This window comes from Lolium perenne, chromosome 2 (assembly GCF_019359855.2).
Source record: "Lolium perenne isolate Kyuss_39 chromosome 2, Kyuss_2.0, whole genome shotgun sequence".
NCBI classification, from domain to species: domain Eukaryota; kingdom Viridiplantae; phylum Streptophyta; class Magnoliopsida; order Poales; family Poaceae; genus Lolium; species Lolium perenne.
In genome coordinates, this window is record NC_067245.2 from 308111323 (window position 1) to 308255501 (window position 144179).

Below are 144179 nucleotides of genomic sequence, written 5' to 3' on the forward strand. Positions count from 1 at the left end.
CACCGCTGCTGCTCCCATGAGGAGGGAGTAGTTCTCCATCGAGGCTCGGGGCTGTACCGGTAGCTATGTGGTTCATCTCTCCCATGTGCCTCAATAAAATAATCTCATGAGCTGCTTTACATGATTGAGATTCATATGAGTTTGTATCACAATTTATCTATGTGCTACTCTAGCAATGTTATTAAAGTAGTTCTATTCCTCCTGCACGTGTGTAAAGGTGACAGTGTGTGCACCGTGTTAGTACTTGGTTTATGCTATGATCATGATCTCTTGTAGATTATGAAGTTAATTATTGCTATGATAGTATTGATGTGATCTATTCCTCCTACATATGCATGAAGGTGACAGTGTGCATGCTATGTTAGTACTCAGTTTAGTAGTGTTGATCTATCTTACACTATAAGGTTACTTAAATATGAACAAATTGTGGAGCTTGTTAACTCCGGCATTGAGGGTTCGTGTAATCCTACGCAATGAGTTCATCATCCAACAAAAGTGTAGAGTATGCATTTATCTATTCTGTTATGTGATCAGTGTTGAGAGTGTCCACTAGTGAAAGTCTAATCCCTAGGCCTTGTTCCTAAATACTGCTGCGTTACTACTTTTTGCTTGTTTCTTGCTTTACTTGTGTTACTACTGCTGCAATACCACCACCATCAACTACACGCCAGCAAGCTATTTTCTGGCACCGTTGCTACTGCTCATATATATTCATACCACCTGTATTTCACTATCTCTTCGCCGAACTAGTGCACCTATTAGGTGTGTTGGGGACACAAGAGACTTCTTGCTTTGTGGTTGCAGGGTTGCATGAGAGGGATATCTTTGACCTCTTCCTCCCTGAGTTCGATAAACCTTGGGTGATCCACTTAAGGGAAAACTTGCTGCTGTTCTACAAACCTCTGCTCTTGGAGGCCCAACACCGTCTCTGAGAAAAGGAGGGGGAAGTAGACATCAAGCTATTTTCTGGCGCCGTTGCCGGGGAGGAAAGGTAAAAGGTACTCACACTCCGGACCTTGGCTACCAAGCTATTTTCCGTCGTTGTAAGTACTCGAAGCTATTTCCTTTAGATCCTGCAATTGCATCTTTTTGTTTCTTGTTTACACTAGTTTGGCATAATGGACAAGAATGATCTTCTTATTCTATTTCCTGATTTAAAACATGGATTGTTTGATGCGAAAATTAAAAAACCTATGGAATCTTATTTGCATGCTGGTAGTAATATTAGTATGAACGCTTTGAACACCATTGTTGATAATAATATAGAAAGTTCTAAGCTTGGGGAAGCTGGTTTTCATGATCTTTTTAGTCCCCCAAGCATTGAGGAGAAAATTTACTTTGATGATACTTTGCCTCCTATTTATGATGATTATAATGATATTGGTCTTTTGGTTCCACCTACTATGGAGAGTAAATTTTGTTGTGATTATACTATGCCTCCTACACTTGATGAGAATAATAATGATAGCTACTTTGTTGAATTTGCTCCCACTATTACTAATAAAATTGATTATGCTTATGTGGAGAGTAATAATTTTATGCATGAGACTCATGATAAGAATGCTTTATGTGATAGTTATATTGTTGAGTTTGCTCATGATGCTACTGAAAGTTATTATGAGAGAGGAAAATATGGTTGTAGAAATTTTCATGTTACTAAAACACCTCTCTATGTGCTGAAATTTTTGAAGCTATACTTGTTTTATCTTCCTATGCTTGTTACTTTGCTCTTCATGAACTTGTTTATTTACAAGATTCCTATGCATAGGAAGCATGTTAGACTTAAATGTGTTTTGTATTTGCCTCTTGATGCTCTCTTTTGCTTCAAATACTATTTCTTGCGAGTGCATCATTAAAACTGCTGAGCCCATCTTAATGGCTATAAAGAAAGAACTTCTTGGGAGATAACCCATGTGTTATTTTGCTACAGTACTTTGTTTTATATTTGTGTCTTGGAAGTTGTTTACTACTGTAGAAACCTCTCCTTATCTTAGTTTTGTGTTTTGTTGTGCCAAGTTAAGCCGTTGATAGAAAAGTAAGTACTAGATTTGGATTACTGCGCAGTTCCAGATTTCTTTGCTGTCACGAATCTGGGTCTACCTCCCTGTAGGTAGCTCAGAAAATTAAGCCAATTTACGTGCATGATCCTCAGATATGTACGCAACTTTCATTCAATTTGAGCATTTTCATTTGAGCAAGTCTGGTGCTATTTTAAAATTCGTCAATACGAGCTGTTCTGTTTTGACAGATTCTGCCTTTTATTTCGCATTGCCTCTTTTGCTATGTTGGATGAATTTCTTTGATCCACTAATGTCCAGTAGCATTATGCAATGTCCAGAAGTGTTAAGAATGATTGTGTCACCTCTGAATATGTTAATTTTTATTGTGCACTAACCCTCTAATGAGTTGTTTCGAGTTTGGTGTGGAGGAAGTTTTCAAGGATCAAGAGAGGAGTATGATGCAACATGATCAAGGAGAGTGAAAGCTCTAAGCTTGGGGATGCCCCGGTGGTTCACCCCTGCATATTCTAAGAATACTCAAGCGTCTAAGCTTGGGGATGCCCAAGGCATCCCCTTCTTCATCGACAACATTATCAGGTTCCTCCCCTGAAACTATATTTTTATTCCATCACATCTTATGTGCTTTGCTTGGAGCGTCGGTTTGTTTTTGTTTTTTGTTTTGTTTGAATAAAATGGATCCTAGCATTCACTTTATGGGAGAGAGACACGCTCCGCTGTAGCATATGGACAAGTATGTCCTTAGCTTCTACTCATAGTATTCATGGCGAAGTTTCTTCTTCGTTAAATTGTTATATGGTTGGAATTGGAAAATGATACATGTAGTAATTGCTATTAATGTCTTGGGTAATGTGATACTTGGCAATTGTTGTGCTCATGTTTAAGCTCTTGCATCATATACTTTGCACCCATTAATGAAGAAATACATAGAGCTTGCTAAAATTTGGTTTGCATAATTGGTCTCTCTAAGGTCTAGATAATTTCTAGTATTGAGTTTGAACAACAAGGAAGACGGTGTAGAGTCTTATAATGTTTACAATATGTCTTTTATGTGAGTTTTGCTGCACCGGTTCATCCTTGTGTTTGTTTCAAATAACCTTGCTAGCCTAAAACTTGTATCGAGAGGGAATACTTCTCATGCATCCAAATACTTGAGCCAAACAACACTATGCCATTTGTGTCCACCATACCTACCTACTACATGGTATTTCCTGCCATTCCAAAGTAAATTGCTTGAGTGCTACCTTTAAACAATTCAAAAGTTATCACCTCTGATTTGTGTCAATGTTTTATAGCTCATGAGGAAGTATGTGGTGTTTATCTTTCAATCTTGTTGGGCAACTTTCACCAATGGACTAGTGGCTTCATCCGCTTATCCAATAATTTTGCAAAAAGAGCTGGCAATGGGATTCCCAGTCCCAAATTAATTAACAAAAATAGACACTCCTCCATGGTATGTGATTGTTGGACGGCACCCGAAGGATTCGGTTAGCCATGGCTTGTGTAAGCAAAGGTTGGGAGGAGTGTCATCATAATAAAACTAAAATAAAAAGGCACTCCTTCATGGTATGAGATTGTTGGCAGGCACCCGAGGATTCGGTTAGCCATGGTTTGTGAAAGAAAGGTTGGAAGGAGTGCCATCCGAAAATTAAATAAAATGGGAGCCGCTCTTTGAAGGTTTGTCTGGCAAGGGGGTTAGAGTACCCGCTACCATTCGTTGACAACAACATACACCTCTCAAAACTTTATTTTTATGCTCTCTTTATGTTTTCAAAATAGAAGCTCTAGCACAAATATAGCAATCAATGCTTTCCTCTTTGAAGGACCATTCTTTTACTTTTATTGTTGAGTCAGTTCACCTATTTCTCTCCATCTCAAGAAGCAAACACTTGTGTGAACTGTGCATTGATTCCTACATATTTGCATATTGCATTTGTTATATTGCTTTGCATTGACAATTATCCATGAGATATACATGTTACAAGTTGAAAGCAACCGCTGAAACTTAATCTTCCTTTGTGTTGCTTCAATGCTTTTACTTTGAATTATTGCTTTATGAGTTAACTCTTATGCAAGACTTATTGATGCTTGTCTTGAAGTACTATTCATGAAAAGTCTTTGCTTTATGATTCAGTTGTTTACTCATGTCATTACCATTGTTTTGATCGCTGCATTCACTACATATGCTTTACAAATAGTATGATCAAGGTTATGATGGCATGTCACTCCAGAAATTATCTGTATTATCGTTTTACCTGCTCGGGACGAGCAGAACTAAGCTTGGGGATGCTGATACGTCTCCGACGTATCGATAATTTCTTATGTTCCATGCCACATTATTGATGTTATCTACATGTTTTATGCACACTTTATGTCATATTCGTGCATTTTCTGGAACTAACCTATTAACAAGATGCCGAAGTGCCAGTTCCTGTTTTCTGCTGTTTTTGGTTTCAGAAATCCTAGTAACGAAATATTCTCGGAATCGGACGAAATCAACGCCCAAGTTCCTATTTTCACCGGAAGCATCCAGAACACCCGGGAAGGACCAGAGGGGGGGCACTGGGCCCCCAGACCATAGGCCGGCGCGGCCCAGGCCCTGGCCGCGCCGCCATATGGTGTGGGCACCCCTTCAGCCCTCCTGCGCCGCCTCTTCGCCTATATAAAGCCCCTGGATCGAAAACCCTGATACGTTCGACGAAAACCACAGAAACCTTCCAGAGCCGCCGCCATCGCGAGGCCAAGATCTGGGGGACAGGAGTCTCTGTTCCGGCACGCTGTCGGAGCGGGGAAGTGCCCCCGGAAGGCTTCTCCATCGACACCGCTGCCATCTCCACCGCCATCTTCATCACCGCTGCTGCTCCCATGAGGAGGGAGTAGTTCTCCATCGAGGCTCGGGGCTGTACCGGTAGCTATGTGGTTCATCTCTCCCATGTGCCTCAATACAATAATCTCATGAGCTGCTTTACATGATTGAGATTCATATGAGTTTGTATCACAATTTATCTATGTGCTACTCTAGCAATGTTATTAAAGTAGTTCTATTCCTCCTGCACGTGTGTAAAGGTGACAGTGTGTGCACCGTGTTAGTACTTGGTTTATGCTATGATCATGATCTCTTGTAGATTATGAAGTTAATTATTGCTATGATAGTATTGATGTGATCTATTCCTCCTACATATGCATGAAGGTGACAGTGTGCATGCTATGTTAGTACTCGGTTTAGTAGTGTTGATCTATCTTACACTATAAGGTTACTTAAATATGAACAAATTGTGGAGCTTGTTAACTCCGGCATTGAGGGTTCGTGTAATCCTACGCAATGAGTTCATCATCCAACAAAAGTGTAGAGTATGCATTTATCTATTCTGTTATGTGATCAGTGTTGAGAGTGTCCACTAGTGAAAGTCTAATCCCTAGGCCTTGTTCCTAAATACTGCTGCGTTACTACTGCTGGTTTACTGTTTTACTGTGTTACTACTGCTGCAATACCACCACCATCAACTACACGCCAGCAAGCTATTTTCTGGCACCGTTGCTACTGCTCATATATATTCATACCACCTGTATTTCACTATCTCTTCGCCGAACTAGTGCACCTATTAGGTGTGTTGGGGACACAAGAGACTTCTTGCTTTGTGGTTGCAGGGTTGCATGAGAGGGATATCTTTGACCTCTTCCTCCCTGAGTTCGATAAACCTTGGGTGATCCACTTAAGGGAAAACTTGCTGCTGTTCTACAAACCTCTGCTCTTGGAGGCCCAACACTGTCTACAGGAAAAGGAGGGGGAAGTAGACATCACAATGCACTTGAGAGACGCTAGCAAAGCTCAATGGGACAGGCACACTATTGCTCAACTACAGGTGCAAGAAAGTAAACTTAGGCCTTCACTTGATTCTACTAGCACTTCGCTTTTCTTCTTTTCTTTGGATTCTCACACGTAGCACAAGGTATCTCTTTTTGTTTCTTTTCAATTTTCCCTTTTTTTATTTTTATGACTCAACTCCTTGTAACACGGCCAACAGATAATGCAAAGCACCAAAACCCTAATGAGCAGCCTGTCGAGCGGTAAAACTAGTCTCTTCTGGGGAAGTTCCTAGTCACTTATATCGAAAGGCTATGTCTATGGTTGGGAACAAGCAAACTGTATGATATGTGTACTCGGAGCAACAAAATACCAAAACTAGATGATATCAAAACACAAACCCTAGACAATCTACTAGAAGGAAGAAAAAGATACGCAAAAACAATTACGAAAAGCAACTAAAACTCGAAATTAGTGCAATCTAAGACTATGGCAAACCCTAACCCTAACTTTTTTGGATTTTTCTAGAAAGGAAACACTCACAACTCAACTATGGGGCGGATTGTAGATGGCTTACCGAGGAAACACTGAAATCTGATACCAAGATGATAAGGGATTGCCCTATCTTCTCAGTAAGCACGGTGGATGGTGATGAACACGCGATGAACACAGTGGAGATAACACGAGGATGAAGTGGATGATAACTTGTATGACGTAACGAGTCTCTCGATTGGTCCCTATCGCCAATGCAACAACTCTTAACCCTGTAAGATATTTGCAACTCCACACACTTGCACACGCAGCCACCGACCACGAAGCGATAAGTTGCAACCTTCTAATTCCCAATGGAACAGCAGATCACACAAGACTTCAGTAGAAAAACACCATATCAATGTGAATTGGTGTATAGATTAAATAGAGTTGTAAAGCAATCAACTATGAACTAGGGTTTATCTTAAACGTGGTCTAAACCTAATTTGGGGACGTCCTGGGCACTTATATAGGGGTTCAGGACGACCAGAAGTCGAGAAAATACATTAAAAACCGACCCAGATCGTGATATGGTCGAGACTGACTCGGACATGGCCGGCCTGGGAGCCGGTCGACCGGGCCAGGGACCGGGCAAGCCGGTTGAGACCGGGCCTGGCACCAAGTGGGAACCAGACAAGGGGTCTAGAGCCCCTGGATGGTTCGCGGTGTGCACTGGTCCAGGGTCCGGCGGGCGCCGGGCTTGTCCGGTCGAGAAGCCATTCTAACCGGCCGTGGGACTGGGCCGGTCGGCGTGGAGGTTGGTTGCGCCGGACGTAGCGCCGACCTGGACTTCAGTTTCCTCCTTCGCGCATGCCTCCCGCTCCTCCCTCGCGCGTCCATGGAATGTCTTCATGTCCAGCACCATGTCCAGCTGCTCCTCTCCTCCTCGTGCGATGCTTGCTCCCTCTTCATACCTGATCATACATAAGTAACGGGACTTAGGCAGTATAAAGTTCTCATCAATCAAAGTACCATTTAGGAACAAGTTCACCTGTTATTTTAGTAGCTTCGCACGAGCTCTTGTCATAGGTCCAATCCTAACTTCATTGGACTTGAGCTTCACAGCAGCATCGTCTTCATCTTTTAATGACAGAGGTGGTGGTTCGGTAGGGATGTCCTCATCGTCTTCAACTATGGGGTCATCTTTTGATGACGGAGATAGTGCGTTCCACGCGTAACTCGGAGTATCTACTATCCCGGGTTCTCGTTGTGAAAGATCGGGCAACACCCTAGGAGGATCTGCTGGGATCCCCCTTATCAAAACCTTAAGTGTGTCACCCTACGGTTCGAGAACTATGTGGACATGGTCGAGACTCCTCTCCGATCAATAACTAATAGCGGGACCTAGAAATCCATAATAGCTCCCACATATTCAACGATGACTTCGTGATCGAAAGAACCATTCACATAAAATAGCAATTCCCTTTGTCTCGCGATATTTTACTTATCCGAAGTTTGATCGTCGGTATCTCCATACCTAGTTCAACCTTGTTACCGATAAGTACTCTTTACTCATACCGTGATCTGATATCCCTGGTGAACCAGTCACATGCTTGCAAGCTAATTGGATGTCATTCCACCGAGAGGGGCCCAAAGTATATATATCCGTCATTAGGATGGACAAATCCCACTATTGATACAAGTGCCTCAACCCTATACTTTCCGAACACTTAATGCCACCTTTATAACAGCCCATTTACACAGTAGTGTTTGGTGTCATCAAAGCATCTATCCGGTGTAGGTGATTAACATGATCTCATGGTCGAAGGATTAAGTTACTATGCATATTAAAGGTTGAAGCACAAAGAACTAAATGACCCGATCATATGCTACGCTTACTGTGGGTGTATGTCCATCACATTATTCACCTAATGATATGACCTTGTTATTAATAATATCCAATGTTCATGATCATGAAACTATGATCATCTATTAATCAACAAGCTAGTTTAACAAGAGGCTTACTAGGGACTCTTTTATGTTTACAAAACACACATGTATTAATGTTTCCGGTTAATACAATTATAGCATGGGATGCAAACATTTATCATAAACACAAAGATATAATAATAACTACTTTATTATTTCCTCTTGGGCATATCTCCAACAATATTAACAACCAGCAGAGTTTCGAAGCGACACCTCTGATATTAGACGGTCAGAAAAAACACGGGTGCGCACGACCTTATTACTTTGTTACTCCTATATAGGATAAAATTGCAAAATACCACCATACTACAGGCAAAGACTTTAACAAACATGCGCCATTTTAGATTATCCTTGTAGCTTTGTTTCTGTCCACTTTGTCACCAATACTATCTTATCACCAATGAAGATAAATAACTGAAAACATTAGTAGTTGATAGAAGTTTTATGCTTTTACCCATGTTAGTTAGATTTCACAAAAAAATACGACATCTCTCAAATTTTTCTACACAATTTTGTGATAGTTTATATAGATCATTTAGAAAAAATACGAAAAGCTTTCATCAAAATTATAAAGTAGCTTCTGGAAAATTTGACATCTACTTTAATTTATTTATAGATACCTTCAAAAGCCCCGTTACAATTTAAAAAGAACAAACATACTTCTTAAGGAAGTACCCCATTGCCCAGTTTCACCTCGAACATGCGGTGACCTTCAGCAACTACGGCTTTGTATTTCTTTCGTCTTTTCCTCTATAAAGAAATATACTAATATCATGAAGATACCAATTAGATCCAGCATCTGCACCAACAAGATGTCTAAAGACATCAAGGAGGCACACAACCAAGAATAAAATTAAAGAAGACCTTGTTACGGTGATCAAACACACACAACAACATCACTCTAACCACCAACAAAGACAACACCTAGACTACAAACGAGAATCTCCAAAATGAACGCCTCCAAGAGTGGAACAATTCTACTGCATTGTCGTTACCACATCTAATATATTGAGTTTTTTTACTCCGGAGAAAATCCGAGTTTCCAAAACAACGCATTCGGAAAGGACATTTCCAGGTACAACAAAAAAAAGCCAAGCCTTTAGTTTTCATCCTGGAACCGTGACTTAGTAATCAAGAAGCGCCACCAAAAATACAATCCTGCTGCCACCCCCGCTTGCTGATGTCATTGTTGTAAGTCTTCAAACACCTGACACACATGATCATGTCCGGAATAGGCATAAATAATGCACGCTAGCTAGCCATGCAATCTGTGTAGCATATTCTTCATGGCAACCAAAACACCCTCTTTGCCATACATCAAAACCTCCAATCGCACCATTAATCTCCACTCCTTTGTTAATACAAACAAAATATTATGTTAGTCTTGTCCCATGGTACCGACAAGAAAGCGAAGCATCGCGTCGTGCCCTCACGAAGCCACAATAGCTGAATATAGGTGTGCACGAACGGATCAATTCCTATTTAGATATCCAGGCGCTAGCGGCCCGGTAGGCAGTTCCATTCATTGGTGGAAAGTTTTTTCTTCCGCCTTTGTGATCAAGTAAGTGCTCCCTCGAAGACTTTAAGGATGAAGAACACTGAATGGGCAAATATATCTCTAGGTAATCATAAACAATCCAAGACAAAGTAAATTTATCGAGACCATAGAACTTCGAATCATAGCCACAACAATGAAATTTTGTGACTATGTTTCAACAAGTTAAATGCAATGGCGTTTCCGTAATGGCTGGGATATATTTGGTAGTTATAGACTGCACAAGAATGAGGCTTAATACATTATCCAACACACAACGCCAAATCTCATTCTCTTTACGCTTCCTACTATGCATCCACACAAGAAATCATGTAACATCGGCCGGGGACACACCTCATGCCTTGCAGATATATGATTAGGGGTCTCCTAGAGAGCTCGAGGTGGATCAGGCCAAATCCTTTCATGTCCACCCATCCACGAAGTGTGAGAATAGATCACCTTATTTACACCAGCCATGTAAGATGACCGATCCGGTACCACATGAGGTTGGAAGCCGCCTCCAATTGTGAAGGAAACGGAACAGGGAAGACTTTTGCTCTTAGGGTTCCTTTGGTTCATAGGATATTCATAAGATTTGTGTAGAACTGTAATCCTATAGAAGTTTTTCAATAGAAGTTGTTTGATACGGGGTAGCTTTTGGACACCTCCTCCTCAAGACCGACAAGCCCTCCTCGTGGCCCAATGACACGAGCTCGGGCCAAAGCCATACACGAAGAGGTGAATTCACTCCTTTCCACATATACATTTGATACCTCATTGGATGGCATGCTACTTCATGTGAATACCATGTGTTCAATTAGGTACATCGAACAAGACACAAGCTATGGAGACCAAGCCAATGGAGAGGGAGCCGAAGATGAAGAAGATGGAGTTTCAGCGCCCCGGCCGGAAGTACCACCCTCCAGGACCGGAACTTTCGGCCAGATGCCTCCCAGATGCTGCCCAGAGGAGGAGGAAGACCCAGAGAAGAGCGACCGGAACTTCCGCCAAGTTCCGCCCCAGTTCCGAAAACGCGCTCAGAGCCCCCGGGATGTTACTGCAAGCAAAACGGTCATTTTCGGGACTAGGTCGGAAGTTGGCCGTAAGTACCGCCCCAACCGGAACTTCCGCCCCAACCGGAACTTCCGCCCCTTAGGACCGGAAGTTCCGCCCCCAGAGGCCGGAACTTCCACCTGTACGCGTTACAACCCAAAACTGCCCGATTCAGCATGTAACTTATCCCTTCGCCCCACCCTCTATAAATAGTCTTGTTGGCTCAGATCTAAGATTTAGACTTGTTGTGAGAATAGACATGAGATTTGCTCCTCCCTATGGGAAACCCTTCTAGATCCGAATCTATGAAGTTATCAAGACTCTTCTAAGTAATTGGTCTCTTCCATTCTAGGAATTCTAGTGTTTGTGGATCTTTTGCTTCTTGCAATTCTATCTATTTACACTCATTTCCTCTTTGGAACTCTACCAATTGCTTGCCAATCTTTTGTGAGGGATTCTACTCCTTGTGGCTCTTTGCCTTGCAATTCTATTGGGTTGGTGTATCGGGCCAACGAAGAACAACCGGTTGTGTGTGTGTGTGCGTTTGTATCTTCGATCCCCTCCGCTTTCCACCCATGTTCTTCGTGTTCCTCACCCTGTCCCCAAATCCGGAAGATCGGACCTCCCCTAGGGTTCAACCCTTATCATATGGTAGCAAGAGCTCCTTGGTTTCCACGGATTTGACCCCGATATACCCCTGAAAAATTTCTTGAGAAAATTTCAAAAATCCGAAAAAATAGCCCCAAATTGGCCTTGGTTGGATCTCGTGATTAATTGAGTTTTTGGTGGTTTTGTTCCAATAGAAACTTGTCTTTGGTGTTGATCTACAACTCCCCCACCCTCCCACAGCTTTTAGTGCCAAATATTCCACGATTTCGAAGGTTTTTGGACCGAATTTCCGCCCAAATCGACGAACAGCCCGCAGATCTGTTGAGACCGGAAGTTCCGCCCAGCAGGACCGGAAGTTCCGCCCGGACCGGAAGTACCGCCCCAAGACACCGGAAGTTCCGCCAATCCGAAATTTTGAAAGCTAACTTCGTTTTTCGTTTTAGTACTACCCCTTTTGTGTTTGGACTTCGGGTTTGACTACCATTTCAGCTACCACAAGGTTCCGCAACATCGACAACAACAACGGCACCCCGAGGATCCAAGCGGTTCATTTGACACCTCCCACCACCATCGCAAGTTCGAGATCATCGGCCGCCATCATCAAGTGGTATAACTTGCCCTTTACCTTGTATCCCTATCCTCCTTTGCGTACCTTTCCCATCGAGAGTGGCTTTCTAGTGTTGCGAGGCGTTGCGCAAGCGTCCCGACCGTAAGGGTGTGCGTGTGTTGAGCAAAGCTACAAAGCAAGCTCATTGTGAAAAGATAAGAAAAATAACTGTGACATACTTACATAGATAGTAGTATCCTTAAATTGTGAGAAAAAGAAATAAAAATACAAAAAGAAAAAAAAGAGTGTGAGTTACACCTATATACAAAAGAGTCCAAAGCTTATAAGCAAAAGAGAGAAAAGAGAAGAGAGGCGTCTTGCGCAAATCTTGTTCCTTCTCAATTTTGCAACCAAGCCACGGTCTCTCTTGTGTTAGCGTGACACCGAGCTAGTAGTCTTCGTTAGGACCAATTTTGTTTGTGCTCATTTTCCTTGGTCACGCTAACCCCATTTTGTCCCGTGCGTGTGTTCCACCTTGTGTATGTCTTTTGTGATCATCGCTTTTGACTTGTGACTTTTGGACCATACCCACTTTTGACAATAGACTTTTCGTTTGGTTCTTCCATTTGGCTTTGCACAACCATACCTAACACCATATAGAGTTCTTAGCCTTTTTCGTGTGTTTTTGCGTGTGTAACCGGTTGTTCCTCACCTTGACACACCTTTCCAATTTTGTTGCGAGTCTTTGACTTACTTGTGAGTTTTCCTCTAACACCCCACAACATAGTTCTTGTTTTAGTTTGTAACCATGTCTAGTGGAGAGGGTACCCAACTACCGATGACACGACACCAACATTGGATAGCTACTCAAGCCGTCAACAAGAGCATACATGCTCTTACGACACAGATAGACGAGATAGTCATACGTTATGAAGAACGAGCTCAAGTGCAAAGAAGGGACCTCAATGTTAAAGTTCAAGACCTCCATGACAAGCTTGATGCTCAAGGCCACAATATGAAGGATACACTCGCTACTCAAGGTCAACAAAACATGGCGAGCATGAGATGACAAGAAGAAAGGTTGGCACGCCTTGAACAAGCTATTGCCAACATCGCCAACAATCGAAGCCAACACTCAAGGTCTTCGCGCTCTCATAGTTAAAGGCATCGAGGTCCGTCGCCATCTCATCATACCTCTAATGAAGACCCACACAACCATAATATGGATGCTCAAGTACTTCAACAACAAGCTCGAGATGCGGAGCAAGCACGTGCTCAAATTGAACAAGAGAGGATACAAAAAGAAAATCGTGAAGCTCAATTCCAAGAGGAACAACAACGTCTTCGTCATGATCAAGTTCTCCTTCATGCACATTAGCAAGAACGTCGTCGCCATGAGCAAGAGGCACGTCAACAACAAGGGAAACCTCGTCCATCTCAAGTGGCCAATGCTCAAAGGCAACCACAACATGACGCCGAACAAGAAGTGAACCAAGAATGCCAAATCATAATATTGATGCTCCTCAAGATGATGGCGCAAGAAGGAACAACATGGACAATAGACGACACAATCCTTTCAATCATCGAGCTCGTCAAGCACCTCATGCCCATCAAGGTGAAGCAAGTCACCACAATGAAGACAAAGCACCAAGTGAAGCTAGTGTAATGCCACACCCTCGGCAACCACTTGGAAGGCGTCCTCCTCCTCCAAATCGCCGCAATGAAGATGAGAATCATCATCAACAACCTCGCAACCATAATGAGGATCAAGAGGATGCAAGACCAATAAATCGACACAATGACCATAATGAGGAAGAAATCTTTGTGAAGCTAAAGTTCACCATGCCGAAGTTCCAAGGATAAGAAGACCCCGATGCATACTTGTCTTGGGTACTCAATGTTGACAAGATCTTTCGCATCCACAACTTCTCCGAGGCAAAGAAGGTGGCCATGGATCACTTGAGTTTGAGGGATATGCAAATGCTTGGTGGGAAGAAATAAACAAGAAGCGTGCTAAAGAAGACTTAGAGCCCATTGACACATGGGAAGAGATGCAAGAAGTCATGCACACCCGCTTTGTGCCCACCCACCATAGACGTGACCTCTTCAACAAGCTCACTCAACTCATGCAAATCTTCAAGTCTGTTGAGTAGTATTACAAGGAGATGCACATGACCATGATGAGTGCGAATGTGGATGAGCGAGAAGAGCAAACAATGGCAAGGTTCTTGAATGGATTGAACATCCCCGTCAAGAGGATAGTGGAATTCTTGCCTTACACCAACATGGTTGAGTTACTTCATCAAGCTACAAGGGCCGAGCGCCAAGTGCGAGAATACTTAGAAAGTGCAAAGTCCAAGAACTTCTTCGCCGCAAAAAATGCAACGAATGCCTCCCCAAGCATCAAGAATACAAGTGCTATTGCCTCCAAGGATCCTCCCAAGCAAACAAGAAGTGCCATCAAGACAACAAGCTTCAAGCCGGAGCAATCAACTATGTCCTCCAAAGCTTTCACTGGATCTAGTAACATCACTTGCTTCAAGTGTGGTGCCCAAGGACATAAATCCTTTGAATGCAAGAACACAAGAGTTATGATAACTCGAGATGATGGAGATGTGGAGTACTTAAGTGAAGGTGAATATGAAGCCTTAGTGCAAGCCTCAACCAATCTTTAAGATGATGCATTGGAAGACCAAGAGAAAATCCTATGTGTTCATGATGCAAGCCCATCACTTGTTGTGACCAAAGTCTTGACAACCCATGAAATCCCCAATGAAGACCAAAGATGCAACATCTTCCAAACAAGAGCCGGAATCAATGGCAAGTCCACCAAGGTCATCATCGATGGAGGTAGTTGCCACAACCTTGCAAGCACCGAACTATGTTTCAAGCTCAACCTCCCGCTCCGGAAACACCCCCATCCTTACCATGCGCAATGGCTAAGTGACAATGGAAATATGAAGATCCAACATACCGTCACAATATCCTTCAAGATCGGCGCCTATGAAGACACCGTTGAGTGTGATGTAGTACCTATGACATGCTCCTTGGTCGCCCTTGGCAATTTGAAAAGAAAGCAAACCATGATGGTTACACAAATGCCTATAGCTTCAAGGTCGACGACAAGTCCTACATCCTACACCCAATGACTCCTAGCCAAGTAATTGCAGACTCACGCTGGGCGTTCGGGATTTCCCGAAATTTCGAGACGGGAAATTAGGGTTATACATAATTCGGGTTTCCAAAAATGACACCTGAAATTTGTTTAACATTTTTGCCACCCGAAAATTCGGGTACCCGATAATTTGGGATCGGGACCAGGTAATCCCGAATCGCCCGATATACAACACAGAGAACAGGGGAGGCGTCGCACAGCTCGCCATCGTCGCTGATAGAGGGGCCTCGCGCTGCAGTTAGGGGGTGGCCTCGCGCTCAGAGGCAGAGGTGGTGGTGCGCCGGGAGGTGCCACATAGCTCGCCGTCGTCGCTGATGTTGATGCTTTAGGGAAGAAGTAGGCGAACGACGATCTGCCGCGAGCGGCGCAGCGGCTGCCAGCTAAGTAGGGTGGCGATACGTGGAAGCATGTGAGAGCGAGCGGCGCCGCCTGCGCAGTTTGGAGCGCGTGGAGCAGCTTGGATAGGCCTGCAGCGTGCGGCGGCCAAGTGCCCAAGTCGTGGTTGGTTTTGGGAAGAACCGAAGAAGTGAGAAGAGGACTCAGTCTCAGATGGCATCTGCGCACGAACTAGGATACGTATATGTGCAAGAATTGGGCAGGTGGGCTGGGCCTTGGTTATTTGGGGATTTTCTTACTAGGCTTTTTCTGTATTTCGGGATATTCGGGTTGTTCGGGTTCTAATTGTTGAAACCCGAATTTCCTGAAATAAATTCGGGTAATCAGATTTGACACCCGAACATGTGTTCAGGTTTTTCGGGTTCGGGCTATACGGGTTCGGGTTCGGGAATTTCGGGTTCGGGATTCGGGTATCGGGTTTTATGCTCGGCGTGATTGTGGACAATGCAAAGGCTTTAGCGAGGGCTAAGGAAGCTACTATCAATAATGAGATGAGAGGTGAGAGAGTGATCCACCAAAAAGAGTGTGAACGCCACAAGCCATATGTGAGCGAGATGAAGAGTGTTCTCATAGCCACCAAGAGTGAGATGAGATAAGTGCACCACAACCCATCCACCAAATTGCACTCTGTGCTCATTTGCAAGGGGCCGCCCTCGGAAACTAATAACTTAACAACACTTTCTTCATCTTTGTTGTCTCTTTAGAAGGAGTTCCAAGATGTCTTCCCCGACGAGCTCCCTCATGGGCTACCACCGCTTAGAGGAATCGAGCACCGCATCGACCTCATACCCGGGGCCCCTCTACCAAACCGCGCCACCAACCGCACCAACCCTGAAGATACAAAGGAGATTTAACGACAAATTCAAGATCTCCTCGAAAAAGGGTATGTTCGTGAAAGCTTAAGCCCTTGTGCGGTTCCGGTCATACTTGTGCCTAAACCGGACGAGTCACAAACAATGTGTATGGATTGTCGTCCTATCAATGCTATTACCGTTCGATATCACCATCCCATTCCGCGTTTAGATGATATGCTTGATGAGTTATGCAGTGCCACTATTTTCTCAAAAATTGATTTGCGTAGTGGTTACCATCAAATCCGCATGGCTGTTGATGACGAATGGAAGATGGCATTCCAGACCAAACTTGGTCTCTATGAATGGCTTGTCATGCCGTTTGGTCTATCCAATGCTCCTTCAACTTTCATGCGCCTTATGAACCATATCTTGAGACCTCTCATTGGCAAGAGTGTGGTGTTCTACTTTGATGATATTCTCATTTATAGCAAAACTCTCGAGGACCATGTGCAACATGTGAGAGAAGTCTTATGCATCTTACGCTGCGAGAAGCTCTTTGCAAATCTTCCTAAATGCACCTTTGCACAAAACAAGTTGGTTTTTCTTGGGTTTGTTGTCTCCGCCAGTGGCATTGAAGTGGACTCTTCGAAGGTTGAGGCCATTCACAATTGGCCCACGCCTACCAACGTTGGTCAAGTTCGAAGTTTCCATGGACTTGCTGGCTTCTATAGACGCTTTGTAAAAGATTTTAGCACCATTGCTTGCCCTTTAAACAAGCTTACTAAGAAGAATGTTCCATTTGTGTGGGGCAAGGCCCAACAAAAGGCTTTTGATGAATTGAAAAAACGACTTACCGAGGCACCACTTCTCGTTCTTCCGAACTTTGCAAAAACTTTTGAGATTGAGTGTGATGCGAGTGGACTCGGTATTGGTGGAGTCCTTATGCAAGATGGAAAACCCGTGGCATACTATAGCGAGAAGTTGGATGGCGCACGCCTCAACTATCCTATATATGACAAGGAACTTTATGCTTTAATTCGAGTTCTTAAAGTTTGGCAACATTACCTTTGGCCAAAAGAGTTTGTTATTCACTCCGACCATGAGTCTTTGTAGTATTTGAAAAGTCAAACCAATTTGAACAAAATACATGCAAAATGGGTTGAGTTCATTGAGTCCTTTTCATATGTAACCAAATACAAGAAGGGCAAGGACAATGTAGTGACAGACGCTCTTTCCTGAAGCTCACCCTTTTACTCACTCGTTTGGATTTCCATGTTTTGGGTCTTGATGAAATCAAAGACCTATATACTTTCGGTACTTTCTTTGGCCCAATTTTTGCAAAGTGTTCTATTGAAAAGGGCATCAATGATTTCTATTTGCACCAAGGCTTCTTGTTCAAGGTCAACAAACTTTGTATTCCCAAGTCTTCGCTTCGCCTTTTTCTCTTACAAGAATCGCATGGTGGTGGACTCATGGGACACTTTGGACGAGACAAGACGTATGCAATGCTTTCAACTCACTACTATTGGCCAAGAATGTACCGCGACGTGGAACGGCTTTGTCGACGGTGCACAACATTCTTACAAGCTAAGTCCACTTCCAATCCCTATGGCCTTTATACATCGTTGCCTATTCCTTATGCTCCTTGGTCCGATATAAGCATGGACTTTGTACTAGGATTGCCTCGAACTAAGTATGGTCATGATTTAGTTTTTGTGGTGGTTGATAGATTCTCTAAAATGGCTCATTTTATACCTTGCTCCCGAACGGATGATGCTTCACATATTGCCTCCTTGGCTTTAGGGAAATTGTGAGACTCCACGGTGTACCAAGAAGCATTGTCTCGGACCGATATTTCAAATTCATGAGCTACCTTTGGAAGACACTAATGAACAAGTTCAACATCAAGCTTTCGTTCTCATCATCATCACACCCCCAAACCGATGGGCAACCCGAAGTGGTGAACCGAAGCCTCTCCACGCTACTACGAGTCCTTGTCAAGAAGAATTTGAAAGCATGGGAAGATTGCATCCCGCATGCGGAGTTCGCCTACAACTGCGCTAAGCACTCTACAACAATGAGAAGTCCTTTCATGGTCGTATATGGGTTCGAACCACCAACGGCGATCGACCTACTTCCTCTTCCGCTACATGAGCAAGTAAACATGAACATTGACAAGCGAGCCCAATACATGAAGAAGCTACATGAAGATACAAGAGCAACAATCGAGCAACAAGTACTTCGTCAAGCCACTAGACTCAACATGAAGAAGAAGGAAAGGATCTTCAATGAAGGAGACCTAGTATGGATACACCTTCGCAAAGAACGGTTCCCTCAAGAACGCAATTCAAAACTCAAGCTCTGAGGCGATGGTCCCTTCAAGGTCCTCAAGTGCATCAACAACAACAACGCCTACGTCGTCGACATACCAACATCCAAGTACTTGGTGAGCAACACATTCAATGTGTCGGATCTCTCACCCTATCATGGCGATGAGGAGAACATAGAGTCGAGGACGAATCTTTCGCAAGGGGGGGGGGGAGATGATACATGGTGGCTTTTGGACACCTCCTCCTCAAGACCGACAAGCCCTCCTCGTGGCCCAATGACACGAGCTCGGGCCAAAGCCATACCCCAAGAGGTGAATTTGCTTCTTTCCACATATACATTTGATACCTCATTGGATGGCATGCTACTTCATGCGAATACCATGTGTTCAATCAGGTACATCGCACAAGACACAAGCTATGGAGACCAAGTCAATGGAGAGGGAGCTGAAGATGAAGAAGATGGAGTTTCAGCGCCCCAGCCGGAAGTACCGCCCTCCAGGACCAGAACTTCCGGCCAGATGCCTCCAGATGCTGCCCAGAGGAGAAGGAAGACCCAGAGAAGAGGATCCAGCCGGAACTTCCGCCCAAGTTCTGAAAACGCGCTCAGAGCCCTCGGGATGTTACTGCAAGCAAAACGGTCATTTTCGGAACTAGGCCGGAAGTTGGCCGGAAGTACCGCCCCGACCGGAACTTCCGCCCCTTAGGACCGGAACTTCCGCCCCTTAGGACCGGAACTTTCGCCCCGACCGGAACTTCCGCCCCCAGAGGCCGGAAATTCCGCCAGTACGCGTTACAGCCCAAAACTGCCTGATTCAGCATGTAACTTATCCCTTCGCCCCACCCACTATAAATAGTTTTGTTGGCTCAGATCTGAGATTTAGACTTGTTGTGAGAATAGACATGAGCTTTGCTCCTCCCTATGGGAAACCCTTCTAGATCCGAATCTATGAAGTTATCAAGACTCTTCTAAGGAATTAGTCTCTTCTATTCTAAGAATTCTAGTGTTTGTGGATCTTTTGCTTCTTGCAATTCTATCTATTTGTACTCTTTTGCTCTTTGGAACTCTACCAATTGCTTGTCAATCTTTTGCGAGGGATTCTACTCCAGGGTCTTTGCCTTGCAATTCTATTGGGTTTGTGTACCGGGTCAACGAAGAACAACCAGTTGTGTGTGTGTGCGTGTTTGTATCTTCGATCCCCTCCACTTTCCACCCGTGTTCTTCGTGTTCCTCACCCCGTTCCCAAATCCGTGAAGATCGGGCCTCCCCTAGGGTTCAACCCTTATCATCGTTTGAAGTAATCTAATAGGAATCTTGTAGTGTAAAATTCACATAAAAATAAGATAAGATCTTTGCATGGACTTTATTTATTGGTAGTTGGGATAAGGAAGTGTGAAAGCGAGAGAGTTCCGTATTGAGAAGATGCTCAATATATGGCCACAACTGTCCATTGACAAAATATCTAGTTGGACGTCAGTTTAGACGTTAATGTTTTCCTTATTTGGAAATAATCATGACAACCAATCCCGTTCCTAGTACCCGAAGTGCAGTACCGTACCGTTTGGATCAATAGATGCTGGCGAAATTAGCTAGTACCTGTCCAGCTAATCTATACCCAACGTAGTACTGCTACAGTTTTGAAGAAAGGGCCACATATGGTGGCTGTTGTGACCATTCCATTAGGAGACTTCATATCTTAATTCATGGATCGTCGTTTTCCTGCAAAACACCCAAGAGACAAACATATTTCCCCATTCAGTTCAAGCCCAGGACTTCAGTTAACAGAAAAAGAAGAGCATATGAGATCTTTGTGGCGTCCAACTTGAACTGTTGCCTGTGAAATTGTTTCTTTTCATTGCGTGTGCCTGTGAAATTCTATGTGATTACTTTCAGGGAAAGAGAATATGATGCTGGTAGTAGTTATGGCCTTGGCCTTACATATCGTTTTCCGCCATCTCTTTTCTGAATTATTGATGATGTAGTGTCACTACAATGGCATTGTTTTCGTCGAGCGTGACGGGTCGATGGATCACCTTCCGCCCGAAGTCTACGCATTGCGACATGGCGTCGCAGTCAAGAGGTGAACATGAGCACCCAACAAACGCCTATATATGCAGTTACAGGGTTAATTGCGACCTTGCAGGACAAAGGTTGCCGCATGGATCCGAATGCATGCATCTAGCACGGAGATTTGTTAGGAGTTAGGAAGATGCTGCACAATGGTTTTCCTTACACAATCTTCTTCTCTGTGTGCTGGACACGCCCATGTTGGTGTTTAGTAGGAGCTGATTACTACTATTAAAAGGAACTGTTACTTGTTAGAGAAGAGGGTCGCATGTGGGTTCCTAGCTTTAGAAGGAAGAGACACCTTTCTGGGGCAGCATCTTGTCTGCAGATTTGGTGGTTGAGTTGAGAGATTCAGACTTGAAATACTGCATGCAGCTTCAGAGTTGAGACTTGAACGCAGGATGCAGGACATGGGCATCTCTTTTCATTGCCTTAGTTAAGAATATAGATGTAAGAGAACAAAACGAGCCTTTAATAGCCATGTGCCCAGCTTGATCATCTGGGACTGCTTCTCCACAGAAAAGAAGTGGCCAGCAACAACACCAAACACCCACGAGAATTCAGAAGGGGAGGAGGTGTATCTATTTCGGACTATTTGTGTATACAATGTTACATACTCCCTCCATCTCACGAAGGTTGTCTAAAATTTATCAAAAAATAGATGTATCTAGCAAGAAAAAAAAATAGTTGCATATAGCTGCCCTATAGCACCGCTATAGCTTCCAGATGAACCTACCGCAACGATGAGCTTGTTTTTACTGCTATTGGCGCTATAGCCGCTAAAGCACCGCTAAACAACATAGCTGCAAGAGGAGCTATAGCGCCGTATTCATTGTGCTTTGGGCATCTCACTATTCCCTACTTGGCAGCCCTTCTGCTCTCTCCGGCTCTTTTCCTTGCTGTGTTGCCCCACATTTGGACCTCCTCCAATGGGGCGCAAGGTGGAGGGAATTGAGAGCCAAACCATGGGGCGTGAGGTTGAAGAGGTTGGGTTGAGAGGTTGGAGCAGGGAGTAGGCGCCCTAAGCTGGGTCGCCAAAAGGAGAGGATTTGATCTAGATGTGCTTGATCGAGTAGAGGAAGAAGTGTGTAGCTCTGCTATTTTTTTTAGAATAAAATTGCGTGGCTCATACTTGAACGGGAGTGGTGGTGTAAACTGGGGCTAGGCTTAGGCCAAATGGAAGATATTTGGCCCTTGGGAATATTTTAGGTCCATGAAACTGCCAATTTCACGCTTACTTATTAATTTTATAGTATTTTGTGTTAAACCGCTAAATAGGTTAGCTTTCGCTTTTGTCCGATATAGCTTAATTTTGTAGCTTCCCAAAGTAGCCGCTAAACCGAATAGCCCACTATTTAAAATTTTGATATCTAGACACTAAACAGCATCTAAATACATTTAAATTTTAATAAATCTTAGAGAACTTTAATGAGATGAAGGGAGTACATGTGAGCAACAACAGGAACATGGTACCGTGCAGCGTACCAGCCTGCAACAGCAGCAGCCATGACAGGATCAAAATTTGACCAGTAAAAGAGGATGGGGATTTACTGCCCAGCCCAGGCATGACGAACAAGAGCTATATATGTATACCTGCAGCAAATATCAAGTCACCGAGATACACATGCCCTCTTGGAGTCACGAGTTTACGTTTGTTTGGCTCCTCTTAAAACCCTATCCTCCTGGCCTGGTCTCGTCACTCCCTTTTCTTCCGCATTCACGTCGTCTACTCTCTTTTCATTCAGTTCAAATGAAACGGAAGAGGACCACTGAGATGAACTGATACTACAAAGCCCTGAAACTGAAGCCGAGAGGAGATCTTTATTTATTGACGGGGCGCGTCATCCCTGCGGCTTTCTGTTGCAAGGCGACAAGCCGTGCCTGTACTTGTGCAAAAACAGCAAGTCCACAGACCTCAGACATATGCATGGGCGCTGTGCAGTGCAGCTCAGATCCATGGTGCGTGGAAGTGTTTTTCCCTTGGACGAGACACTCGGAATCAATGCGGGCCGTGGACTGGGGGCCGCCTCTCGCACGATAATGGAAAGGGGGAACTTGCGTTGCGTTCTGGCCATTCAACCCAGCTGATTCAGCTCTGCCAAGTTAGTACGCCCTGTTTGGTTTTTATATTCTTTCTCTCAAGTTGTAAGAGTATCTCTAGCGGCATCTCCAAAGCGGTCTAGAGAAGACGTCGGATCGAGTGTTTAGGGGACGTGGCTTTATGGTACCGTTTTTGTAGCGCGCTTCTCCTACGAAATATAAGGTTTCATTTAAATTTGATTATCTTTTACAACTTTGAATAAAAATGGCTAGGTGATCCCCTAGCATACTTGCCGTCCCTCGGGGTGCTTGACGGCCATGCCCCGTTGTTGCCTCCCTCCCTCTTCCGCTTCTCCGCTACCCGCCGCTCTCTCTGTTGCGCGCTCACCATAGCGCGGTGGGCAGCCGCGTCCTCCAGGAGCCGCCGCTGCGACGTCTCATTGGCGCCATCCTTCGCCTTCTTCATCGTCTCGAAGAACGCGAGGATGGCTCTCTGCTCCGCCGCCTTCTCCTCCGGATCTGGCCCCCTCTAGGCGTCGGTGTCTTCTGACTCCTCTTCCGCGGCCGCCGCCTCCCGCTGCTGCTGCTCCTCGTTGAAGGCCGCGTGAGCTGCCTCCTCCTCTGCCGTCTCCCACAACGCATCGGCCATGAACTGCTCGTTCATCGACGCGAGCTCCGGGTCCTCATCCATGCCGTTCATCCTCGTCGTCGTCATAGTTGAACTCGAACATGGGAGGTGGAGGCAGAGGCGGTGGCGGAGGAGGCTAGTGCGGCTCATCATTGCGTATGTGGTGGCTAGGCGACGAGGCATGGTGTCGTGGAGGCGGAGGGATGGATTAGCGGCAGCTGTGGTGGCGATGGCGAGCGGGGGAGGCCTTTTATTGCCAGCGGCGGTGCGGGAAGGGGTGGGGAGAAAGCGTAGGAAGCGGTGGAGAAGGCGCGCGGGATGTCTCACCTACACCACCCTCGAAACCGTCGTCGCCATTAAGACAAAGCTGCAGCATTGCATTCCTCTACATCGCTGACGGACGAAGCGGGTTTTCGTTCTACCCGGCGCCTCCGAAGCGTCTCTTGTGTAGCGTGGATGGGCTCGGGGCATCCGACAACAAGACTCGCGCTGGACCGAAAATGGCTTTGGGATGCGCGTCTGGGGACGGTCAAATGTACGTCGCACCCCAAATCCCGTTGCAAAAGCACCGTCATCGCCCGGTCAAAGATCTTAGGTTTTCACCCTAAAGATAGCCCCCGCTATTAAAACAATGCCTCCAAGAATGTCATTGTCAGACATAACCAATTAAGGACAGACATTGAATGTTCACCCTGAAAGGTAAGACTCTGAACTTCACCTGTGTTGCCGCCCCCACTTGCATACTGCTGCTATGAAACCCAGAACACCAAGCAATTCCCTCAACAGTGCGGAGACTTGAACCTGAATTGCTAGTTCTCCAATCCCGCCGTCATGGTAATCTCCGCCTCTAACTTTTCCATGGAGCAAAGGTCTCCATATGGCAAGAAAGAACAGAGCTTCGCGCCGCTCCCTCTAGAACCAAACATCTAGAATAAAAGCATGAGTATGCACGACCGAATACCACTGATCCAGCAAACTCCATGCATAAAGTGCGATGTTATATTTGCCGGTGAAGCCTTTCGAACTCACCACTCCGGCCAGATCTGATGGGGTTCGTAGCATAGAAAACAAAAATTTTCCTACCGCAAAACGAATAAATCCAAGATCTAATCTATGGAACACCCAAGATCTAATCTACAAGATCTAAGCAACGAGATGGAGATGAGACTAACCCTCGAAGATTCCAAAGCCTACGAGATTAATCTCGTTGTTGGTGTAGACGATCGTCCCCGGTCTTTGCAATCCGGCAAGACTTCCGTACTCGGTCGCGCGTACGGTGTCGATGAAGCTCCTTCCTCTCCCGTTCCAGCGGGCAGCGGAGGTGTGGTAGATCTCCTCCAAACTCCAAAGAAGCACGACGGCGTGGTGGTGGTAGTGGAGGAAGAAAAGGCTGCAGGGGCTTCGCCTAAGCCGGAGCAGCGTATGGTGGAGGGAGAGGCGGCCAGAGGAGGAGGCAATGGGGGGATGGTGTGGCCGGCCACCCCCTCCCCTCTTTATATAGGGGGGTGGCCGGCCAAGGTGGCCCCCTTTCCCATCTAGGGTTGGGGGGGGCGGCGGCCAAGGGGGGAGAGGGGCTTTCCCCTCCCCCAAGTTGATCCCCCCCAGGGAAACCCTAGGGGGTTGGCCGGCCTGGGCCTTGGGGGCCAAGTGCCCCTGGCCCATTAGGCCAGGAGGCATCCCCTCGGCCCACGGTGGGCCTCCTAGGTCGTGGGCCCCATGGTGGACCCTTCCGGAACCTTCTAGAACCTTCCAGTCAACACCGGAATAATCCCGAACATTTCCGAAAACCCAGAAATCAACATCCCTTATATGAATCTTATTCTCCGGACTATTCCGGACCTCCTCGTGACATCCTGGATCACATCCGAGACTCCGAACAAACTTCGTCTCCATACCATATTCAAATCTACTTATGCGACATCGAACCTTAAGCGCGTCACCCTACGGTTCGTGAACTATGCAGACATGGTCGAGACTCCTCTCCGAGCAATAACCAATAGCGGGATCTGGAGATCCATAATGGCTCCCACATATTCAACGATGACTTAGTGATCGATTGAACCATTTACATACGATGCCAATTCCCTTTGTCTCGCGATATTTTACTTGTCCGAGGTTTGATCATCGGTATCTCCATACCTTGTTCAACCTCGTTACCGACAAGTACTCTTTACTCGTACCGTGGTATGTGATCTCTTATGAACTATTCATATGCTTGCAAGCTAATCGAGATGACATTCCACCGAGAGGGCCCGGAGTATATCTATCCGTCATCGGGATGGACAAATCCCACTTTGTTGATCCATATGCCTCAACTCACACTTTCCAAATACTTAATCCCACCTTTATTGTCACCCATTTACGCAATGACGTTTGATGTAATCAAAGTATCCTTTCGGTGTAAGTGATTTACATGATCTCATGGTCGAAGGATTAAGACAACTATGTATTGAAAGCTTATAGCAAATGAACTTGATGACTTGATCTTATGCTACGCTCATTTGGGTGTGTGTCCATTATATCATTCAACTAATGACACAACCTTGTTATTAATAACATCCAATGTTCATGATCACGAAACCATGATCATCTATTAATCAACAAGCTAGTTATACAAGAGGCTTACTAGGGACTCCTTGTTGTTTACATAACACACATGTATCAATGTTTCGGTTAATACAATTATAGCATGGTATATAAACATTTATCATAAACACAAAGATATTATAATAACCACTTTATTATTGCCTCTTGGGCATATCTCCAACGATCTCCCACTTGCACTAGAGTCAATAATCTAGATTACATTGTAAGGTACCTAACACCCATGGCATTCTGGTGTTGGTCATGCTTTGCCCTTGGGAGAGCTTTAGTCAACGGATACGCAACATTCAGATCCGTGTGTACTTTGCAAATCTCTACTTCACCATCTTCGATGTACTCGCGAATCGAATGAAAACGCAGCTTGATATGCTTCAGCTTCTTGTGTGACCTTGGTTCCTTTGCATTGGCGATGGCACCCGTGTTGTCACAATAAATGACTAACGGGTCCAATGCACTAGGAACCACACCAAGCTCAACAATGAACCTCTTCATCCATACCGCTTAGATGAAGCCTACGGCCGCTATATATTCAGATTACGTTGAAGATTTCGCCACCGTGCACCGCTTGGAACTGCTCCACCACTGCCGCACCATTCAATATAAACACGTACCCGCACCGAGACTTAGAGTCATCGGGATCGGTGTTCCAACTTGCATCGGTGTAACTAGTTACAACGAGCTCTTGGTCACCGCCATAACAAAGAAACATATCCTTAGTCCTTTTCAAGTACTTCAGGATATTCTTGACCGCTGTCCAGTGTTCCATTCCTGGATCACTTTGATATTTGCTGGTCAAACTAACAGCATGTGCGATATCCGGTCTAGTACACAGCATGGCATACATGAGAGAGCCTACTGCCGAAGCATAGGGGATCTTGCTCATCCTTTCTCTTTCTTCTGCTGTAGCTGGACCTTGAGTCTTACTCAAGACCTTACCTGGCAACATAGGGAAAAACCCTTTCTTGCTTTCATCCATTCTAAACTTCTTTAGAATCTTGTCCAAGTATGTACTCTGTGAAAGGCCTATTAGGCGTCTTGATCTATCTCTATAAATCTTGATGCCTAAAATGTATGCTGCTTCACCAAGGTCTTTCATTGAAAAACATTTATTCAAATAACCTTTAACACTGCTTAATAGTTCTATATCATTCCCAATCAATAATATGTCATCTACATATAATATCAGGAATGCTACAGAGCTCCCACTCACTTTCTTGTAAATACAGGCCTCACCATGAGTCCGTATAAAACCGAAATCTTTGATCACTCTATCAAAGCGTAAATTCCAACTCCTGGAAGCTTGCTTCAGTCCATAAATGGAACGCTGAAGTTTGCATACCTTGTCAGCATTTTCAGGATCGACAAAACCTTTGGGTTGTACCATATACAACTCTTCCTCAATATCACCATTAAGGAATGCTGTTTTGACATCCATCTGCCAGATTTCATAATCGAAAAATGCAGCTATTGCTAACAAAATCCTCACAGACTTTAGCTTCGCTACAGGTGAGAAAGTCTCATCGTAGTCAACTCCTTGAATTTGTCGGAAACCCTTTGCGACAAGTCGAGCTTTATAGACAGTAATATTACCATCAGCATCTGTTTTTCTCTTAAAGATCCATTTATTCTCGACAGCCTTGCGGCTATCAGGTAAGTCTACCAAAGTCCATACTTTGTTATCATACATGGATCCCATTTCGGATTTCATGGCTTCTTGCCATTTGTTGGAATCTAGGCTCATCATTGCTTCTTCATACGTCGCAGGGTCCTCATCATTGTTGTCCACAATCATGACATTCAGACAGGGATCATACCAATCAGGAGTGGTACGTTCCCTCGTCGATCTACGAGGTTCAGTAGCTTCCTCGTTCGAAGCTTCATGATCATCATCATTCACTTCCTCTCCTATCGGTGCGAGTTTGTGCAGGAATTTCTTCGACCTTTGCGCTACTCTGATCTATGAGAGAAGGTTCATTAACCTCGTCGAGTTCTACTTTCCTTCCAGTCACTTCTTTAGTGAGAAACTCCTTCTCAAGAAAGGATCCGTTCTTTGCAACAAAGATTTTGCCTTCGGATCTGTGATAGAAAGTGTACCCAATTGTTTCTTTAGGGTATCCTATGAAGACGCATTTCTCCGCTTTGGGTTCTAGCTTGTCAGGCTGTAACTTCTTTACATAAGCTTCGCAACCCCAAACTTTAAGGAACGACAGCTTAGGTTTCTTTCCAAACCATAGTTCATATGGTGTCGTTTCAACGGATTTAGATGGTGCCCTATTTAAAGTGAATGCGGCTGTCTCTAATGCATAACCCCAAAACGATAACGGCAAATCGGTAAGAGACATCATAGACCGAACCATATCTAACAGAGTTCGATTACGACGTTCGGACACACCATTACGCTGTGGTGTTCCCGGCGGTGTCAACTGTGAAAGTATTCCGCATTTCTTTTAATGCATGCCAAACTCATAACTCAGATATTCGCCTCCGCGATCAGAACGCATAAACTTAATCTTCTTGTTACGTTGATTTTCTACTTCACTTTGGAATTCCTTGAACTTCTCAAAAGTCTCGGACTTATGTTTCATAAAGTAAATATATCCATATCTACTCAGATCATCCGTGAAGGTTAGAACATAACGATAACCACCACACGATGCTACACTCATTGGTCCGCACACATCGGTATGTATGATTTCCAATAAGTCTGTAGCTCGCTCCATTGTACCAGAAAATGGAGTCTTAGTCATTTTTCCCATCAGACATGCTTCGCATCTGTCAAGTGACTCAAAGTCAAGTGACTCAAGAAGTCCATCGGAATGGAGTTTCTTCATGCGCTTCACTCCAATATGACCAAGGCAGCGAGTGCCACATATAAGTAGAATTATCATTCAATTTCATTCGCTTAGCATTAATGTTATGAACATGTGTATCACTACTATCGAGATTTAACAAGAATAAACCATTCATCTCAGGTGCATGGCCATAAAAGACATTACTCATATAAATCGAACAACCATTATTCTCAGACTAAAACGAATAACCGTCTTGCATTAAACAAGATCCAGATATAATGTTCATGCTCAACGCAGGTACCAAATAACAATTATTAAGGTTTAAAACTAATCCCGAAGGTAGATGTAGAGGGAGCGTGCCGACTGCGATCACATCGACTTTGGATCCATTTCCAACGCGCATCGTCACCTCGTCTCTTGCCAGGCTTCGTCTATTCCGCAGTTCCTGTTTCGAGTTACAAATGTGAGCAACCGAACCAGTATCAAATACCCGAGCACTACTACGAGAACCAGTAAGATAGACATCAATAACATGTATATCAAATATACCTTTCTTTTGACGTGGCCGCTCTTCGGATCGGCCAAGTATTTGGGGCAATTGCGCTTCCGGTGCCCCTTCCACAGCGATAATAGCACACAGTCTCAGGTTTAGGACCAGCCTTAGGCTTCTCAGGATGTGGTGCAACTTTCTTGCCGCCCTTCTTGAAGTTACCCTTGTTATGCTTGCCTTGCTTTTTGAAACTGGTGGTCTTGTTGACCATCAACACTTGGTTCTCCTTCTTAATCTCTACTTCAGCAGATTTCAGCATGGAAAAGATTTCAGGTAAATCTTTATTCATGTTCTGCATGTTGTAGTTCATCACGAAGTTCTTGTAACTTGGTGGCAGTGATTGAAGGACACGATGAATACCCAGCTGGTTAGGGATCATCATCCCCAAGTCATTGAGCTTCTTCGCATGCCGGACATGACGAGCATGTGCTCACTAACGGAGCTGCCTTCTTCCATCATGCGGGTAAAGAACTGCTTCGAGGCCTCATAGCTCTCCACGGCCGCATGAGTCTCAAAGATAAGTTTGAGCTCACGCATCATCTCACGGGGTCGTGGTGCTCAAAACGCTTTTGGAGCTACGCCTCTAAGCTGCACAAGATGGCACACCGAACTTCGGAGTACCGAGTTGCCCGAGTCTCATAAACATTCTTTATGTCCTCGGACAACTGCAGAGGTGGTGGGGGACCTAGCGGTGCTTCGAGCACAAATTGCAGGTTTCCACCAGTGAGGAAAATCCTCACATGACGGAACCAGTCAGTGAAGTTGGTGCCATTGCCCTTAAGCTTTTCTTTCTCTAGGAACTGGTTAAAATTGATGGAGGGGGCGCCATGATCTACAACATATTTGCAAAGAGTTTAGACTAAGTTTATGATAAATTGAGTTCAATTTTAATTCTGAAATTAACTAGGTGAACTCCCACTTAAAACAACATCCCTCGCATTGTCTTAGTGATTACATGAACCAAATCCACTACACCAAGTCCGATCTTCACGAGAAAAGATGTAGCTTCAAAGGCGAACACTCAAAGTGTTCATCATATCATTCATATGATTCATGCTCTACCTTTCGGTATCCCGTGTTCCGAGACCATGTCTGTACATGCTAGGCTCGTCAAGGCAACCTTGGTATCCGCGTGTGCAAATCTGGCTTGCACCCGTTGTATGCACATGTAGAGTCTATCACACCCGATCATCACGAGATGCTTCGAAACGACAAGTCTTAGCAACGGTGCATACTAAGGATGAACACTTTATTATCTTGATATTTAGTGAGAGGGATCATCTTATAATGCTACCGTCGCGATCTAAGCAAAATAAGATGCATAAAAGGATTAACATCACATGCAATTCATAATGTGTGATATGATATGGCCTTTCTTCTTTGTGCTTTTGATCTCCATCTCCAAAGCACGGACATGATCTCCATCATCACCAGCATGGCGTCAAGGTCAGTGGCGCCGCTTCATGGTTGTCCATCACTTATAGCTACTATAACAACTACTTGAAATAAAGCTATTACATGATGAATAGACACGCAGGTCTTTAACAAAATTAAAGACAACCATTAGGCTCCTGCCGGTTGCCATAATACAATAATGAACATCTCATACATCAAATATAATCATCATCACATCATGGCCATATCACATCACCAAACCCTGCAAAAACAAGTTAGACGCCTCTAATTTGGTTTGCATATTTTACGTGGTTTAGGGTTTTCGAGTAAGATCCAATCTACCTACGAACATGAACCACAACGGTGATACTAGTGTTGACAATAGAAGTGTAAATTACAATCTTTACTATGGTGGGAGAGACAGACACCCGCAAAGCCACTTATGCAATACAAGTTGCATGTCAAGCGTGGAGCAAGTCTCATGAGACGCGGTCATGTAAAGTTAGCCCGGGCCGCTTCATCCCACCATCCCGCAAGAAGCAAAGTACACAAACTAAAGCAACAAGAGCATCACCGCCCACAAAACCATTGTGTTCTGCTCGTGCAACAGATCTATGCATAGACATGGCTCTGATACCACTGATGGGGTTCGTAGCATAGAAAACAAAAATTTTCCTACCGCAAAACGAATAAATCCAAGATCTAATCTATGGAACACCCAAGATCTAATCTACAAGATCTAAGCAACGAGATGGAGATGAGACTAACCCTCGAAGATTCCAAAGCCTACGAGATTAATCTCGTTGTTGGTGTAGACGATCGTCCCCGGTGCTGCAATCCGGCAGCACTTCCGTACTCAGTCGCGCTTATGGTGTCGATGAAGCTCCTTCCTCTCCCGTTCCAGCGGGCAGCGGAGGTGTGGTAGATCTCCTCCAAACTCCAGCAGCACGACGGCGTGGTGGTGGTAGTGGAGGAAGAAAAGCTGCAGGGCTTCGCCTAAGCCGGAGCAGCGTATGGTGGAGGGAGAGGCGGCCAGAGGAGGAGGCAATGGGGGGATGGTGTGGCCGGCCACCCCCTCCACTCTTTATATAGGGGGCTGGCCGGCCAAGGTGGCCCCCTTTCCCATCTAGGGTTGGGGGGGGGCGGCGGCCAAGGGGGGAGAGGGGCTTTCCCCTCCCCCAAGTTGATCCCCCCCAGGGAAACCCTAGGGGGTTGGCCGGCCTGGGCCTTGGGGGCCAAGTGCCCCTGGCCCATTAGGCCAGGAGGCATCCCCTCGGCCCACGGTGGGCCTCCTAGGTCGTGGGCCCCATGGTGGACCCTTCCGGAACCTTCTAGAACCTTCCAGTCAACACCGGAATAATCCCGAACATTTCCGAAAACCCAGAAATCAACTTCCCTTATATGAATCTTATTCTCCGGACTATTCCGGACCTCCTCGTGACATCCTGGATCACATCCGAGACTCCGAACAAACTTCGTCTCCATACCATATTCAAATCTACTTATGCGACATCGAACCTTAAGCGCGTCACCCTACGGTTCGCGAACTATGCAGACATGGTCGAGACTCCTCTCCGAGCAATAACCAATAGCGGGATCTGGAGATCCATAATGGCTCCCACATATTCAACGATGACTTAGTGATCGATTGAACCATTTACATACGATGCCAATTCCCTTTGTCTCGCGATATTTTACTTGTCCGAGGTTTGATCATCGGTATCTCCATACCTTGTTCAACCTCGTTATCGACAAGTACTCTTTACTCGTACCGTGGTATGTGATCTCTTATGAACTATTCATATGCTTGCAAGCTAATCAGATGACATTCCACCGAGAGGGCCCAGAGTATATCTATCCGTCATCAGGATGGACAAATCCCACTATTGATCCATATGCCTCAACTCACACTTTCCAAATACTTAATCCCACCTTTATTGTCACCCATTTACGCAATGACGTTTGATGTAATCAAAGTATCCTTTCGGTGTAAGTGATTTACATGATCTCATGGTCGAAGGATTAAGACAACTATGTATTGAAAGCTTATAGCAAATGAACTTGATGACTTGATCTTATGCTACCCTCATTTGGGTGTGTGTCCATTATATCATTCAACTAATGACACAACCTTGTTATTAATAACATCCAATGTTCATGATCACGAAACCATGATCATCTATTAATCAACAAGCTAGTTATACAAGAGGCTTACTAGGGACTCCTTGTTGTTTACATAACACACATGTATCAATGTTTCGGTTAATACAATTATAGCATGGTATATAAACATTTATCATAAACACAAAGATATTATAATAACCACTTTATTATTGCCTCTTGGGCATATCTCCAACAAGATCAAGAAGGACCGGCCTCCGGAAGGTCTCCATCTTCACACAAGAAGAACCCTAGGACCGCCACCTTTATTTTTCGATGCAGACGAGCATGCCCCCACACACCGCCATCCGCTGGCCAACGACGACGAAGGACGAATCGGTGAACAAACACATCATTCTCGCCCCGTGGTCGCCGCCTCCTCCTCGCGCCGCCAGCTGAACTGTCAACAACGGATCTAGGCGGGCACTAGATCCGCAGCCGCCGCCACCTTCCATCGCCGGAGACCATGGAGGGAGCAGCCGCCGCCGCACGTCTAGAGGTCGCTGCCCTGAACACCGTGCGCGCCTACCCTGCCATGGATCGCTGTCACCACCACCCCAAGCACCTTTTGGCGTTGGGGCCTGCACCCACCATGGCCAGCGTCGACGACAGCGGCAGAAGGGGATATCATGGGAGGGGGCTGGCGGCACTAGGGTATCATCCCTGGCGTCGCCCTGGGGAGCGACATGAGAGACCTTTTTCACCTAGGAACCCTAATTAAGAGCGGGCGTTTTTTTTTTTTTTTTGAGAAACACAGTACAAATGTAGACGCTCACATACACGCGCATACACACTCACCCCTATTAATGCGCACACACACACTACCCCTATGAGCACCTCCGGAAGACTGAGCTGACGGATTGGATCTTCAAATTGACGAAGTTACCACAGACGCCACGCTATCGACGGGAACGTCGCCTCCCACTAAATGAATATTCGCCTTTACGGGACACACAAATGTTAAAACTTAGAGTTTAAACTTTGATAGGCTGGATGGTTATAACCACCCTCCTAACTCAATTTGGCAATGGGGCCCCATTCCCCGATCCCGGTGGTTAATTCACCTATTAGGGGACGGTTTTGATTAGTACTTCATCCCCGTGGGGATCTTATTGGAGACAAACTCTCCCCATTAGGTAAGGTGGGGATGGGTCCGTGTTACCACTATCCATACCCGATAACCATGAAATCCCCGTTAGGCACATGACATGTGGCACTAGGGTACAAGATAGGTATATATAGATACGAGAAAACCCTAATCCTATGGTGCTCAATTTCCCCTCTCGCCTCCAACTATCGTAGTCCCCAAATCCCAACTCCCAAACGCTCGCCTCTCCTTCCTAAACTCCTGATCTAGCCAGCCCTGTCATTCTACCATGTTGTCATTTTATTTTGGGCTCATAGTTACTAGCTAAAGCGGGGATGGTTAACCGATGGTTATTTGTTTACCCGATGGAGATGGGGATGGTAAAAGAACTGGCCCCATGACAGTTAGTGGGGATGGGGATGGAGAAAGTTTTCATGCTCGGGGATGGTTATGGTTGAGCAATAACCAGTGGTTAGTGTCCCCATTGCCATATGGACTCCTAACCATCCAACCTAAGGTTGGTTCTCAAGCGGCAGGCGATCTGGAATTGCAAAGAGACGGGGGGTAGTTACTGCAATCAAGTCCTCTGTACCATTTATAGTACGTACATGGACTGAATTCGGTATTCAATCCGAGCATTACGACTCCTCATAGTATTGGTTTACACGGAAGGGACACATTGTCGTTGGTTGGCTAGTGAACTTATTTGAACCTGGAGGCATGACAGGTACAAATGGATGCAGGAACTCGGAGACAGGATTCAGTAGCTACCACATGATCAATGAAGTATTCTGCTAGCTTGTACCATCGCGTTTGCCCAGCAGCGTACGCACGTACGATCACAGTGTTCCATTAACTCCTGTTTACCGCACACAAAAAAAACTCCTGTTGTGCACGACGAGCTAGGATGGATTCACGATATACAGGACATGTTGTTTTAACTCATAGGTGTAGATGCACCTATTATAAAAAAATACATTTTAAATTTATATTAAAATGTTTAAAAATTTCGAAATAAAATTATGAGCGTGCAGCCTCACATTCTATGTTAGCTCACAAAAGTTTAGCAGAAAAAAACATTTTTTGTTCACTATGTAAAAAAGACAAAAAAAAAATCTCGGTAAAAACTATTTTGGAGCGCCGTAAATTATTATTTTACACTGGCCGTAAAAAAAAATATTTTTCATGAAACTTCGTGTGCGAACCTAGAATGTTTGGGTGTATGCTCTGATATTTTTTTTTTAGAATTTTTAGACATTTTAAAATATGATTTTAAATAGTGTATCTGCACCTATGAGCCAAAGTAGATTTCCCCGGTATACATGGGTACATTGGTACTACGCCGACACGGCAGTAATTTGGCCACGCTCGCTCTCGATCCTAGCTGCAGCGGCACGGGGAGGAAGACATGCTCCGATCCAGCGGGCTAGACTGCAGAGTTCTTGTACGTGCCACATGCATGATCATGCAGTCCTTCCAGCATTTAGGGGACCGGCCGGCCGGTGGCGGCTCACTTTCCGGGTGAAATTCAGGTTAATGTAGACTTGAATTTTACCTGCTGGTGTGGTAGACTCGTACCGCGCCGTTGCTTCATTCCTAGCTAGAGATATATAGCTTGTTGGTTGGTCACGATCGATCTCTGTATTCTTTTGTGTGCTGGCAGATGGCATCCACAAATAGAAACATCGTACATAATTGGGTGTCCGGGTTTCTTTATCTTCTTCCAAGCATCAACTTCCTCTCGTGCATCTGCATTGTTTAACATCCATCATCCTTGATATCCATGATGGGGGTGTTAGTGACCTCACGGCTTACGCATATTAGCATGACACGACAAGAGGCGCAAACATAAACTACCAACGTATGGTGGGCGATTCCTCGTCACCAGCAGCTCAAACTAAAGATCACCATTTGTCTCACTATATATACCGATTATCTTAGGAAACCATGCATGGACCACATGCAACTGGATCTTAATTTGCAACTGGATTGTTGTTCTATTCATAGATCAGAGCGTCAACGCACTACTTAATCCCTACCTGATCGACCCCGCAAAGGTTTTCCTAACTCAACTAGCAGGAACCAAATATATAAAACAGAGAGCTGGTAGGAATTTCATATTTGCAAGAACACTATGCTACATGACTTTGTTGAAGTTAAGAATTCCTATGGGAGCAACTAGCCATAGAATCTGAACAACATAATAGATGGGGCAATACTAGAGAGTGTGTTTCATACACAATCAATTAGGAAACATTTGTTAAGGTTCATGCACTAGCCACTTGAACCAAAAGTCCGAACTGATGGAAAGGCCTAGGCAATCCACATATACATTTCACAACACCCCCACTCGCGTGTGACGGGAGAAGAGAAAGTCAACACGTGAAAGAAGAAGAGCACACCGAAACAGGGCATCAGCGGTGGCTAAAGAGGTGGGCAACATCAATTTTTAGGCTTAATTGCGAAAACCATGTGAAAGCCAGGATTTGAACTCGAGACCTGGGGCTCTGATACCATGTTAGGGCAATATGCTTGTTGTATTACCAGGGGGCCAAAGGCCACAATATATAGTACATGTACAGGTGCACATATGCAGAAAACCCCCTAACATATGGGGAAAGTACAATAGACATATATATACATCTAACAAAAAGATGCAGTGGTAATTGCACGATGGCCATGAAAAGCAGGAGGTAATTCTGTGCGTCAAGTGCCCCTTATTGAGTGCATCTTCATTCCCGGAGGATGAGGGTTTCTGTAGTGATTATTTATGGTTGGCGGTGACCAAGATGCAGAGTTCAAACAAATTCTCTGCCAAATGATAAGTAGATATTAACGTGGACCTATTTTGCCTCAGCACGTACTAGGCCATTTTTGAACTGATTCCCGGACCAAATTTGAATAGCATACACACAAAATATCTCAGTTGGCATCGGGGTCTAAAGTCTGAATAAGTGAAGTTGGAGGATTTCCTCTTTTTGAGTGTGCCAAGTAGAAGGCATAACTTCAATTAGGAGAGTTTAATATTGGCAACGTGGCCATGGAAGTATTGATGATCTTTTCACGGAATAGGAAGTGAAAAGGGCGATAAATCAAATGTCTTCTGACAGGACTCCCGGCCCCGTTCTCCAAGAAATGTAGGGAGAGTTTTACTACTTATAACCTACAGGCTACAGCAGCACAGCGTAGATGATGCCAAGATGCATGATAGCCGTGGCTCAGTGGCTGTGCTTGATGTTACCATGGCTGGCCGAGCCGTCCCGTCTGGGAGGGGAACAACAGCTGCGGGATTGGGGCGGTCGTCGTTGTCGCCTCCGCGACTTGCCCGCCCGTCGTCGCTGCATCACAGTAGGAATGTTCGGAGATGCTGGAATAGTCGCTCACTGTAAGTTCGAGCAATGTTGCTTGTGGTGGTCGCTTCTGCTGCGAATCTCTCTGACCGGCCGATCGAGCGTCTGCAACTGCTTGCGAGATGTGACGTTTCTGGACCGGATTCGGATGGAAGACTGTTTGCAACTGTCGGCTATAGTAGCCGCACCAGCATCATCACGCAAAGTGGTTTATCACATATCTGTTCTTTGAAAAATCGCGAGCATACACTTCCAACTTTTGTTGAGAAAAGAGCGAGCTTGTTTCTGAGCCTTTGTTCTCAGAATATGTATGGGCTTACTTATTTAGCAATGGGCCTCCCTGTTGATTACTTGAATTCTGGGCTTACGTACAACTGAAAATGTAGAACTGGACCGAAATATATTGGTCCAACTATTGCTGGGTTTGTATTGTGTGCAAGTGTAAATTCTTGCTAGTTATTACTATAGGTTTTGATTTCTTAAGGTTTAGAAGGTTCTTACGCCGACGAAACCAAAGATATGTGGTTAAGCTCTTGGAAACTTGCAATCATATTACTTGACTGACGAGCCGGATAGAGTTTTGACCAAAGGAGAATTTGTTGAGAAGGGGCGCAAAAAGGTAGAACTGTGTGAGTTTTGTGATGATTGCGAGACTCAAGAGCACTTGCTCTTTTCGTGTCCCCTCGCTAACTATATTTGGAATGTAACTACTGTAGCTCTAGGGATTAATTCCATACCTACTTGTTTTTGAGAGCTCTACAAAGATTGGTTTGGCACAAATTCTTGTAGAGGTAGGAGGGCAATTACGATAGGATATGTTGCTATTATTTGGGCTATATGGAAAACAATAAAATAAATATTGATTTCAAAAGATAGTGCCTGGGATCACAAGCGGACCTTAGTGGGGGCGAAATGGGTTGTCGCCCCTCTAGCCCATGGAAAATATGCCTACTATTTACAGGTATTTAGCCCATTTGTCAATTAAAAATCAGCCTAAAGCTCATTTTTAGCCCTCTCAGACCATTCCGTTGTATGGTTATGTTCCTTGTTGCGTTTAAGAGTAGTCTGTTTCTGTTTACCTTTGGTGTTTTTCTGTTCGGTTTCTAGTGCCCTAGTGGTTCTGGTAGTTTTTTCTTAAGTTTTGATGAAGCTGGACAAAAGTTGTTAAGTTCATCTATGGTGTTTTGGTGTGAACTTGTAATAACTGACATTTTAGTTTCTTAAATGAAACTGGGAGCCCGTCTGGGTTCCTCATCTTCCAAAAGAAATTACCACACTTGTCAGAGCAATACCCATAGCTCGGCATGTCGTATAATGCCGCAAAGAGGAGCACCTAGATGGGCAACACTAACCCATCAATTTGTGTTCAATCAATTGTTTTATGTAAATCTTAAAAGATAGATTTACTTTATATAATTTAAGTTTCTATTAAAAATACTGTATTGGAAAACATTTAATTATGGTGAAGTTAATGACCCTATGTGTATGAATAAATGTTCATGTGTATCTATACAGACATTCATACATATCTAAATATATGTTCATAAGTTGCCAAATTTTATTCCTATATATATTAAATACGATTCAAAAAACATAAAAATGATCATAGTATATAGTGCAAAAACTATTCTATTTCTAAAGAAATGCATAAATCAAAGCTGAAAATAGATAATAAGAAGAAAACATGAAGAAACCAAAAGACAACGAAGGATTCCTAGAAATATCTACTTTCTATTCAAAATTTAAAATGTTGATAATAGTTTATATGACACATTATAGTTTATTTCTAGTATACGGTATACATGTAGTTTAGAATGGACGGTGACCGAAACATCGTCACCCATGCGTGTAAGTACAAAAGTATTTCTCGTAGTTTAGAGAGTGGAATTTGTACTTACATGCATGGGTGTGGGTGTGTTATGGACCATTGATTTGTTCCTCTAGATTCCCGCTCACCTTGGTAGATAGAAAGATTTATTTCTCTCTCCTTATTTTCTAGTAGTTTATTTACATTTTTAACACAACATAGGAAAATTTCCGTACGCATTATTTGGATTTTTTTTCTTAAATACTTAAATCTATTAATGCAACACATGAAATTTGGATGGATTCATATTAAATAACCATGGAACTCCATGTATACAGCACTTCTTAATTATGCTCGAGCATCCATGAACTCTACCCAGGTATTTACAATAATGTCGGTCATTATTTTAAAAACATTATTTAGCTCACAAGGAACTATAAATTTTCTTGGTTTTTTTAACAAACATAGATAATTACTTTTAGAAGAAAACAATATGTACATGTGAAAAATCACTTTATTTGATGCCAAAGAGGTCTCCATTATGAATGAAGGTGAATGCACAAAAAGTAATTAAAAATATACACCGAAGCAACATAAAACAAGATAAAACCTAAATTAAGACTTGAACAAACAGGCAGAAAAACAACTTATAAATTATATTAAATTAAAAGAAAGCGGAAGATACTCCGTAACACCTATTGGGCTTGCCGAAGTGGCCTATGTTGGTGAGCAGAGAGTGGAATAAGGATTTGCCTTGGGTAACATGTTCTGGACTGGGCTTTGAGACAACAGTATAATGGAGTAGGCTAAATCACACAAGCATTTGAATCTGGGCTCTGCTATTACTGGGTTCATCTTCTGTATATTCCAACTTGACCTGGCCCTGTTTGAACAACGGAAGCAAACTGATCACTGAACCCACCCAGAAAAGACCAATGCATATGTAGAAGACAGAAAAAAAAGATTCTCAATATGTTTTTATTTTCATATATTTACATATAACAGGAGTGGGAGACAACGTATCATTGTCAGGGGGCGTCGAGTTTACAGCCACTTCACGAGGCAAGGAAGGAGGTAATCTTATTTTCGAAGGTGACTGGAACTCATGTGTTCCCACGGCCGAACTCTAGCACGCAAGGAGGAGCATGCAACAGGAAACACACGAGAGCTTCATAAGCGCTTTGGTCGGGCTTTTCTCCCAAGACTTGAAGCATGCTTGGACTGCAACTGCATGCCGAGGACCATATTGTTGCTGTATCTACAAGAAAAACACATCAGCCAGGCGGTCGTACGTAATACTCGTACTGTCCTACTACGTTGCAACTGAAGCTAGGTGGAAAGAGCAACAGAGGTACGTGTCTGTGGTGTGGTCCTGGAGACGTCGATCGGTGCATCAATCCATCTCCTCTCCGCATCATGATAGGTCAATTTGCATGTAGTGAGGCCACGGTGGCGCGGCTTCGTACGTTCATGCACCGTAGTGGTAATGGGTCATGGGTGTCCTCCTTTCCAAGCAAATGCACAATGATTAGATTGGCCTTGGCCGAGGAAAAAGAAGAGCTACTTGTCAGGTGTGATGTCGCCAAGGTTTGTGTGCATCCTTTGGATGCAGAGGCCGGGGAGTTCCCCCATTTCTAAAAAAAAAGGTGTGATGTCACCGACTATCACACCACCACAAACCTATTTAGCCTGGCCCCACTGTACGGTAAGGTAGTATGCCGGCATGCCATGTATCATAAATCATAAATTATGAGTTAGGGTTGTACAGTTTGGTTTTAGTTTCCCTCTTGCTAAATGAAAAGGCGCTTCTACCAATTACTTCAAAAAATAATCATAAATTAATTAAGCCTCTAAGGCTGAAAAGTTGTCCATCTCTCCCGGCCCCTTGCTCGACAGATAGATAGATAACTACTCCGGCAAACACGAGCCACTACCAAGTTTCAACGTGTATGGCAGCAGTCCGACGCACACAGATCGTCTTGGTGTGTTATAGTTGGCGTGCATAAGCGGGTTGGTAAAAGTCCAGCCTTGCGGTTCAACAAGAGCAAATCAATATATCCGTGGCAACCATGTGCGTGCCCTCCCCCTTCGGCCTCGGGTCCGCTTGGTAGTGTATGCGTCTGCTTCGTTTTCTATGCGCGCGTCAACCTTCTGTGCCGCCATCAAAGGCACGTACACGGATTCCAGCGGCCGCCATCAACGCCAGTCGCGTCCAACTCCCTTTATAAGGACGTGTGGCTACACTCGCCCGACGAACTTGCCATTGCGAAAAGAAGGCCGACTTGTACACCATCCACCGGCTACTTCCCCAATCGAGCACTATGGGCAAGGGTTAGCCATTTCGAAAGAGGAAGAAAGACCACGAGGCTAGGTTGTCGTCGCGGCTCAAAGGAAAGCTATACCGCACATACATTCCCGTGAACGTGGCGTGGGCGCTCCACGATTTGTGGACGTCGGCCGGGTGGGACGACACCCGCCTCCCCCGGAAGGTGGCTTCTCAATTCACGCCACGTGCCGGTGCCACCAGTTCCGACCTAAAGACGTGAGTTATGCGACGAGATCATCTTCCATCACACGCTCTTGCCCCCCCCCCCCCCCGATTCAACTCCCCAACCCTGTGTACAACATCAACTCATACACATGGAACACGTTCGGGCGGTAGGACTTCGTCTTGCGTCGCCCCACGGGCTTCCTCGGTAACTAGGAATTCATCTACGATGACGTGGTGGCCAAGACCCAGCTGATGCAAGCGCCACGAGCAGGGGCGGCCCACCACTTTGCCTGAGACCTACAATGTTGGTCCCTCCATCACCGACAAGTTCACCATGGGGCCAGTGGCCAGCCCTGCGCCGACCCCTCCATCACCGTCAGGGTTGCCATGGGGTCAGTGGCCAGTGTGCACCAATGCAGGTGTGGCCCCGTGACCTATGCTGGAGCTTTTAGACCTAACCAAAGACGACGACGAGGAGGAGGAGTAGATAGGCCCAGAATTCCAGCCCGATTTTTGATTTCTATGTTTTTTTTTTGTTTTGCACTATGCAAATTAAATTTGCAATAAAAAAATCTACAAAAAACTACGTCTAGCCTTGGTCTCCCAGACCCAAACCAACAAAGGGACGAAACGGCCGATTTTATATTGCAGCCAGATCTAAATAAACCAAAACAAATAATTTCGGTGTACGGCGTATATCGGCCCCGAAGATGCCATGAGCCTCCAATTTCAATCAAAAGACGATACAGTAGCCATGATGATGCAGACGAGACTAAAATTTTCCTGCCCAGACAGACGGCCACTGCACGTAGGCAGTACACGCATGATCGATCTCATGCACTGATGGACTCGCTGTAGAGTTCCCAATGAAGCACGCAGGCACAAACCTTTTGTTTACTTTTCTGCTACTAGCCTACTACTGATTATGATCATCGTATACATAACCGGCAGAGGCTACCATGTCACACTGCTGCTAGTGCCGGCATCACAAAAGCACTAAATCTGGCCAGCCTGCACTCGACAAGCACCGCCTGCCCGCCTGCCGTGGTCGGAATCGGAAACAACCCCGCCGCTTCTTGGAATCGGAAGCAGCGGAGCGTCTCCGACGCCGCCGCCAAGGGAAAGAGTCCAGGGAACGGAGGAATTCTTTTCCGGATTCGCGGCGGCAGGAGAAGCGGAGGCCGAGAGGGCGGTAGGTGGCCCGTCCAGTGCCGTCTGCGGCGCCGCCTGTCTTGTCGGCGCGGGTGGCACTGGCACGCAGCGACCAGCCCAGCCCGGGTGGCGACGAAACCGGAACACTGGAGAGCGATAGCAAGGCGTCACTAGGCGTGGCCGGCCCGATCGAGCCAGTGCACGAGCGCGCGCCAGCGCCAGGGCGATGGGCAACTTGCGCACCGGCGCTCCGGCCAGTGGCTGGTTTAATAATCGACCCATGCACGCTGGCTGACTTGAACCGTCCAAAGCGCCGGCCGGCGGGCGGAGTCGGCGGTGGAATTCCAGAGCACCACCCATTATCCGCTCCCCCACCACGGGCTCCTTTTCATTGGCTTCTTAACACACGATGATTAGCAAACAACAGTGCTACGCTAAACCTTGTATGGGTTGTTTAATCATGGAAGAAAGCAACGACTTCGTTCGACCTGGACGATTGGGACCTGGCAACGCGCGAGGTCGTTATCACCGTCGTCTGTTGGTGCCGCGAGATTAGGAGCTAATATAGCGCCGGGTGAATACGTCCCTGACTTTCATTTCCGACTGTCCCCATACTCAGCGTTATACACGGACCTGCGCGTACGATACTGGGCGAGCAGTTAATGACATTTACTCTCATGGTGCAGGATAGATATGCGTATGCTGTACCATGCCACAATATTGAGAGAACACTTAACAGACTAATTGTAACTTTGAATAGTCAAACTGTTACCAATTAGTAATTAGTGATATCAAATGTATCAATTAGCATGACAAGAACTTGATTTTAGAGTTCCTCGAAAGGATTCAGATTTCTGCATTACTATTTGAGACCTATTTGTACATTTTTCAAAGATTGTTACAAAATGAAGATGTAAAAATGATGCCATTTTGTACTAATCCAAAGTAGACATTTTGTACAGGTGTGGCATTGCTGACAGATAATTTTCATTAGGATTAAAAATCATCAGATTACTCCATTTAGAAGCAATTTCGATTTGTAAGATAAACTTTTATCTCATAAGAATATTAAAAACATCAAGATAAAATGTTAAATTTAAAAAGATGCCATTTTGTACTAATATAAAATTGACATTTTGTACTAATAGTTTTGTGTTACAAAAATATTTGTGAAACATTATTCTTGAAATATGAAAATATCAATTAGCAGTTCTTCCAATTAATTAATGATGGAAAAATAGACTGTTAACATTATTAACAGACCATTGATCAGAAAAAGAAGATACACATACTTTTGTTACAGCATGACCATTTGGATCAGAAGAAAAAAATAACTCGATTGGAATGAGATCAAGGGGAATCTGTACAAATCCAACACAATCGAGAGGAACCAAAAAGAAAAAGGAAATCAAGCACGCGACCGCATCACCTGTGGAACAGCGACCGCAGCTGGAATCCCCGGAGCCGGCGAGCGCGAGCGCCAGCAGGACCGCCCGGAGACCATGAAGAGCCCCACGCCGCCCTCCCACACGATGTGCTTGCCGAAAATGTAGTCCCCCAGCGGCTGCAGTATCCAGCGCCACAGTTCAGCGAGCGGGGCCAACGGGTTCCTTGTGCAGGACGAGGTGGTCGTCCGTGACGGTGATGCGCTTGAGGGAGGCGGCGAGGATGTTGCGGACGGAGAGGCAGACGCGGGTGGCGGACTCGGCGTGGTGCCAGGAACGGCAGACGAGGGAGGCGGCACTCCAGTCGCGCGGGGTGGCTAGGAAGTGGAGCGCGGTCTCGAGGACGTTGTCGAGCACTTGGCCCGGCGGCGGCGTGGCGCGCGGCGCTTGGGCAGGGCCTGGTCCTCGCCCTCCTCCGACATGGCGCGCGCGGAGGAGTGCGCGGAGGTGGGGGACGGCTGTTCTTGGCCAGTTCGCCGCCCAGTTCTTGGAGGCGACGATGGGCGCCACCGCGGGCTCCAAGACGGAGGAGATTAAGAAGGAGCTCCTTCTCAGCCGGAGGGTGGTCGACGTGGGGCTCGAGAGGTGGCTGCGGAAGGTGGAGGCGCTCGCGGAGCTCGCGTGGTTCATGGAGCTGTGCTCCAACGAGGATTGGGAGGTGCCCCCTCGAGCTCTTCGAGTGCGCGTTCCGGGCTCTGGAGCGCGCCTGCTCTGATGAACTCGACCGCGCTGGCGCCGATGCCAGGATGTTCTGGATTGGTCCAGTGGCCGTGCTAGAGACGAGGAGGAAGAAAGGATGCGGTAGAGGTTGTGGATGGCGAGGAAGAAGAGATGGGAAGGAGCGGCAGGGGAATTTAATGCTAATCAATGTCACGCGCCAGTGAGCAGAGATATACACACCACATACCTCATATACGTGCCAGGAAATACACATGCATTAGACAGACGTTGCTTTCGGATTGGCTGCACTTTCATCCTCGCGTGTACCCGGGTTCCATTAGCTATTTCCGCGACTTCGTTGTAGTACTCGTTACTCTACCCCGGAGAGAGGGCGGGCCGCTTTGTTTAAGGCGCTGGCTCGCAGATAAGATAGCAACGCCGAGAGCGGACGAATAGCGCCCGAGCTCCTTTGCTTTGTTTATCGTCCACGGCAGTGAATGGTAATGGATGCAAGAAGATGCATTAAATGATCTATTTATCAATTTATAAACATTTCAATACAGCGTACTTTGCAGAGACATGATACCGTAGTTTTCTTTCTACACACCATCAATGAGGTTTGTTGGCGAGAAGATGAACATAAATTCTGATCGGTTGTCACATGTCAGTACATGTTTGACACGTACATGATGTGCACGCTCTCTTCGTGGCACATGATGGGCCGACTAAAAATTTGTAAACACTCCCTTCATGTAAATGAATAGTAAGTACTCTTTGGGTTTGCGAGTTGATAGATCTTTACATTTATCATTTTTATTCATGTCAAGGATGAAATCATAATTCTTTGGAACTCTATATGTTTACATGCAAGGTATACATTTATATGTACTTGTGTTTGCACAATTTTCTATTTTAAAAAATAAGAATTTTTTTTTCCAAAATCGGTCTCATCCAACTTGTGCTCTCTTTTAGGTTTTCAGTCGGAGTGCAATACTATGGATCCAAGGTTTTTTGAAATCTAAGAGTTTTTTTGAAGTTTTAAAAACATCAAAATTTTATGTACATGTGCATGAACATGATTTCCATGAAAGTGCAACTTTGTTTTTGCTAAAACTCAAAAAAATGTGCTTTTAAATAGGCGTTTGGAAATTCATTTTTGACTTCACATTTGTCTTGTTGTTAGTGCCATGGATGAAATCATAATTCTTTGAGACTTTATACACATACATGCATGATATACATCTATATGTACTTGTATGTTTTTTTCATAATTGTTTAAAGTACAACAAATATCCATATTTTGATTTTTTTAACGTGTCTCCATGCAGCGAAATGGACCCTATTTTTCTTGAAATTTGAAGAATTTGCACACACACGCATGGGGGTGGGTGTTTCTATCACCATCAATTTATTTCAAATTCCCACTTATCGTAGTAGATGGAAAAGTAGCTCTCGCTCCTCCTTTTATCCAAATCTCAAACGAAAACAAATAGTTATAGAAATATCCGAAACTATGCGTGTAAGTATAAAAGTATTTTCGTTTCAATTAAAATTTGATCTTTTTGTAAAGATATATATTATGATGATGATTTCAACTAGAATTTTGGGCTGCAAAAATTTATAAAAATTGTGCCTCTAAGTAGACCTTTGAAATTTTATTTTTTTCTCTTGACATTTGTATATTTTGTTCAGGTCACGGAATAAAAAGTAATTCTTTGGAACTCTATATCTCTACATACATGGTATACATGTACTCCTATACTTTTTCATAATTTGCTAGTTAAATGTTCATAATTTGATTTTTTTTGAAAACTAGGCTCCATGTAGCACGAGCTCTCTTTTAGGTTTTACTAGCAAAAGTGCCCGTGCGTTGCACCGGAAAAATTAAAACTCAAATGCTTTAGTAAATCACGTAATGACACTTTTCCTGATTTGTAATCATCAAGGAAGGTGGTCATATTTTCTCTTAAGACGAACATCATTAAGATGATCTTGTGAGGCTCTCTTGATTCACCGACCTGTAATATTGCGGATTTGCAATGATTTTGGGAGCTACTTCTATGTATTTAATTTAACCTTGGTGCATGCTTATCATGATTGTGAGCAACACCCGTGTTAGTATCTACGTTTGGTGTCGCGGCACAAAGGGCGATGATTAACAAAACGATGGTTCGGATATCAAATGTTAACTTTTTAATGCAAAAAAAATGTTACCTCTATTCAATTTTTGGCTCAAAGTCGACTGAACCATCTAATCCCAACCCCTAGTCGTGGTCCTAATACTTTCTGTTTATTCTACTATCAATACTACTTTGTTATTTAGTTTAATGAGTTCTCTCTCTTTCTCTAATCTGGAAAATGACTTGATGAACAAAGTCCATTGAGTCAGTTAGAAATATGGGTGGGCGCTCGGTCGTGACTGAAAATTCGGTCTTTCTATTTTGGTCTATTTTAGTTTCGATCTTTTGAAAATGAAGACCGAAATTTACCTATTTATTTTACTACCTGATAATTAGGGTACCCAATAATTCGGGTTCGGTTTCGGTCACGACCGAATTGTGTGATAGTTTTTTTGAACACAAAACTTGCAGAGTTTCTGGTAATCATGATGTCACTCTTTCAGCAGCAATTTTAATTATTTTAACTCACATATTCACATCAATTTGCAATAATAAACATTCAACGACACCACAAATAGCAAGTTGATTTACATTCACATCAGATTGTAGAGTTTTCACGTATTTGCAAAGTTTCATCTAACATCAAAAGAAAATAGACTTGGACGCCAATAGTGACATGCCAGCCACAAACTAACAAATTGGAAAGTAAAATAAAATTTTCTACCCAATCTTTTGATCAATCTTTTCGGTCTCGGTCTTTTCGGTTTCCGTCTCGATCTTTTCTCGGGTTTGGTTTTTATTCATATCGGTTTTTTCTGCCCACCCCTACTTCAGTTATACTTCCTCCATCTTTTGAAAGTTATGTGTGATTTGTCTAAATTTGGATGTATCTAGACACTAAATAGTACTCCATCCGTTTCAATCTATAGTGCCTATAGATTTTCTGCATTTGTTTCATAATATAAGAGTATATATGTGTTTATTTGCGAAGAACCCCTTCCACCGAGATGAGCTGAATAGCTGGAAATAAGGACTCCACAGTGCGATCGAGGGATCGGCAGATCGGGAGTATTTCTGAGATCATGGTTCGACTCTTTAGGGGGTTTTGTGTTAAAAAATGAGTTGCGCTAATTACCGTGCAGAAAATCTATAGGCACTATAGATTGAAACGGGCCGGGAAGTATGTAGATACATCCAAATTTTGACAACAAATTTTAGACAAATTTCGTACGACGGAGGGAGTACTTGAGAATACTGAAATAGGGAAAACCCATCATTGAGACCGAATGAGCTATGCACAACCTTCAAGTATGTTGGCCAACCTTCAGGTTAACGTCATATATTGTATTAATGCACCAGAACCTATACTGCATGTTAGTTAATGATTGCCGTGCCTGTCAACGACTTCATCAGCCAAACTAAATCGACTATTGCTGAAAAATCTTCCTTGTAGATTCTCCAGTTCATATTGTCGAGCAATAGATCTTCCAATTGGTACTTCAGCTACACCCATCGGTGCTTCAGATGAAACTTAGCAACTGAAGTATGCTGGAGAAATTTCGACGATTTTCCAATTGCCATCACAACGTTTTACTGCAGAACTGAAACCCAGATTCTTCATTGTAGATACTTTTAAATTCTGAGCAAGGGTACTTAGTTAAACTACAAGACGATTGATCAGGGTACTCACTTCTCATGAACGCCGCGGATACCATGGAATCACGCGGTGCTCCACCTCTCTGTCCGTTTTCTCGTGGTTTGGCAGTGAGGAACCAGTGCCAACGACATGAGGCACCTTGGCGAGATTGTCGAGACCGGACGTGACTTTTTATAGCTCATAACAAAATTTCGGTCCTGCCCGCGGGAGAGGTGCAAGTCCTGTACGAGCACGGCGCATAGACTGTGGCGGTGCCGGGGCTTCAGTTTACTGGCGGAGAGGGAGCTTGCGGGGCCTAAACGCTAGGGAGAGCCACCGCCACCGCAGCTGGGCGAGCAAAGCGAGCGCCGCGATCAGTTTCGACATGGCGCGGCCGGCTATGAGGCGGGAGAGGCGGCGCCGGAGGAAGAAAGAGCGGGGCGGCGACCCTCGCACCCGGCCATGCTCTTCCTCACCACACGCCGTGTCAACGACATCGGCTACCTCGATGCCCTCTGGGATTTGTTCGCCGATTTCGGTTGTCATCAGGCGCCTCGGCTTGGCAGCTCCGGTGACCGGTGGCTCGGTGGCAGCCTCTTCTGCGACTCAGATCGAAGAGCCGTCCGTCGGAGCTGACCAGCCCAATCATATTGCCCTTGTCAGCTTCTCGCCCACTACATCGTCGATTTTTCTTCGGTTATCGAAAACTTGGATCAATTTGACGCTTGGCAATTATTGATCTCGTATTTATTGGCTAAAAGAAGGCAGGAAGAGGCTGACTTTATCAATCCGGTGGAGATTCTGAAATTTGACTATGTATCTTGTCCAACACGGTTACGGCAGGCAAACATGACTATACGTCTGTACGTTTTGCTTTTCTGTCTGGACTCAGCGAACGGCGCTTTCCTCTATCGTCGTCGTTGCTAACCGGGCCGAGCCCAATTAGCTATAGATTTTAACTTACGGGTGGCAGTGGTGGGTAATTTGTATCAACTTTTAGGGTAGTTTTAAATTAGACGAACGACCGAGGGAGAAACCCTTTTGCTTTTATTATTAGGTATAGAAAGGTAGAATACATCCGCATAAACCCAATTTTTCTTGAAATTTGAAGAACTCTACTGTGAAGTTTTAGAAATAGTATGACTTTTCTGTAGATATATGAAGATGATTTCTACTAGTATTTTGGGCTACCCGGAAATCATAAAGATGTGCCTCAAAGTAGGGCGCCGCCATGTCCGACCGCGCCGCCATCACCTCCACCCTAGCCTCGGCGAGCTCCGCCTAGAGTTTCGCCAGGGCTGTCGACCGCGCCTGCCACACCCCCTGCCTCTCTAGCGTCAGGGTGAACGTGCGCCCTATCGCCTCTACCGCCTCTGCGTCCAGCTGCTCGGTCTAACGGCCGTGTACGCGGTGAGCTGCTCCTCATCGAACGTCTCTGTTGGGCAGAGAGCGGCGGTCCGCATCATCCGGGTAGACGTGGTGGCATGCCATCTCAACAAGGCGATCCCAGGTGCGGTTATGCTCGGCCATGGATGAAGGCTAAGGTTAGGTTGAGGTGTACCTGTCTCGCTCGCCGCATCCACCATGTATAGCCACGACGGGGCGGAAAACGATGTTCGCGTGCTGGTTGTTTCTTGTGCGCGCGAAACACCGGCGAAACGCGCCAATCTATTGACCACGAGCGGAAACCACCGCCCTCGAGCGGGAATCGGTAGTCGCCGACGGCAGGCATTGATAGGACGTTAAACCGCCATTATCGAGCTTGACAGTGTCAGTGGGAAAAAATGTGTCCGTCGTCGCTGGGGATACCCCGACACAAACAATCATCACGGCCCGTATGGTATCCGCGGGCTGACACAAATGGACGCAGTCAATTTGGGCGTTCGTTTCGCGTCGGCCCGCTGGAGATGTCCGGAGACATTTCTTTATCATTTGTACACATGACACAAAAATGTTGGTTTGCAATGAAAATTAGCGTACACACCTAAAATATCGACATATATCGACATGTATGCGTAAAATATTTATCCAATTTTAAAAACATTTCAAAATGTATTTTCAAATGGGAGGAGTATGTGCATTGGATCAAAAGTGTGTTTCCATATATAAAGAGAGGAGCGGTGCAACCCGGGCCATGTCAGAGTGCTGGTACATGATGGAGAAAGCAAACCGCGTAAACCACATCTGGGTACCGCGTCGTACTGTAGCCCGTTTCGATCGATTGGGCTTTGATGCATACGATCAAGGTGGTTGGCTGGTCCTTGCTCCGTATTGGCTCATGCGTTTACTGAAGATTATACCACGATGGATATGACGTCAGCCAAAGAAACGAATGGCCTGATGTGGAACAGATATAAAGAGCACCCTAGCTCGGGCGTACTTCCGAGTTTTCGCGGCCCCCTCCACTACTTCTACTTCTCCTCGCTCCGGCCCCCGCGCGCGTCCCTGTCGGCTTGCTTCCCTCACCCCACCACCCAGCTAAACAGTAAACAGCAATGCCAGGACTATGAGTTCGGACATGGACATGCTTGCCGTTATATGTGGGTCGATACGGCCATCTCTCTCTGGGCAGCTTTGCTCGGCTTCCCTAACAAGGCATATACTCCGTACAATGCAAGATGCTCAGTGAGTGCTCACAAAAATAAACCAAACATTTTTTTAAGCACCGGTGTTTGTTCGTATAGGAAAGGTGCTTAGTTAGGGATCTGCCTAGTATAAATAAGCATTGGTGTTTAACAAAAAAGGTTTATTTTTCTAAACACATCTTCTAAGCATCTTGCATTGTACTACATGCCTTTAGACCATCTCCAATAGATGATGTAGATGTAAAATAACTTTCATATATACTGCATCACATTGGACCAAAGATGGCTTCATGATCTAGATGGAAAAATCGATCCAAATTATTTACATTGCGATGCAAATTCTGCAAGAGGCGACGCAAAAACGGCCGCACGACAGCTACAACCGCCGCTTTGTCATTTCCCAGTACCTGTTGATCGCCAAAACCCACCGGCGGGCAGCGGCCTATCAACACGGTAGAGCCGGGAAGAGCCTAGAGCTGCGGCTGGCTGAGACCCCTCCGAGCGACGGCCCGCAATGCTCTTCTGGTCACACGCGGCGATGCGAAGTGCAAGGGCGTGCCACCTGACCTATACACAGTCGGGAAGGTGATGGGGATGCCTCGCTTAGTTCCTGCATGGCATACACGTAAACATTAAATACGAGCCTCGATCGGCTCTCAGGTTATCCTGTGAATCGGCTCAAAGAGCCGATCCACCCATGATCCGTACGGGGTGCACGAATACTTGGTGATCCTGCTTGATCAAGATGAAGCTAATGAGATCTACGACGATTTAGGGTTTTCACCGCATAATCGGATCATCCTACTCCAGGTTGGGCCTCGCGGCCACGCACGGTGCTCATAAGCCGATCCTAAACAAGGCCAAAGAACCAACAATGATGTTGATCCGCGGAACATCCTGTTTAGGACTTGCGAACGCCACCCTACGTGCCGCTGGATCCTCCCCCCCTTTGTAAGGCCTAACTATTGCAGATATTAAACTAATCCTTGTATAACAAGGAGCAATCGTAACGGATCAGATCTACTAAACGATGAACAAGCAGGGTGCCGCCCCCACGCCTGAGATAGGCGTGAGGGCGGCGAGACATGCAAGGGTTGCACTACGTAAGCATGTTATACGGAGAACTATGCTAACCCTAACACATCTATGATAACTACGTTGCCCGCCATCAAAGGCGCTTGAAGACGGCAACGCATGAACAACGTGGAGCTTGTGCTGCCTAGATCGCAAGCTGCGAGCTAGGCAGCATGTCGCTACCCTGATTGAAACCCTCGAGACGAAGGAGTTGGCGATGCGCCGAGATTGGTTTGTTTTTGGGGTGAACGTTGTGTTGTTGTTTATTCCATAAACCCTAGATACATATTTATAGTCCAGCGGACTTTCTAACGTGGGAATATCCCACCGTGCACAGGTAAAACTCTAACTTCTAACTTAAGATACGATCTAATAAATTACAGATAAATGGGCAATCTAGCCCAACTTTGCATATAAGGCCGATCTTCGTATTTTCTCCATATATAACCTTCAAGCTTGTCTTGATCGTGGCCCACCTCCGCCTTGGTCAAATTCTGGTGATAACACATGCCCCCCTGGTTTTGGAAATGACATTTCCAAAATCATTATGCTTTTCCCGTCGGGTCATGTCGTGGCAGAGCAGAACCATTGCAGTATTTTTCGTCATGATACCCTGTCTTCTTGGCTGCTCCGCATGATTTGACCGTTGTCTATGGGCACTGCCTCCTCGAAAACTCGCCGTGGCATTGAATTTCACCATAGCCCCCTTTTACTTAACCGCTACGAGCAGTTCGCCACTTCACCATCCTGTTCGTTACGGCCATCGGCACCCAAAAACCCCAATCTCCCACAGCCATGTCTTCCTCTTCTTCCCCTTCCTCGCCGGTCTTCCACGACTCCTCCTCCGAGCTTTCCTACGGGTCCCCCTCCTCCCGCGAGACGCCGCCGGACATCCGTGCCCCGAAGCATGGGATACGGAAGACCATGCCTCCTCGGTTTGGTCCGAAGACGACCAGTCCACGACCGGCGGGGACGAAGATCTTCAGTTCCTCGCCGTCGGAAACGGAGTCGGAGAGCGAGGACGATCAGCTCCCCGGGACGGCTGCCCCACCTCTCGAAGAAGAGGAAGAGGAAGACGACGATGACGACGACGACTCCCTCGAGGGCTACCCGCCGGCGAAGCGCCTCCGCATGTGGTGGGACGACGACGCAGCGACGATGAAGACGAAGATGAAGCTCCCGTAGAGGGCTATGGGAGCAGCGACGAGGAACCCATCGGCAGCAGTGCCGATGAGAGTTCCGAGGATGACGACGAAGGAAACAATGGCCCGTAGATTAGGATCTACTAGTGTAGGCCTAGCGGTAGTAGATTGGTCAATAGACCCTTCTTTTGTTCTTCCTTCTTAAGAAATCGGCTCTTTCTTTGTAAGAAATCCCCTTATCAATGAAGAAAATCCCTCAATTAATTTCGCTCCCTTGCCGATTGTCGAATGGAGTCGTCGCACAGGAGCCGATACTGAACATCGGCTCATATCGCTGCTGAAGCCAAAATTTGTTGTATAAACTTATTTCGCTAAAGTCGATATCAGCGTATCGGCTTTGTCTTCTGAAGTCGATGCCCACGCATGGGCTGTACTTTCATACTTGTTAATCTCCATATGTCTTCTCAAGTCGATGTACGTACATCGGCTGTGATTTATCTTATTATATTTTTTCTTGCCGATTCTGAAATCGGCCCCCACATCTTATCGTCCATCATCCCACATGCTTGGGAAATATTTCTTGAGGTGTTGACCATTTACAGCCATCGGGAATTTTTCGCCGCTCAACTCCTCCGGCATGTATGCATTACCCTTCAAGGCCTGGACAACTTTGTACGGACCGTGCCAATTAGGAGACCATTTGCCATACGCCTTATCCCTGGTTCCCAATGGCAACACAGCTACTTCCCACACAAGATCACCAACTTGGAACTCCTTTGGCCTAACCTTTTTGTTGTAAGCACGAGCCACCCTGGCTTTGTTCTCCTTAATCTTCTCCAACGACCAAAGCCTCGAGTTCTGTTGCGTCCTCAATAGTGTCGCTCATCAAAGCTGCATATTCTTCACTTGTCGATCATTCTCGAAACGTGACACGTCTTGATCCAGCCGTAATTTCCCAAGGCAATACGGCTTCGTCCATAGACAAGTTGGTACGGCGAAGTTTTTATGGCTCCATGGCACGACATGCGGTAGGCCCATAATGCTTCGATAACTTCTCATGCCAATCCCGAGGGTTCTCGTCGATTTTTCTCTTGATCAACTTGATCGAGACTACGATTGGACGCCTCGGCCTGCCCGTTAGCTTGAGCATAGTACGGGGATGATCGGATCAATTTAATCCCTAAGTCATCACAGAACTTCCTGAATTCTTTAGAAGTAAAGACCGAACCTCCATCGGTCGTGATAGTTTGGGAATCCCAAATCTATGAATGACGTGTTCTTTCACAAATTTGATCACATCTTCTCGATTTCACCTTTTTCATAGGGACGGCTTCCACCCACTTAGTGAAGTAATCTGTGATAACCAATATCCATTCATGTTTTTTACCCGACGCCGGATGGATTTTACCGATCATATCCATTCCCCACCCCGAAACGGCCAAGGTTTGATGATTGGGTTCATCGCCGATCTTTGGCACCATCTCGAATCTTTCCAAACATCCGACACGCTTGGCACCCCTTATAATAATTGAAGCAATCTTCAAGCATAGTGGGCCAATAAAACCTGATCGCCCGATCAACCACTTCATCTTATGAGCCGATCGATGCGTTCCACAGAACCTTCATGCACCTCATGTAAAAGCCGATTAGATTCGATCGGTCCTAGGCACTTGAGTAGCAACCCTTCCAATGTCTGTAAAACATGTCGTCTCCTATAAGGACATACTTCATGGCTTTGTATCTTATCCGTTTGGGTGCCCCCGAGCGAATCTTTTAAATAATCGAAGATCTCGGCTCTCCAATCATTCTGTTCCAGAATTGTATCCGAACTTCCGATCCGTCGGCTATATCTATGTAGCCCGACGCCATCTCGTGCGAGATTGTTGGCATCGGTATTCTGGGATCTTGGGATCCAATTAAAGTTGATGTACCGAAATCGTGTCATCAACTCACGGCATTCCATCCAATATGGGAAAAGCGATTCACTTTCGCAATTATATTCATCCGTGAGCTGGTTAATCACCAACTTTGAGTCTCCAAAAGCTCCACAGCTTCCGCTCCAGCTTCCAATAGCAATTCCATTCCCTTGCGTATTGCCTCATATTCTGCTACGTTGTTGGTGCAAGGGGTAGATAATCTGATGGAGAAGGAGTATTACGCCCCCGAGGCGACACAAGCGTAATGCCGATGCCACAACCACCGTCACAAACCGATCCATCAAAGAACATAGCCCATGCTCGTATAGATAGTGCTGCTATATTGGTACCGATCCGTTCAGCGATGAGATCGGCCAACGCTTGGCCCTTGATCGCCTTCGCCGGCTGGTACCGGAGATCAAATTCTGGCGGTGCCAACATCCACTTACCGAGTCGGCCTTTCAAAACAGGAGCCGACAACATGTGCTTGACAACGTACGATTTGCAGATGACGGTGATTTCTGCCGTCGAAGGATGTGATGAAGCTTGGTGCAGGTAAAGAACAGCAGAGGCAAAGTTTCTCGACCTCGGGATATCTTATCTCCGCGTCCGGCATCCTTGCCGAGGTAGAAAACGACTCTCTCAACGCCTCGTAGAGTTGCACCACTACCGAAGCAATGGACGTGTCGCCCATCGACGGGTAGATGTAGAATGGCCTGTCTTCTTTGGGGCGGAACTAATACGAGGCGGTGTCGTCGGATATCGCTTAATTTCATCAAACGCTCGTTGCTGTTACGCCCCCGATGAAACTCGTCGTCAGATTTAGTCTTCACCAACGCCATGAACGGCTCGATTCGTCACGATAAATTAGAGATGAACCGCCGGACGAAATTGATCTTGCCGATGAGGCGTTGGAGCTCCTTTTTCGTGGTGGGCGGCTGCATGGTACGCACCGCCTCCGACTTTTCAGGCCGATCTCAATTCCCCGGCTCATGAACCAGAAAACCTAGGAATTGACCAGCCGTCACGCCAAAGGCGCACTTCTTCGGATTCATTCTCAGCCCGAATTTCCGAGTTCGGTCTAGGACGCGCCGTAAATCGTCCAAATGCCCCTCCATGGAGACCGATTTGACCACCACGTCGTCGATATAGACCTCCACCAACTTGCCGATCAGATCATGAAATATATAATTCATGGCTCGTTGGTAGGTTGCACCAGCATTCTTCAGTCCAAAGGTCATGACCACGTACTCAAACAAGCCTACTGCCCTGGTACTCGAATGCGGTCTTGTGTATATCTTCGGAGCCATGAAAATCTGGTTATAACCGGCGTTGCCATCCATGAAGCTCAACACCTTGTGGCCAGCGGCGGCGTCTATCAATGTTTACGCCACGGGCATTGGATATTCGTCCTTTGGGGTGGCTCTGTTAAGATCTCGGAAATCGATGGCCACGCGCCATCGGCCATCCTTCTTCTCCACCGAACGATACTCGGAGATCCACTCAGCATACCTGCATGGCTTTGATGAATCCAGCGGCCAACATTTTCTCGATCTCCTTCTTGAGTTCTTCCAGGATCTCGGCCCTCATCTGACGTTCTGGCTTTGGGAACGTCCGAAATCCTTTCTTGAGGGGGAGCCGATACTCAATGTTTCTCCTTTCCATCCTAGGGATCTCCGTGTAATCTAATGCAAAGCAATCTGGGTATTCCTTCAACAGGGCTATCATCTGTCCCCTGAGCTGTGGATCTAACTTCTTGCTGATAAAAGTGGGCCGAGGCTTGTCCCCAGGACCGATGTCGACTTCTTCTAGCTCATCAGCTGATGTAAACCCGTACCCTAGCTTTCCGTCACCTGTGAGGTCGACGCCACATACCGGGAGAGCATGTGATACGGATACTACGGCCCGAACGGTAGCATCGGCTACTTCCTTGATCATCACCAAGAAGTTTTGGCGGTGTCGGGCCCGATCGCAATGAGCAGCCTCCTCCTTATCTTTGCCACGAGAGCAGTTGCCCTCGCCTTTTTCTCCATCCAGGGGGTGTCCCAGTCCTATCATGTTGATGTTGAACGAGTGCCCTGGTTGGCACCTCCCAAGGCAAGTACCGTTAATCCTGTCAACGGTGCGCGACGGTGAATGAGGTACTCCTGGTGCCGCCGATGTGCACGACAACGGCAGACGGGGCTGGAGTGGCACTTCTCCTCGCAGGTCCCGAGAGTTGGCTCTAATAGAGAGTGCTGATTCTTCATGACCTCCTTGACCAACCGAACGGCGACGTGCTCCAAAGTATTCACCAGGCTCTCGGAATGGAGACGCAACGAGTGAGCCACCATGCCACCAATCTCCTGGCGCACGGCCCTGGTACGTTCCTCTGACGGGACAGATAGATCCACTTCATCGAGTGCGCCTTCCGGTGAGAACCCCTTCCGCCTGACGCCATGTGAACGAGTTCTGTGATATGAGCCGATGAGGTCGGCTTCGAGGGTGGCCTTGATCTCGTCATGCTTCTTCTTGAGCTCAGCAGGCAGCTCCTCGTAGGTGACTGGCGTGCCGTCCGTCGCCATCTCAGATGTAGATGGCGATGTGGTTGATGTAGACGATTGTCCCACCGGGCGTGCCAGAATGTGTTGATCGCCAAAACCCACCGGCGGGCAGCGGCCTATCAACACGGTAGAGCCGGGAAGAGCCTAGAGCTGCGGCTGGCTGAGACCCCTCCGAGCGACGGCCCGCAATGCTCTTCTGGTCACACGCGGCGATGCGAAGTGCAAGGGCGTGCCACCTGACCTATACCTGGTCAGGAAGGTGATGGGGATGCCTCGCTTAGTTCCTGCATGGCATACACGTAAACATTAAATACGAGCCTCGATCGGCTCTCAGGTTATCCTGTGAATCGGCTCAAAGAGCCGATCCACCCATGATCCGTACGGGGTGCACGAATACTTGGTGATCCTGCTTGATCAAGATGAAGCTAATGAGATCTACGACGATTTAGGGTTTTCACCGCATAATCGGATCATCCTACTCCAGGTTGGGCCTCGCGGCCACGCACGGTGCTCATAAGCCGATCCTAAACAAGGCCAAAGAACCAACAATGATGTTGATCCGCGGAACATCCTGTTTAGGACTTGCGAACGCCACCCTACGTGCCGCTGGATCCTCCCCCCCTTTGTAAGGCCTAACTATTGCAGATATTAAACTAATCCTTGTATAACAAGGAGCAATCGTAACGGATCAGATCTACTAAATGATGAACAAGCAGGGTGCCGCCCCCACGCCTGAGATAGGTGTGAGGGCGGCGAGACATGCAAGGGTTGCACTACGTAAGCATGTTATACGGAGAACTATGCTAACCCTAACACATCTATGATAACTACGTTGCCCGCCATCAAAGGCGCTTCAGTACGGGCAACGCATGAACAACGTGGAGCTTGTGCTGCCTAGATCGCAAGATGCGATCTAGGCAGCATGTCGCTTACCTGATTGAAACCCTCGAGACGAAGGAGTTGGCGATGCGCCGAGATTGGTTTGTTTTTGGGGTGAACGTTGTGTTGTTGTTTATTCCATAAACCCTAGATACATATTTATAGTCCAGCGGACTTTCTAACGTGGGAATATCCCACCGTGCACAGGTAAAACTCTAACTTCTAACTTAAGATACGATCTAATAAATTACAGATAAATGGGCAATCTAGCCCAACTTTGCATATAAGGCCGATCTTCGTATTTTCTCCATATATAACCTTCAAGCTTGTCTTGATCGTGGCCCACCTCCGCCTTGGTCAAATTCTGGTGATAACAGTACCCTCCCGCACGAGCTCCACCGCGCCTTCGTCGGTCGAATCCCGGTCATGGAGCCCTCCTCCGGCCGCCGCATCCCCCGCCCGCCCTTCTAGCCTTCCCTCTGTGGCCGCCCAGTTCCCGACGAAATCGAACACCGTCGCAGCCACAACCACAACAGGTCCAAACCCTAACGCCTCCCTTCGTCGGCCGGTCTTCGCAGTGCCACGCATGAGCAATACACCGAGCGCATCCGTTGTTGCATCGTCAAAGACGAAGGGGTTTGGCCACTGCGAAGCCCAAGGCGGCCGGCTCGAAGAGGCTAGAGCCGGTGAAGTCTGCGTTGGTGGCAACCATGCCCGCTCTGAAAGAACGAAGAAGTCTATCGGTGGCTAGGAAAAGAACCCCGAAGACACCATCGTCCAGTTCGTGGTCCCGACGTCGCCCCCACCACCATTAGCTGCCTTGGAGGAGCCGGCGATCCAACATGCTCCGCCAGCCGGTCGCAACCTGGTCGATGAAATTACCAAAAGGAAATTTCTGTTTTGTCCTTCTTCGGTTTACCAAGATCAACTGCAATGTATCCATTGCAATGACATGCTGATTTATAGAATTTTTGTTGCCTCGAAGATGAAGCATTCTTGCAAAAAATGGACGTTGGTGCAGCAAGCAACATCGTTGAAGACACACCATTTCAAGAGTATGTACATGGCAACGTGTGTGTGCTTGATTTTAATTCGTATGTTATTTATCATATATGTGACATTTAATTCATCACATTTATCATATATTTCATTCATATGTTTGCAAATCTGAAATATACATCATCCTGCACGGTCATATAAAATACATCATCTACTGGAGCACAATCATATATAGGACAGGTGATTTTACATCATCTAGATTCTTAGAAAAACTTTAGGTGATGTAAACAACTAAAAAAGAGCAAAACCAAGTGATGTCTAACGGCTCAGGTGATGTACAATATACATTATCTGTTGAAGATACTCTTACATTATCAAGAAAACCTAGGGCATCTTCATTGGATCGACCTATTTTTAACATAGAATATGCCTATTTTGGTCTTTTTAAGACCGCCCGTGACCAAAAAAAATGTTGTGTCTTCCTGACGCAGTAGAGTCGCATGCGACGTGGCAAGCCGCCATGTCGCCAGCAGCACCAGGAGCCCTTACAACGTACTATGAATCGTATGCCGCACCTAGAGGGGGGGGGGGGTGAATAGGTGCTAACCAATTTTTAGTTCTTTTTCAATTTAGGCTTGACACAAAAGGTAAATTCTCTAGATATGCAACTAAGTGAATTTACCTATATGACAAGGCTAATAACTAAGCAAGATATATCTAAGCAATATAGAGATAGAATAGGATAGAGGTAACCGAGAGTGGAGCACGCGATGACACGGAGATGATTCCCGTAGTTCCCTTCCTTTGCAAGAAGGTACGTCTACGTTTGGAGGAGTGTGGTTGCTACGAAAGCCAAACCAACAGCCACGAAGGCTTCACTCAGATCTCCGGTGAGCAACGCCACGAAGGCCTAGCCCACTTCCACTAAGGGATTTCCTCGAGGCGGAAACCGGGCCTTTACAAGGTTCTTGGGGCACACATCCACAACCAAATTGGAGGCTCCCAAATCTGTTACAACACAACAATCAACAACAATACATCAACACAAATCAACTAGGGAACCAAATAGGAACACTAGCATGAGATCCCTCAAACAAGAGAGGGGAAAATGAAGAACGCTTCGGTGAGGATGTAGATCGGTGTCTTCTCCTTCGAATCTCCAAAGATCAAGAGCTTTGGTTGGGGGAGGAAGGAGATCTTGCAAATCTTGACTTTCTTGAGGTGGCTCTAATGGAGGTGGCTTGGCAGATTTCTTGTGTAATGATTGAGCAAGCAACCAAGGTAGAAGAAGGGGGTATTTATACCTCCCATCAAAATTGAGCCGTTGCAGCTTCCGGGGGGCCGGATATTCCGGCCTAAGTAAGGGCCGGATAATCCGCCCCCCCCGGATAATCCGGCCTTCGGGACAAAACTGTGACTTTATCCGGCCAAATGTCCGGCCCTTGTACTGGTTCACTTTTCTTCCAGTCCTTAGCCAAAAACGAGGGGGCCGGATATTTCCAAAATATCCGGCCCGGATATTCCGGCCCAGGTACAATACCGGGACAATATCCGGGCAAATGTTCGGCCCCCATACTGCGCTGCTTTTCCTCGAAGACTTAGCCAAAAATAGGGGGCCGGATATTTCAACAATATCCGGCCCGGATTATCCGGCCTGGCCACATTTTTCCTGTTAACTTTTGACAGACCGACCAAATCCAACACACACAAATATGAAACTATGTAATCCCTGTACCACTTAAACAAACATTAGTGTATCACATATATTGACATCAAACACACAAAACATAATGTGAGAGATGTTCTTTCAATCTCCCCCTTTTTGGTGTTTGATGACAATATACGGATTTGCAAGAGAATTACTAAAGAGACAAGCATGATGGCAAACCATAGAGGCACTCCCCCTACATGTGTGCATCTAAGTAATTTGCATTTGAATACAAATACACAACACATAGGAGTATGGTGCCTCAACACAAGAGATATCCAACATGAGCTCTAACACTAGACATTGACACATATGAGGTTGAGATAGGATGTAAGAAATCATACCCATGTGTAGATATATAATACGGAGATATAGCATCACACATAATGTAATATCCTTGATCTCAACAAATAGAAATCTGAAAACCATAACAATGTCTCACACCACATAGCACATAGTTTTAAACGGAAACGGAACACAACCAAAGCAAATAGTTCAAATAAGAGGGAACACAAGCAATAAAGGAATGATAAACGCATATGCTCGTGCCCAAACCATGCAAATCCCCGAGAGAGTTCCTAATAGAACGCTTCTCCCCCTTTGGCATCGAGACGCCAAAAAGGGACAAGCGCGATGCTACTCGCCCCATGGGGATCACTCGGAGGCATAATCATCATCGGACTCTTGCGCCTCTTCTTCTTCATCTTCTTCATCAGTGTCAGGTGCATCCGGAGAACGGCTGCGGTGACCCAGCATACCACTGCATGTTGTAGTATACAAGTCATTGATATGATCTTTGCGAAGGGACTTCTTCACAATTTGCCATATCCCTCAGAGTGGTACAACAGAAACATTGCAGGTCATAATGATGGGGTTCGTAGCATAGAAAACAAAAATTTTCCTACCGCAAGACGAATAAAACCAAGATCTAATCTATGGAACACCCAAGATCCAATCTACAAGATCGAAGCAACGAGATTGATGTGAGACTAACCCTCGAAGATTTCCAAAGCCTACGAGATTAGATCTCGTTGTTGGTGTAGACGATCATCCCCAGTGCTGCAATCCGGCAGCACTTCCGTACTCGGTCGCGCGTACGGTGTCGATGAAGCCCCTTCCTCTCCCCGTTCCAGCGGGCAGCGGAGGTGTGGTAGATCTCCTCCAAGTTCCAGCAGCACGACGGCGTGGTGGTGGTGGTGGAGGAAGAAAAGCTGCAGGGCTTCGCCTAAGCCGGAGCAGCATATGGTGGAAGAGAGAGGCGGCCAGAGGAGGGACAATGGGATGGGGCTGGCCGGCCACCCCCTCCCCTCTTTATATAGGGGGCCAGTCGGCTGGGGTGGCCCCCCTTTCCCATCTAGGGTTAGGGGGGGGCGGCGGCCAAAGGGGGGAGAGGGCTTTCCCCTCCCCCAAGTTGATCCCCCCTAGGGAAACCCTAGGGGGTTGGCCGGCCTGGGCCTTGGGGGGCATGTGCCCCTGGCCCATTAGTCCAGGGAGCATCCCCTCGGCCCATGCTAGGCCTCCTAGGTTGTGGGCCCCATGGTGGACCCCTCCGGAACCTTCTAGAACCTTCCAGTCAACCACCGGAAAAATCCCGAACATTTCCGAAACCCAGAAATCAACTTCCCTTATATGAATCTTATTCTCCGGACTATTCCGGACCTCCTCGTGACATCCTGGATCACATCCGAGACTCCGAACAAACTTCGTCTCCATACCATATTCAAATCTACTTATGCGACATCGAACCTTAAGCGCGTCACCCTACGGTTCGCGAACTATGCAGACATGGTCGAGACTCCTCTCCGAGCAATAACCAATAGCGGGATCTGGAGATCCATAATGGCTCCCACATATTCAACGATGACTTAGTGATCGATTGAACCATTTACATACGATGCCAATTCCCTTTGTCACGCGATATTTTACTTGTCCGAGGTTCGATCATCGGTATCTCCATACCTTGTTCAACCTCGTTACTGACAAGTACTCTTTACTCGTACCGTGGTATGTCATCTCTTATGATCCAATCATATGCTTGCAAGCTAATCAGATGACATTCCACCGAGAGGGCCCAGAGTATATCTATCCGTCATCAGGATGGACAAATCCCACTATTGATCCATATGCCTCAACTCACACTTTCCAAATACTTAATCCCATCTTTATAACCACCCATTTACGCAATGGCGTTTGATGTAATCAAAGTACCCTTCCGGTGTAAGTGATTTACATGATCTCATGGTCGAAGGACTTAGGCAACTATGTATTGAAAGCTTATAGCAAATTGAACTTAATGACTTGATCTTATGCTATGCTTATTTGGGTGTGTGTCCATTATATCATTCACCTAATGACATAACCTTGTTATTAATAACATCCAATGTTCATGATCACGAAACCATGATCATCCATTAATCAACAAGCTAGTTATACAAGAGGCTTACTAGGGACTCCTTGTTGTTTACATAACACACATGTATCAATGTTTCGGTTAATACAATTATAGCATGGTATGTAAACATTATCATAAACACAAAGATATATTATAATAACCATTTTATTATTGCCTCTTGGGCATATCTCCAACAGTCTCCCACTTGCACTAGAGTCAATAATCTAGTTTACATTTGTAAAGATATAACACCTTGGCCTTCTGGTGCTTTATCATGTTTTGCTCACGGGAGAGGTTTTAGTCAATGGTTCTGACACACTCAGAAACGTATGTATTTTGCAATTCATTTGCGTCTCAACGCATCACTCATTTTCCAAATGAGTCGGCATTAATTGTATATGCTTAGTCCTCTGGTGGAACCTTAATTCCGCGGTCTGAAATAAGTCACTAATATTGTCATACACAATATAGCTTCAAAATTCTGACACTATCGGAACTACACCAAGTTCTCAAAGAACTCCTTGACTTAACATCCTTAGTCATTGTCAAAACAATGACATACTCTGCCTTCGTTTGTAGAATCCGTCACAATATTTAGAACTCTTCTAAATCTAGCAAAAACTTCTTCTAGCTCATTGCGCTACCTTTTAAACAACACTTATACTAATTGAGATTGAAAAATATTTTTATATGTGATCAAACTAATATCGGTGCAACACCTTACATCGATTTGTTTGTCATTACCCCATACAAAAACTATATATATATCCTTGGTTCTTCTAAAGCACACAGGGATATTCTTACTGTTTGTCCAATGATCATCACATGAATCACTCTGGTATATGCTCCTAACCTTTTAGAGCACAGGACATCTGATTTTGTACATATTATTCGTGATCTAAAATCACTCATGTGTTTTTACTCATCGAGTGTCAAATACACTCAAGTCTTGTTAAACCTTCACATGGAAAGAACATCTTCTTAATATTTCTATATTGAACTACTTCATTATCCATTCTATGTACTTTGACTCAAACTTATTATGTGCTTCAATCTATCTTCATAGATCTTGACACTAAATATGTTTCAGTCCATATCCATTCATTGAAGTTAATTGTCAATGAAATCTTTTTAATCAATTATATAATTACATTATTTATAATCAACGATATGTCATCTACATAAAGTATTATAAATATGTCTCAGCGCTCCCACTTAATTTCTTGCAAATGCAAGCATCTTCATCGTTTCTAATGAAATCAAAACTCTTTTTGACTATTTCATCCGGTGAAGATTCCAACTCCGTGATACTCACTTCATCCAATTGAAGTTTGTATACCTATCTAGTATTCCACAGACTAGCAAAACTCTTGGTTGTATCTAGTATACATCCTTCATACACACTTCTGGTAAGGAATGTATTTCTGCCATCCTACTATCATATCTCATAAAAGAAATATGTAGCGATTACTAGAATAATCCACATAGACTATAAGCATTGCCACGGAAGATCTAATCTTATCGTAGTCAACTCTTTGAACTTTGTCGTAAACAACTTTTCGATAAGTCAAGCTTCTTTAAGGATATTCCATCCAAGTCCATCTATTTTATAGATCCATTTACTTTCAAAAAGTATTCATCTATCTTGGATTTCATGGCGCATAGCCATTTTAACGGAGTCAGGGCCCATCATAACTTCTTTGTATGTAGTTGGTTTATCATTGTTGAAAATCAATCCTTTGTCCACAAATCATTTATTTGATCACAAAGTAAACCATACCTACAAGGTTCAATAAGTACTTTGATTTTCATGACTATAACACTTTGTAGACATGGGAGTCATGATCTTCGTAGCCACTTCCGAAACCATTTCCGATGCTGCGCTACTCGATCATCATGCTCGTGTTTATAAACCTTATCAAATTCCATTGTCCTCCCACTCAAATACTTCGCTAGAAAACAATTTCTTGGAAATAAGCAAGTAACATTAACAAACACTTTTGTCTTTTACTTCATAGTGGGAAGAATTCCCAATCAATTCTTTGGGATATCCAACAAAGACATTCATCCGATTTTGGTTGTAAACTTATTTACTTATGCTATGCATACCAAAAATAAGAAAGGACTATTAGGGTTCATACCCATGCCATAACTCGTATGGTGTCATTTCAACGGATCATGATGACGCTCTATTCAGTGTAAAAGCGGTAGTCTCTAAAGCATAATCCACAAAAAATATAATGGCATCAATATTTTATCTCATCATTAACCCAACAGGTTTGGATACGTCTCTCGGATACTCCATCATCACTTATGATATTCCAGGAAACGTGAGGTTGTAGAACAATTTCATGACTCTCTTAGATGTTCGCTAAAACTCGTAATTCAAATATTTCCACCATGATCCAATCATAGATATTTGACTTTTCTATTACGATGATTTCCACTTCATGCTGAAACTTATTTGAATCCATTCAAATGTTTTCAAACTTCTTCCTTATCGAATATATCCACATATATATACTCAATTCATTGTTGGAAGTTTTCATGAAGTAGAAGAATCTCCCGCACACAACTATGTCCAGTGAACCACATACATCATCATGTATGTTTCCACTAAGTTAGTTGCCCGTTCAACTCTTGGCCTATGAACGGTATTTAAGTCATTTCCTTTTAGAAGAGATTTGCAAGCGCCAAATGATTCAAAAATCATATGACTCCAAAATTCCATTCAAATGGAGTTCCTTCATGCGTTCCTTTCTAACATGACCTAAATGGCGGTTCCACAAATGAGTGGAATTCAAATCATTTGCCTTATGGCATTTTAGCGTCAGTGTTATGTATGTGTGTTTCACCATTAAGATTTATAATAACTTATCCATCGTACATGGAGTAATGTCGTAATTTGAACAACTCATTGTTTTCATTTGACCAGAGCAAAATAACAATTTATTAAGTTCTTTATTATAAATTCTAAGGGCTAGGTAGAATGCCAACGACAAACATAATAACACTTTATTATGTTCCAGACGTGCATTATTACCATATTCCTTATCAGTCACTTAGGCCATCGTATTCCTGTATTGCGTTGTATTGTATGACATCTCATACCAACCAATCTGGTACAAATACCCAAGAATTTTATTATGTGACCAAGCAAGGAATACATCCATAACATGTATATCATCTATATACACCTGAGCTAGACTTTCTAGTCTTATCCTTTCTTTCTGCCAAAATATCTTTGTGGTTTCTCTTTTAGCTTTCCCCATTCTCAGAAAACACTTCACCTTCAATAACTTCTAGGTCCATTGGTCAAATACCAATAACTTTGAGGTTCTTACCTTGAAGTTGATCATCATATGACAAGTGTTCCAGACTTCACTATTAGTAACTTTGTAATATGATGAACAATTTCAGTCATAATTTTATTCATCATATCATGACGACTTTCCGAGACCATGTCTGCACATGCTAGGCTCGTAAAGTTTAACCTTAGTATTCACATGTGCAAATCTGGCTTGCACCCGTTGTATGCACACGTAGAATCTATCACACCCGATCATCACGTGATGCTTCGAAACGACGAGTCTTAGCAACGGTGCATACTAAGGACGATCATTTCATGGATATGCGAATATCGTTAGTGCCCAACTTAGTTGGAGGATTGGGACGCCTGGCGTCTTCAACCTTCGTACATTCCCATAAAACTTATGAGTTTATGTAGTCTCACTAGATTATATTCTATCATCTTGCAATAAGGTCTTAGATATCACATATATCTCATACCTCGCTTATTTACGAAAACAAAATTTTCAGCTCCTTACTTTTCAAACGGATTTCAAGTTTCACGGAGACAAGATGATTGGGTACTAATTGAAACCATTGCTCTTTGAATCATCAATGTGAGGTTTACTAAAAGTTTGCATTAGGACTTAATCATATCTTGATTCTTTAACAATACGACACCAGTCCGTAAAGTTACTTGTCAGACTTAACAATATTTCTATCTCAATTACAAGACTAGCGCATGGTAGAAAACGGATGCCAATTCTACAAACTTTAATTCAAAATACTATTCAGACTATGTTCATGATAATTAGTTCATGTTTTAATCTAATTACTGATGAACTCCCACTTAATACAACATCCCTCATAGTTGTTAAGTGGCACACGATCCACATCTACTACACCAAAACCGATCATCACGTGAGATGATGTAGCTTCAATGGTGAACATCAACATGTTGATCATATCATCCATATGACTCATGTTCAACCTTTCGGTTTCCTGTGTCCCGAGGCCATGTCTGTACATGCTAGGCTCGCCAAGCAAACCCAAGTATTCCGCGTGTGCAAACATGGCTTACACCCGTTGTATGTGAACGTAGAATCTATCACATCCGATCATCACGAGATGCTTCAAAACGACGAACTGTAGCAACGGTGCATACGAGGGGAGAACACTTTATTATCTTGATATTAATGTGAGGGATCATCTTATAATGCTACCGTCGCGATCTAAGCAAGATAAGATGCATAAAGGATTAACATCACATGCAATTCATAATATGTGATATGATATGGCCTTTCTTCTTGTGCTTTTGATCTCCATCTCCAAAGCACACGAGCATGATCTCCATCATCACCAGCATTGTACCAAGGTCCATGGCACCGCTTCATGGTTGTCCATCACTTATAGCTACTATAACAACTACTTGAAATAAAGCTATTACATGATGAATAGACACGCAGGTCTTAACAAATTTAAAGACAACCATTAGGCTCCTGCCGGTTGCCATAATACAATAATGAACATCTCATACATCAAATATAATCATCATCACATCATGGCCATATCACATCACCAAACCCTGCAAAAACAAGTTAGACGCCTCTAATTTGGTTTGCATATTTTACGTGGTTTAGGGTTTTCGAGTAAGATCCAATCTACCTACGAACATGAACCACAACGGTGATACTAGTGTTGACAATAGAAAGTGCAAATTGGAATCTTCACTATGGTGGGAGAGACAGACACCCGCAAAGCCACTTATGCAATACAAGTTGCATGTCAAGCGTGGAGCAAGTCTCATGAGACGTGGTCATGTAAAGTTAGCCCGGGCCGCTTCATCCCACCATCCCGCAAGATGCAAAGTACACAAACTAAAGCAACAAAAGCATCAACGCCCACAAAACCATTGTGTTCTACTCGTGCAACAGATCTATGCATAGACATGGCTCTGATACTACTGATGGGGTTCGTAGCATAGAAAACAAAAATTTTCCTACCGCAAGACGAATAAAACCAAGATCTAATCTATGGAACACCCAAGATCCAATCTACAAGATCGAAGCAACGAGATTGATGTGAGACTAACCCTCGAAGATTTCCAAAGCCTACGAGATTAGATCTCGTTGTTGGTGTAGACAATCATCCCCAGTGCTGCAATCCGGCAGCACTTCCGTACTCGGTCGCGCGTACGGTGTCGATGAAGCCCCTTCCTCTCCCCGTTCCAGCGGGCAGCAGAGGTGTGGTAGATCTCCTCCAAGTTCCAGCAGCACGACGGCGTGGTGGTGGTGGTGGAGGAAGAAAAGCTGCAGGGCTTCGCCTAAGCCGGAGCAGCATATGGTGGAAGAGAGAGGCGGCCAGAGGAGGGACAATGGGATGGGGCTGGCCGGCCACCCCCTCCCCAATTTATATAGGGGGCCAGTCGGCTGGGGTGGCCCCCCTTTCCCATCTAGGGTTAGGGGGGGGCGGCGGCCAAAGGGGGGAGAGGGCTTTCCCCTCCCCCAAGTTGATCCCCCCTAGGGAAACCCTAGGGGGTTGGCCGGCCTGGGCCTTGGGGGGCATGTGCCCCTGGCCCATTAGGCCAGGGAGCATCCCCTCGGCCCATGCTAGGCCTCCTAGGTCGTGGGCCCCATGGTGGACCCCTCCGGAACCTTCTAGAACCTTCCAGTCAACCACCGGAAAAATCCCGAACATTTCCGAAACCCAGAAATCAACTTCCCTTATATGAATCTTATTCTCCGGACTATTCCGGACCTCCTCGTGACATCCTGGATCACATCCGAGACTCCGAACAAACTTCGTCTCCATACCATATTCAAATCTACTTATGCGACATCGAACCTTAAGCGCGTCACCCTACGGTTCGCGAACTATGCAGACATGGTCGAGACTCCTCTCCGAGCAATAACCAATAGCGGGATCTGGAGATCCATAATGGCTCCCACATATTCAACGATGACTTAGTGATCGATTGAACCATTTACATACGATGCCAATTCCCTTTGTCACGCGATATTTTACTTGTCCGAGGTTCGATCATCGGTATCTCCATACCTTGTTCAACCTCGTTACTGACAAGTACTCTTTACTCGTACCGTGGTATGTCATCTCTTATGATCCAATCATATGCTTGCAAGCTAATCAGATGACATTCCACCGAGAGGGCCCAGAGTATATCTATCCGTCATCAGGATGGACAAATCCCACTATTGATCCATATGCCTCAACTCACACTTTCCAAATACTTAATCCCATCTTTATAACCACCCATTTACGCAATGGCGTTTGATGTAATCAAAGTACCCTTCCGGTGTAAGTGATTTACATGATCTCATGGTCGAAGGACTTAGGCAACTATGTATTGAAAGCTTATAGCAAATTGAACTTAATGACTTGATCTTATGCTATGCTTATTTGGGTGTGTGTCCATTATATCATTCACCTAATGACATAACCTTGTTATTAATAACATCCAATGTTCATGATCACGAAACCATGATCATCCATTAATCAACAAGCTAGTTATACAAGAGGCTTACTAGGGACTCCTTGTTGTTTACATAACACACATGTATCAATGTTTCAGTTAATACAATTATAGCATGGTATGTAAACATTATCATAAACACAAAGATATATTATAATAACCATTTTATTATTGCCTCTTGGGCATATCTCCAACACATAACACTCCTTACTTTATTACAAACATTGTCTTAACAAGTTGGTATTCTCACAGGTCCTATGAGAACACCCTAAGATACTACTTAAGTACGATTACAACTCATAACAAATATAAAGAGCTCAACAACTTAGTTAGGTAAGTTCTACGTTGCTCGGCTCTATGATGCTAGGGTATGTCACTACTCCTCCACCTCCGTGTCATCTGGTCCGTAGACTATCCCATAGTCTACGCCTTCCACTCCGCCGGTAAGATCAGGTTCTTCGTAGACCAGCTCGTAACTTCCTTCTGGTGCTCCATCGTTGATAGCCTCCACTTCCGGATCACAGTCTAGCAAGGGTGTCGAAAGAAAGTGAGTACAGAGGTACTCAGCAAGTTCTAAAAGAATAAAAAGGTGTTTGATGCTCTAGCTACGACCATTGATCAGGAAATCGCAGGTCAATGCATGTTTTTGAAATCATTTCTTCAAAAGGTTGCTTTTATTATGAAAACTATGCCCGTCAGTCTTCACAGGTTGACTAGAACTTCATGGAGTTCCTTTCCTGCCGCGTTCGCAGTTCCCTTCCCGGAACAAGGAGTGACAGCCACAATTTGATACACTCTGCAGAGGTGCGTTACTTTTCCCACAAGAGATCTCACCCTTTTTGCCATCCGCATGAGACTTGCCCCGTTCACACTTCCTTTGGTGTGAGGCCAGGTATAAAGATCCAAGCCCACACCGCCTTCTCCGCGACTGCAAACCCACCCTTTTGTCCACCCGCACACCTCCAGTAGACTTCCCCCGATAATACGGCTTTACTCATGGTGTACTTTGGACAATCCTTCATAGATCGTAGAGCCATCATCACTAATGGATGGGGATTTAAAGGCCATCCCAACCTACGGCAGTGCCTCCAACACCCCGCCGGCTCTTCCAATCCGTTGGCGTGCAGAAGGAAAAAGATACGACTGGCTTCCCCAGAGCCATTATAGATCTCATGGTCAACGCGATTTGTACGGCGCTAGAATCACTGGACGGCATTGCTAATTTAATCCTAGGGTGATATAACCCATTGCAATGGAACCTCCACCATATCAACACATACCATGGTTCCATTGCCCACCACATAGTCATATTCATAATTGTAAAATAATACTTTGCTTTTCAATGCATGAGTGATAAGTATAGTACTTTGCATATAGTTTGATACAAATAATCAAATGACATGAGCAAGCGATGAACTTGCCTGTGGACTGCGAGATAGTGCAGTTCAATGCAGTTGATGGAACCTGGACCTCGGGTTCTGTAAGAAGCATCATTGTCCGGTAAGGACAATGTTATAAAATCCAAATAATGCAATCATGGATGTATTATTTTATGTTGAATCCCTTTACCCCGTTGAGTTATTACAATTTAGGGTTGTATTTAAGATTTATGTCTTTGACAGTAATTTACAATTGATTTTAAAAGTATAAACCATTTTAATTCACACAAAGTACAATAATTCAAAGTAAAACTATTTACTTGGTGATTCCTTTAATCATTCCAAAAATAGTTGAAAATTATAGAGTTACCTCTATAGTTTCTGGAAATAAAAGGAATATAGTATTTTTCTGGGAAAAATACCCTTTTTCAAAATAAATGACTTGGAATAGTAGAATTTCATTTTGAAATGTTTGAAAATAAGTATTTGAACTTATTTGAGATTTTTCCTTGAATTTTAAATACAAGGAAATAATAATTTTAAATTCAAAGTTATTATTTAAATTCTGAAAATTCATAATTTTGAATTTGTTTCATAAATTCCATTTCATATTTTATTCTTGTTAAGATTTATTTTTCATTCATAAATCCAATTTTTATTGGATTTTTAGAGTTGTTTTTGATTTATTAAAATTTGGTAAAGTTTTGGTCTTTTATTAAATGTCAAAAGACCAAAATACCCCCCTGGACCCATATTGGGCCCAGCCCAATAACTTAAACCCAGGGACGGCCCAATAAGGCTGTTCCCCTTTTGGGTTCGGTGGCGCCGAAGCGGCCCACCTCACTCTCTCTCACTCGGCCCTCTCACTCACTCGCCTAACCCTAATCTCTGGCGACTCCTGTGGCGATGGCGTCGCCGCCATGGCCGCCGCCTCGCTCCGGCCATCGCCGTGCTCCTCCGCCGTAGCCACCTACCGATCCTGAACCGCCGCGTGCAGATCTATCGATCTGTCCGTGCAGTTTTCCCCTTCTCGTCCTCTCCTGGCGAATCGCCTCCGATCTGGATCTCGTGGAGAATCGCCTCGATGAACTCCGGCGAGATTCCGTCCTCGCCGACGATGGTTACGCGCCTGGGGTTGACCTGGCGTGGGTGCTGCTTGCAGTACTCGTGCCGTCGCCTCAGGTGCTTGCTACGGTGGTGCTGGTTCGTGTCTGGGTTCGCCGGCGTAACGTCGGCGCCTACCCTGGACTTGCAGCTGTTAGGGCCACGCGAGCACTGCCTCGCCATGCCCTAGCCTCTGCTTCCAGGCGCAAGTAAGTGTTGCCTCACCATCTTCTCTTCTGTGCGCCTCCCCGGTTACTGTTCTTCTTCCTCCTCATGCTCTGCTGCTCTCTGGTGATCCTGTGATCACACAGAGCCATGCTATTCCTATGCAATTTGCCTGTGCTTCGGTTAATTGCAAGCTCATGGCCCAATTACCATTTACTGGTACTGGCACATGCTGCTTTGCTTGCTATTCATGCTGTGCTTGCTTCTCTGCTGCTCCTAGCATGCTCTACACTTGCCATGCTCTGTTGTACTTGCTCAAAAGCTAACTATGCCATGCTATGCTTGGTTATGACTTGCTTATGCTTACTGGTCTATCATGCTTGCTTGTCTAGGTGTACTTGTGTTGCATCTGTGACACTTGTGTGTGTGCCAGTGGTGCTTGTGATATGCTTTAGTGCTACCTCTGGAAGCCAATGATCCATTGGATCATTCCTTGCTTGTTGGCTAACTTCCCTGTGTAGCTTGGCTTGCTATAATTGACCGATTTGATCAATTGATTGTCAGTGATAGCTTACTGGCTAATACTGTGGCTAAATGATTCAATTATCTTTGTGATGCTGATGCTCAAGCATCACTGTGCTGTTGCTTACTTGTGCTGTTTCTCATCTTAGCTACCTAGACTTGCTCTAGTGGCTATAGATTAACTGTGTTGCTCAACAGTGTGCTACTGTCAGTGCTTAGCATGGATCTGTGATAAATTCATGCTTGTATTAATTAGATTATGATGAACTGCTTATGCAGTGATGATTAAGTTACTTGCTTGCAAATGATTTGACTGTTCTTGATTATCTGGCAAGCAAATAGAATCTGAATCCATTTCTGGATAGTGATGTGATATATTTGGCTTTCTCTTAATTGGTGCTAAATGTGATGTGACCTCAGTAGCCTGGCTACTGATTGGTTGCTCACATGGTTGGTTGGATTTTGTTGGCTACTCATCTTTGCATGCATATTTGGGGATCATAATAAATATGAATGCCAATATGCTTGCCTGTGAAGAAATCTAGGGTTTCTGATGGTTGTATGCTTTGGGTTTACTGTGTAGTCTTAGATGCTAATCTTTGCCATCTAGTGGTGCTATCTATGCATCAAATCTGGCTAGTGTGTGCATCTGTGCATATGTGCTAGTTTCTGTGTATAAGATCTGTACCTAGATGCTTTCTATTTTAGTGGCTTTTGACTGGCAGTAATCCTTGGTGAAAACCAAGTGATGATCTACCCATATGAGCATCTGCTCATCCCATGCTTATTTCATGCATATGATGGATCAGATCCCTTGGATCTTTTCCAGGTATTTGGTATACCTTGTTCCAGCTCCTAGAAAGAAATGTTTTGTTGATGCAGACTTGGGTTTGTGTCACAGCCCTTCACCTCCAGGTCTTGGATGATCTTCTCAGGTCACCATGATTTCTGGTGGTTGAGTGGGTGTGTGTGTTGGTTCTGTTCTTGCTCAAGAACTGGATGAACTGAGCTTGTTCTTGCTTCAAGAATATTAGTCTAGGTTTTAGTTTAGGAACAATATTGTAATCTTCTTTTTCATTTCTATTTATTATTCATCAATTCTTGTATCAAGAATATTGTAAAGACAATGTAATCTGTGTTGTGATATCAATAAAGCCCAAGTTTTTGCTTATGAGCTTTTGATTTATGTAATATTTATATTCTGGAATAAACATTGTATTTATGATTCACTTTGAAATTCAAAGTTGTTTGAATTCATAAGTTGTGTTTAAATTCTGAATTCCATTTTATATTGTTCAATGCTTATTGTTAAATGTATTAACACTTGTCAAATGAAATCAATTCCCCAAGTCAACAAGATACAAAAGAGATCATGTCGAAATTTCCCTAACTCAAGTTGCCTAACCCTAAGTGCAAAATGAGAGAGAACCTCGATCCCTCTTAGGTTTAGTTGCAATAAGGCGCGAAAATTTCCCCCGTTTTGCGATGAAATGCACATCCCATTTCTAAATTTACCCTTCGTTTTTCCTATGTTCTGGGTTATTACAGCCTCTCCCCCTTAACAGAAACTTCGTCCCGAAGTTAAGATTGGTACCTGAACATCTCGGGGTAAGACTTCCTTAATTCTTCTTCCGTCTCCCAAGTTGCTTCTCGCTCAGGATGATGTTGCCATTGCACTTTACAGTATTTGATTGCCCTGTTTCTTAACTTCTTCCACTGTACTTCTAAGATCTTTTCCAGTCTTTCTACATAAGTTAGGTCAGATTGCAATTCTATTTCTTCATATGTGATGGGATCATCCGGTGCCTTCAAACACTTCCTGAGTTGTGATACATGAAATACATTATGAACTTGACTTAGTTGTGCCGGTAACTCCAACTCAAAAGCTGTTCCTCGATTCTGACTGATTATCTTAAATGGTCCAATATATCGAGGACTTAACTTTCCTTTCACTCCGAACCTTTTAAGTCCTTTCATTGGGCTAACCTTCAGATAAACCATGTCTCCCACTTTCGGTTCCCAATCTCTTCTCTTTAAGTCAGCGTAACTCTTCTGACGACTCTGAGCTATTTTGAGTCTATCCCGGATCACCTCGATGACGTCCTGTGTCTCCTTGATGTAGTCCGGTGTAAACTCCTTGTTTTCTCCGGTTTCAAACCAACAAATTGGTGATCTACACTTTCTTCCGTACAATGCTTCGTACGGTGCCATCTGGATGCTACTCTGATAACTATTGTTATATGAGAACTCCGCTAGAGGTAAATGATCCTCCCATGAGCCTCCAAAGTTCAGAGCACAAGCTCTAAGCATGTCCTCAAGTATCTGATCGGTTCTTTCGGTTTGTCCTCCAGTTTGTGGATGGTATGCTGTACTGAAATCCAACTTGGATCCCAAAGATTCTTGTTGTTGTTTCCAGAATGCTGATGTGAAAATTGAACCTCTATCTGAGACTATCTTCTTTGGTACTCCATGCTTGCTAACAATCTCCTTCACATATATATCCACAAGCTTTTCTGCAGTATCTTTTGTGTTTACGGCTATGAAATGAGCACTCTTAGTAAGTCTGTCCACTATTACCCATATCATATCCTTCTTCTTACTAGTCATTGGTAAACCAGTAACAAAATCCATTCCGATTTCATCCCATTTCCATTCCGGTATCTCTAGTGGTTTGAGTAATCCCGCAGGACTCTGATGCTCTGCCTTTACTCGTTGACATGTATGACATTCCGAGACATATTGTGCTATTTCTCTTTTCATGTTGTTCCACCAGAACATCTCCTTCAAATCCATATACATCTTAGTACTTCCCGGATGTATTGAGTAAGGGGTTTCATGTGCTTCCTTTAATATGATTGACTTTACTTCTGGATCATCTGGTACACAGATCCTTTTCTGGAAGTATAATGAATCAAAATCCCCTAGATGGAATTCTGATGGTCTTCCTTCGCCAATTCTCTTGATTTCCTCTTGGATGAACAAATCATCCGCTTGCTTTCGGATAATCTCATATTTCAAGTCTGAGTACACCTCATCCATAATCCTCATGGTTGCTATACTTCCTTTGACGTCACCTTGAATAAACAAAATCTGAGCATCTTCTAACTCTTTCCGAAGTTCCTTTGGAATCTCCCATTCCGTAGGTTGATTCTCCGTACTCTTCCTACTTAGAGCATCTGCTACTACATTGGCCTTGCCTGGTGTATAGTTGATCTTAAGGTCGTAATCCTTAATCAACTCTAACCATCTCTTCTGTCTCATGTTTAATTCTTTCTGGGTGAAGAAATATTTCAAACTTTTGTGATCGGTGTATAACTCACACTTGGATCCATATAGAAATTGTCTCCAACTCTTCAAAGCATACACAACTGCCGCTAACTCGAGATCATGTACTGGGTAGTTGTGTTCATGTGGTTTCAACTGTCTTGATCCATAAGCTATTACCTTCCGATCTTGCATAAGAACACATCCAAGTCCATTCTTGGAAGCATCACAATACACCGTGTAATCCTTTCCAGGTTCAGGAACTGCTAACACCGGTGCTGTGGTTAACTTATCTTTGAGTGTTTGGAAGCTGGCTTCACACTCATCAGTCCACACAAATGGAGTATTTTTCTTGAGTAACTTGGTAATTGGTCCTGCAATCTTCGAAAATCCCTCTATGAATCTCCGATAATAGCCTGCCATACCAAGAAATCCTCGTATCTCCTTAGCATTTTTAGGTGATTTCCATTCCAATACGGACTGAACCTTGCTTGGATTCACCGCTATGCCTTCTTTGGTTATAACATGTCCCAGAAATTCAACACTATCTAACCAAAATTTGCACTTGCTAAACTTCGCATATAGCTGATGTTCCCTCAAAATTTGCAGAACTATCTTCAAATGCTTGGCATGTTCTTCTTTATCTTTGGAATAGATTAGAATATCATCTATGAACACTATCACAAACTTGTCCAAGTACTTCATGAATATCTTGTTCATCAAATTCATGAAAATTGCTGGTGCATTGGTTAGTCCAAATGGTACAACCAGGTATTCATGGTGTCCATACCTTGATACAAACGCTGTTTTTGGTACATCCTCCTTCTTGATCTTGATTTGATGGTATCCTGACCTTAAATCTATCTTCGAGAAGACTCCTGCTCCTTGAACTTGATCAAAAAGGTCTTGAATTCTAGGTAAAGAGTACTTGGTCTTGATAGTGACATTGTTCAAATTTCTGTAATCTCCACACATCCTCTTTCCTCCATCTCTTTTATCCACAAATATAACTGGTGTACCCCTTGGTGACACACTTTCTTGAATAAATCCCTTCTGTTCCAGCTCATCTATCTGAGCTTTCAGTTCCACTAACTCCTTTGGCCCCATCTTATATGGTGGTTGTGCTATTGGTGCTGTGCCTGGAATCAGATCGATTGTGAATTCTATCTCTCTATCGGGTGGCATTCCCGGTAGTTCCTTAGGAAATACATCCTTAAACTCATTCACTACAGGAATATCTTCAATTCTCACTTCCTTCAGGCTATTTAGTTCCAATCCGATCTCCAACTCACTGTACTTATCTCCTTGGAACACTATTCGACCTCCGATGGAGTTGCGAAGTGATACTGTTTTGTCTCCACAGTTAATCACCGCTCCATTTTCTGTCAACCAATCCATCCCTAGGATGACTGATATGTCCTTCATGGGTATGATGAATAGGTCCGCGAAATACACACAGTCACATATGGTTAGGACTTGTGCTTCTTTCACGTGGGTTACTAAGATCGTTCCCCCGCGGATAGAACAGTTATAGGGGTTTCTAACTTAGAACATCTAAGCCCGAATTTTTCCACAAAGTCCAATGCAAGAAATGATGTGGTTGCTCCAGTATCAAATAATACTTTGCCAGGATGAGTAAGAATGCTTAGCGTACCTAAGACTGTTTGATCCGACTCTTCCGCTTGTTCCAAAGATGTGCAATTCAGCTTTCCATAAGGCTTTCCCCTCTTATTGTTGTTGTTGTTGTAGTTGCGGTTGTTGTTGTTGTTGTTGTTGTTGTTGCGGTTGTTGTTGTTGTTGTTGTTGTTTCCACCTCGTCCTCCAGAGCTCTGTCCGCTCCAAGATGACTTGTTTGGACACTCCGGCTTGATGTGTCCTTCCTTCCCACAACCATAGCAGATGATTCTGGGTTTCTGACAATCCTTCTGCAAATGACCCTTTAGACCACAATTGTTGCAGATGATTTGGTTGATTGGGTTCTGACTCTGACCTCCCCGGTTGTATTGGTTACCAGTAGTAGGTCGGTATCGGGGTTTAAAACTCCGATCAGGTGTTGGTTTACTGATTGGGTACTTCCTTGGCTCTATACGAGCCCTCTTCCTCCTGTCCTCTTGGACTTGCCGGTAATCATCCTCGAAAGTGATTGCCGAGTCAATCAATTCCTGGAATTCGGCAGTCCGTGCCAACCTTAGTTGCATCTTCATGTATGGATTCATGCCTTTCATGAACCGCTTCTTCCGCTTCTCCTCTGTATCTACATCCTCAGGTGCATACCTGGATAACCTATTGAAATCCCGAACATACTGCATGATTGGTGCAGTATTCTGTCTTAGTTCTTCAAACTCCCTCTTCTTCAGCTCCACCACGCTGTCCGGAACATGAGCATCCCGAAACTTCTTCTTGAACTCCTCCCAGGTGAATACCTTATCTGGAGGGTGTACTGCTACAAGGTTCTCCCACCATGACGCTGCTGGTCCTGACAATAGATAAGTGGTATATCTGATCTTCTCCTCATCGTTGCAACCAACGGTCTTCAACTTCCGTTCCATATCCATGAGCAAATCTTCAGCGTCCATTGGTTCTGGAGCTGATGTAAATGGTAGTGGTCTTGCATTTTGGAAGTCCGATTGTGTTACTCCCTTGCCTTCATTACCCCTATCATTAATGACATGGGTAAAGAAATCCTGCATGTTCTTGCTCTGACTTTCCTGGTAACGCCTCCTATCTTTCTCCATTGACCTCATATACTGTTGGAAGTCTGGGTGCATCATTGGGTGTGGTGGTGGTGGTGCGTTCTCTGCTATAGCTGCTGCATCTGCCTCCTCTTTCTCTCTGGCTTCCCGCTCTCTGCGAGCCTCTTCGGTTTCTACTAACGCCATTTCCCCCTAGTCCTGTAACAAAGAGCGATTACTCATAATTACACCATGCAAATGCTTTCTGAGCTCAACTCAATGCCCAGAACTAGTCACACAATGAAATCAGGAAGCAAATACAAAACAAACATTTATTATGCATATACTTTGTATAATACATAACACACTCACAAACTTATATTACATGTGGTACATATAAACCACTTATTTGGCTCAAAGCCCAAGCCAACGGAAATTTAAAATACGTTCTAATACAATACCACCTAGATTACTTTATTCTTCCTTGGAGCTCTACTCCTCATCATCATAGCTCGCCTCCGCGTACATCCCTGGGGTCCATCCGGTACAGCGGTCTGTCCTCCGAAGACCGTCCGGAATGAAGGTTCTTCCCGTAGGTATGTAGTCTGAATCGAACGAAGTGCCGAGACAGAGATCTGTCATGCCAAAGTAACTAGATAAAGACTCATACATATCCCCAGTGGCATACAGCTCCTCTTCTCCAGTCATCCATGGAGGATTCCTATTCACTTGACCCCTCATCATCTTCTTCTTCTTTTTCTTTGTTCCAGAACTCTCACCTACGACGTACTGGGATGTTTTGGGTAATCCCATCTCCAAATCTAAAGAAATGGAGTTGGTGTCTTCTTCTTTCTGCCCAAAGCTTTGGTTAACATTCTGGTTAACCGCGCCTCCTTCATCCTCTGATTCACAAGTGATGGGTTCTCCTTCATCTCCAAATGGTTCCCCGAAACGCCAACCAGTCGAATTCTCGATTGGTGACTCCGAGCAGTTTAGGTTCCTGGAATCATCTCCCCCATATCCAGACTCATATGATGCTGACACGTGTGGATAGTGCGGGACAAAATTGGGTGTAAGTGGATTTCTCTTGGACCACTGGTCACTCAAATCTACATAGCTGTCTAGGCTAAAGAAAGGTGTAGTATGTTGTGGTTGTGCCCTCAAATCTCGCATCCGAGTTTGGACTTTATCAGGGTCCGTGAACTCAGCTAGCATGTGGTCAATCTCACCTCTCATCTTCATGTGTAAAAGGTACATCGTGGTCAATAAAGACTTACAGCTATCCATGTCTTTGTCTTTGCAGCTTCAGGACTTCTGTGTGCTAACACCAAATGATTCAGAGTGGGATCCTCATCTTCCTCGGCATGAGGTATATGAGAAAACTCTGAACATAGCAGTTCTACTGACTTGTGCTGCCTTATCTCAAGGATTGCCTTGAATAGGCCCATATGGTAGGCTGTGGTGATAGTTTTGGCTTCTCCGTATGGCATTATACGACTCATCAGCAGTTTTTCCGGTAGTTGGACCGATACTCTGCACTTGGCTAGGATTTCCCCATCATAGTAGGTATACTTGATAACAGGTATCCGTGGATCACAATGAAGTTCCTTGACATCCCACACAGGAGAGCTGTTATTGGTCCATCATAATCACCGAGCCAACCCTCAACCTTCCTCAAAGTCCTCTTAGGAAAAGTGTTCGCCATTATGGCTGTATACAAAAGCAGAATATTAGTAGTGATAATGCATCATAATAGCTATAATAAAGAATTATCGCACTAAAATATATGGTTTTGCTATTCTCAAGTGAATAATCACCATATTTCTAGAGAATCCTTTACTATTTCTACTAGACTCCTACAGGTTTCTTCCCTATACTAGGTTTTTCCAACCTAAGGTCGCAACATTTGCTCTGATACCAGCTGCGGTGACCCAGCATACCACTGCATGTTGTAGTATACAAGTCGTTGATATGATCTTTGCGAAGGGACTTCTTCACAATTTGCCATATCCCTCAGAGTGGTACAACAGAAACATTGCAGGTCATAACACTCCTTACTTTATTACAAACATTGTCTTAACAAGTTGGTATTCTCACAGGTCCTATGAGAACACCCTAAGATACTACTTAAGTACGATTACAACTCATAACAAATATAAAGAGCTCAACAACTTAGTTAGGTAAGTTCTACGTTGCTCGGCTCTATGATGCTAGGGTATGTCACTACTCCTCCACCTCCGTGTCATCTGGTCCGTAGACTATCCCATAGTCTACGCCTTCCACTCCGCCGGTAAGATCAGGTTCTTTGTAGACCAGCTCGTAACTTCCTTCTGGTGCTCCATCGTTGATAGCCTCCACTTCCGGATCACAGTCTAGCAAGGGTGTCGAAAGAAAGTGAGTACAGAGGTACTCAGCAAGTTCTAAAAGAATAAAAAGGTGTTTGATGCTCTAGCTACGACCATTGATCAGGAAATCGCAGGTCAATGCATGTTTTTGAAATCATTTCTTCAAAAGGTTGCTTTTATTATGAAAACTATGCCCGTCAGTCTTCACAGGTTGACTAGAACTTCATGGAGTTCCTTTCCTGCCGCGTTCGCAGTTCCCTTCCCGGAACAAGGAGTGACAGCCACAATTTGATACACTCTGCAGAGGTGCGTTACTTTTCCCACAAGAGATCTCACCCTTTTTGCCATCCGCAGGGACTTGCCCCCGTTCACACTTCCTTTGGTGTGAGGCCAGGTATAAAGATCCAAGCCCACACCGCCTTCTCTGCGACTGCAAACCCACCCTTTTGTCCACCCGCACACCTCCAGTAGACTTCCCCCGATAATACGGCTTTACTCATGGTGTACTTTGGACAATCCTTCATAGATCGTAGAGCCATCATCACTAATGGATGGGGATTTAAAGGCCATCCCAACCTACGGCAGTGCCTCCAACACCCCGCCGGCTCTACCAATCCGTTGGCATGCAGAAGGAAAAAGATACGACTGGCTTCCCCAGAGCCATTATAGATCTCATGGTCAACGCGATTTGTACGGCGCTAGAATCACTGGACGGCATTGGTAATTTAATCCTAGGGTGATATAACCCATTGCAATGGAACCTCCACCATATCAACACATACCATGGTTCCATTGCCCACCACATAGTCATATTCATAATTGTAAAATAATACTTTGCTTTTCAATGCATGAGTGATAAGTATAGTACTTTGCATATAGTTTGATACAAATAATCAAATGACATGAGCAAGCGATGAACTTGCCTGTGGACTGCGAGATAGTGCAGTTCAATGCAGTTGATGGAACCTGGACCTCGGGTTCTGTAAGAAGCATCATTGTCCGGTAAGGACAATGTTATAAAATCCAAATAATGCAATCATGGATGTATTATTTTATGTTGAATCCCTTTACCCCGTTGAGTTATTACAATTTAGGGTTGTATTTAAGATTTATGTCTTTGACAGTAATTTACAATTGATTTTAAAAGTATAAACCATTTTAATTCACACAAAGTACAATAATTCAAAGTAAAACTATTTACTTGGTGATTCCTTTAATCATTCCAAAAATAGTTGAAAATTATAGAGTTACCTCTATAGTTTCTGGAAATAAAAGGAATATAGTATTTTTCTGGGAAAAATACCCTTTTTCAAAAGAAATGACTTGGAATAGTAGAATTTCATTTTGAAATGTTTGAAAATAAGTATTTGAACTTATTTGAGATTTTTCCTTGAATTTTAAATACAAGGAAATAATAATTTTAAATTCCAAGTTATTATTTAAATTCTGAAAATTCATAATTTTGAATTTGTTTCATAAATTCCATTTCATATTTTATTCTTGTTAAGATTTATTTTTCATTCATAAATCCAATTTTTATTGGATTTTTAGAATTGTTTTTGATTTATTAAAATTTGGTAAAGTTTTGGTCTTTTATTAAATGTCAAAAGACCAAAATACCCCCCTGGACCCATATTGGGCCCAGCCCAATAACTTAAACCCAGGGACGGCCCAATAAGGCTGATCCCCTTTTGGGTTCGGTGGCGCCGAAGCGGCCCACCTCACTCTCTCTCACTCGGCCCTCTCACTCACTCGCCTAACCCTAATCTCTGGCGACTCCCGTGGCGATGGCGTCGCCGCCATGGCCGCCGCCTCGCTCCGGCCATCGTCGTGCTCCTCCGCCGTAGCCACCTACCGATCCTGAACCGCCGCGTGCAGATCTATCGATCTGTCCGCGCAGTTTTCCCCTTCTCGTCCTCTCCTGGCGAATCGCCTCCGATCTGGATCTCGTGGAGAATCGCCTCGATGAACTCCGGCGAGATTCCGTCCTCGCCGACGATGGTTACGCGCCTGGGGTTGACCTGGCGCGGGTGCTGCTTGCAGTACTCGTGCCGTCGCCTCAGGTGCTTCCTACGGTGGTGCTGGTTCGTGTCTGGGTTCGCCGGCGTAACGTCGGCGCCTACCCTGGACTTGCAGCTGTTAGGGCCGCGCGAGCACTGCCTCGCCATGCCCTAGCCTCTGCTTCCAGGCGCAAGTAAGTGTTGCCTCACCATCTTCTCTTCTGTGCGCCTCCCCGGTTACTGTTCTTCTTCCTCCTCATGCTCTGCTGCTCTCTGGTGATCCTGTGATCACACAGAGCCATGCTATTCCTATGCAATTTGCCTGTGCTTCGGTTAATTGCAAGCTCATGGCCCAATTACCATTTACTGGTACTGGCACATGCTGCTTTGCTTGCTATTCATGTTGTGCTTGCTTCTCTGCTGCTCCTAGCATGCTCTACACTTGCCATGCTCTGTTGTACTTGCTCAAAAGCTAACTATGCCATGCTATGCTTGGTTATGACTTGCTTATGCTTACTGGTCTATCATGCTTGCTTGTCTAGGTGTACTTGTGTTGCATCTGTGACACTTGTGTGTGTGCCAGTGGTGCCTGTGATATGCTTCAGTGCTACCTCTGCAAGCCAATGATCCATTGGATCATTCCTTGCTTCTTGGCTAACTTCCCTGTGTAGCTTGGCTTGCTATAATTGACCCATTTGATTAATTGATTGTCAGTGATAGCTTACTGGCTAATACTGTGGCTAAATGATTCAATTATCTTTGTGATGCTGATGCTCAAGCATCACTGTGATGTTGCTTACTTGTGCTGTTTCTCATCTTAGCTACCTAGACTTGCTCTAGTGGCTATAGATTAACTGTGTTGCTCAACAGTGTGCTACTGTCAGTGCTTAGCATGGATCTGTGATAAATTCATGCTTGTATTAATTAGATTATGATGAACTGCTTATGCAGTGATGATTAAGTTACTTGCTTGCAAATGATTTGACTGTTCTTGATTATCTGGCAAGCAAATAGAATCTGAATCCATTTCTGGATAGTGATGTGATATATTTGGCTTTCTCTTAATTGGTGCTAAATGTGATGTGACCTCGGTAGCACAGCTGCGATTGGTTGCTCACATGGTTGGTTGGATTTTGTTGGCTACTCATCTTTGCTTGCATATTTGAGGATCATAATAAATATGAATGCCAATATGCTTGCCTGTGAAGAAATCTAGGGTTTCTGATGGTTGTATGCTTAGGGTTTACTGTGTAGTCTTAGCTGCTAATCTTTGCCATCTACTGGTGCTATCTATGCATCAAATCTGGCTAGTGTGTGCATCTGTGCATATGTGCTAGTTTCTGTGTATAAGATCTGTACCTAGATGCTTTCTATTTTAGTGGCTTTTGACTGGCAGTAATCCTTGGTGAAAACCAAGTGATGATCTACCCATATGAGCATCTGCTCATCCCATGCTTATTTCATGCATATGATGGATCAGATCCCTTGGATCTTTTCCAGGTATTTGGTATACCTTGTTCCAGCTCCTAGAAAGAAATGTTTTGTTGATGCAGACTTGGGTTTGTGTCACAGCCCTTCACCTCCAGGTCTTGGATGATCTTCTCAGGTCACCATGATTTCTGGTGGTTGAGTGGGTGTGTGTGTTGGTTCTGTTCTTGCTCAAGAACTGGATGAACTGAGCTTGTTCTTTGTTCACCCTTACCTGGTGAATCCTTATCTGGTCGACTGGTCATTGTTTCTAGGGTTTGTGCCCCTTTTATATGAACCCTGCTTCTATCCTTGCATTGACACACAAGCCTGGCTTGCTTGGTGACTATTCTGTTGCATGGCCTTGCTGTTGCTGCCCAGCACACTTGAGCTGTGTGCTCTCATATGCTGAAACTTGAGCCCCTGGTGGTGCTCAGGTTTGGTCTGCTGCTGCCCTTATCTTGTGCTGTCCATGGTTTTGGACAAACACAAGTGTGCATGACACTTGGTTCTGTCCAAACTGAATTCTTTGGCTAACACTAATATTCTGGCTAGTGTTGGTTCTTTGTTTTGCAGGTTTTGAAGTTGATTATGACCATGAAGAGATACTTCAAGTCATTTAGTCTAGGTTTTAGTTTAGGAACAATATTGTAATCTTCTTTTTCATTTCTGTTTATTATTCATCAATTCTTGTATCAAGAATATTGTAAAGACAATGTAATCTGTGTTGTGATATCAATAAAGCCCAAGTTTTTGCTTATGAGCTTTTAATTTATGTAATATTTATATTCTGGAATAAACATTGTATTTATGATTCACTTTGAAATTCAAAGTTGTTTGAATTCATAAGTTGTGTTTAAATTATGAATTCCATTTTATATTGTTCAATGCTTATTGTTAAATGTATTAACACTTGTCAAATGAAATCAATTCCCCAAGTCAACAAGATACAAAAGAGATCATGTCGAAATTTCCCTAACTCAAGTTGCCTAACCCTAAGTGCAAAATGAGAGAGAACCTCGATCCCTCTTAGGTTTAGTTGCAATAAGGCGCGAAAATTTCCCCTGTTTTGCGATGAAATGCACATCCCATTTCTAAATCTACCCTTCGTTGTTCCTATGTTCTGGGTTATTACAACGACGAGAGGTGTTGGACCTTTGAAGGCAATCATCAAGATCACTCCATGGAACCTGTGCAGAGTGCCATCCACTGTAACCCTGGTGAGCTAGAGGCTGAGGCGGGGGACCTTGATCACCACTGAGCTTGTGTAGAATAACCGCCTGAGTATGCTTAATCTCAGAACGCTCTCGGCTAGCTGCATAGTTCTCCTTATGGATCTCAATGTTCATGCAAAGGATGTGACGCTGAAACCAACTAAGCCGGCTCACTTGCTTCCTCATAGCCGGGACATCAGGATGACGAGCAGGAGCAACACCACTAGAACGAGCATCACCCATGAAAGTGTCAGGTGCGATGCAATTGAAGAGACTGGCTTAAGCTTGTAGGCCTTCTTGACATGGTGCTTCACCAAAGGATACCCACTCAAATCTTCACTATTCACAGCCACAGAGTTGTTGATGAGAAGCTGGATGTAGGGTGCATATGGTATGGTGGTCCGGGAGACCATGGCATCACGGATCTCATGGAAGATAAAGTCCATGATATCAAGAGTGTAGTCCCGTTCCTCATTACCATCACGAGCACACTTAAAGCTAAGGTGCATAAGGTCCACAAGGGCTCCCCGGAGAGCATCATTGTTACCACCACTTGGGCAAATGGTTGCCCGAAAAAACCGGAGCAACTGACTGTATATGGGAAGCAGCCCCTTAGTAAAACCAATTCTTCCCGCTAAGGTATAGAGATCCACAAGAGCATTCTTATATGTCTGTTGTGGTCCATGAAGACGATGACCCTCATCAACAGGAACTCCAAGAATACCAGCAAAACGGCGCAGAGTGGCACTGCAGTGAGTGGAGCCAGTCATCCATTCCATAGTGCGTTCCTCATCTTTCTTGATTGCCAAAGTGGCAAAGAATTGCTTCACCAAATCTGGGCTATAGTCACATTGAATTTTCATGATATCATGCAAGCCCATTCTTCCAGCTACCCAGATTGCATCTTCAAAGTGATTGTTTTCAGCCAGAATGTCCACATTGATAGCTTGCATGGGTCTCAGATTCTTCATGGGCTCATAGACGTCCTTGTAGATGAACACTTGCTCCATGCACCAGTATCTCCTGCCCTCTATCTCTTCATCCCTTGGAACATCTTCATACCAGTTCTTCAAGCGGATAGCGGAATAAGAGACTGGATCCATGGCCTTGTAGTTCTCCCTCACTTCCTTGTTCTTCCGCCTTGAAGCGACGGACTTGCGAGGAGCATTGGGTGCATACTCGTCACTAGATCGATCATGCCTTGAGCGTCTCCGACCACCCCGAGAAGCACCACCTGTGAGAAGCAAAGGCGGGTAGCAAAGAGAAGGTAATGCTCATAAGTCATGTAAGATACAGTAATATACTCGAGAAACATGCTATAAGTCGGTACAAATCTAGACATGATAGATTGAAGCAAAAAACTGCAGCGGCGATGAAGCTCCAGGCCGGATAATCCGGGGTCCCCAGGGGGCGGATAATCCGGCCAGGCCGGATAATCCGGCCAGCGCGGGGGCCGGATAATCCGGCCCTGCGAAAGTTGCAGTTTCCCAATCAAAAGCTTGTCTAAGACTAGATCGGCCTCATAGCATGCAAGAGGAGTACACTACACGTGATTTGGAACAACTAGACACCAATTCCACCAAGAAAATAGCACATATAAAACACAACATCTAGGGTTAGAGATTGTGAATCATACCCACATCCATTGTGGAAACCGCTTGGAGGAGAAGGTAGCTAGGGAGGAGATGCACCCGATCCACCCAAGAACTCCGAGAGGGGGCGGACGGAGCATCTCCGGCGAGGAGGAGGAGGTCCGGCGATCTAGAGAGGAGAAAGAGGAGAGAGAGGCGTGTGGGGGGTGGTGTGAACCGTTTGCCCCCCCGCAGCCTCGACCTCAACCCTTTCAAGATCTGCCCAGGCCGGATAATCCGGCCCTAGCTTAGGGCGGATAATCCGGCCGGGCCGGATTTTCCGGTGTCTCCTGGGGCCGGATTATCCGGGGTTCTGGAAAATTCCAGAATCGCCGTGTATCCGGCCCATCTTTCGTTGGTTATTTGCAAGACCCATATGTGATGCAATAATGTATCACGTCACATATAAGGTGCAAATTTACCAATAAGATGGAGCAACCTAGATCATCCGACCGAAAAACCTCAAACTCCAAGTTTTTTACCAAACATGACAAATGAGCAAGATGGAAATGGCTTATAGGAGAGAGTAGGCTTAGGTTTTAGAAGATACAAACTGTTAATGGTACAAGGTCACTCAAGTTTGCAAGATATGAGCAAATAAGGCCAAACTAGAGTGATTTCCCATAAGAACATGGAGTCGTCAAATAAAAAGCGATAAGATCCAAATAACTCCAACTCTTCACAAAGAAGAGTGTGGTGGCCTAGGCCACCATATATGAGTGTTATGGCATGGCACCGCGAAGATATATCTTGGGTCCAAACCAATACTCATCATTTAAGCTCACATATCAACATATGATATAACGAGAATGAAATCTTTAATGTTGGCATTATGGGGGGAGGGATAGCTCAATAATTTAAACCGCACTCCCCCTATTTCCATGCCCACATCTAAACCAAATAAAGTTTTGAGACGAAGGTGTGTTTGCAAGATGGTCAAGCTATACTCCTTGAATCAATGATATTTAGCTCATTCCTCAAATAAGAGAACCTTGCTTCATCAAGAGGCTTCGTGAATATATCGGCAAGTTGATCTTTGGTAGGAACATAGATAAGCTCAATATCACCACGGGCAACATGATCCCTAATGAAATGATTCCGGATCTCAATGTGCTTCGTTCTTGAATGTTGCACCGGATTATAGGCAATCTTGATGGCACTTTCATTGTCACATAATAGAGGCACTTTGTCACAAATGACACTGTATTCCTTTAAAGTTTGCCTCATCCATAACAATTGAGTGCATCCACTTGCGGCGGCAACATATTCGGCTTCGGCGGTGGAGAGAGATATGCAATTTTGCTTCTTAGAAGACTAACACACCAAGGACCTACCAAGGAATTGGCAAGCCCCAGAAGTTGATTTCCTATCATCCTTGTCACCCGCCCAATCCGCATCGGTGTATCCATTGAGAATAAAACTTGAGCCTTTGGGGTACCAAATACCATATCTTGGGGTATCAACCAAATATCGAAAGATTCTTTTGAGAGCCATCATGTGGCTCTCCTTAGGAGAAGCTTGATACCTTGCACACACACCAACACTCAACACTATGTCCGGTCTAGATGCACAAAGGTAAAGCAAGGATCCAATCATGGAGCGATATACCTTTTGATCCACCTCTTTACCATTGGGATCTAGAGCAAGATGACATTTGGTGACCATAGGAGTGGCCACACCCTTCAACTCGGTCATCTTGAACCTCTTGAGCATGTCTTGGAGATATTTTGCTTGATTGATGAAGGTTCCTTCCCTCAATTGCTTGATCTCAAAACCGAGGAAGAACTTCATCTCTCCCATCATAGACATCTCAAACCTATCGGTCATAAGCTTTGAGAATTCATCATTGAAAGCTTTGTTAGTAGAGCCAAATATAATATCATCAACATATAATTGGCAAACGAAAAGCTCCCCATTGACCCTCTTAGTAAAAAGAGTGGGGTCGATTAGCCCAACATCAAACCCACGGTCTACCAACAATTCCTTAAGGTGCTCGTACCAAGCTCTAGGAGCTTGTTTGAGACCATAAAGTGCTTTATCAAGCTTGTAGACATGGTTAGGAAAGTTGAGATCCTCGAACCCCGGGGGTTGCTTAACATACACCTCTTCATGCAAAGGACCATTAAGAAAAGCACTTTTCACATCCATTTGTTGTAACTTAAAGTTATGATGCGATGCATAAGCAAGAAGGATACGGATGGACTCAAGACGAGCCACGGGAGCATAGGTCTCTCCAAAGTCAATCCCTTCAACTTGAGAGAAACCTTGAGCCACCAATCTTGCCTTGTTCCTCACAATATTTCCAAACTCATCTTGCTTGTTCTTGAATATCCATTTAGTGCCTATAACATTGCGACACTCCTTTGGCTTCTTTACTAAGGTCCACACTTTGTTGCGCTTGAAGTTGTTGAGTTCCTCATGCATAGCTTCCACCCAATCCGAATCTTCAAGGGCTTCAAACACTTTCTTGGGTTCCACTACGGAGATATAAGCATGATGATTGCTAAAGTTAGCCAATTGCCTTCTTGTAGAGACTTTTGCTCGAACATCACCTAGGACCTTGTCATGAGTGTGTCCACGAATTTCAAGGGTCCTATCTCTTCTTGCTAAATGACGGGCCTCGATCTCCTCCTTGGTTCTTCTTGGCCTTGGAGGTGTCACTTGATCAACTTGATCATTTGGGTCCCCGTCTTGACCTTCAACTTGAGCTTCCTCAATTACTTGAGGTTGCTCATCCTCATGTGCTTGATCTTGGACATTATCTGGTGAGAGTTGAATGTTGAAAGGATATTCATCGGATCCATCATGAATCCGTGGTTGATCTTGTCCTTGATCTTGCACACAAGAGGGAGTGTTTTGTTCTTGTTCTTGGGTTGGTGCATTATTTGCTTCAAGAGATGGGGTTTGTTGATGTTGAGAGGATGAGGGCTCCACCGTGGTAGAGCATAGTTCTTCCCGAGACGCCACACCGTGTCCCTCAATGGGGCGGAAAAATCCCACACCCATTCTTACTATGGCATCTTGAGGTATTTCATCACCTGCACATACATCAACTTGCCCCACTTGGGAGCCATCATTTTCTTCGAACTTCACACTACAAGATTCAATGATAATCCCGGAGGATACATCAAAGACTCTATAAGTGTGAGATTCGGCACCGTAACCAACAAATATACCCTCCAAAGCTTTAGGAGCAAATTTAGACAAACGAACTCCTTTGATTTTATAGAAACACTTACAACCGAACACCTTGAAATATGAGATATTGGGCTTGTTGCCGGTGAGTATTTCATATGGAGTCTTGTTCAATCCCTTGCGGAGATAGAGCCGGTTAGAAGAGTGGCAAGCGGTGGAGATGGCTTCGGCCCAAAAGTTATAGCGGGATTTATACTCCGCCATCATAGATCTTGCCATATCCATAAGAGTCCGGTTCTTCCTCTCCGCAACACCATTTTGTTGAGGGGTGTAAGCAGCGGAATATTGATGACGTATCCCCTCATCACTAAGAAAATCATTGAGTGTATAGTTCTTGAACTCGGAGCCGTTGTCACTTCTTATTGCCATAATGAGGAGGTTGTGTGGGCGTTGCACCTCGGTAGCAAAGTCAATGAATATTTGTTGAGTCTCATCTTTCGTCTTGAGAAAGTAGACCCAAGTGTATCTTGAGTAATCATCAACAATCACCAAGCAATGTTTCTTCGCACCAAGACTTGCATGAGTAACGGGACCAAAGAGATCCACATGAAGGAGCTCCAAGATCCTCTTGGAAGAGATGATAGTCTTGCTTGGATGCTGAGAGTCATGCATTTTGCCTTCAACACAAGCCCTACAAACACGATCTTTGGCAAAAGAAACATTTTCCATTAGTCCCACAATATGGTTCCCCTTGTGAAGACTTTGCAAAGTTCTCATGTTGACATGGGCTAGGCGGCGATGCCACAACCAACCCACATCCGCCTTTCCGAATAGGCACATCGCACTTGAAGTGGTGGTCCCCGAAAAGTCCACCACATACAAGTTATGTTCGCGATACCCAACGAAAGCGACTTTTAGAGTCTTGCTCCACAAGAGGACCACAATATCATTATCAATAAAGACGGCGAAACCCATCTTGCCAAGGGCGGAAACGGAGAGCAAATTGTAACCAAGGGTTTTGACAAGCATGACATCCACAAGAGTAATGTTGTGTGCAACCACAACCTTGCCAAAACCGATTACCTCGGATGTAGAATTATCGCCAAAGGAGACGGTGATATTATTTGTATTGGGCCTCAACTCCTTGACGAGGTTCTTGCCGCCGGTCATATGACTTGTACATCCACTATCAAGTACCCATTTTGACCCTCCGGCGGCATAGTCCTACATGAGATCAATTCTTGGATTTAGGTACCCATTTCTCAATGGGTCCTCTTTTGTTAGCAACAAGGGCCTTTGGGACCCAAATAGACCAAGCAACATAACCATCATATGGGCCAACATATTTAGCATAAACATCACCATAATAATCTTTAAATAAAACATAGTGAGGGTTAGCATTTCCCGCATTATCATCATTCATGGTTTTGCCCTTAGGGGCTTCACCATTAGTGATATCTTTCTTCTTCTCTTGTGCGGGCTTGACCTTTTGCTGGTTTGCCTTCTTTGCCTTGGCCCCATTGTAAGGGTATTTTACCCTTATCCATTATTTTGGTATCCATGACACCGTGCTAGAGTATTTGGACTAATACATGTCTACAAGATGACTTTCAGGTATTAGCCAAAGAGGTATGATGGTGTAGCAATGGAACAAAAAGGCAACGGGAGACCCCCCCAATTCGACGAAAAATCAGCAAGTTTTTCAGAGCCTGGCCGGTCACAGATCCGGTCGGACCGGCCCTGGCACCGGACAGCCCGGTCACCAACCGGACCCAGAACCGGTGCCATCCGGGCAGGTTCCAGTAAAGAGGGCAAGCCCTCCGGTCGGCGTCCGGTCGCCAGCCCGGTTTTGGACCGGCTTCTCCGGTCCATGGCCCGGTCTGACCGGGCACTGAGCCGAGCGGCCCGATGCAACCGGACTTTGCGCTGTGCCATCCGGCGCCATCCAAGAACCTCGTACGCCTGCCCGGTCAAGACCCGGTCCCAGCTCCGGTTGGAAACCGGCCGGCCCGGTCTGTGGCCCGGTCTGACCGGGGTGTGGACCGGCCTGTCCGGCGCCAAATCCGGTCGACCGGGTTTCTCGACGAATCTGCTGATGTGGCAAGTGACCAACGGCCGTATTTCGAAGAACACTATAAATAGGTCTTCTCCTACCTCTGAACAGTTAGGCACTACACTACAAGCTGTTCTTGAGCTCTCTCTCTCTTACTCCATTGCTAGAAACACCAAAAGCCTCAGATCTCCCTCCTCCTCCACCCAAACTCAAATCCCTCAGGGGAATCGTTAGAGGAGGACCCGATCTACCGTTCTACCAAGCCAAATCTCATTCCCCCTTGTATTCATTGAGAAGCTTGCTTCCTAGGGTTCCTTGGAAACCCTAGGTGGGCAAGAGGAGTCCGGAAGCATCCGGGCTGTGGATTTGCTCCGGGCAAGATTGTGAAGGTTTGGAGGCTACCTCAAAGTCTACCACAAGTGAGTGAGCTATTCCTTCGTGGGATAGGCTCCGGAGAATAGGGTGAGCCTTCGTGGCGCGGGGAATCCTTCGTGGGACCTCCACTCCTCCAAACGTGACGTACCTTGTTGCAAAGCAAGGGAACACGGGAATACATCCTCGTCTCCGCGTGCTATCGGTTATCTCTAAACCGAACTCCTTACTTGTGATTTAATCGCTCGTGAGAGCCTTCGTGCTTGAGTTAGTTGTATCCTCATATAGGTTGCCTCACCTAGTTTGCATTAGGCTCACCTTTATATTCCGCAAAGCCTAATATTGCAAAGAAAGAATTAAAATCTGTAGAAACCTATTCACCCCCCCTCTAGGTTTACCATCTCTATACTTTCAATTGGTATCAGAGCCTGGACTCTTATTAAGGGCTTCACCGCCTTAAGAGTGAGATGGATAAACTCTTCGAGGGTCTAGATGACGACTCTAACCTTTCGGTTAAAGAGATGAAATCTAGATTCTTGGCATATGATGCCGAGAAGAAGAAAAAGGAGGATGAGCTACAAAACCAAATGATAGAAATGACTGCCATGCTTAAGAACCTAACTGCGGGTGGAACTTCTAGTGGGGCTTCGGCCTCTAAGGAAACCTACCATGATGTTAACCATGACTATCCCAGAAACACTTCACCCATGCCTCATATAAACCATAGTGGGACCGTTCCCCATTACGATGGAACTCACTTTCCACATTGGAAATCTGCTATGGAATCTCATATTCGCAGCTGCAGTGTGGAGCTATGGGAGCTCATTGTTCATGGACATCGGGAGCCACAAGATCCTACTCGGTTGACCTCCACCGAGTTCTACAACCGTCAACTCAATGCATCCGCACGTGACAAGATTAGAAGTGGCATCAACCGCAAGCTTCTTGATCAAGTCGATGACATTGTCTCCGCTAAAGAGTTGTGGGATCGGATCGTAGTACTCCAAGAGGGAACCGATTTGATCCAATCAGCTCTTTATGTGACCGCAAAGCAAGAGGCCCACCAGTTCATGATTCGAGATGGAGAATCCGTATCCGATGCCTATGCTAGGCTTGGTGCTCTGAAAGTAAGGGTCAAGGGACTTGGTGCTGAGAAGTACAATGACGGCTTCGAGATGAACGAAGCCTTCATAAAATCCAAGGTCATTGCTATGATTGCCGTCAAACAAGAAGACACCAACCTTGCACTCAACTTGCAAATCATGACCAAGAGTGCCGATCTCAACTCTGATGATCTAGTCTCCTATGTGGCCGCCAATGAAAGCATGGCCAAAGCCGGAAAGAGGCTCAAGGCAATGAACCGTGTTGATGAAGCCTCACACAACCATGAAGCGTCACACAACCTTGCTCTCAAAGCTAGAGCCGACCATGAAAGCAAAGAAGACTATGAAATTGAAGAAGATGAAGAGATGACTTCAACTAGTGACATTGCTACCGACTTTGCTTTCTTTGCCAAGAAGTACAAGGCAAAGTTCCCAATGCTCCTCAATGACAAGAAGAAGAAGAGAACTTGCTACAATTGTGATGAAGATAACCACTTTGCAAATGAGTGCCCTTATGAGAAAAGGGTAGACAAGCCAAAGTTCATCAAAGGGGTCAAGCCAAGATTGAAGCCGAACCCAATCAACGATCGGTACAAGAAGAACAAGGGAAGAGCTTTTGTTGGGGCCGAGTACTTGTCTGATGAAGAAGAGGAAGATGAGGAGAAGGAGGCCGGAGTGGCCGGTTTAGCTTTCTCTAAGCCCGGGTCACTCTTCACATATGACTACTCCAAAGATTACTCCACGGAGAATGATGTTGGCTCTTCCTTCATGGCAAGAACAACTCAAGATGATGACTCCGATGACTCTCCCTCCTCTCCAATCATTGGGTCTTGTCTTATGGCAAGGTAAACCAAGGTAATGGAATCTCCACCTTCCCTATCTAGTGTTCTTGATGATGAGAACGAAGATCAAGAAGAATTAATTGTGCTTAAGGAACTCTATGATGTTAGATGCACCCTTCGTGGTGAAGCTCTTGTCAAGTTTGATTTCTTGATGGACTCACTCAAAGAAAAGGATGAGTCCATTGAGGAATTAGAATATCAATTGAATGAGAAGGAACGGAGATTCAATCTCCTAAGACAAGAGCTAAAAACCGAAAGGTGCATATCTCAAGGCCTTAAGCAACAAATTGAAACTTATGAACTTGATAAAGTTAAGGACCTAGAAACTATTGATAGGGCTCAATTATTGACCCAAGAGCTCAATGCCTCAAAGGAGGAACTTGAAGTTGCTCATGCTTCTCTCACTAGGGATCTTGACCACCTTGAAAGAGCTAACAAGCTTGTCAAGGATGAGCTCAAGAAACTTGGAGAGAACCATGATCTACTTCAAGAATCCTACAAAAGGGCTCTTGGATCAATGAAGGATCCCATTGATGTTGAAAAGCTTGCTTGTTCCTCCATTTCCTTTACTAGTGAGCATGCTAAACTTGTTGAGGAACATATTCGTTTACAAGAGGAACTTTCTTTGCATGTTGAGACCAATGCATATCTTGAGTCCTTGGTGACCAAATATGGTCTTGACTATCATCCTAATGAATCTTCTTGTGAGCAAGCATCTATTCTTGAGGAAAATGTTAGGCTAACAAAGGAACTTGCAAAGTTCACCACCGCCAAGAACAAGATGGGATTGGATGACCTCTTGAGTAAGCAAAGGTCAAACAATCAAAAGTATGGACTTGGATATGTCCCCAAGTCCCACAAGAAGAACAACTACAAGAAGGAGAAACCCGCTCAAGATAAGAACAAGAAGGTCACTAACAATGGCAAAGCCTCAAAGGGCAAAGCCACTAGTGGTGACCGCACGGGGCCAAACGATCACTATGCATTATTTGTTGATTATTATGGTGATATCTATGCTAACTATGTTGGCCCTCCTAATGGCTATGCTTATAGAGAGTACTCAATTTGGGTACCAAAAGATATTGTTGCCATTGCAAAGGAACCCATTAATCGATGGGTTCCTAAATCCTCTACTTGATTTTGTAGGGGTATTCCTCCGGTGGTCCAAAATGGGTGTTTGATAGTGGATGCACCAATCATATGACCAGAGGAAAAGGTGTGCTTGATCAATTCATTGAAGATATCAACAAGAAGTCAAGCATTACCTTTGGTGACAACTCAAAGGGAAAGGTACTTGGGTATGGCAAGGTAGCAATCTCTAAGGACTTGTGCCTTGAGACGGTTATGCTTGTTGAACACCTTGGCTATAACTTACTTTCTATATATCATCTTGCCGATGCCGGTTACAATTCATATTTCACTAAATATTATGTGCAAGTCTTTAGGAGTGACAATCTCAAATTGGTCCTTGTTGGATATGTGGAGAACAACCTTTACGTGGTTGACCTCTCGAAAGAGAGCCCCTCCTTCTCCACATGTCTAATGGCGGCCAAGCATGACGAAGGATGGTTGTGGCATCGCCGCCTTGGTCATGTTAACATGAGGAATCTTAAACAACTCCTAAAGGGTGAGCATATTGTGGGACTAACCGGCGTTTCTTTTGAGAAAGATCGTGTTTGTAGTGCATGTGTAGCCGGAAAGCAACTCAAGAAGAAGCATCCCATCAAGAGTATGGTTACCACATCTAGGCCTTTGGAGCTCCTTCATTTGGACCTCTTTGGGCCATCACATTATGATACTCTTGGTGGGAGCAAGTATGGACTTGTCATTGTTGATGATTACTCAAGATACTCTTGGGTCTTTCTCCTTAAGTCTAAGGACGAGACCCATAGAGAGTTCATCACCTTCGCCAAGAAAGCTCAACGTATGTATGAATCCGAGATCAAGGCAATTAGGACCGACAATGGCACCGAGTTCAAGAACTACACTATGCAAGAGTTTGTTGATGATGAGGGCATCAAGCATGAGTTTTCGGCGCCATACACTCCTCAACAAAACGGTGTTGTTGAAAGGAAGAACCGGACTATCATTGAGATGGCAAGAACCATGTTGAGTGAATTCAACTCACCCCACAACTTTTGGGGAGAAGCCATCTCTACGGCTGTCCACTACTCCAACCGGCTCTTCCTCCGTCCCCTCCACAACAAAACCCCATACGAGCTCCTTACCGGTAACAAGCCTAATGTCATGTATATTCGTGTCTTTGGATGCAAATGCCTTGTTAAGAACAACAAAGGAAAGCTCGGTAAATTTGAAACTAGAACCATAGAGGGTATATTCGTTGGATATGCGGAGAACTCTCACGCCTATAGATACTACAACCGGTCCTCCGGGACTATTGAAGTATCTTGTGACGTGGTGTTCTTGGAGGATAATGGCTCCCAAGTGGAGCAAGTTGTTCCATGTGTTGCAGGTAATGATGATGATCCATCTAGTGCCATCAAGCATATGGGCATTGGACACATCCGGCCCATGGAGGTTCATAATGATGATCAAAATGATGGAGTAGATGTTTCAAGCATGCCACAAGTGGAGCCTAGCTCAACTCAAGCCGAACCATCAAGTGCAACTCAAGAACCATCCTCTACTCAAGATGAGTCTCAATCCGAAGAACAAGAAGAAGATCCTCATTCCATGGAGCAAGATCATGATGACGATCAAGAAACATCCTCAACTCATGATCAAGCTCAAGTGGTCCCTCATGATCAAGTATTAGCAAGAGATGAATTCATTGATCATGAAGGAACCGTTCGGAAGATCAAGGCCGCTACAAGGGCAAGTGACATGAAAGTGGATCAAGTCCTTGGGAGCATCTCAAGAGGAGTGGTAACTCGTAGACACCATGCATTACTTATCACTTATTGTCAACATCATGCTTTTGTGTCTAGTTTTGAACCACTTAAGGTACATGAAGCCTTGGTCGATCCGGATTGGGTAATTGCCATGCAAGAAGAATTGGAGTGTATCACTCGTAATGAAGTATGGTCTCTAGTTGAGAGACCCAAGGATCATCGCATCAATGTCATTGGGACCAAATGGGTATTCAAGAACAAGCAAGATGAGAATGGCATTGTTATACGAAACAAAGCAAGGTTAGTTGTCATCGTGGTGAACGAGCAGATGCCATAGGATGGCTTAGATTGGGGCCGAATGGACGCAAGAGGATTCGGGGGAGGGTTTGTGATCAGGTGGGAAGAGATTCCGGATGGTTTCCTCAAGAACTTGGCCAAGGCCAGAGGTTGAAGAAGAAAGACACAAGGAAGAACTCCCTCTAGACCACCATGTTCATTGATTCACACAAGTTACAGGTTCTGCCTACACACGTCCGTGCCCGCAAGGAGGGCTGCCCCCTCTCCTTATATAGGGGAGAGGGTGGCTTACAGTGCAAGAAACCCTAATGGCATCTTTGACTGGACAAACTACTTTACAAGGCTATTGTACAAAGCTACTTTAATCATAGATGACACCGGGGTCTTCTTTAATCAGGGAGACTGACGTCCTCCGGCTTCTTTCTTCGTCATCTTCTTCTTTATCGTCAGCCCTTCGTTTAAAGCTACTTTGCTTAGCTCATCTTTGTCTTCTAGCTCTGGAAAGGATCTTTGACCAGCCCTGCCGACAAGCTCATCCTTCCGGTGGCCCGGTATCTTTTCTATCCGGTTCCGGTATCCCTCCTCTGAGGATACCGGCTTAACCTGTTCAGCCAAACGCCTATCTTAGACTCCGGCATGAACATCTAACCGGTATCCTGATGGCTCAAACCATCCGGTTTGGCATGCCTTTGGCATACCGGGGGTCATCCCCCCAACATTAGTCCCCGAAGCTGGTATAGTCTGGCGGATCCTATCCAACAGACCATGCCAGGTTCTTACGTCTATGGATACCGGTTAGATTCATCCGGCGTTAGGTTCGGATCCGGCATCTTTGCCCGGATCCTCCTTATCTTTTCTTCGTAAGTCATTCTCCGGTATCTTGTCTTCCGGTATCTCAATCATTAAACACCTCCTCGGCGAAGTCGAGAATATCTCGGGCCCCGCGCCTGACAGAGACATGCGCACTGTGACTGACGGGCCAGTGTCAGTTGTCATTTCGCTTCGACTCCCGCGCGCCCGTTTAATGCACCGCTGCGGATCCCACTAGCCGTTCCAGATCTCCTGTGCGCCTCCGTGTGGCCTCCTGTTTTTCGCGTGTATCTCTTCGACACGTGGCGGCCCATGGTGCGAACCGCCGCGGGCCGCGAGGCGAACCGCCACGGCCCAGCGGTTTCCAGCCCACTTCCCTTCTTCTTTATAAGCGCAACCGCCGCTCCTTCTTCCTCTTCTCGCATTCTCCACTTCCTCGCGCACAGTGCTCTCCGCCTCCGTGCCTTCACCGTTCTCCGTCCGCCGCCGCTCGCTCGAGCCCGTTGCCCGGCGAACTCACGCCGCCGTTCCGCCGGACCTCCTCGTGCGGGAACCCTCTGCAGCGCGCTCACCGCGTCCGCTGCATCCGCGTTTCCTCAAGCACTTCCTCGCCTCGCCGTCGACGGACTTCCTCGCCGGCCGCAGGCTCGCCAATCCTCCGGTGAACCTCTTCCTCCGCGACTCCGCCGCCTCAGGTTAGGCCCGATGCGCCTTTACCCCTTTCTTTCTTGCACTTCGGATCTTGGGGGCGGTAGAGTATTTATCCGTTCTTTGTTTTGCTTTTCCTCTTACTCGTAGATCTTCGCGTGAGGGTCCGTTTGGGGAAAACTGTTTCTTGGTAGATTCCGGCGTCTCCTAGATCCTCATGTCTAGCGAAGGGTCTCTCCCTGCTGCCACCTCTAGCAATCAAGATAGTAGCGCTTCTGACGGGTTAACCGACGACCTTGCCCGGATGGATCTGGCATCCAGCCGGAAACAAGAGGCCGGCACATCTAGCCGGGCCTCCGGAAAGGACAAGACACGCGGAGCCTGGAGAGGTTCCGACGTGACCCAGTTCGAGATCGACTGGCTCTACCGGTCTAGGAGGATTCCGGAAGGAGTCATCTGCCGGCTTCCAGGCGACGAGATCCAACCGGTGCTCGAACCCGGTGAAGTTGTTGTTTTCCTTGCTCATTTTGAGCGTGGCTTCGGCCTTCCTGCCTCTGATTTCTTTCGTCAATTCCTCAACTTCTATCGCCTCCAACCTCATCATCTTCCCGGCAACGCCGTTTTTTACCTTTCTTGTTTTGTGGCCTTCATGGAGGGCTACATTGGCATCCGTCCCGCTCGCGAGACGTTTGCCCGCTTTTTCTCCCTTCGGATCAATTCGGTCCAGGGCAAGGACATTCCTAAGCCCAAACCCCCCGTTCAATGCGGGTCTTGTATCATCGGCTCCCGCCAAGGGAGCCCCTTTTTTAAGTTCAACGGCCTCGAGTCCTGCCGGTTGTGGCAGACGACATTCTTCTATGTGAAGAACGCGGGCGACGACGACCTCATCAACTTGCCGGCGTTCAACCCGGCGCCGCCCGCCAAGACTAATTGGCAGTACAACCCCGGTATAGAGCACGCCGAGACGAACCGGGTGGTGCGCTTCATGATGAAGTTGATGAAGGACACCAATATCTGCTCCGACGATATCATCCGCGCCTTCATCAGCCGCCGGGTGCTTCCCCTTCAGCAGCGCGCTCACAAGATTAGTGAGATGTACGGCCCCGGTGATCCCACCAAGATCACCGGCTTGGCCTTAAGCAAAGAGGATGTGGTCCTTAAGGCTAGCCAAATCTGCCAAACGGAGATGCCGGATGACTGGGAGTGGGGCCTTTGCCCTCTCAGCGCCAGGAATCCTCCGTCCAAAGAAGTAAGAAGATATGCGGCTCAGGTCGTATTACCGGTAGCTTTTGTACTTGCGTCTAATCTTTCTTTTTTCCTTTGTTTCCAGGCCAAAGCCCGCTTCCCCCGGATTGATTCTGATCGGCGAGGCCCTTGCCGGAAGAGGCCTCTGGACAAGTACGATCCGGATCCCGTCATCCATTGGCTAGATCTGAGGATGGGCCGGACTGCATCTTCTCGCCTCGGCAAGTCTCCGCCGGAACCTGCTGGTTCGTCTGATGACTTGACCATACTTGAGGTAGCCTTTCTGTTCGTTTTCTTATACTCTTTTTGTTACTGCTATTCTGTAGACATTCTCTCAGCCAGCAACAACCCACAGGTCCATGAGCATGAGCCCCCCCTGCAAGCCGAGGTTGGCGACGAGTTTCTGGATAAGCTCATGGCCGAGGGCCAGAAGAGCGATCCTCCTGCTGCTGGTGCCGGCCCCAGCCATGCTCCCTCTGCCAAACGCCCTCGGACTGAGGTCATTGGAGGGAAGCAGGTTAGCACCAAGCGCTACAAGCAGAAGCGGATGCCGATGTCTTCCGGGTAAGTTTTATCCCTTTTTATGTTCTCTTTGTTTCCACCGAGTTCTTTTCCGGTTGCTTTTTTCCAATTTGCTTTCTCTTTCCTTTCTTTCAGCCCTGCGCTTGAGCTTGGCTCTGCCGGCTCCGCGAGGACCTCAACTCCTCCTCCTCACTCAAGTCCGGTACCATCTGGTGCCGGCAACAGCTCTGCCTCCCCTTCGGGAGGCACTACAAGTTCGGGGCGCGCGGCCCCAACACCTCCAGATCACCGCGCGGAGGAGGACTTCACCTCCCCTCCAGAGACCCAAGACACCGGCGCCAGCAACATCGGCGCCGGCCAGACTGATGCCGGGCAGGCGGAACCTCTGGTTCCTCCTCCCCCGAAGAAGAAGAAGAAACAGCCAAGCTCTTCCCCTACCGCGCCGGATACTTCCGTGCCGGTAGCTTCTCCTCCTCCCGAGGCCACGCCGACACCGCCGCCCAGCCAAGGACCTTCCGCGGCCAAGCAACCGGCGCCGTCCGAGACCCCCAAGATTACCAAGTTCCTCAAGCCCGGGGCTTCCCGCGGCAAGGCTGTGGAGGGCGCCGCCTCAAGCGGCTCGGGGGACGTGGTGCTGCACGTCGGCCCCGCTGCCATCACTGCACAGGACAAGCCTACCGGCCTTCTGGGCCGGATTGTTGATCTGAAGCGCGCGGGCAAGGACCTGGGGCACCTTCTCCCCTATGCGCAGAAGTGGAATGAAGCGGATATCTCCGCTTCTACCCGTGGCCTGGGGAAGGATCGCCTTCCGGCACCAGACCCTGCCGGGCCTCGGTCCACTGAAGAACATTTCACGCGGCTTAAACGCGCCGTGAAAGAGTTCGACAGTGCCTGGTACGATGCTACCAACAACGTGGTGGTAAGTTCTGCTAAACCTCTTGTATTTTTTGTTGATGCCGGTTTCTTTTCTTTCCGGATCTTATCTATTCTCCCAGTCCCCGAGTTTCGTGGTGAAAATGCAGTTTCCAGCGCGAAACTTTAATTAGAGGCATGTGAAACCGGCATAGCCAGTCCCCGAGTTTCGGGTTGAAACCTTGTTTCTTTCTTTCTCACAACCATCTTCCTTTGAACAGAGCACTGCTGACGCCCGGAAGCAACTCTTTGAGGAGCTTCTGTGGGAGCATCGGGACCTTGCTGAGGCCCACAGCCACTGCCAAGGTTTGTTTCTTTTCCCTCCGGCATCTTCTCACCGGAATGTTTCCTTCTTTGATACTTACGCATTCTTTTGCTTAACAGTTGTTCCGGAAGCTACCATCGAGGCCCTGAAGGCCCAAGTCACCAAGCTTCAAGGTACCCTCCTTTCTTTTTCTGCTAACCCGTTCCTCTTTTCATCTCACCTATTGTTGCTTGCTAAGACTTTTCTTTCCGGTACTTAGGCGAAAAGGAGCAGCTCCTCAAGGAGCACAACGAGGCACTGGAGGCCCAGAAGACCGCCCTGGGGGAGCTTAAGGAACAGGCTATACAAGCCGCGCTTCGGCATGAGCAAGCCTTGAAGGACGCCCGGGTCGCAGCGGAGGCCAGGCTGGCGGAGGTCGTGGAGGACTCCACGAACTCCAACACCGTCTTAACGGCAGAGCTGGAGGAAGAGAGGAAATCGTGGAAGGCAGCGGAGCGCCTCATTGACACCATGACCACCGATCACCGGGAATACGATCGGTTGGTTATGAAGATAGACGCGCTGGCTCTCCGTAAGTCCTTGCCTTGTCCCTTCTTTTGCTTATAAGCTCTTTCCTTTGAAGATGTATCTTTGTTCCTTGCTTTTCCGACACACTCTTTTCCGGTGTCTTGTGTTTATGCTTTTTCCTTCTTCCTGTAGAGCATTTCCCGGAATCCCAGGTCTATGCCTTGAAGAAGGTGAGGGAGGATCGGATTGCGCGGGAGTTTCCCAACCTGGACGCGCACTGGGATGGGTACGACTATCTTGTCGCCCTCTCCGCGCGTGTCCAGCATATGCGCTCCGTCGACCGGCTTCTTGCCGACCTGCCAGCCGCCGCCATCCAAGTTTTCAAGGTCCTGTGGCCTGAGGAGGAGCTGCCGGGAACATCACGCCGATCGCCGCGCGGCTCAAAGATGCCGGGCACCGGATCCGCGAGTGGCAATGCTCCGCGGCTCGTGCCGGAGCTGACACGGCGCTGCGCTCCGCGTGCTCCTGGTACCCTGACCTGAACCTGGATGCTCTTCAAGGTGTACGCGCAGATGCTCCCACGGACACGGATCCGGCGCTTGCCGCGGCGCGGGACCGGGCATACCGGCTTGCTGAGTATGCCGAGGTCCGCACCTTCATCCCTCCTCCTCCGGGTGTCAAGGACTACCTCAGCGATGAGGAAGAAGAAGACGAGGGAGATGAAGATGAGGCTGCCGAGGATGTGCCGCCGGAAGCTCCCGAAGCCGGCGCTGCTCCGCCTGAAGATGCTGATGCTGGTGACGCTCCACCCGATGCCCCCGCTGCCTGATGACCCTTTATCAACTGCTTGCCTGTGATCTATTTGTTGGCCCTGTTTGTCTCAAGACAATGTTTATTAAATTCTGCCCCGGTATGCCGGGGTCTATGATGTAAAACCTTAAGTTTGCTTGTGGTTGCCGTACAACATTTTCTGCCGGTAAGTTATACCGGTAGCTAAGTATTTCTAAGTTTGCCTTAGCATATTTGCTTTTGGTTCTGCTTTTATCCTGCACTGCAAAGATTTCCCAATTGTTTCCGCATCCAATTTGATGCATACTTGGTTCTTTTGCCTTGGCTCTGCCTGCCTTCTCTGGGCGTTCTTTGGCGTATGAGCACAAGGTTCTTTCACCAAACAAGCATCTTCTTGAACTTAGAAATAACTTTGAAATTTTGCAAAAAACCGGTTTAACCGGGGTTAGTTAGATTTTCCGGATTGTTCTTTCCTGCTCTCCCTTTTCGCAGTTCATGTGCTTATCTCCTACCGGTTTATCTTGCTTGCCATGAAGCCGGTTTGCGGACAGCAGCAGAGTCGAAGACTCCGGTAGGATTTAGCACACTACTAAACCGGAAAGAAAAAACATTCAATAAGCAACCGGTAAACTGAAAAAATAAGCAAGTTACATGCAACCTTATTGGGGTAGTCCCCGAGATTCATTCAAGGTTCCGGCATCTTTTATTCATAGCATATAAGGTACAAAAAGGAACTTCTTACACCACCACTTCAAGAGTAGAAAGGACGCAACAGAGCTACGTTCCATGGACGCTTGCTTTCCTCTCCGGACCTGTCCGCCTTTCCTTTCTTCCACTCCTGCGCATCGATTAAGTAGTATGCATCATTGTGAAGCACCTTGCTTACAATGAAGGGACCTTCCCATGGTGGCAAAAGCTTATGCCGGCCTTCGATGCGCTGCACTGTGCGAAGTACAAGATCTCCTTCCCAGAAAACTCTCGGGTTAACCTTCCGGTTATGATAGCGTCTTAGGTTTTGCTGGTAGATGGCTGTTCTTGCCAAGGCTAGCTCTCTTGCTTCTTCTAGCAAGTCCACATCATTTTCTCTAGCCTCTTTGACCTCTTGCTCAGTATAGAGCTGTACCCTTGGTGAATCATGAATGATGTCGGTTGGTATGACCGCTTCTGCTCCATAAACCATGAAGAAGGGAGTGTATCCGGTAGACCGGTTTGGAGTCGTTCTTATGCTCCACAGTACAGATGGTAGCTCATCGAGCCAACATCCCGGTGACTTCTCCACTGCATCAATGAGCCTAGGCTTGATACCGGAAAGGACCAAAGCATTCATTCTTTCCACCTGGCCATTGCCTTGTGGGTGTGCCACTGAGCACAAATCCAACCGGATGTTGTTGTCCTCCTGAGAACCTTTTGAACTCACCTTGAGCAAAGTTGGTTCCATTATCAGTAATGATGCTGTGCGGGTACCCATACCGCAAAATGACATCTTTCAAGAATTTTACAGCTGTATGCCCATCACACTTTGCGATAGGTTTTACTTCTAGCCATTTGGTGAACTTATCAACCATGACCAAGATGTGAGTCATGCTGCTTCTTGCAGTTTTGAATGGTCCAACCATGTCAAGGCACCAAACGGCGAATGGCCAGGTTAACGGTATTGTCTTTAAACCGGATGCTGGGGTATGATTTTGCTTGGCGTACCTCTGGCAGCCGTTGCATTTTCTTACCAAATCCTCGGCGTTCTCCAAAGCAGTGGGCCAATAGAACCCATGCCGGAATACTTTTGCTACTAGCGCCCTTGATGAAGCGTGGTGCCCACATTCTCCTTGGTGAATTTCCTCGAGCATTTCTTTCCCTTCCTCCGGTTCCACACATCTTTGAAGGACACCGGTAACGCTTCTCTTGTACACCTCACCGTTGATGAATGTGTAAGCTTTGGACCTTCTTTGTATCCTCCTTGACTCGTTTTCGTCAGCCGGCAAGGTGCCGTTGATCAGGAATTCCTTAATAGGTTTAACCCATGATGGTATCTCTCGAACCAGAAACACCGGTGCATCTATCTCCATGCTATCCACCAGCATCATTTCTTCCGGTTTGGGTATAGCAGTCCCCGAGCTTGCCGGAGCAGTCCCCGAGCTTGCCGGAGCAGTCCCCGGGTTTCCTTCATCAATATCCATGGGTACGACATGCGACTCCAGTACAAAAATTGATTCCGATTCCGGGCTTGGTTTGATCGATGGCACTCTTAAGTGAGCCAAAGCTATTCCGGGAGGAATTTCTTGCCTAGATGAGCCCAGCTTGGACAAAGCATCCGCGGCTTCATTTTCTGCGCGTGGCACATGGTGGAACTCACAACCTTCAAAGAATCCGGCAATCTTTTGCACGTGAAACCGGTACGAGGCCATGTTGGCATCTTTTGCATCCCAATCTCCGGAACACTGCTGCACCACAAGATCTGAATCTCCATAGCAAATGATCCGGTGTGCACCGATTTCTTTTGCGACCTTAAGCCCATGGATCAAAGCTTCATATTCAGCGACATTATTCGATGCCCTGAAATGCACCTGCAAAACATACCGGAGGTGATCTCCTTTTGGTGAAGTAAGCACCACACCGGCACCTAGACCCTCCTTGAGCCTGGATCCATCAAAGTGCATCTTCCAGTACTCTATCCTCTGATCCGGCGGTTTGTATTGCATTTCCGCCCAATCAACGAGGAAATCAGCCAAAGCCTGTGATTTTATGGCATTTCTTCTTTCATACACCGGCACGTATGGTGATATCTGGATTGCCCATTTCGCAATCCGGCCGCTGGCGTCTTTGTTGCACATGATGTCGGAAATTGGTGCTTCACTCACCACCTTCATGGGGTGCTCCTCAAAGTAATGCTTGAGTTTGGTGGCGGCCATGTACACGCCATAAGTCATTTTCTGGAAGTGAGGGTAGTTTTGTTTTGAGAGGGAGAGCACCTCGCTCAGGTAGTATACCGGCCTCTGGACGGTTTTTCCTTCCTCTTCTCTTTCAACCACAACCACTACACTCACAACCCGATTTGTTGCCGCTATGTATAACAGCATAGGCTCCCTTTCTAGAGGTGAAGCCAGTATGGGCGCTGTGGCTAGCATTGTTTTTAGCTCCTTAAACGCTGCATCTGCCTGAGGGTCCGGGACGAACGTGTCAGATTTTTTCATGAGAGCATAGAGTGGTAGAGCTTTTTCTCCCAACCTGCTTACAAACCGGCTTAGCGATGCCAAGCTTCCGGTAAACTTTTGCACATCTTTTAACTCTCGAGGGACAGCCATTCTTTCTATTGCCCGGATTTTTACCGGATTAACTTCTATGCCCCGGCTTGATACCAGGAAACCGAGCAACTTGCCGGCAGGGACACCAAAGGTGCATTTTGCCGGATTGAGTTTCATCCGGAACCGTCTTAGGTTATCGAATGTTTGCCGGATGTCATCGATTAAGGTGTTCTTTACCTTAGTTTTTATCACAATGTCATCCACATAGACTTGCACATTTTTTCCAATTTGATCAAACAAGCATTTTTGCATACTGCGGTACGTTGCACCAGCGTTGCGCAAACCAAAAGGCATAGTAACATAGCAGTAAGCCCCGTGCGGGGTAATGAACGCAGTTTTTATTTGATCTTCCTTTTTCAAGGGAATTTGGTGGAAACCGGAATAGGCATCCAGGAAGGACAACAACTCACACCCAGCAGTTGAATGAATCACTTGATCGATTCGTGGCAAAGGAAAAGGATCTCTTGGGCAAGCCTTGTTTAGGTTGGTGTAGTCGATGCCACACCTTCGGAGCCTTTGCCTCCAGGTTCTCATCTTTCTTCTTTTCAACCATTACCGGATTGGCCAGCCACTCTGTGTGCGTGACCTCCACAATGAATCCGGCAACAAGCAGTTTGGTCACCTCTTCTCCTATGATCTTTCTTCTATCTTCAGCGAACCGGCGCAGTGGTTGCCGCACCGGCTTGGCATCTTTCCGGACGTTTAAGGAGTGCTCAGCCAGCTCCCTCGGAACACCTACCAAATCATCAGTTGACCAGGCAAAGATATTTCGATTCTCACGGAGGAAGCTGACGAGCGCGCTTTCCTATGCTTGATCAAGCCCGGCACCGATACGAACGGTGCGCTCTGGGTAAGCCGGATCCAGCACGATGTCCTTTGTTTCATTTGTTGGCTTGAATGCCGGTGAGCCCATGTTTTCACTCATTGCCGCTAAGCTCAATTGTGAGGACTGAGCCAGCGCAACAGCTGTCTGCATTCTTTTCTTTTCCTCCGCGATCACCAGCGATTCCGCTAGGTTCGATCCGGCAGATGCAGTTTCCAGTGAGACCTTATAGTTTCCCACCACAGTCAATGGTCCACGAGGTGGCGGCATCTTCATCTTGAGGTAAGCCGTATGAGTTGTGGCCATGAAGGCTGCCAACGCCGGTCTCCCCAGCAATGCATGGTAGGGACTGTCTAGATCCACCACCTCAAACTCAACATTTTCAACCCGGCAATTGTCACGTCCTCCAAATGCCACGTCCACCCGAACTTTTCCTATCGGGGCACAGGACAAGCCAGGAACGATCCCGTGGAACGTTGTGCGCGTCGGCTGAAGCATGTTTTCGGTTATCCCCAACGTACGCATGGTGTGCTTGTACATGATGTTTATGCTGCTGCCATTGTCTATCAGCACCTTGCTGAATTTTACTCGAGCTTGCGGCCCTTTCATGATTGGGTCCACAACAAGAGCATATCCACCCGGATTCGGCATGATCTTAGGGTGATCCTTGAATGACCAGGTAATTTCCTGATTTGACCACAGCATGTACTTGGGGACTGCCGGCATCACAGCATTGACCTCCATGGAGCGGCGGTGTACACTTTGCCTGTCTGTTGGCTCGGTGACAAAGACAACACAAAGCACAGTGCGGGTCTTCGTAAACATTCCAGCCTAAAGGTGCCGGTGGAGGTGGTTGATCATCTTGCTCCACCCGGTTAACTTGATCTGCTGCCGGTTTGGTTGCACCTTGGTAAGGCGTTTGCCCCGGTAAGTGGCGGTGGTGGTGGTAGGCTGTTGCTGCTTTGCCGCGGCATGTCTTGCGGTGGCTGCGCATCTTTTACCGTTCCTTTTTGCATCAAGTACTTGGTCCAGGTATAATCCTTCGTCAGATGGTTTGACGGGTGTGCCGGATTAGGTGTGTGCCACCGGCAAGGTTGGTCCATGGCAGCTTCCATGGTGTATTTTCCGGGTTCTTGCCGCTTTCTTTTACGGACCAGTGGTTTCTTTTCCACCCATTGTTTCTTAGGACCTGCCCATGGCTGCGATCCGGTTTTTTGCCTCCCGATCGCCACTTGCGGCCTCGAGTTTTCTGCACAAGCAACAACTTGCCGTGGACCGTACCTTCGATCCGGAAAATCTTCCCTTCTTTTGTTATTCCGGTTGTCCCGGTGTTGTTCGTGGCGCAGCTGTTCCGGCTCGGGTTGCACTGCCGGCTGCGTTGGGTCTCCCAACGCATAGCTATCCGCCACACGTATCATTTCTGCCAACGTTGTCGGCATGTTGCGCTGCAACTTTTGCCACAACGGTGAACCTCTTCTGCATCCACTGCTAAACCAAATAATGGCTTGTGCTTCGATTACCCCTTCACAGGAGTTCCTTGTTGTGTTCCACCGGGCCAGATAATCCCGGTGCTTTCGTTTAGGGCGCTGCACGCATAGAGCAAGTTGCTGCGGCCTATTTGGCCTCTCGATAGGTGCTGCTGAAATTGCTCACAAAAGCCTCCTCAAAATCCAGCCATCCATTTATGCTTCCCGCCGGCAAGTTGTTTAGCGTATTCTTGCCGGTCCAACCAAAAACGATGGTATGATCCTCACGGCCCAACGTCGGTTTCCTCCTCCTGCTACGGTTCCTCCACCGCCTGCAACATATACCGCGGTCACATAATCCGCGAGCCAATCTTCCGGCTTCGTAGTGCCATCGTATGTTTTTGTGTCACGGGGCAACATGAAGTTGCGAACTGGTGGTTTTTCTTTCATGATCCTTGGGCCAAAACACTTTGGACCTGGAGGACCTTCCTCCTCGATCATTTCCGACAAGTACACTCTATCCAGACGGTGCCTTGCATCCCGTTCCGGTAAGTATCTCTCTCCCAAGCGTTCTCCCAATGCGTTCCGGTATGCTGCCGGTCTTGCAGAGTCAGCTTCATCATAACATTCCGGTACCGCGGCCCTTGCCTGCCGGTACCTCGGGGGATCTATTTCCTCCTCATCGTACGCTGCCCTTGCAGCTCGATAATTTTGCCCGGCCTCATATCTACCGGCATGATTGTTTCCGGCATAGCCTCCTTTGGCGTAGCCTCGTTACGCCTTGGCTTTTTCTACCGGCATCATGTTGCCCGGCTTGCTGCTTTCCGGCAAGAATCGGATCGTACACGGTCATCTGCTGCGCATTCACCTCTTTTTCTCTTCTTACGTCCGGATGGGGGACGAAGCCTGCCCATGGGACTTGCTACCGGCATTCTTTGTTGAACGCGGATTTTGCGGCCGCTGCCTTGTTCAGCTTAGCCAGCTGCTCAGCGTTTTGCTGCTCAATAGTTTCCAGCAGCTCTCTAACACGCTCTTGCTGTTTTGCCAAAGCATCTCCGGAAAGCGACTCGCATAGTTCTACCGCGGCCTTAGCAGCTTTTATAGTTTTATCCGGGCTGCTATACTTAGGCTTTTCCACGATGCTAACAGATGCAGAGGTACTTTTGCCGGCATGAATCTCTTTGCGCAAATCTTGATCTAGGTTGCGAGCTTTTAGCCGGTTTTCCGGCATCCTAGCGCATTCGCGCTAACAGAAGCAAAACCATGGGCAGCGTTATACTCACGTACGGTTAGGTTCAGCTCGCGCTGCGCCCTGACGATGTCCTTGCCGCTCTCGAGCATCTTCTGGCGCTGCGCCTCCAGCTCCGCCTGAGCCGCTGCCGGGTCGATGTTCTGCGCGATGGGGGTGGCGAGGACGTTCATCGCCGCTTGGAGCGGTGTTTCCGGTGGCGCGGATGATGCTCCCGCTGCGCCTGCGCCGCGCTCCAGCGGTGGCTTAGCCGCACGGGTCGAGACCGCGCGACCAGCACCTTCAGCCGCAACCTCCTTTCCTGCACCAGCCACACCGGTCATCATTACCTCGACGCTGCCGGCGGCGCGACCAGCACAGAGCCATCTTGGCGGGTCCGGTGCTACCAGCACCGGCGAGAGGCGCTGGCGCACAGGGACGGTGCCGAAGTAGACGCGGTGGCTGCCAAACTCGATGATGCGGCCGTTCTTGGGGAAGACGCCGCCGTTGGCGAAGCAGCCCGCGTTGTCGTTGATGAAGTCCATGGCGTAGATGCGCTGCACCAACGCGGACACCGTACGCTCGCCGGAGATCTCGAGGACGCCCGCCCGAATGTGAACTCCATCAAGCGCCACTTCATGCCCCACGGTGGGCGCCAACTGTCGTCGTGGTGAACGAGCAGATGCCATAGGATGGCTTAGATTGGGGCCGAATGGACGCAAGAGGATTCGGGGGAGGGTTTGTGATCAGGTGGGAAGAGATTCCGGATGGTTTCCCAAAGAACTTGGCCAAGGCCAGAGGTTGAAGAAGAAAGACACAAGGAAGAACTCCCTCTAGACCACCATGTTCATTGATTCACACAAGTTACAGGTTCTGCCTACACACGTCCGTGCCCGCAAGGAGGGCTGCCCCCTCTCCTTATATAGGGGAGAGGGTGGCTTACAGTGCAAGAAACCCTAATGGCATCTTTGACTGGACAAACTACTTTACAAGGCTACTGTACAAAGCTACTTTAATCATAGATGACACCGGGTCTTCTTTAATCGGGAGACCGACGTCCTCCGGCTTCTTTCTTCGTCATCTTCTTCTTTATCGTCAGCCCTTCGTTTAAAGCTACTTTGCTTAGCTCATCTTTGTCTTCTAGCTCTGGAAAGGATCTTTGACCAGCCCTGCCGACAAGCTCATCCTTCCGGTGGCCCGGTATCTTTTCTATCCGGTTCCGGTATCCCTCCTCTGAGGATACCGGCTTAACCTGTTCAGCCAAACGCCTATCTTAGACTCCGGCATGAACATCTAACCGGTATCCTGATGGCTCAAACCATCCGGTTTGGCATGCCTTTGGCATACCGGGGGTCATCCCCCCAACATTAGTCCCCGAAGCTGGTATAGTCTGGCGGATCCTATCCAACAGACCATGCCAGGTTCTTACGTCTATGGATACCGGTTAGATTCATCCGGCGTTAGGTTCGGATCCGGCATCTTTGCCCGGATCCTCCTTATCTTTTCTTCGTAAGTCATTCTCCGGTATCTTGTCTTCCGGTATCTCAATCATTAAACACCTCCTCGGCGAAGTCGAGAATATCTCGGGCCCCGCGCCTGACAGAGACATGCGCACTGTGACTGACGGGCCAGTGTCGCCAGTGTTGGGGGGATGACCCCCGGTATGCCAAAGGCATGCCAAACCGGATGGTTTGAGCCATCAGGATACCGGTTAGATGTTCATGCCGGAGTCTAAGATAGGCGTTTGGCTGAACAGGTTAAGCCGGTATCCTCAGAGGAGGGATACCGGAACCGGATAGAAAAGATACCGGGCCACCGGAAGGATGAGCTTGTCGGCAGGGCTGGTCAAAGATCCTTTCCAGAGCTAGAAGACAAAGATGAGCTAAGCAAAGTAGCTTTAAACGAAGGGCTGACGATAAAGAAGAAGATGATGAAGAAAGAAGCTGGAGGACGTCAGTCTCCCTGATTAAAGAAGACCCCGGTGTCATCTATGATTAAAGTAGCTTTGTACAGTAGCCTTGTAAAGTAGTTTGTCCAGTCAAAGATGCCATTAGGGTTTCTTGCACTGTAAGCCACCCTCTCCCCTATATAAGGAGAGGGGGCAGCCCTCCTTGCGGGCACGGACGTGTGTAGGCAGAACCTGTAACTTGTGTGAATCAATGAACATGGTGGTCTAGAGGGAGTTCTTCCTTGTGTCTTTCTTCTTCAACCTCTGGCCTTGGCCAAGTTCTTGAGGAAACCATCCGGAATCTCTTCCCACCTGATCACAAACCCTCCCCCGAATCCTCTTGCGTCCATTCGGCCCCAATCTAAGCCATCCTATGGCATCTGCTCGTTCACCACGACGACAGTTGGCGCCCTCCGTGGGGCCTGAAGTGGCGCTTGATGGAGTTCACATTCGGGCGGGCGTCCTCGAGATCTCCGGCGAGCGTACGGTGTCCGCGTTGGTGCAGTGCATCTACGCCATGGACTTCATCAACGACAACGCGGGCTGCTTCGCCAACGGCGGCGTCTTCCCCAAGAACGGCCGCATCATCGAGTTTGGCAGCCACCGCGTCTACTTCGGCACCGTCCCTGTGCGCCAGCGCCTCTCGCCGGTGCTGGTAGCACCGGACCCGCCAAGATGGCTCTGTGCTGGTCGCGCCGCCGGCAGCGTCGAGGTAATGATGACCGGTGTGGCTGGTGCAGGAAAGGAGGTTGCGGCTGAAGGTGCTGGTCGCGCGGTCTCGACCCGTGCGGCTAAGCCACCGCTGGAGCGCGGCGCAGGCGCAGCGGGAGCATCATCCGCGCCACCGGAAACACCGCTCCAAGCGGCGATGAACGTCCTCGCCACCCCCATCGCGCAGAACATCGACCCGGCAGCGGCTCAGGCGGAGCTGGAGGCGCAGCGCCAGAAGATGCTCGAGAGCGGCAAGGACATCGTCAGGGCGCAGCGCGAGCTGAGCCTAACCGTACGTGAGTATAACGCTGCCCATGGCTTTGCTTCTGTTAGCGCGCATGCTGCTAGGATGCCGGAAAACCGGCTAAAAGCTCGCAACCTAGATCAAGATTTGCGCAAAGAGATTCATGCCGGCAAAAGTACCTCTGCATCTGTTAGCATCGTGGAAAAGCCTAAGTATAGCAGCCCGGATAAAACTATAAAAGCTGCTAAGGCCGCGGTAGAACTATGCGAGTCGCTTTCCGGAGATGCTTTGGCAAAACAGCAAGAGCGTGTTAGAGAGCTGCTGGAAACTATTGAGCAGCAAAACGCTGAGCAGCTGGCTAAGCTGAACAAGGCAGCGGCCTCAAAATCCGCGCGTTCAACAAAGAATGCCGGTAGCAAGTCCCATGGGCAGGCTTCGTCCCCCCCATCCGGACAGAAGAAGAGAAAAAGAGGTGAATGCGCAGCGAATGGCGTGTACGCGATCCGATTCTTGCCGGAAAGCGACAAGCCGGGCAACATGATGCCGGTAGAAAAAGCCAAGGGGCGAGAACGAGGCTACGCCAAGGAGGCTATGCCGGAAACAATCATGCCGGTAGATATGAGGCCGGGCAAAATTATCGAGCTGCAAGGGCAGCGTACGATGAGGAGGAAATAGATCCCCGAGGTACCGGCGGGCAGTGGCCGCGTACCGGAATGTTATGATGAAGCTGACTGCAAGACCGGCAGCATACCGGAACGCATTGGGAGAACGCTTGGGAGAGAGATACTTACCGGAACGGGATGCAAGGCACCGTGCGGATAGAGTGTACTTGTCGGAAATGATCGAGGAGGAAGGTCCTCCAGTCCAAAGTGTTTTGGCCCAAGGATCATGAAAGAAAAAACCACCAGTTCGCAACTTCATGTTGCCCCGTGACACAAAAACATACGATGGCACTTTAAGCCGGAAGATTGGCTCGCGGATTATGTGACCGCGGTATATGTTGCAGGCGGTGGAGGAACCAGCAGTAGAGGAGGAAACCGGCGTTGGGCCGTGAGGATCATACCATCGTTTTTGGTTGGACCGGCAAGAATGCGCTAAACAACTTGCCGCGGGAAGCATAAATGGATGGCTGGATTTTGAGGAGGCTTTTGTGAGCAATTTCAGCAGCACCTATCAGAGGCCAAATAGGCCGCAGCAACTTGCTCTATGCGTGCAGCGCCCAAACGAAACAGACCGGGATTATCTGGCCCGGTGGAACACAACAAGGAACTCCTGTGAAGGGGTAATCGAAGCACAAGCCATTGCTTGGTTTAGCAGTGGATGCAGAAGAGGTTCACCGTTGTGGCAAAAGTTGCAGCGCAACATGCCGACAACGTTGGCAGAAATGATACGTGTGGCGGATAGCTATGCGTTGGGAGACCCAACGCAGCCGCAAAGGCAACCCGAGCCGAACAGCTGCGCCACGAACAACACCGGGACAACCGGAATAACAAAAGAAGGGAAGATTTTCCGGATCGAAGGTACGGTCCGCAGCAAGTTGCTGCTGTGCAGAAAACTCGAGGCGGTGGCGATCGAGGCAAAAACCGGATCGCAGCCATGGGCAGGTCCTAAGAAACAATGGGTGGAAAAGAAACCCTGGGTCCAGAAAAGAAACCGCAAGAACCCGGAAAATACACCATGGAAGCTGCCATGGACCAACCTTGCCGGTGGCACACACCTAATCCGGCACACCCGTCAAACCATCTGACGATGGATTGTACCTGGACCAAGTACTTGATGCAAAAAGGAACGGTAAAAGATGCGCAGCCACCGCAAGACATGCCGCGGCAGCAGCAACAGCTACCACCACCACCGCCACTTACCGGGGCAAACGCCTTACCAGTGCAACCAAACCGGCAAGACACGACAAGTTAACCGGGTGGAGCAAGATGATCAACCACCTCCACCGGCACCTTTAGGCCGGAATGTTTACGAAGACCTGCATCTGTGCTGTGTTGTCTTTGTCATCGAGCCAACAGACGAGCAAAGTGTACACCGCCGCTCCATGGAGGTCAATGCTGTGATGCCGGCGGTCCCCAAGTACATCTTTGTGGTCAAATCAGGAAATTACCTGGTCATTCAAGGATCACCCTAAGATCATGCCGAATCCGGGTGGATATGCTCTTGTTGTGGACCCAATCATGAAAGGGCCGCAAGCTCGAGTAAAATTCAGCAAGGTGCTGATAGACAATGGCAGCAGCATAAACATCATGTACAAGCACACCATGCGTACGTTGGGGATAACCGAAAACATGCTTCAGCCGACGCGCACAACGTTCCACGGGATCGTTCTGGCTTGTCTGTGCCCGATAGGAAAAGTTCGGGTGGACGTGGCATTTGGAGGACGTGACAATTGCCGGGTTGAAAATGTTGAGTTTGAGGTGGTGGATCTAGACAGTCCCTACCATGCATTGGGGAGACCGGCGTTGGCAGCCTTCATGGCCACAACTCATACGGCTTACCTCAAGATGAAGATGCCGGCACCTCGTGGACCATTGATCGTGGTGGGAAACTATAAGGTCTCATCGAAACGCATCTGCCGGATCGAACCTAGCGGAATCGCTGGTGATCGCGGAGGAAAAGAAAAGAATGCGAGACAGCTGTTGCGCTGGCTCGATCCTCACAATTGAGCTTAGCGGCAATGAGTGAAAATATGGGCTCACCGGCATTCAAGCCGACAAATGAAACAAAGGACATCGTCTTTGGATCCGGCTTACCAGAGCGCACCGTTCGTATCGGTGCCGGGCTTGATCAAGCATAGGGAAGCGCGCTCGTCGGCTTCCTCCGTGAGAATCGGAATATCTTTGCCTGGTCAATCGATGATTTGGTAGGTGTTCCGAGGGAGCTGGCTGAGCACTCCTTAAACGTCCGGAAAGATGCCAAGCCGGTGCGGCAACCACTGCGCCGGTTCGCTGAAGATAGAAGAAAGATCATAGGAGAAGAGGTGACCAAACTGCTTGTTGCCGGATTCATTGTGGAGGTCACGCACACAGAGTGGCTGGCCAATCCGGTAATGGTTGAAAAGAAGAAAGATGAGAACCTGGAGGCAAAGGCTCCGAAGGTGTGGCGCATGTGCATCGACTACACCAACCTAAACAAGGCTTGCCCAAGAAATCCTTTTCCTTTGCCACGAATCGATCAAGTGATTGATTCAACTGCTGGGTGTGAGTTGTTGTCCTTCCTGGATGCCTATTCGGTTTCCACCAAATTCCCTTGAAAAGGAAGATCAAATAAAAGCTGCGTTCATTACCCGCACGGGGCTTATCGCTATGTTACTATGCCTTTTGGTTTGCGCGCAACGCTTGCAACGTACAGTTGTATGCAAAAATGCTTGTTTGATCAAATTGGAAAAAATGTGCAAGTCTATGTGGATGACATTGTGATAAAAACTAAGGTAAAGAACCCCTTAATCGATGACATCCGGCAAACATTCGATAACCTAAGACGGTTCCGGATGAAACTCAATCCGGCAAAATGCACCTTTGGTGTCCCTGCCGGCAAGTTGCTCGGTTTCCTGGTATCAAGCCGGGGCATAGAAGTTAATCCGGTAAAAATCCGGGCAATAGAAAGAATGGTTGTCCCTCGAGAGATAAAAGATCTGCACCAGGTTACCGGAAGCTTGGCATCGCTAAGCCGGTTTGTAAGCAGGTTGGGAGAAAAAGCTCTACCACTCTATGCTCTCATGAAAAAATCTGACACGTTCGTCTGGACCCCTCAGGCAGATGCAGCGTTTAAGGAGCTAAAAACAATGCTAGCCACAGCGCCCATACTGGCTTCACCTCTAGAAAGGGAGCCTATGCTGTTATACATAGCGGCAACAAGTCGGGTTGTGAGTGTAGTGGTTGTGGTTGAAAGAGAAGAGGAAGGAAAAACCGTCCCGCAGGCCGGTATACTACCTGAGCGAGGTGCTCTCCCTCTCAAAACAAAACTACCCTCACTTCCAGAAAATGACTTATGGCGTGTACATGGCCGCCACCAAACTCAAGCATTACTTTGAGGAGCACCCCATGAAGGTGGTGAGTGAAGCACCAATTTCCGACATCATGTGCAACAAAGACGCCAGCGGCCGGATTGCGAAATGGGCAATCCAGATATCACCATACGTGCCGGTGTATGAAAGAAGAGATGCCATAAAATCACAGGCTTTGGCTGATTTCCTCGTTGATTGGGCGGAAATGCAATACAAACCGCCGGATCGAGAGGATAAATCTTGGAAGATGCACTTTGATGGATCCAAGCTCAAGGAGGGTCTAGGTGCCGGTGTGGTGCTTACTTCACCAAAAGGAGATCACCTCCGGTATGTTTTGCAGGTGCATTTCAGGGCATCGAATAATGTCGCTGAATATGAAGCTTTGATCCATGGGCTTAAGGTCGCAAAAGAAATCGGTGCACACCGGATCATTTGCTATGGAGATTCAGATCTTGTGGTGCAGCAGTGTTCCGGAGATTGGGATGCAAAAGATGCCAACATGGCCTCGTACCGGTTTCACGTGCAAAAGATTGCCGGATTCTTTGAAGGTTGTGAGTTCCACCATGTGCCACGCGCAGAAAATGAAGCCGCGGATGCTTTGTCCAAGCTGGGCTCATCTAGGCAAGAAATTCCTCCCGGAATAGCTTTGGCTCACTTAAGAGTGCCATCGATCAAACCAAGCCCGGAATCGGAATCAATTTTTGTACCGGAGTCGCATGTCGTACCCATGGATATTGATGAAGGGAACAGGGAGGCTCCGGCAAGCTCGGGATCGCTCCGGCAAGCTCGGGACTGCTCCGGTAAGCTCGGGGACTGCTGTACCCAAACCGGAAGAAGTGATGCTGGTGGATAGCATGGAGATAGATGCACCGGTGTTTACGGTTCGAGATACCGTCATGGGTTAAACCTATTAAGGAATTCCTGATCAACGGCACCTTGCCGGCATTTAAAACGAGTCAAGGAGGATACAAAGAAGGTCCAAAGCTTACACATTCATCAACGGTGAGGTGTACAAGAGAAGCGTTACCGGTGTCCTTCAAAGATGTGTGGAACCGGAGGAAGGGAAAGAAATGCTCGAGGAAATTCACCAAGGAGAATGTGGGCACCACGCTTCATCAAGGGCGCTAGTAGCAAAAGTATTCCGGCATGGGTTCTATTGGCCCACTGCTTTGGAGAACGCCGAGGATTTGGTAAGAAAATGCAACGGCTGCCAGAGGTACGCCAAGCAAAATCATATCCCAGCATCCGGTTTAAAGACAATACCGTTAACCTGGCCATTCGCCGTTTGGTGCCTTGACATGGTTGGACCATTCAAAACTGCAAGAAGCAGCATGACTCACATCTTGGTCATGGTTGATAAGTTCACCAAATGGCTAGAAGTAAAACCTATCGCAAAGTGTGATGGGCATACAGCTGTGAAATTCTTGAAAGATGTCATTTTGCGGTATGGGTACCCGCATGACATCATTATCGATAATGGAACCAACTTTGCTCAAGGTGAGTTCAAAAGGTTCTGTGAGGACAACAACATCCGGTTGGATTTGTGCTCAGTGGCACACCCACAAGGCAATGGCCAGGTGGAAAGAATGAATGCTTTGGTCCTTTCCGGTATCAAGCCTAGGCTCATTGATGCAGTGGAGAAGTCACCGGGATGTTGGCTCGATGAGCTACCATCAGTACTGTGGAGCATAAGAACGACTCCAAACCGGTCCTATCGGATACACTCCCTTCTTCATGGTTTATGGAGTAGAAGCGGTCATACCAACCGACATCATTCATGATTCACCAAGGGTACAGCTCTATACTGAGCAAGAGGTCAAAGAGGCCAGAGAAAATGATGTGGACTTGCTAGAAGAAGCAAGAGAGCTAGCCTTGGCAAGAACAGCCATCTACCAGCAAAACCTAAGACGCTATCATAACCGGAAGGTTAACCCGAGAGTTTTCCGGGAAGGAGATCTTGTACTTCGCACAGGTGCAGCGCACTGAAGGCCGGCATAAGCTTTTGCCACCATGGGAAGGTCCCTTCATTGTAAGCAAGGTGCTTCACAATGATGCATACTACTTAATCGATGCGCAGGAGTGGAAGAAAGGAAAGGCGGACAGGTCCGGAGAGGAAAGCAAGCGTCCATGGAACGTAGCTACATTTGCGTCCTTTCTACTCTTGAAGTGGTGGTGTTAGAAGTTGGTTTGTGTACCTTATATGCTATGAATAAAAGAAGCCGGAACCTTGAATGAATCTCTGGGACTACCCCAAAAAGGTTGCATTTAACTTGTTTTTATTTTCAGTTTACCGGTTGCTTATTGAATGTTTTTTCTTTCCGGTTTAGTAGTGTGCTAAATCCTACCGGAGTCTTCGACTCTGCTGCTGTCCGCAAACCGGCTTCATGGCAAGCAAGATAAACCAGTAGGAGATAAGCACATGAACTGCGAAAAGGGAGAGCAGGAAAGAACAATCCGGAAAATCTAACTAACCCCGGTTAAACCGGTTTTTTGCAAAATTTCAAAGTTATTTCTAAGTTCAAGAAGATGCTTGTTTGGTGAAAGAACCTTGTGCTCATACGCCAAAGAACGCCCAGAGAAGGCAGGCAGAGCCAAGGCAAAAGAACCAAGTATGCATCAAATTGGATGCGGAAACAATTGGGAAATCTTTGCAGTGCAGGATAAAAGCAGAACCAAAAGCAAATATGCTAAGGCAAACTTAGAAATACTTAGCTACCGGTATAACTTACCGGCAGAAAATGATGTACGGCAACCACAAGCAAACTTAAGGTTTTACATCATAGACCCCGGCATACCGGGGCAGAATTTAATAAACATTGTCTTGAGACAAACAGGGCCAACAAATAGATCACAGGCAAGCAGTTGATAAAGGGTCATCAGGCAGCGGGGGCATCAGGTGGAGTGTCACCAGCATCAGCATCTTCAGGCGGAGCAGCGCCGGCTTCGGGAGCTTCCGGCGGCGCATCCTCGGCAGCCTCATCTTCATCTCCCTCGTCTTCTTCTTCCTCATCGCTGAGGTAGTCCTTGACACCAGGAGGGGGAGGGATGAAGGTGCGGACCTCGGCATACTCAGCAAGCCGGTATGCCCGGTCCCGCCGCTTCGTGGCAAGCGCCGGATCCGTGTCCGTGGGAGCATCTGCGCGTACACCTTGAAGAGCATCCAGGTTCAGGTCAGGGTACCAGGAGCACGCGGAGCGCAGCGCCGTGTCAGCTCCGGCACGAGCCGCGGAGCATTGCCACTCGCGGATCCGGTGCCCGGCATCTTTGAGCCGCGCGGCAGTCAGCGTGATGTTCCCCGGCAGCTCCTCCTCAGGCCACAGGACCTTGAAAACTTGGATGGCGGCGGCTGGCAGGTCGGCAAGAAGCCGGTCGACGGAGCGCATATGCTGGACACGCGCGGAAAGGGCGACAAGATAGTTGTACCCATCCCAGTGCGCGTCCAGGTTGGGAAACTCCCGCGCAATCCGATCCTCCCTCACCTTCTTCAAGGCATAGACCTGGGATTCCGGGAAATGCTCTACAGGAAGAAGGAAAAAGCATAAACACAAGACACCGGAAAAAGCATGTCGGAAAAAGCAAGGGACAAAGATACATCTTCAAAAGGAGAAAGCTTATAAGCAAAAGAAGGGGCAAGGCAAGGACTTACGGAGAGCCAGCGCGTCTATCTTCATAACCAACCGATCGTATTCCCGGTGATCGGTGGTCATGGTGTCAATAAGGCGCTCCGCTGCCTTCCGCGATTTCCTCTCTTCCTCCAGCTCTGCCGTTAAGACAGTGTTGGAGTTCGTGGAGTCCTCCACGACCTCTGCCAGCCTGGCTTCCGCTGCAACCCGGGCATCCTTCAAGGCTTGCTCATGCCGGAGCGCGGCTTGTATAGCCTGCTCCTTAAGCTCCCCCAAGGCGGTCTTCTGGGCCTCCAGTGCCTCGTTGTGCTCCTTGAGGAGCTGCTCCTTCTCGCCTAAGATCCGGAAAGAGAAGTCTTAGCAAGCAACAATAGATGAAGTGAAAAAAGGAACGGGTTAGCAGAAAAAGAAAGGATGGTACCTTGAAGCTTGGTGACCTGGGCCTTCAGGGCCTCGATGGTAGCTTCCGGAACAACTGTTAAGCAAAAGAATGCGTAAGTATCAAAGAAGGAAACATTCCGGTGAGAAGATGCCGGAGGGAAAAGAAACAAACCTTGGCAGTGGCTGTGGGCCTCAGCAAGGTCCCGATGCTCCCACAGAAGCTCCTCAAAGAGTTGCTTCCGGGCGTCAGCAGTGCTCTGTTCAAAGGAAGATGGTTGTGAGAAAGAAAGAAACAAGGTTTCAACCCGAAACTCGGGGACTGGCTATGCCGGTTTCACATGCCTCTAATTAAAGTTTCGCGCTGGAAACTGCGTTTTCACCACGAAACTCGGGGACTGGGAGAATAGATAAGATCCGGAAAGAAAAGAAACCGGCATCAACAAAAAATACAAGAGGTTTAGCAGAACTTACCACACGTTGTTGGTAGCATCGTACCAGGCACTGTCGAACTCTTTCACGGCGCGTTTAAGCCGCGTGAAATGTTCTTCAGTGGACCGAGGCCCGGCAGGGTCTGGTGCCGGAAGGTGATCCTTCCCCAGGCCGCGGGTAGAAGCGGAGATATCCGCTTCATTCCACTTCTGCGCATAGGGGAGAAGGTGCCCCAGGTCCTTGCCCGCGCGCTTCAGATCAACAATCCCGGCCCGGAAGGCCGGTAGGCTTGTCTGTGCAGCGATAGCGGCGGGGCCGACGTGCAGCACCACGTCCCCCGAGCCGCTTGAGGCGGCGCCCTCCACAGCCTTGCCGCGGGAAGCCCCGGGCTTGAGGAACTTGGTAATCTTGGGGGTCTCGGACGGCGCCGGTTGCTTGGCCGCGGAAGGTCCTTGGCTGGGCGGCGGTGTCGGCGTGGCCTCGGGAGGAGGAGAAGCTACCGGCACGGAAGTATCCGGCGCGGTAGGGGAAGAGCTTGGCTGTTTCTTCTTCTTCTTCGGGGGAAGAGGAACCAGAGGTTCCGCCTGCCCGGCATCAGCCGGCGCCGATGTTGCCGGGCGCCGGTGTCTTGGGTCTCTGGAGGGGAGGTGAAGTCCTCCTCCGCGCGGTGATCTGGAGGTGTTGGGGCCGCGCGCCCCGAACTTGTAGTGCCTCCCGAAGGGGGAGCGCGTTGCCGGCACGGATGGTACCGGACTTGAGTGAGGAGGAGGAGTTGAGGTCCTCGCGAGGCGGCAGAGCCAAGCTCAAGCGCAGGGCTGAAAGAAAGGAAAGAGAAAGCAAATTGGAAAAAGCAACCGAGGAAGAACTCGGTGGAAACAAAGAGAACATAAAAAGAGATAAAACTTACCCGGAAGACATCGGCATCCGCACGCTTGTAGCGCTTGGTGCTAACCTGCTTCCTCCAATGACCTCAGTCCCGGTGGGCGTTTGGCGTAGGAGCATGGCTGGGCCGGCACCAGCGAGAGGATCGCTCTTCGGCCCTCGGCCATGAGCTTATCCGAAACTCGTCGCCAACCTCGGCTTGCGGGGGGCTCATGCTCATGGACTGTGTGGGTTGTTCTGGCTGAGGGAATGTCTCTGAATAGCAGTAACAAAAAGAGTATAAGAAAACGAACAGAAGGCTACCTCAAGTATGGTCAAGTCATCAGACGAACCAGCTGGTTCCGGCGGAGACTTGCCGAGGCGAGAAGATGCAGTCCGGCCCATCCTCAGATCTAGCCAATGGATGACGGGATCCGGATCGTACTTGTCCAGAGGCCTCTTCCGGCAAGGGCCTCGCCGATCAGAATCAATCCGGGGGAAGCGGGCTTTGGCACTGGAAACAAAGGAAAAAGAAAGATTAGACGCAAGTACAAAAGCTACCGTAATACGACCTGAGCCGCATATCTTCTTACTTCTTTGGACGGAGGATTCTGGCGCCGAGAGGGCAAAGGCCTCACTCCAGTCATCCGCATCTCCGTTTGGCAGATTTGGCTAGCCTTAAGGACCACATCCTCTTTGCTTAAGGCCAAGCCGGTGATCTTGGTGGGATCACCGGGGCCGTACATCTCACTAATCTTGTGAGCGCGCTGCTGAAGGGGAAGCACCGCGGGCGATGAAGGCGCGGATGATATCGTCGAGCGAGATATTGGTGTCCTTCATCAACTTCATCATGAAGCGCACCACCGGTTCGTCTCGGCGTGCTCCGTCTGGGGTTGTACGCCAATTAGTCTTGGCGGGCGGCGCCGGGTTGAACGCCGGCAAGTTGATGAGGTCGTCGTCGCCCGCGTTCTTCACATAGAAGAACGTCGTCTGCCACAACCGGCAGGACTCGAGGCCGTTGAACTTAAAAGGGGCTCCCTTGGCGGGAGCCGATGATACAAGACCCGCATTGAATGGGGGTTTGGGCTTAGGAATGTCCTTGCCCTGGACCGAATTGATCCGAAGGGAGAAAAAGCGGGCAAACGTCTCGCGAGCGGGACGGATGCCAATGTAGCCCTCCATGAAGGCCACAAAACAAGAAAGGTAAAAAACGGCGCTGCCGGGAAGATGATGAGGTTGGAGGCGATAGAAGTTGAGGAATTGTGAAAGAAATCAGAGGCGGGAAAGGCCGGCCACGCTCAAAATGAGCAAGGTAAACAACAACTTCACCGGGTTCGAGCACCGGTTGGATCTCGCCGCTGGAAGCCGGCAGATGACTCCTTCCGGAATCCTCCTAGACCGGTAGAGCCAGTCGATCTCGAAGCCGGGTCACGCCGGAACCTCTCCAGTTCCGCGTGTCTTGTCCTTCCGGAGGCCCGGCTAGATGTGCCGGCCTCTTGTTTCCGGGCTGGATGCCAGATCCATCCGGCAAGGTCGCCGGCTAACCCGTCGGAAGCGCTACTATCTTGATTGCTAGAGGTGGCAGCGGGGAGAGACCCTTCGCTAGACATGAGGATCTAGGAGACGCCGGAATCTACCAAGAAACAGTTTTCCCCAAACGGACCCTCACGCGAAGATCTACGAGTAAGAGGAAAAGCAAAACAAAGAACGGATAAATACTCTACGCCCCCAAGATCCGAAGTGCAAGAAAGAAAGGGGTAAAGGCGCATCGGGCCTAACCTGAGGCGGCGGAGTCGCGGAGGAAGAGGTTCACCGGAGGATTGGCGAGCTGCGGCCGGCGAGAAGTCCGTCGACGGCAGCGAGGAAGTGCTTGAGGAAACGCGGATGCAGCGGACGCGGTGAGCGCGCTGCGCAGAGGTTCCCGCACGAGGAGGTCCGGCGGAACGGCGGCGTGAGTTCGCCGGGCCCGGGCTCGAAGCGGCGGCGGACGGAGAACGGTGAAGGCACGGAGGCGGAGAGCACCGTGCGCGAAGAAGTGGAGAATGCGAGAAGAGGAAGAAGGAGCGGCGGTTGTGCTTATAAAGAAGAAGGGAAGTGGGCTGAAACCGCCGGGGCCGTGGCGGTTCGCCTCGCGGCCCGCGACGGTTCGCACCATGGGCCGCCACGTGTCGAAGAGATACACGAAAAACAGGAGGCCACACGAGGCGCACGGGAGATGCAGAACGGCTAGTGGGATCCGCAGCGGTGCATTAAACGGGCGCGCGGGAGTCGAAGCGAAATGACAACTAACACTGGCCCCGTCGATCCACGGTGCGCATGTCTGCCAGCGCGGGGCCCGAGATATTCTCGACCGCCGGTGAGGTGTTTAATGATTGAGATAGGAAGACAAGATACCGGAGAATGACTTACGAAGAAAGATAAGGAGGATCCGGGCAAAGATGCCGGATCCGAACCTAACGCCGGATGAATCTAACCGGTATCCATAGACGTAAGAACTGGCATGGTGCATTGGATAGGATCCGCCGGACTATACAGCTCGGGGACTAATGTTGGGGATGACCCCCGGTATGCCAAAGGCATGCCAAACCGGATGGTTTGAGCCATCGAGGATACCGGTTAGATGTTCATGCCGGAGTCTAAGATAGGCGTTTGGCTGAACAGTTAAGCCGGTATCCTCAGAGGAGGGATACGGAATCGGATAGAAAAGATGCCGGGCCACCGGAAGGATGAGCTTGTCGGCGGGGCTGGTCAAAGATCCTTTCCAGAGCTAGAAGACAAAGATGAGCTAAGCAAAGTAGCTTTAAACGAAGGGCTGACGATAAAGAAGAAGATGACGAAGAAAGAAGCCGGAGGACGTCGGTCTCCCGATTAAAGAAGACCCCGGTGTCATCTATGATTAAAGTAGCTTTGTACGGTAGCCTTGTAAAGTAGTTTGTCCAGATCAAAGATGCCATTAGGGTTTCTTGCATCGAAGCCACCCTCTCCCCTATATAAGGAGAGGGGGCAGCCCTCACTTGCGGGCACGGACGTGTGTAGCGAGCACTCGTAACTTGTGTGAATCAATGAACATGGTGGTCTAGAGGAGTTCTTCCTTGTGTCTTTCTTCTTCAACCTCTGGCCTTGGCCAAGTTCTTGAGGAAACCATCCGGAATCTCTTCCCACTGATCACAAACCCTCCCCTCGAATCCTTATGCGTCCATTCGGCCCCAATCTAAGCCATCCTACGACCATAGGATGGCTTAGATTGGGGCCGAATGGACGCAAGAGGATTCGGGGGAGGGTTTGTGATCAGGTGGGAAGAGATTCCGGATGGTTTCCTCAAGAACTTGGCCAAGGCCAGAGGTTGAAGAAGAAAGACACAAGGAAGAACTCCCTCTAGACCACCATGTTCATTGATTCACACGAGTTACAGGTTCTGCCTACACACGTCCGTGCCTGCAAGGAGGGCTGCCCCCTCTCCTTATATAGGGGAGAGGGTGGCTTACAGTGCAAGAAACCCTAATGGCATCTTTGACTGGACAAACTACTTTACAAGGCTACTGTACAAAGCTACTTTAATCATAGATGACACCGGGGTCTTCTTTAATCAGGGAGACTGACGTCCTCCGGCTTCTTTCTTCGTCATCTTCTTCTTTATCGTCAGCCCTTCGTTTAAAGCTACTTTGCTTAGCTCATCTTTGTCTTCTAGCTCTGGAAAGGATCTTTGACCAGCCCTGCCGACAAGCTCATCCTTCCGGTGGCCCGGTATCTTTTCTATCCGGTTCCGGTATCCCTCCTCTGAGGATACCGGCTTAACCTGTTCAGCCAAACGCCTATCTTAGACTCCGGCATGAACATCTAACCGGTATCCTGATGGCTCAAACCATCCGGTTTGGCATGCCTTTGGCATACCGGGGTCATCCCCCAACATTAGTCCCCGAAGCCGGCATCGTCAGGCGGATCCTATCCACCAGCACCTGCCAGGTTCTTACGTCTATGGATACCGGTTAGATTCATCCGGCGTTAGGTTCGGATCCGGCATCTTTGCCCGGATCCTCCTTATCTTTTCTTCGTAAGTCATTCTCCGGTATCTTGTCTTCCGGTATCTCAATCATTAAACACCTCCTCGGCGAAGTCGAGAATATCTCGGGCCCCGCGCCTGACAGAGACATGCGCACTGTGACTGATGGGCCAGTGTCAGTTGTCATTTCGCTTCGACTCCCGCGCGCCCGTTTAATGCACCGCTGCGGATCCCACTAGCCGTTCCAGATCTCCTGTGCGCCTCCGTGTGGCCTCCTGTTTTTCGCGTGTATCTCTTCGACACGTGGCGGCCCATGGTGCGAACCGCCGCGGGCCGCGAGGCGAACCGCCACAGCCCAGCGGTTTCCAGCCCACTTCCCTTCTTCTTTATAAGCGCAACCGCCGCTCCTTCTTCCTCTTCTCGCATTCTCCACTTCTTCGCGCACAGTGCTCTCCGCCTCCGTGCCTTCACCGTTCTCCGTCCGCCGCCGCTCGCTCGAGCTCGTTGCCCGGCGAACTCACGCCGCCGTTCCGCCGGACCTCCTCGTGCGGGAACCCTCTGCAGCGCGCTCACCGCGTCCGCTGCATCCGCGTTTCCTCAAGCACTTCCTCGCCTCGCCGTCGACGGACTTCCTCGCCGGCCGCAGGCTCGCCAATCCTCCGGTGAACCTCTTCCTCCGCGACTCCGCCGCCTCAGGTTAGGCCCGATGCGCCTTTACCCCTTTCTTTCTTGCACTTCGGATCTTGGGGGCGGTAGAGTATTTATCCGTTCTTTGTTTTGCTTTTCCTCTTACTCGTAGATCTTCGCGTGAGGGTCCGTTTGGGGAAAACTGTTTCTTGGTAGATTCCGGCGTCTCCTAGATCCTCATGTCTAGCGAAGGGTCTCTCCCTGCTGCCACCTCTAGCAATCAAGATAGTAGCGCTTCTGACGGGTTAACCGACGACCTTGCCCGGATGGATCTGGCATCCAGCCGGAAACAAGAGGCCGGCACATCTAGCCGGGCCTCCGGAAAGGACAAGACACGCGGAGCCTGGAGAGGTTCCGACGTGACCCGCTCGAGATCGATCGGCTCTACCGGTCTAGGAGGATTCCGGAAGGAGTCATCTGCCGGCCTGTGCGACGAGATCCAACCGGTGCTCGAACCCGGTGAAGTTGTTGTTTTCCTTGCTCATTTTGAGCGTGGCTTCGGCCTTCCTGCCTCTGATTTCTTTCGTCAATTCCTCAACTTCTATCGCCTCCAACCTCATCATCTTCCCGGCAACGCCGTTTTTTACCTTTCTTGTTTTGTGGCCTTCATGGAGGGCTACATTGGCATCCGTCCCGCTCGCGAGACGTTTGCCCGCTTTTTCTCCCTTCGGATCAATTCGGTCCAGGGCAAGGACATTCCTAAGCCCAAACCCCCCGTTCAATGCGGGTCTTGTATCATCGGCTCCCGCCAAGGGAGCCCCTTTTTTAAGTTCAACGGCCTCGAGTCCTGCCGGTTGTGGCAGACGACGTTCTTCTATGTGAAGAACGCGGGCGACGACGACCTCATCAACTTGCCGGCGTTCAACCCGGCGCCGCCCGCCAAGACTAATTGGCAGTACAACCCCGGTACGGAGCACGCCGAGACGAACCGGGTGGTGCGCTTCATGATGAAGTTGATGAAGGACACCAATATCTGCTCCGACGATATCATCCGCGCCTTCATCAGCCGCCGGGTGCTTCCCCTTCAGCAGCGCGCTCACAAGATTAGTGAGATGTACGGCCCCGGTGATCCCACCAAGATCACCGGCTTGGCCTTAAGCAAAGAGGATGTGGTCCTTAAGGCTAGCCAAATCTGCCAAACGGAGATGCCGGATGACTGGGAGTGGGGCCTTTGCCCTCTCGCCAGGAATCCTCCGTCCAAAGAAGTAAGAAGATATGCGGCTCAGGTCAGACATCGGTAGCTTTTGTACTTGCGTCTAATCTTTCTTTTTCCTTTGTTTCCGTGCCAAAGCCCGCTTCCCCGGATTGATTCTGATCGGCGAGGCCCTTGCCGGAAGAGGCCTCCGGACAAGTACGATCCGGATCCCGTCATCCATTGGCTAGATCTCGAGGATGGGCCGGATCGCATCTTTCGCCTCGGCAAGTCTCCGCCGGAACTCGCTGGTTCGTCTGATGACTTGACCATACTTGAGGTAGCCTTTCTGTTCGTTTTCTTATACTCTTTTTGTTACTGCTATTCTGTAGACATTCCCTCAGCCAGCAACAACCCACAGGTCCATGAGCATGAGCCCCCCCTGCAAGCCGAGGTTGGCGACGAGTTTCTGGATAAGCTCATGGCCGAGGGCCAGAAGAGCGATCCTCCTGCTGCTGGCGCCGGCCCCAGCCATGCTCCCTCTGCCAAACGCCCTCGGACTGAGGTCATTGGAGGGAAGCAGGTTAGCACCAAGCGCTACAAGCAGAAGCGGATGCCGATGTCTTCCGGGTAAGTTTTATCTCTTTTTATGTTCTCTTTGTTTCCACCGAGTTCTTTTCCGGTTGCTTTTTTCCAATTTGCTCTCTTTTTCCTTTCTTTCAGCCCTGCACTTGAGCTTGGCTCTGCCGGCTCCGCGAGGACCTCAACTCCTCCTCCTCACTCAAGCCCGGTACCATCTGGTGCCGGCAACAGCTCTGCCTCCCTTTCGGGAGGCACTACAAGTTCGGGGCGCGCGGCCCCAACACCTCCAGATCACCGCGCGGAGGAGGACTTCACCTCCCCTCCAGAGACCCAAGACACCGGCGCCAGCAACATCGGCGCCGGCCAGACTGATGCCGGGCAGGCGGAACCTCCGGTTCCTCCTCCCCCGAAGAAGAAGAAGAAACAGCCAAGCTCTTCCCCTACCGCGCCGGATACTTCCGTGCCGGTATCTTCTCCTCCTCCCGAGGCCACGCCGACACCGCCGCCCAGCCAAGGACCTTCCGTGGCCAAGCAACCGGCGCCATCCGAGACCCCCAAGATTACCAAGTTCCTCAAGCCTGGGGCTTCCCGCGGCAAGGCTGTGGAGGGCGCCGCCTCAAGCGGCTCGGGGGACGTGGTGCTGCACGTCGGCCCCGCTGCCATCGCTGCACAGGACAAGCCTACCGGCCTTCTGGGCCGGATTGTTGATCTGAAGCGCGCGGGCAAGGACCTGGGGCACCTTCTCCCCTATGCGCAGAAGTGGAATGAAGCGGATATCTCCGCTTCTACCCGCGGCCTGGGGAAGGATCGCCTTCCGGCACCAGACCCTGCCGGGCCTCGGTCCCATCGAAGAACATTTCACGCGGCTTAAACGCGCCGTGAAAGAGTTCGACAGTGCCTGGTACGATGCTACCAACAACGTGGTGGTAAGTTCTGCTAAACCTCTTGTATTTTTTGTTGATGCCGGTTTCTTTTCTTTCCGGATCTTATCTATTCTCCCAGTCCCCGAGTTTTGTGGTGAAAACGCAGTTTCTAGCGCGAAACTTTAATTAGAGGCATGTGAAACCGGCATAGCCAGTCCCCGAGTTTCGGGTTGAAACCTTGTTTCTTTCTTTCTCACAACCATCTTCCTTTGAACAGAGCACTGCTGACGCCCGGAAGCAACTCTTTGAGGAGCTTCTGTGGGAGCATCGGGACCTTGCTGAGGCCCACAGCCACTGCCAAGGTTGGTTTCTTTTCCCTTCGACATCTTTTCACCGGAATGTTTCCTACTTTGATACTTACGCATTCTTTTGCTTAACAGTTGTTCCGGAAGCTACCATCGAGGCCCTGAAGGCCCAGGTCACCAAGCTTCAAGGTACCCTCCTTTCTTTTTCTGCTAACCCGTTCCTCTTTTCATCTCACCTATTGTTGCTTGCTAAGACTTTTCTTTCCGGTACTTAGGCGAAAAGGAGCAGCTCCTCAAGGAGCACAACGAGGCACTGGAGGCCCAGAAGACCGCCCTGGGGGAGCTTAAGGAACAGGCTATACAAGCCGCGCTTCGGCATGAGCAAGCCTTGAAGGACGCCCGGGTCGCAGCGGAGGCCAGGCTGGCGGAGGTCGTGGAGGACTCCACGAACTCCAACACCGTCTTAACGACAGAGCTGGAGGAAGAGAGGAAATCGCGGAAGGCAGCGGAGCGCCTCATTGACACCATGACCACCGATCACCGGGAATACGATCGGTTGGTTATGAAGATAGACGCGCTGGCTCTCCGTAAGTCCTTGCCTTGTCCCTTCTTTTGCTTATAAGCTCTTTCCTTTGAAGATGTATCTTTGTTCCTTGCTTTTCCGGTGTCTTGTGTTTATGCTTTTTCCTTCTTCCTGTAGAGCATTTCCCGGAATCCCAGGTCTATGCCTTGAAGAAGGTGAGGGAGGATCGGATTGCGCGGGAGTTTCCCAACCTGGACGCGCACTGGGATGGGTACGACTATCTTGTCGCCCTCTCCGCGCGTGTCCAGCATATGCGCTCCGTCGACCGGCTTCTTGCCGACCTGCCAGCCGCCGCCATCCAAGTTTTCAAGGTCCTGTGGCCTGAGGAGGAGCTGCCGGGGAACATCACGCTGACTGCCGCGCGGCTCAAAGATGCCGGGCACCGGATCCGCGAGTGGCAATGCTCCGCGGCTCGTGCCGGAGCTGACACGGCGCTGCGCTCCGCGTGCTCCTGGTACCCTGACCTGAACCTGGATGCTCTTCAAGGTGTACGCGCAGATGCTCCCACGGACACGGATCCGGCGCTTGCCGCGAAGCGGCGGGACCGGGCATACCGGCTTGCTGAGTATGCCGAGGTCCACACCTTCATCCCTCCTCCTCCTGGTGTCAAGGACTACCTCAGCGATGAGGAAGAAGAAGACGAGGGAGATGAAGATGAGGCTGCCGAGGATGTGCCGCCGGAAGCTCCCGAAGCCGGCGCTGCTCCGCCTGAAGATGCTGATGCTGGTGACGCTCCACCCGATGCCCCCGCTGCCTGATGACCCTTTATCAACTGCTTGCCTGTGATCTATTTGTTGGCCCTGTTTGTCTCAAGACAATGTTTATTAAATTCTGCCCCGGTATGCCGGGGTCTATGATGTAAAACCTTAAGTTTGCTTGTGGTTGCCGTACAACATTTTCTGCCGGTAAGTTATACCGGTAGCTAAGTATTTCTAAGTTTGCCTTAGCATATTTGCTTTTGGTTCTGCTTTTATCCTGCACTGCAAAGATTTCCCAATTGTTTCCGCATCCAATTTGATGCATACTTGGTTCTTTTGCCTTGGCTCGCTCGCCTTCTTCCGGGGCGTTCTTTGGCGTATGAGCACAAGGTTCTTTCACCAAACAAGCATCTTCTTGAACTTAGAAATAACTTTGAAATTTTGCAAAAAACCGGTTTAACCGGGGTTAGTTAGATTTTCCGGATTGTTCTTTCCTGCTCTCCCTTTTCGCAGTTCATGTGCTTATCTCCTACCGGTTTATCTTGCTTGCCATGAAGCCTGTTTGCGGACAGCAGCAGAGTCGAAGACTCCGGTAGGATTTAGCACACTACTAAACCGGAAAGAAAAAAACATTCAATAAGCAACCGGTAAACTGAAAAAATAAACAAGTTACATGCAACCTTATTGGGGTAGTCCCCGAGATTCATTCAAGGTTCCGGCATCTTTTATTCATAGCATATAAGGTACAAAAAGGAACTTCTTACACCACCACTTCAAGAGTAGAAAGGACGCAACAGAGCTACGTTCCATGGACGCTTGCTTTCCTCTCCGGACCTGTCCGCCTTTCCTTTCTTCCACTCCTGCGCATCGATTAAGTAGTATGCATCATTGTGAAGCACCTTGCTTACAATGAAGGGACCTTCCCATGGTGGCAAAAGCTTATGCCGGCCTTCAGTGCGCTGCACCAGGCGAAGTACAAGATCTCCTTCCCGGAAAACTCTCGGGTTAACCTTCCGGTTATGATAGCGTCTTAGGTTTTGCTGGTAGATGGCTGTTCTTGCCAAGGCTAGCTCTCTTGCTTCTTCTAGCAAGTCCACATCATTTTCTCTGGCCTCTTTGACCTCTTGCTCAGTATAGAGCTGTACCCTTGGTGAATCATGAATGATGTCGGTTGGTATGACCGCTTCTGCTCCATAAACCATGAAGAAGGGAGTGTATCCGGTAGACCGGTTTGGAGTCGTTCTTATGCTCCACAGTACTGATGGTAGCTCATCGAGCCAACATCCCGGTGACTTCTCCACTGCATCAATGAGCCTAGGCTTGATACCGGAAAGGACCAAAGCATTCATTCTTTCCACCTGGCCATTGCCTTGTGGGTGTGCCACTGAGCACAAATCCAACCGGATGTTGTTGTCCTCACAGAACCTTTTGAACTCACCTTGAGCAAAGTTGGTTCCATTATCAGTAATGATGCTGTGCGGGTACCCATACCGCAAAATGACATCTTTCAAGAATTTCACAGCTGTATGCCCATCACACTTTGCGATAGGTTTTACTTCTAGCCATTTGGTGAACTTATCAACCATGACCAAGATGTGAGTCATGCTGCTTCTTGCAGTTTTGAATGGTCCAACCATGTCAAGGCACCAAGCGGCGAATGGCCAGGTTAACGGTATTGTCTTTAAACCGGATGCTGGGGTATGATTTTGCTTGGCGTACCTCTGGCAGCCGTTGCATTTTCTTACCAAATCCTCGGCGTTCTCCAAAGCAGTGGGCCAATAGAACCCATGCCGGAATACTTTTGCTACTAGCGCCCTTGATGAAGCGTGGTGCCCACATTCTCCTTGGTGAATTTCCTCGAGCATTTCTTTCCCTTCCTCCGGTTCCACATATCTTTGAAGGACACCGGTAACGCTTCTCTTGTTCACCTCACCGTTGATGAATGTGTAAGCTTTGGACCTTCTTTGTATCCTCCTTGACTCGTTTTCGTCAGCCGGCAAGGTGCCGTTGATCAGGAATTCCTTAATAGGTTTAACCCATGACGGTATCTCTCGAACCAGAAACACCGGTGCATCTATCTCCATGCTATCCACCAGCATCATTTCTTCCGGTTTGGGTACAGCAGTCCCCGAGCTTGCCGGAGCAGTCCCCGAGCTTGCCGGAGCAGTCCCCGGGTTTCCTTCATCAATATCCATGGGTACAACATGCGACTCCGGTACAAAAATTGATTCCGATTCCGGGCTTGGTTTGATCGATGGCACTCTTAAGTGAGCCAAAGCTATTCCGGGAGGAATTTCTTGCCTAGATGAGCCCAGCTTGGACAAAGCATCCGCGGCTTCATTTTCTGCGCGTGGCACATGGTGGAACTCACAACCTTCAAAGAATCCGGCAATCTTTTGCACGTGAAACCGGTACGAGGCCATGTTGGCATCTTTTGCATCCCAATCTCCGGAACACTGCTGCACCACAAGATCTGAATCTCCATAGCAAATGATCCGGTGTGCACCGATTTCTTTTGCGACCTTAAGCCCATGGATCAAAGCTTCATATTCAGCGACATTATTCGATGCCCTGAAATGCACCTGCAAAACATACCGGAGGTGATCTCCTTTTGGTGAAGTAAGCACCACACCGGCACCTAGACCCTCCTTGAGCTTGGATCCATCAAAGTGCAACTTCCAGGACTCTATCCTCAGATCCGGCGGTTTGTATTGCAGTGCCGCCCAATCAACGAGGAAATCAGCCAAAGCCTGTGATTTTATGGCATCTCTTCTTTCATACACCGGCACGTATGGTGATATCTGGATTGCCCATTTCGCAATCCGGCCGCTGGCGTCTTTGTTGCACATGATGTCGGAAATTGGTGCTTCACTCACCACCTTCATGGGGTGCTCCTCAAAGTAATGCTTGAGTTTGGTGGCGGCCATGTACACGCCATAAGTCATTTTCTGGAAGTGAGGGTAGTTTTGTTTTGAGAGGGAGAGCACCTAGCTCAGGTAGTATACCGGCCTCTGGACGGTTTTTCCTTCCTCTTCTCTTTCAACCACAACCACTACACTCACAACCCGATTTGTTGCCGCTATGTATAACAGCATAGGCTCCCTTTCTAGAGGTGAAGCCAGTATGGGCGCTGTGGCTAGCATTGTTTTTAGCTCCTTAAACGTCGCATCCGCACTCGAGGGGTCCAGACGAACGTGTCGATTTTTTCATGAGAGCATAGAGTGGTAGAGCTTTTTCTCCCAACTCGCTTACAAACCGGCTTAGCGATGCCAAGCTTCCGGTAAACTTTTGCACATCTTTTAACTCTCGAGGGACAGCCATTCTTTCTATTGCCCGGATTTTTACCGGATTAACTTCTATGCCCCGGCTTGATACCAGGAAACCGAGCAACTTGCCGGCAGGGACACCAAAGGTGCATTTTGCCGGATTGAGTTTCATCCGAAACCGTCTTAGGTTATCGAATGTTTGCTGGATGTCATCGATTAAGGTGTTCTTTACCTTAGTTTTTATCACAATGTCATCCACATAGACTTGCACATTTTTTCCAATTTGATCAAACAAGCATTTTTGCATACAGCGCTGGTACGTTGCACCAGCGTTGCGCAAACCAAAAGGCATAGTAACATAGCAGTAAGCCCCGTGCGGGGTAATGAACGCAGTTTTTATTTGATCTTCCTTTTTCAAGGGAATTTGGTGGAAACCGGAATAGGCATCCAGGAAGGACAACAACTCACACCCAGCAGTTGAATCAATCACTTGATCGATTCGCGGCAAAGGAAAAGGATCTCTTGGGCAAGCCTTGTTTAGGTTGGTGTAGTCGATGCACATGCGCCACACCATCGGAGCCTTTGCCTCCAGGTTCTCATCTTTCTTCTTTTCAACCATTACCGGATTGGCCAGCCACTCTGTGTGCGTGACCTCCACAATGAATCCGGCAACAAGCAATTTGGTCACCTCTTCTCCTATGATCTTTCTTCTATCTTCAGCGAACCGGCGCAGTGGTTGCCGCACCGGCTTGGCATCTTTCCGGACGTTTAAGGAGTGCTCAGCCAGCTCCCTCGGAACACCTACCAAATCATCAGTTGACCAGGCAAAGATATTCCGATTCTCACGGAGGAAGCTGACGAGCGCGCTTTCCTATGCTTGATCAAGCCCGGCACCGATACGAACGGTGCGCTCTGGGTAAGCCGGATCCAGCACGATGTCCTTTGTTTCATTTGTCGGCTTGAATGCCGGTGAGCCCATGTTTTCACTCATTGCCGCTAAGCTCAATTGTGAGGACTGAGCCAGCGCAACAGCTGTCTGCATTCTTTTCTTTTCCTCCGCGATCACCAGCGATTCCGCTAGGTTCGATCCGGCAGATGCAGTTTCCAGTGAGACCTTATAGTTTCCCACCACAGTCAATGGTCCACGAGGTGCCGGCATCTTCATCTTGAGGTAAGCCGTATGAGTTGTGGCCATGAAGGCTGCCAACGCCGGTCTCCCCAAAGAATGCATGGTAGGGACTGTCTAGATCCACCACCTCAAACTCAACATTTTCAACCCGGCAATTGTCACGTCCTCCAAATGCCACGTCCACCCGAACTTTTCCTATCGGGGCACAGGACAAGCCAGGAACGATCCCGTGGAACGTTGTGCGCGTCGGCTGAAGCATGTTTTCGGTTATCCCCAACGTACGCATGGTGTGCTTGTACATGATGTTTATGCTGCTGCCATTGTCTATCAGCACCTTGCTGAATTTTACTCGAGCTTGCGGCCCTTTCATGATTGGGTCCACAACAAGAGCATATCCACCCGGATTCGGCATGATCTTAGGGTGATCCTTGAATGACCAGGTAATTTCCTGATTTGACCACATCATGTACTTGGGGACTGCCGGCATCACAGCATTGACCTCCATGGAGCGGCGGTGTACACTTTGCCTGTCTGTTGGCTCAGTGACAAAGACAACACAGCACAGATGCGGGTCTTCGTAAACATTCCGGCCTAAAGGTGCCGGTGGAGGTGGTTGATCATCTTGCTCCACCCGGTTAACTTGCTGGTACTGCTGCCGGTTTGGTTGCACTGGTAAGGCGTTTGCCCCGGTAAGTGGCGGTGGTGGTGGTAGCTGTTGCTGCTGCCGCGGCATGTCTTGCGGTGGCTGCGCATCTTTTACCGTTCCTTTTTGCATCAAGTACTTGGTCCAGGTACAATCCTTCGTCAGATGGTTTGACGGGTGTGCCGGATTAGGTGTGTGCCACCGGCAAGGTTGGTCCATGGCAGCTTCCATGGTGTATTTTCCGGGTTCTTGCCAGTTTCTTTTCTGGACCCAGGGTTTCTTTTCCACCCATTGTTTCTTAGGACCTGCCCATGGCTGCGATCCGGTTTTTTGCCTCTGACTGCCACTGGCCTCAGAGTTTTCCTGCACAGCAGCAACTTGCTGCGGACCGTACCTTCGATCCGGAAAATCTTCCCTTCTTTTGTTATTCCGGTTGTCCCGGTGTTGTTCGTGGCGCAGCTGTTCCGGCTCGGGTTGCACTGCCGGCTGCGTTGGGTCTCCCAACGCATAGCTATCCGCCACACGTATCATTTCTGCCAACGTTGTCGGCATGTTGCGCTGCAACTTTTGCCACAACGGTGAACCTCTTCTGCATCCACTGCTAAACCAAGCAATGGCTTGTGCTTCGATTACCCCTTCACAGGAGTTCCTTGTTGTGTTCCACCGGGCCAGATAATCCCGGTCTGTTTCGTTTGGGCGCTGCACGCATAGAGCAAGTTGCTGCGGCCTATTTGGCCTCTGATAGGTGCTGCTGAAATTGCTCACAAAAGCCTCCTCAAAATCCAGCCATCCATTTATGCTTCCTGCCGGCAAGTTGTTTAGCCAGATTCTTGCCGGTCCAACCAAAAACGATGGTATGATCCTCACGGCCCAACGTCGGTTTCCTCCTCCTGCTACGGTTCCTCCACCGCCTGCAACATATACCGCGGTCACATAATCCGCGAGCCAATCTTCCGGCTTCGTAGTGCCATTGTATGTTTTTGTGTCACGGGGAAACATGAAGTTGCGAACTGGTGGTTTTTCTTTCATGATCCTTGGGCCAAAACACTTTGGACCTGGAGGACCTTCCTCCTCGATCATTTCCGACAAGTACACTCTATCCAGACGGTGCCTTGCATCCCGTTCCGGTAAGTATCTCTCTCCCAAGCGTTCTCCCAATGCGTTCCGGTATGCTGCCGGTCTTGCAGAGTCAGCTTCATCATAACATTCCGGTACCGCGGCCCTTGCCTGCCGGTACCTCGGGGGATCTATTTCCTCCTCATCGTACGCTGCCCTTGCAGCTCGATAATTTTGCCCGGCCTCATATCTACCGGCATGATTGTTTCCGGCATAGCCTCCTTTGGCGTAGCCTCGTTCTGCCCCTTGGCTTTTTCTACCGGCATCATGTTGCCCGGCTTGCTGCTTTCCGGCAAGAATCGGATCGTACACAGTCATCTGCTGCGCATTCACCTCTTTTTCTCTTCTTCTGTCCGGATGGGGGGACGAAGCCTGCCCATGGGACTTGCTACCGGCATTCTTTGTTGAACGCGCGGATTTTGAGGCCGCTGCCTTGTTCAGCTTAGCCAGCTGCTCAGCGTTTTGCTGCTCAATAGTTTCCAGCAGCTCTCTAACACGCTCTTGCTGTTTTGCCAAAGCATCTCCGGAAAGCGACTCGCATAGTTCTACCGCGGCCTTAGCAGCTTTTATAGTTTTATCCGGGCTGCTATACTTAGGCTTTTCCACGATGCTAACAGATGCAGAGGTACTTTTGCCGGCATGAATCTCTTTGCGCAAATCTTGATCTAGGTTGCGAGCTTTTAGCCGGTTTTTCGGCATCCTAGCAGCATGCGCGCTAACAGAAGCAAAACCATGGGCAGCGTTATACTCACGTACGGTTAGGTTCAGCTCGCGCTGCGCCCTGACGATGTCCTTGCCGCTCTCGAGCATCTTCTGGCGCTGCGCCTCCAGCTCTGCCTGAGCCGCTGCCGGGTCGATGTTCTGCGCGATGGGGGTGGCGAGGACGTTCATCGCCGCTTGGAGCGGTGTTTCCGGTGGCGCGGATGATGCTCCCGCTGCGCCTGCGCCGCGCTCCAGCGGTGGCTTAGCCGCACGGGTCGAGACCGCGCGACCAGCACCTTCAGCCGCAACCTCCTTTCCTGCACCAGCCACACCGGTCATCATTACCTCGACGCTGCCGGCGGCGCGACCAGCACAGAGCCATCTTGGCGGGTCCGGTGCCACCAGCACCGGCGAGAGGCGCTGGCGCACAGGGACGGTGCCGAAGTAGACGCGGTGGCTGCCAAACTCGATGATGCGGCCGTTCTTGGGGAAGACGCCGCCGTTGGCGAAGCAGCCCGCGTTGTCGTTGATGAAGTCCATGGCGTAGATGCGCTGCACCAACGCGGACACCGTACGCTCGCCGGAGATCTCGAGGACGCCCGCCCGAATGTGAACTCCATCAAGCGCCACTTCATGCCCCACGGTGGGCGCCAACTGTCGTCGTGGTGAACGAGCAGATGCCATAGGATGGCTTAGATTGGGGCCGAATGGACGCAAGACGATTCGGGGGAGGGTTTGTGATCAGGTGGGAAGAGATTCCGGATGGTTTCCTCAAGAACTTGGCCAAGGCCAGAGGTTGAAGAAGAAAGACACAAGGAAGAACTCCCTCTAGACCACCATGTTCATTGATTCACACAAGTTACAGGTTCTGCCTACACACGTCCGTGCCCGCAAGGAGGGCTGCCCCCTCTCCTTATATAGGGGAGAGGGTGGCTTACAGTGCAAGAAACCCTAATGGCATCTTTGACTGGACAAACTACTTTACAAGATTACTGTACAAAGCTACTTTAATCATAGATGACACCGGGGTCTTCTTTAATCAGGGAGACTGACGTCCTCCGGCTTCTTTCTTCATCATCTTCTTCTTTATCGTCAGCCCTTCGTTTAAAGCTACTTTGCTTAGCTCATCTTTGTCTTCTAGCTCTGGAAAGGATCTTTGACCAGCCCTGCCGACAAGCTCATCCTTCCGGTGGCCCGGTATCTTTTCTATCCGGTTCCGGTATCCCTCCTCTGAGGATACCGGCTTAACCTGTTCAGCCAAACGCCTATCTTAGACTCCGGCATGAACATCTAACCAGTATCCTGATGGCTCAAACCATCCGGTTTGGCATGCCTTTGGCATACCGGGGGTCATCCCCCCAACATTAGTGGCGCAAGGGTTTGCCCAAATAGAAGGTATGGATTTTGAGGATACCTTTGCGCCGGTAGCCCGTCTTGAAGCTATTCTTCTTTTGCTTGCATTCGCATCTTTCCACAATTTCAAATTATATCAAATGGATGTGAAAAGTGCATTTTTGAATGGTCCCCTAAAAGAAACCGCATATGTGGCTCAACCCCCGGGTTTCGAAGACCCATGCCGACCCAACCACGTGTATTTACTCCATAAGGCACTCTACGGTCTCAAGCAAGCTCCACGTGCTTGGTATGAGTTCCTTAGGGATTTCTTACTACATGATGGGTTTTGCATGGGTACGGTCGATTCCACCCTTTTCACCAAGCGGGTTAAAGGGGGTGGCCTCTTTATATGTCAAATATACGTTGATGATATTATCTTTGGTGGAACTAACCCCAATCATAACAAAGCTTTTGAGCTATTGATGACTAGGAAATTTGAGATGTCCATGATGGGAGAGTTGAAGTTCTTTCTAGGCTTCCAAGTGAGGCAACTTGCAAAAGGCACCTTCATCTCTCAAGAAAAGTATGTGAAGGACATGCTCAAGAAATTCAACATGACCAATGCGAGTCCAATGAAGACACCCATGCCCGTAAAGGGGCAACTTGGTTCATGTGACGGTGAGAAGGATGTGGACATAAAGGTATACCGCTCCATGATAGGATCCTTGCTCTACCTTTGTGCCTCTAGGCCGGATATCATGCTAAGTGTAGGGATGTGTGCTCGTTTTCAATCCGCTCCCAAGGAGAGCCATTTAGTGGCGGTCAAACGGATACTAAGATACCTTGTTCTCACTCCTACTCTCGGGCTATGGTATCCAAAGGGGTCAACCTTTGAACTCATTGGCTATTCGGATTCCGATTGGGCCGGTGATAAGGTTGATCGGAAGTCTACCTCCGGGGCTTGCCAATTTATTGGTCGGTCATTGGTGAGTTGGTCATCCAAGAAACAAAACTCCACCGCCCTATCCACCGCCGAAGCCGAATACATATCCGCGGCATCTTGTTGCACTCAATTGTTATGGATGAAGCAAACCTTGAAAGACTATGGTGTGTCTCTTGGTACGGTGCCTCTTCTTTGTGACAATGAAAGTGCAATAAAGATCGCCAATAACCCGGTTCAACATTGTCGCACCAAACATATTGACATTCGCCATCACTTCCTACGTGATCATGTTGCCAATAAGGATATTGATCTCACTCATGTGGGAACAACCTACCAATTGGCGGATATTTTCACTAAGCCTTTGGATGAAGCCCGCTTTGTTAACTTGAGAGGAGAACTTGGTATTCTTGATCCTAAAAACTTGGATTGATTAACTTCTTGCACTATATTCTTGCATTTATCTTGCTATCTAGCTTAGAGGCATAGCACATATGGGGATAGTCATCTTACCATGTCTTGGTATGATGCATACCTATGTGTGCAACATAAATAGACCCAATGTCATTATATGGACCCAAGCATGTCTCTTTGCGGTCACATGACATTTGCGCTTTCACATAGGGGGAGTAATCCCCCGCCCCTCATTGAGCCTTCATTACACATTGATTTGACTATATAAGGCCCAATGATCTTATTGCGAGCATCATTTCCAAAATGACTTATGATTCTTGATATACACTTCGAATCATACCCATTGTCGCTATTTATATTTTTTTTGGATTTCATTCCAATGGGTAGGGCCTAGAGAACTTTGTGTTTCCAACCCCATGTCTATGCTCATCTCATCATCATCTATCTATCTATATGTACATGTCATCATCTGAGCACTCACACACATTTACACAAAAAAAATAGGGGCAAAACGAGGCAAAATGACACATTTTTGGGCAAATTGACTCCGGCCGGTCACTGGCCCGGTCGGACCGGCCTTTGCGCCAGGTCGTCCGGCGTCTGGCCCGGTCGACCGGGCGCCCGACCGGCCGTGCGGGCTGTTATGTCTTGGGAGAGGATACCCCTTGGGGATCTTCTTCCTCATTATCCCCCACCTCTCAAACCTCCATGACCGCCGCCTCCACCATCTCCACCACGCCCTAGGCACTTCCCACCACTAGTTTCTCCCCAAACTTCACACAATCATAGATCAGGATCTCTCAAGCCTCTTCACCAAAGGATTTGGTCCCTCTCAAGCTATTTTGGGAGATCTTGGGGATTTGGCCCTCAAGCTTTCTTCACGTGTTCTTCTTGCTCACTTGGGCAACAAGGACAATGTCATCGGGTAAATCTCCCTTCTATTCCCTCTCCTTCTTGATTTCCCTCTCCCATTGCCACATGTTGAGGAAAATTGAGAAAAGTTAGGGTTAGGGTTAGGGTTAGTAAGTCCTCATGCCACCTAGAGTGTCACACCCCTCCTATGCACATTGTTCACTCTCCTGGTATAATCTATGTTCAAGTTTGCGAGTTTTTGCATGATTTTGTGTCGAATTTCTGGGCAAACATCACAACTCAGCACGACCCGGTTTACAGCCCGGTCGACCGGCCTCTCAACCGGCTGGTCCGGTGCACCGCCCGGTCAACCGGATGGCCAACCGGCTCGTCCGGTCTGTCGTCCGGTCGGACCGGCCCCTGCGCCGGCTCGCCCAGCTTTTTCGCATGATCTCGTCGAAACACTTGAATATAGGCTATGCTTTTGGCTTCCTCATATATGCTGATGACATGTACACTTACCTCATTGCTCTCCTCGCCCTATATTTCTTATTCACAGGAGACTGGAGCGGTGAGGACCGTGACACCACTGCCAAGAGAGGGAGGCATGCAGGACACCCACCACGCCGTACTAGTGGTCGTGCATCTCAGCCCACTGGTGGCAGCTCATCTAGGGGCCGAACCAAGACATCTGCCAGTAAGAGGAAAGATAAACATGCAGCACAGGATGGTGATGAGGTACTGCCAGAGTTCCATGTTGGTGATGTACATATTGGTGCATGGAGAAGACTCAGAGAGTCCAACCCCTATCGCTTTGAGGAACCCACTTACACAGGGGGAGATCAGTTTTTCTGGACCAAGACACAGCAAGTCATGTGGGATGACTACTATGACTCCCACGAGCACATGAAGAAAGGCACCATTGTTATGCCCAAGGCCATCAAGGATGTCATTGGAATGTATGAAGCCACCAAGTTTCGCTTTGTGGTTGCGACCTTGAGGCGGATGGGGTTGTATGATCTTATGTGCTTGACACCTACTGATGGATGCTATTGTCCAATCTTGGTGAGACAGTT